The sequence below is a fragment of the Muscardinus avellanarius genome (genome assembly GCF_963383645.1).
Source record: "Muscardinus avellanarius genome assembly, chromosome: 1".
Taxonomy (NCBI): domain Eukaryota; kingdom Metazoa; phylum Chordata; class Mammalia; order Rodentia; family Gliridae; genus Muscardinus; species Muscardinus avellanarius.
Window position 1 is genome coordinate 86,559,579 of NC_137786.1, and position 144,179 is coordinate 86,703,757.

Here is a 144,179-nt window from a genome sequence, read left to right on the forward strand (position 1 = left end):
TATTGTAGAACTGAGAATAATCATTCCTATAAAAATAATAAAAAAGTAGTTTAGCTAATAAATATATCAGTTCTTGTTTAGAAATACTAAGAAAATATTTAGTCTGTGTGAAAAGAGAACACTGTCAGTCTGGAATTGAAATTCTGTTTTGTTCTCTCTTTGTATTTTTTGTTATATTTATAAGTGTCTAAAATATGTTCTTCAGAAAATAATTTGATAGCTAATATAAGTTATTTAAAATTATCTATGGCTTATTAAACAATAAAATTTCATTCTTTATTACAAGATCTTAGGCCCCTTACTATGTTAATAGAATTTCTGAATTTTATTTATTTTTTATTTTATTTTATTTTATTTTTTTTTTTCTTGGTGGTACTGGGGTTTGTGGAAACCCTTCTACCTCTGGGCTACACTCCCAGACACCTATCTTTTATATTTTTACTTGGAAATGGGGTCTCTTAAGCCAGCGAGGCTGGCTTCGAACCTGCGGGTCCTCCTGTGTCCAGCTTCCAAGCGCAGGGATTACAAGTGTGCGCCACCACACCCGGCTCCAGTTTCTGAATTTTAAAAAGGAAAAATCTATAAAGCTGTCCCTTACTGAACACATTCTTTTGTGGAACACATCAAGAATTGGTATATTTTTGTGTTTTCTTGAGAAATTCACAAATTGGAAGCAAAATAAATAAAAATCTAGCTAAAATCATATTGGTATTTAATCATTTCACATAGTTAGACATTGAAATACCAGATATTAAGCAACTCAGTGACTGAATGTTTTTTTTTTTTTTTTTTTTTTTTTGGTGGTACTGGGGTTCCTGGAAGCCCTTCTACCTCCGGGCTACGCTCCCAGACCTATTTTATAATTTTTGAAACAGGGTCTCTTACGCCAGCGCGACTGGCTTCGAACCTGCGCGATCCTCCTGTCTCCGACTCCCAAGCGCGGGGATTACAAGCATGCGCCACCACGCCCGGCGTGACTGAATGTTTTATTGCTTAAGAATGGATAAACGTAATTGTATTCATATATTCAGTATTTTTTTTTGTTTGTTTCCAGGGACTTGTGTTCAATAAAGGTAGTATATAGGGAAAATCATTAGTCTTCCCCTTAATTTGGAGATTGGGTAGCTACCAACTCTAGGAAAAGAAAGAATATAGAGTACAAACATAAATATCAATCCGTTCTTAGCCATCATTGGTAGTTCAACTAACAGATTTCTATAAACAATTTCTAACTGAGATGAATAAACCTCCAAATTCAACCCAAATGCTTGGGTTCTAACCTCAACTTTAAGATTACTATAATGTAATGAATTTTGTGATGCATAAAATGTGATTTCAACATAAGAAAAATTCAGCTTGCATGAAAAACATGTACCAAAAAGTGTCTGAAGCAAGAATTGACAGTCTCTGTCCAGTACCATCCAGGGGAAAGAAACTGACTTGACAGGAATGGATGATTGTGGTGTGGAGTTAAGAGGGGACCACATGAAGAGGTTTAATACACATATACGAATGTATCACTTTGGCTTTCACTACAATGGATAATTATATTGCATCAAATAAAATTTAAAAAAAAAAACTACAAAAGAGATAAAGAAAAAAAAAGATCATGCTACTTTCAGGCAGGGATTATTTATAGACTTTTCCAACATCTAAATTATATATGCTTCCTATATGTTTACCCGTACTTTTTATTTATACATATAAAATTGTAATCTATTTCTCAACTTAGTTTCTGAGAGTTAAGAGGATGCACCCTGAGGCTTGTGGGTTCAGGTCCTGGTTGTCTGACTTCTGATTTGTGTCCCTGAGAAGATTATGTAACTTCTCCCTTAATCTTCTGTAAACTTGAGGTGGCGCTACCTATATTTTAGATTTGTTAATTAGATGAATCACTATGTATAATGCATTCATAACTGACTAAAATGTGAGCAATTTGAGTACTGCTAATGCAAGAAGGGTGAGCTTATGTGAATTGGGTACCATAATTTGGGGGACACAGTGAGCATGCGTTCAGTCCATTTTTCTCTGAAGTATAGTCCCTTGTAAACGGGATTCGCATGATGCAGTCACACAGACTTCTTCAAAGATGCTTCTTCAAGAACCTAGTGAAGCCTAACCAGACGAGTAGTCCATTTTTATACCTCCATTTTAAATTGTAGTGTATATTATAAGGAGTTGTTCGAATAATCAATTTATCATTGTAATTAATAAATTGTGTACTATATTATAGATTGCATAACTTAAATATCTATTTCTAAAAGTTTGCAAAGCATAGTACATTATATTTGTTAAATATGTATGAGCTTAAATAAATGTGTTAATACCAGTTTTGTTAGCATGAATGTGGAGGGAGGAGGGGGTAGCGGGATGAGATGCACAGAAGAGAACAGCAAGAGCTCTGTGCATGTGTGTTTGTATCACACTGAATCTCACTATGATGTCTATTTGTAGGGCACTAATAAATGTATGAAATATGTATTAAAGCTCCAACAATTCAACACATTTGGGCATTCTTGTTTAGAAGACAAATAATTTGCTTTTATTTTTTCACTTTAGCGTGCGTGTAATAGTCTGTAATTCCTTTTTAATCCCTGAGAGTATTTTGGAACTGTGTGAAAACATACCATGCCTTTGCAAAGCATAATGAAACAAGAGTGAACTATAAAGAATAATGAGCAAATCTGACCACAATGTCAGACAGTAACATGCCTCTATCTATTTAAAAAGAATAAATATTTTAAATAATAGTTGACAGTAGTAAAAATTATTTTGTGTGTGGTACTGACTGGGGTTCCTGAAAGCCCTTCTACTTCCGGGCTACACTCCCAGGCCCATTTTTTTAATATATATTTTTATTTGGAAACAGGGTCTCTTAAGCCAGCGAGGCTGGCTTCGAACCTGCGCGATCCTCCTGTCTCCACCTCACAAGCGCGGGGATTACAAGCGTGCGCCACCACGACCGGAGACAGTAGTAAATTTTTTAACATTGCCTTTTTGAAAACGGAGTCAAGACTACCCAAATAGTATTAAAATCCTTTAGGTTCGTCTGTAATACCAAAAAGTGGAGTTTTATATGATGAGATCTAATCATTTTTTTGTTTGTTTGGTTTTGGTGGTACTGGGGTTTCTGGAAACGCTTCTACCTCCGGGCTCCACTCCCAGAACTATTTTATATTTTTATTTGGAGACAGGGTCTCTTAAGCCAGCAAAGCTGGCTTGGAAACTGCCCGATCCTCCTGTCTCCGCCTCCCAAGCACAGGGATTACAAGCGTGAGCCACCACGCCTGGCATTCATTCTTGGATCTTTGGAGATAAAAGAGAATTCTATCCCTAATATACATGATGTACATTCATAAACATGTCAAAGTCAACCAGTAAGCCAAACATGAGTAGAAAGGGCGGAGAGAATGGGGTAGGAATTGGTGAAGGGCTAAATAAATAATGTGTGCATGTATGCCTCTACCATCTTGTACACTATTAAGATGTATGACTACAATGCATCAATAAAATATTAAAAATATATAAATAATATCTATGCTGGTTAATTATTGTTAATCTTTTCTTATTGATTGCCAGCAAAGGTTTTAAAATCACAACATGATAAATGTGACCTCATAAAACTACAGTTAAAATACTCTTTAGAAAACAGAAAAATATTACAGTTAAAATTCTCTTCAGAAAACAGTTTTCATAAAGTATGAAAACATGAACTTTCAAGCTTTAGAAATCCAGGGAAGATGATGTAAGTAGATGGTTTTTCAAAATTATCTCCTGAAAGACAAACTGCAAACAGGAGCAATTTACAGATGAAGTCACAAGTCACAGGACCTCCCCAAAATATGTAGTGGGTAAGGAGCCATTGGCCACTTCCGCAAAGGAGCCCAAATGACTCAGTTACATTACTCATTAGTAGTATAAACTATATATAAATGACCATTGCTTGTGTAAGGATCTATTCCCAAAAGTCACAAACAAAATATCCCCCACAAAATTTGTTAAAATTTTCCTGATGTTCATGGGACTAACGATCTTCTTTACATTACCATGAATTTACCTTAATATAGACATAAAAAATGGAACGGAGGACTTGGATATAAGAAATAAGAGAAAATTGAAAAAAAGGAATTTAATTTATTTTACATTTTTACAAATGATAAAATAATAATACTCAATTGCTATACACAAACAATAGTGAAACAGTGTTGAACAGAATGAACCTGACAGAATAAACCTCATCTTTCAGTTCCACAAATGGTATAAGAAATACTCAGTAGCAATCATCCTGGGTAGCACTGCTATATCTGTAAACTCTTTTGCCTGCTATATACATTTGAAACACTTGTGCTTTTGCCTACACAAAGAAACAGTATTTATTAAAAGGTGCTACTTAGGTGAGAAACACAAGGCTTGTAGCCACAATATGAAAACTGCAATTCAAATACATTGTCAGCTTGAAGATATTTTTCTTTTATCTTTCTGGTTTTTTTTTTCTTTTTTAAATATTTGGACTTACTAGTCCTTTATTGTAACTCTAGGTATGAACAACATTGAATTAATTCATTTATAAAGTACATCTTTCTTAAAACAGATTAGCAACTGAAGTCTCAAAAGAACTTCGTTATTCTAAAGTGGTCTTCTTTTTCTCCAGGGTGGGACTCAGTGCAGACCCTGAAGACGTTACCATAACACAAATCTAGTGTGTACGTTTTACAGACTCAGCGTGTATACACACAGATACACATATATAGCTTAGTATATATGTATCACAAATGTCTATTTGTACTATATAAGTATATCCATAGCACATATATAATAAAATATCTATTTCTAGTGGGCTTTATTTGGATTTCTTTAAGCAAATACAAACAATAACCCTCACTCAGTTTTTAAAACGTTGGTATGTTGATAATGTTTGACGAGGAAACTTCCAGACTTGTAGAGATAACAACTAACTATACTTAGCTCTTCCCACACCCCTTCCACAATAGATAGTTCTTACAATAACCACATGAAACACCTCTTTTAAACCAAGTAACACATTATATGTGTTATGACTAATGGGCTCAATTAGAAATAAATTACTTTGTCCACCCTTTTCCTGTGTAGTAGCTTAGTAACTACTGGGTATGTACATTACTCCTAGCATTATTTAAATAAATCACATCTATAAGCATATATGTAGAAATCCCCATTAACAATTGATATACAATTCACATGATATACAATACATGAAAGACATTTGAATGCCCAGCACCTTCTGTGTTAGAAAAACTTCCACCATAGTTTCATTAGTCCTATGGGCTGAATCAGTAGTTTGCCCCCCCCAAAAAAAACTGTTACCTACTCATGATTTTATTTCAGCAACTTAATAATTAGCTATAGAACAGGCTGGGTAATAAAAGATGGGAACATTTCCATGGTCTATTCATGTCAACAGCACAGCAACAACCATGTTGCCTAAAGGACAGGGATATTTCACATCAGCTGCCTGAGCATTGCCAGGTACAGGGTTAAATCATGAGAAAAATAAAAAAAACAAGTAAAAAATTAAAGCTGTAAAAATCAGACATCTTTAAGAGAAAAAAAAACAGGTACTTCAAGTATGTATTTATAATTTAATTTTCATATGATCCCTTATGCCCCCTCATTGGTTAAATCTTATTCCTGCTGTTAGCCTTCAGTGATCTCCTTGCTCTACCCTATCAGAAGGCCACAGTGGATGTTGAAGGGGGGAAGCAGATGAGAAAGGTATACAATAGGGAATGAAATGGAAGTGTACAGTTTGTCTTCTTTGAATACTAAATACCTTTAATTGAATTCATTCTTGAGTATTCAAGGTTCCCTGAGATGAACAAAAGTATTCTCAGTCAATACTGAAGCCCTTTTTTATGCTGAACATTTTCAAAACTGGGCAAGTTTTTAAAGAACATAAAACACAGGGTCAACAAAGCAGTGTGAAGAAGGGGAAAAGGCACTACCCAATACATCCAGGAGAGAAATGCCAATGTATAGAAGAGTGAGTGACAGATGTGCTTCCTGTGGCCTTAAAATTGTTTAAGTGCATTGGCTGAAAACGAAGTAAAAAAAAAAAAATGGGCAGGGTGTCTTGCTGATGCTTTTAAAGACATACTTTGAATGAGTGTCAAGTGGAATTTTACCTGTAAGAATTTACTTGTGACTTCTAGGTTTCTATCAAATTCAAGTTAAAGCCTACTGGAACAATGCATTATGTGCAAATAGTCCAATCTCATGTCTCATAAATCACCTACTTTTCACTTTTATGTATATCAGACTTTTCAACTTTACATTTAAAACACCTATCTAACTCTCTTTAAATTTCCAATAGATAAGAGGTTTAATGATAAAAAGCACATTAAAGTTCTAGTTATTTTTAACTATGAGTCTCCCATATGCATTTCATTTTTCTTTCTAAAAAACACAGGAATTCTCAGAAAATATAGTCTTCATATCCCAATGTTCTATATTTTTAAATAATACCACATATCATTAAAAATACTGACAACTGTACTACTGTGAATATCCTATACCATAACAGGAATATATACATATGTGTTCATGATATATACATTTATATATCATGCTTTTTATTCATTTCTCAGTTTGCCTTCCCTAAGAAACAAACAAAGCATACATATTCCTCGTGCTATTTCTTCTTTCTTCATATTGCCTTCCCTAAGAAAGAAGAAGTTATATAAATTGTTTCAGGCCAAGAAGAAGTGAGAATACAACACTTCTGCTTTCTAATGAAACAACATGCCTTCAGAATTACCTATCAGTATAACTCACAAAAAACTAACCTACTGGTCAAATTCGGTTATATTCTAAATTGCTTTAAATCACTTCAGGAAAAGTTTTACATTTCTTTAAAATATATTCCGTGACAATGTTACTAAATTTACAGGAAAAAAAAAAAAAAAACAATGACCAAGTTGAATTTATTTTTGAGTGCAAAATATTGACACACAGTTTCACTGCTAAACCTCTTAATCATCTCTATTATGTAAACAACACTCTATTAATCATGCAATTTTTGCTCAAAGAAATTTAACAATGATGTAAATAGCAGGCCAATCTTTGTATTTGAATAACAATGGGAATATTAAAGAACTAGAAGTCACATTTCAGCTATATCAATCAAATTTTTATTCTTTTAAAAGGAAAAATGCTTCCACAATATTATTATGAAATGCAAAAGGTATGGAAGTTTTCCTCCCAATAAAAATATAGTTTGACTTCAGAAATTTCAAAATTTTTAGAGATAACTTTCACATTAGTAGTATAATATAGTAGTATAACATGTTAATAATATATTAATTTCAGGAAAGGAGAATGATATGTTGTGTAGAAACATGAGTGTAATCTTTGGTACCAAAAGTGCAATTTATTTTTCTGCTAATATTACCACTTCAGAGACATCGAATATCTCTCCTTTAAATTGGTTCATTATTACTGAGTGGTACAGTTAGCTGGTACCTTCTACACCATTGGAACTTAATCTGGAGGCTTACAGTTGTGCAAAATAAAGTTAAAAATAAAACTTTGGGTGGTTGTTCTTTAAAAATAAAGAACTTTAGAAATGGTAACTTGACATTTACTTTTCTCATTCACATATATTTCCCATTTCTGTATCTCAGAAAGGATTTCTAAGCACCCTAACATCCAAACCAGAAGAGATTCCAGAAGACAAACAAAAACATAAAAAGATAAAATTCATGATCAGACTCAGAATCCTGATGGAAGGCATTTACTTGAGTTGTTTAATCATGTGGATTTCGCTGCTCAAGGTGTTTCCCTCTTGTTTCCTGCTGACAGGGACAGACAGTTCCTTTCAGAAGGGCTGAGCTGTGTTCCTGGGTCTCTCTTCTAATGTGCTTGGCATTGCAGTGGCAGCCTGACACTGATGAACGTATTTGCTTTGTTAATTAATGATGAATGCATTGTTGGATCTTGTAAACACTACTGGTTATACATTCAGACTGTATTCTCAGTGGAAGTGGCACTTACTAGGACCCTTGTAGTCAAAATATTTAATTTTAGAGCACTTTGCAGGTATGTCGTCAGCTGGTAGTAGACTTCACGTGAACTTCCTTTATTGACCTTCCAGTTAATTGATGAATGCTGAAACCCAGCTTTGTTTTGGATCCTATTTTCAAACCCTCAGAAGCATCTTCAGAAAAGAAGCGCATATTCAGTTTGTTTGTACATTTTAAATGTGCTTTATTGCTTTATACACTTCCCTGTTGTCAGTTTTAGCGCTCCTCTGTTATGTAGCACATTTAATGTTTTGAATTCTAATGGCATTCTGTGTGGACTTGCATTGGAAAAGTATCTATACTTTAAGTCATCATAGTAATGATATTTGACAGCTTTTCCATTTAAATCCTTAGGGAATGGCCAGAATCCATATAGGTGAATTTCATCACAGAATCTTGTGGCAAGTGTGTACATGAGGAGACCTGTGCTGGGCCTTTTGATGGGGACTTTGTTGGTCAGCCAGTAGCTGGAAGAACAAAAAACAAGAAGAGAAAAATTTAGAGAATTTAGAGACAGACAAAACACTGTACAGTATGTCTGCTGCATAGAAAACTTAAAAAGTGTCTCAATGAATAATATTTCACGATTACTAAAAATAATATCTTAGGCTTTTTTTTTTTTTTTTTTTGGATGGAACCCAGGGGCCTTCTACCTCCGGGCTACACTCCCAGACCTATTTTATGTATTTTATTTGGAAACAGGGTCTCTTAAGCCAGTGAGGCTGGCTTCGAACCTGCACAATATTCCTGTCTCAGCTTCCCAAGCACAGGGATTACAAGTGTACACCACCACTCCTGGCTATCTTAGTTAGGCATTTAGAAAAACTTATGCCTTTATTTTATGTTTGCATTACTCCATTTTATTGATTATTCTTTAGGTCCTATAAATAGTCAGAGGATTCAAAATATAGGTAAATATTATCTAAGAACCTCACATTGAAAAAGAATTGGTAGAAAACATCAGTATAACATACTGAATAGAATATCCTCTGGAAAGGTTAAATATAACTGAAATGGAAATAGTAATTTTGTAGAGATCACTCTCTCTAGAAAAAAGTTTGAAACTATGATTACACAGTTTAAAAATATCTAATAATCCAAACAAGTAAACACTTTAACTGTATCATACTAATTGAAATTTTCAACTCCAATGGTAAAAAGTATAGTTTATTAATAAAGCAAATTAGAAATATTACCCCAATCAAAATATGAAGAGCAACCAAAACCCCATAAAATATAGCTATTGGATAATAAATAAATAGATCAGCACTAAAGTGATTTAACATATTGTTAAATAGGTGAATACATTCTAATGCTGATAAATATTTTAGTCTTCACTTTTGAAGACTATAAAATAACTCAAAATAGTAGATTCATCATTGTTCCCAAACTTTGTTGATCTGAAAAGCATGCAAACATAAGCTGACCTCTGAAGAGAAGTTTTCTGGTACTTCTTGGTATATCCTTAAAGATAATGGTGTAATATGAAGAACACTAAAAGGGGAAGAGTGTGGATTTCACAACATACTTTAAAAGTTGTACAATTGTAAATACAAAAAAACTTAGTAAATTATTTGTTATTTTTGTTTTCACTATTGTTTCTGATTTAGAGAAATATATATCCAGCCATCTAAAAATAAGGGAGAGATTATGCTTAGATTCTAGTTATTGCTACACTTAATATACTTGCCCTTGATTTTACGATTTTACATAATATTTTTCTCCTTTTAAAACCTTTTATGACATTTTCCAAAGGACATTAAATACATCTTGAGTCTTGAATATCCAATAATATAAGTGTTATTTTACTTCATTTGCTTATAGAAATATAGTACTTTCAAATCTCACCAGAAATATAACCAAAACAGGAAAAATATGTTTAGCCCATTCTCAATTTTATCTTTCTTTAAACCTCTTATTTCAGTATTAGCCTTACACATTTTTATTTTTTTTTCGTTTGATGAATGCCATAAACTAAATATTTTGAGCTATTTAAAAGGCATGATAAGCCGAGCTTGGTGGCACACGCTTGTAATCCCAGCATTCAGGAGGTGGAGACCAGAGGATCGCAGTGCGCAGACAGCCTCAGCTACTTAAGGAGGACATTCATAACTCGGTGAGACTCTGTTTCAAAAAATAAAAGACTAAAAATTAGGGCCGGGGGTGTACTTCAGACGTAGAATGGCCCTTGGTTCCATTCCCAGTACCAAAAAATAAATAAATAAGTAATGGCATTATGAGCCATTTGCTATCACAACTATTCAGAAAGCCTGTCCTCAGTAAAAAAAAAAAAAAAAAAAAAAAAATATATATATATATATATATATATATATATATTTATAAGACATTTTCAGAGAGAAATGTCTTAACAATGATGTAAAACTAGTTGAATGAGTAAAGAACATAGCCTATATGTTGATAAAATTATGAAGAAACCACGAACAAGCAGTTCCATGCAAGGAGCAAAGTTAAAATCTGGTTTGAAGATTTTGAGAGGCTTATGGCCAGAAAGCTCCTCTGGGATCTAAGAATGCAGTTATTCATAATACTAAATTATAATTACAGGAAAAGTTTATGAGTTATTTGTTTATAATCACAAATGTCATCACATAATAAACTTGGGTAGTTAAAAGCGCACTAATTTATAAATATACAAAGAAAGCTAAGTAAATTCAGTCAAAATGATTACTACTATCAGGAATCTCAATGATTGGGAATAATTTGGCAGTATAAAATTTATTTGAAATTATCCCTAAGTGAGAAAAACATTGCTAGCGAGAAATCACTAATCACTTTATTATTCCACATCTGAAAAGGACAAGAGTGGATTTTTTATACTTTAATTAGTGCATTGTTATTTCTACATCACAGTGAAGTTCAAAGTCATACAACTATGTTTACAAGTTTAGATATGTTTCTCTTTAGATCCCACCTTCTACCCGTACATAGTGGTGATAATGGTAGTGATACCTCTGTACATAGGCATATTATAATTTGAACTGATTATTAGGTTTTCCTCTTTCCTTTCTGCCTTCCCTACCTCCGTCCCCTATTTCCTTCCACTATTCCATTGTTCACTCTCCTCCATTATCTAGAGTCCTTTTTGTCTCCTATTTCCTCTCTAGCTTCCAAATATGAGAGAAAACATCTGATTCTTGGCTCACTTTCTAAAACTCACGATATTCTTTTTTATAGTCTTGTAAGCATATTCGATAATATCTGCATATTAGTTAGATAATATCTGTCAATTTTACAAACTAGATTACAGACCAGATTACAATTTTAAAACTCATACCTGAAGCTATCTACTTATACACAAACATTTAAAAATCACAATTTTTGAAGTTTATAAAAAACAGAATATTAATGTTTTTAAATCCTAGTTAGTGAATTGAAATTATTGCATTGATAAAATAATGAAGTATTTACATTATAATTCAGTGAAATATGTCCTAATATTTTCTCAAATTTATATCTATTTAATGTAGTTCAAAATGTAATGTAGTTCAAAACCCTATCACTGAACGGATGTAGTTCAGTGATAGAGTGTTTGCCTAGTATGGGTGAGACCCTGGGTTAAACCCTGGGTCAAAATAAAGTAAGATAGCTGGGCATGGTGGCACACTCTTATAATCCCCGTGCTTGGGAGGCGGAGATGGGAGGATCACGCAGTTTTGAAGCCAGCTGCACTGGCTTAAGAGACCCTGTTTCCAAATTTTAAAAAGTATAAAAATAGGTCTGGGAGTGTAGCCCGGAGGTAGAAGGGCTTCCAGGAAACCCAATACCACATAATAAATAAGTAAATAAATAAATAAGATAAAATAAAATATTATCTTGGGAATAATCTAGCATCCATCTATATATTTATTTTCATGTAAATTGAATTTTTGGAATTCTAAGGTTAATTTAAGCTTCCTGTCGAAAATTTGAAGGAAAAAAAAACTGTATAAGGAATATAAACATTAACTGTGGTTGACATATCTGTTATAGTCATTCATAGACATGTACTAGATATTTTTCATTAACTAGGCTAAGTTTTGTTATTAACGCTATTTATTTCCTTTCTCCTATTTTGCCTTAATATTGCAGTAGGGTTTCCTGCTATATAAAACAGTTTGCCCTGAATTTATATGCAAATTGAATATTTATAACTTTTTAAAATATGGTGTTTTCCATAGATTTAATTACTCCCAGCATAGAAGATCTGTCCTTCCTAAGCAAAGTGTCTTATCTATTCCTCCACCAACATATAAATCCCAGTTTCTACATTAAACAAACTCAAAACTTATATCTCTACCTACTAAATGTGTGCTATAGGAGGTCATGTTTGTAGTCAAAAGATATGGGTTTGAATTTGTGCTATGATAGTTATTATTCCTTAGGAAAGCTACATTTCTTCATTAGACCTCAGCCAATATTATTTAACATAAAACATTGCTGTAATAAGGTAGAAGAGATAGTAAATACAGCATATAGTAAATATAGTGTATAACTTGGCACATAGTAAGAGATACCAGTTGACTCCAACAAGATTCCCAAACAACCCATTCTTCAATCCTTCTCATAAATCCCAGTTCTCTCATGGAACTACATACTAGCTAGACAATTATGGGCATATCATTTAACCTCGGTGAACGTGTTTTCTTCATTTAGAAACATAAACATTTACTTCTATGTTTGGGGTTTCCTCTAACATATTCTTACTGTGATTTAAAATCTTCATTGTCTATGAAATTGTTAAACATTCTGATTCTTCCTCTGCTTCTAACTCACCATTCTGCCCCTTTATCTTCTTTAAAATTGTATCTTACAAAGCAAAGATGGTATTTTAAAAAGCCAGTAATCTATTAGATTTTATCGCATCATAAAAACAAAATTAAGCAAATGATGAGTAAAAATATCTGATGATTTCAAGCAACCATAATTTTAGGGAGAAAAGTAACCGTGGTGAGTGTGAACCGATACTTTGGATGCTGAGACAGTAGGATCAAAGGTTCAAGGCCAGAATGGGGAAATTCAGTGAGATCCTATTACAAAAATAATATATAAAAAGAACTGAGGTGTAGCTCAAAGACAGAATGTCCCTGGGTTCAATCAATATTACAAAAACAAGAGAAATAAAAACTCTGAAAAAAGTCATATTGAACATCATTAACTATACTGATAAGAATAGTTATAGTGTATACTCAGTGTATTAATAAGTATTAACTGGATTTTGTATTTAGATAAATATATAAAAGTTTAGAATAACGTGTTTATTTTCCTTCTCAAAATTAATATTTTTCCAAAAATCAAATATGACAATTTTTAGAAAAATTTGAATGTAGAAGAAGGAATCTCCACCATGCTAACAGTTGTGATCTAATGTTATATTACAAGGAAAGTTTCTAGTCATGTTCCCAGAAATTCAACATAGTACGCATTTGTACTCTTACTTCAGAGGACTCCCACCTATTTCTCTTCTTATATTTATCTTCCGAGTACTAACCTTTGTCCTTGGTTCCATATAAGACTTTCAAGCTAAATACTATGGTCCCTCGGTCTAATCCAGCTACAGTAATTTAATATGTTATTTAAAAAAAAAAAAAAACGCCTGGCATGGTAGAGCATATTTGTATTCCCAGTACTTAAGGCGCAGATACAGGAGAATTACAGGCCCAAAGCCAACCTGGGAAGTTTAGGGAAGTTCTTAGCAACCTAGCAAGACCCTGTTTCCAAAAAAGAAAAAAAATCGGGCTGGGATGTATCTCAGAAATAGAATACCTCTGGATTCAATCCCAGTTCCACCACCAAAAAACAGAAACAAAACCCAAGCAAAACAAAACAAAATATGGCTTTCAACAGTTCATCTTTGCAGGAGACGTTTCACATGCCATCAAGAATCATAGTGTGGAAAAATAAATGAGTGTAAATTTTCGAGATTTTAGCTTACATAGTTGTCAATATATTGATTATTAATATGATGAGTATAAGTGGATATGATATATACTATGACCTTTAAAGCAGTTACCTCTGGATATACTGAATTGGAATATCTCTGCTATTTTTTCCAAAGTGTTAAAATAGCCCTTTAATTACATTATTAGTTTGCAGAATCCTATACAACATGAATTTATTTATTTATTTATTTTTTACTTTTTTTTGGCAGTACTAGGGGTTGAACCCAAGGGTATGTTATCTCTGAGCTACACCACCTGCTCTATGTTTTATTCTTTATTTTGAAACAGGACCTCACTCAGTTGTGGAATGCCTCACTAAATAGCCGAGGCTGTCTGTGAACCTGTGATTCTCCTGTCTCAGCCACCCAAATCCTGGGTTTATAATTGTATAAATGCTCGGCTTGAATTTATTTTTAACTGCATAAAACTTTATATTCTTTTAAAATTATTTTAGTAAAATTCTCTACAGCTTTAACGTTTATGAGATTGTGCTGCCAGAAAAGTTAGGGCTGATCATAAGTTCTTTAAAGCAAAATGCAAGTTCTACTAATATTCTCATTGAAAATAATTCAATCCCCAAATTTATTCTTATGTTGTGCCACAGAGAAAAGAAGGTACAGAGCTAAAACCCATTTCTGATGGAAAAAAACAAAGGAGGAAAAAAAGGCAGATCTGGCAAGCTAAAAGTAAATTCAGGGGGAATAAGAAGCTATTATTGAGGTAGAGATAATAATAATTTATTGAGTACTTAAAATACTTCAGAGACAATGTTAGGTGTTCTACATATTTTTTCCATTTACTTCTTGGGACTAACCTATAAATGGTTGTTATTTCACAAAGGGAGGCACTAAGGCTTGGGAACAGAGAGGGTAAAGGGCAGCTTATATTCTCAAAAATTATGACAGGAACAGAATTTCAGCTTACTTCCCTATGTCTGTAATGATCTCAAGCTTAACTGACAACTCTGTATTTTCAGGAGCATTCAGCTTTGAACAACAATTTGTTGGGACTATTTTCAACAGAGTTTATTGGGTAAAAAAAATAAAGATCTGTATGTTATTATGGTGATTAATAGGCCAGTGTCAGTAATAATGTATTTTATGCCTGGGGCTTTCTTGACTTTTATTTTAAAGGTAAATAAGATTTGACTAATATGTAGGACCCACTTTTCCCAACGTACACTCTCAAAAGTGTTTTCAGTCAAAAGATAAGTTTGAGGTTTCAGTATGTAATTTATTTACCCTCAATGCAAATGCCAGAGGCAGGGACACTGAATCAAAGGGTAAGAATTCCCCTATTTGAATAGTGCTTCTTGATGTATTTTGAAGTGTCATTAAAATGAAAATGGAAATCTGAAGCCCTCTAAGGTAATTTGCCAGTATTTTTATAGTATGTGGATATCAATATTACGTGGAAAATAAAAAATAAACCGAGGCATTTCATGTAAAATAGATAAGGTTTATTCAAACTTTAGAAGCTTAATTCCTGAGACAGAGAGGACTCATGGGATTGAAAAAATGTGAAGATATTGCTTTAGAATCAGTAATGTATAGATAGGACAATTAGAACAACAATTTTACAGAATAATTATTCTATAGAATAATTTTTATATTCAATTTGGTAAGAATGTATATTATTAAAAGTCTACCATAGGAATCAAGCTTTGTTCTTTACTATAGGTATAGTGTTAAGAGATTCAAGATCGGCTTATATTGTATTAGTTTTACATAGTTATTTATATTTTATTGTTTAGATATAACTCTTATTATTGTGATCTTACTAATTTTATTTTATACAGCTTCAAAGTATTTTTATATGATCCTCAAAAAATTATATGCTATATACCAGAGTATGCGTTACATTCTCTACTTCACGGAAGGCAAATTTGTTGTGGCTCAAAAAGTAGAATAACGTCAATTTGTTCAGCCAAGAAATTGTACATTGCTATGCTAGCTAGGGTTTAACAGCAGACATGGAGAGATAACGTTATAGATTAGTATCATTTATTAAAGCCTGTGGTGTATATATGGCACACGTTGCTGATTTCAAGCTACCAACCTGACTTCAGTGCACATTTGGTTGGGAAGACAAGCACAATCAGCTCTAGCAACCAAAAAAAGCCAGCTCCAGTATGCCACTGGCAATAGTAAAGATATAGGAAATATTCCTCCTGACCCTTAACATCATCGGTTTTGAACAAGAAAATACAATATTAAGTAAACTTTACTTACAAAAATGTATGAGTACAAGTTGTATACCTCATTTATAAAAAGAAAAAGTGAGATGGAAGGTAAAACTTTCATCTTTATAAAGAGCTGCAGCACATATTACACGAAAGTTTTAGCATTATCATCTCATGAGATTAGAAAGAAGAGATGAATAAAGCTTTTATTTTTATCTGATGATATTTAGGACATGCTGGGTACACAGTAGGTACTTAATGAACAATTATTCACTTTATTTTTTCTGGCACCTTAGAATGCTTTGGGGTTCATAAAATAAGAGTATCCATGCTTTGGCAATTTCAATATCCAATTGTGGAAAAACATTGGAGAAGGTGTAGTCTAGAACTGCTTTATTTTTAATTAATTATGTGATCTTCTGCAAACTATTAGCCATATTCATTTATCTAATAAATAAGATGAAGTTCTTACTAAGGGTAGCACTCCATTAAAATCTTTAACTTATAGTCAAAAATAATCTGAGATTGAGGTAGATTGGAGCTCATTCCACCATTGTAGTAGTCTTCTTATTTTTCTCCAAGTTCCTGACTACTCTTAGCTTATCTCTTGTTTAGCTTTCCCCTCCATCACCTTATAGAGTTATTAAATATAATTACCCCTACTGAAAATCTTACATTGTTTCAAGTTTTCTGTAGCACTTGTAATTAGAGGTGATAATTATTTTACATTAAGGAATTCAAATCAAATTAACTTTTCATTTGTATAAAAATTTAGAAAACAATTCATTATACCTTAAAAGATAAAGCTAGTGAAAGAGAATGATGTCTCTTTGAAACCTTTATGAGAATTAATATAAATTAAACAAAAATAATCAGAGGTAATGTACTCTTTTACTTCCATGACAAAATCCTAAAGGGAACTAAAATAGAACTGTCCAATACTACATAAGCTACATGAATGACTCAAATATTCATATTTTGAATAGATTTTGTGAAAAAAATTTTAAGTCATCATCCATAGATATATCTATATTTATAAAAATATATTTTGGGAGTCCTCAAAGATAATACTAAAAACTGAAACAGATAAATGAGGGCTCTAGCAAAAAATAGATGTCATAATCACACAGTTTAATGACCTTCTCTTTTTAACTCAACTTAAAACTTGTGAGAAAACTGAAACTCCTAATCTGCCAGAATGAGGAAGTAGTGATGTGTAAAATAGTGAAGTGTTGGAAAGAGCAGGGGGTTGGTGATTTAAAGCTTGATGACTGAATTCAGTGGGATTAACACAAAGTGCCTCACATGTGACCTTTGTAATATAGTATCACATTTTTAAAATAAAAATTCATGGAAGCCTTATGTTTTTCCTAGTAGACAGAAAGGAAGGAGCCTAAATTATCATAGGACACGGAGTCCTACAAAGAAAAAATAATTGAAGAAGAAAAGTGTAAAGTAAAGTAATCCAAAATCATAAAAAGTAGATCAAAAATTTGTCAAAACTAAATCACTGTGTGCTGATTTAGGTGGGGAGGGAGAGGGAGTGGGGTGAATACTCGGGGAGGGTTCAACAGTGCCGTGCGCATGCATGCCTCTGTCATCCTGACTTCATCAAGATGTGTTATTACAATGCACCAATAAAAAATGGGTCAGATAATGAAACATAAAAATTATAAAAGTGTTATGTACGTAAATTTTTTCTCTACATTGACATTTGGTCCCAGGATCCACTTTGAGATTACACTTTCACATTTCCTGGAATAAAAAAGGATAGTGTCCCAATAAGAGTTCATTTTCCCACTTAAAGTATAAACAACTCTTCCAATGGCTTGATCATCTCATTTTAGCTCAATTTACACTATTTACAAATGGTTATGCCCACTTTACATCAATAAGTCAAGTTACATTAAGCTTTCAAATAGGAGTTGTGCTAAAATCTTTTTCAGGAGGACTAGGGCCAACAAATGTGATCTATATTTCACTCAATAATGCAAAACTCTTGCTAGCAAAAGGTGAAAACTGAACATCATACACCAGGATTCTCCTCACAGCCAAGTGAAGTAGAATTAGCATAGCCATAAGTAAATTCTTAGTAGTTCTTTAAAGCCTCCCCAGAAAATATCAAATTAATAACATTTAAAGAGGTTAAATTTAGACATCATTCTCTAGTTTTATTTCTGACATAAAGGATCCGATACCAAAGAGACTGCCCATTTACAAAACTGCCTTGTCTTTGGCACAACTTTATCCCTTAAAAAAAGACTTTCCGCGGGGCGTGGTGGAGCACGCTTGTAATTTCCGCGCTTGGGAGGCGGAGACAGGAGGATCGCGCAGGTTCGAAGCCAGCCACGTGTGCTGGCTTAAGAGACCCTGTTTCCAAATAAAAAAAAAATATAAAAATAGGTCTGGGAGTGTAGCCCAGAGGTAGAAGGGCTTCCAGGAACCCCAGTACCACCAAAAATTAAATAAAAAAAGACTTTCAGTTGTGCATGGTGTTGCATGCCTATATTTCCAGTATTTGTGAGGCTGTAATAGTAGGATCACAAGTTTGAGGTGAGCATAGTAATTTAGCAAAACCTTTCAAAATTAAAATCTATCATCTATCTATTATCTATCTATCATCGCTAGGAACATAGCTAAGAAGTACAATGCCAGAATGGCCCTGGGTTCAGTCCCCAAAACCAGACGCAAGCGCACACACACACACACACACACACACACACACACACACACACACGGAAGCATGCACACACGCACTCACTCACGCAAGCACGCACACAATTAACTCCTGGACAAAAACGGGAGTTCTTGAGGCTTAGGGGAAATAGGCAATAACTATTGATAGATATAGTCTTTCTAGATAAGTAAAATGTTCTAAAATTAATCATGATTAAAATAAAGCAAATTTATCAACAAACTGAAAACAATTCAATTGAATAATTTAAGTGGATTAATTATATGGCATGTGAACTGTATATCAATAAAGCTGTTTTAGTAAAGAATGCAGTGGGGTATTAATACTTCACGTTAGTAGGAATAAATTCTCAAACATTTTTACATAATGTTATTAAATGTTTTGCAGCATTATAGAATTACATAATAGAAATTATGTCCCCAAATAAACTGAATAATACTTGATTTTTAAAATGGAAAACCTCTAAGCCGGACGTGGTGGCGCACCTTTGTATTTGCCGCACTTGAGAGGCTGAGACAGGAGGATCACACAGGTTCGAAGCCAGCCTCAGCTACTTAGTGAGGCTCTCAGCAACTTAGTGCGACCCTGTTTCCAAATAAAATAGGTCTCGGAGTATAGCCCAGAGGTAGAAGCCTCTGGATTCCAGCCCCAGTACCACCAAAAAAAAAAAAAAAAAAAAAAACAAGGAAATTTTCTGTTTATCAATGATCTAAATATATCAATATTTTATATACTTTTATATACATAAATTATATGAACCACTTTTTTAATATAACATTTTTCAAAATAAGAAATGGTAAACAAATAAGATGTCAAAATGATATGGCCAACGCTTGTAATCCCCGCACTTGGGAGGCGGAGACAGGAGGATTGCACAGGTTCCAAGCCAGCCGCACTGGCTTAAGAGACCCTTTTTCCAAAAATAAAAAAGGATAAAATAGGAGTGGGAGTGTATCCCAGAGGTAGAAGGGGTTCCAGGAACCCCAGTACCACCACCACCAAAAAAAAAAAAAAAAAAAAAAAGATATAGCCACATTGCGTTATATAACATTGTAGCTTTGGTGTCATGAAAAGTCCTAGAATGTAGAATGAAGTCACTGGTGAGAGAGTGGCCACAGTCTGCTTCTGTTTACCTTAAGTGACTTGGCCGGTCCTTCTGTCTGTATTTCAGAATCGTAATCTATGAATTTGGACTAAAATATCTTACCCTCTGGAATGCTGAAGTAATTTAATAACTAGCATACAAATAACAGTTGAGTGTATTAGCAATAAGCAAATAAGTTTTAATATGTTAGTAGAAATACAAAGAAAAGCTTTAATCACAATATCTATGTGATTGAATATGGTACTCAAGTACTGAATCTGAGTTTAGTTTAGTTCTTGTTTTTGTTTAAAAATGTAATGAAGTATTGCCTATATTATACAAGTAGGGCTTGGAAATCATCTGGAAAAGACAAAACAAAACAAATGAAGAAACAAAGAAACCAATGGTTACTTCTTTTGGACTTAATAGATTTAAAAAGGCAAGGAGGAATGATCACGGGGTACCCATGTTGAGTGGGAGCTACACAATTCCACATAATGTAGCAATCATGAAATTCATATACATTTAGAATGCTAAGACAACCATTTATTTCATACAGTTTGTTTTCTGTTAGCTACCCTGATATAATAGAAATTCAGCAATGCAAGTCATAAAACTTTTTTCTCAGACTCTTTGAATAAGAATATAAGTTGATGGAGATAATTAGCTTAGACTTCATAACAATAAACTTAAAAAGGGTGAAACATAACTTCCTTCAAAATGAAAATGTGATTGGAATGGCTTTTTGTTATTGTTATCGTTCAAGAGGAATATTTCCATAATAAAGCATCTCAAATCACTTGTTTGATGATTGGTTCTACTTGGGGGAAATTTTTTTTAAAAAACCTTCTGAAGACAGGCAATCTGTGGGAGTTGGTTTACAAAGCATGTGTACAGTATTCTTGACCATCTGTTTCTGTTAGTACATTCATGTAGTATTGTTTTGTGTGATGACTCAAATTTCTCATAGAAATCCCCACAGCACATGAAATATGCATAGATTGCAGAAAACAAGAGATGAATCTGGGGAGTGAAGAAGTTCAGAATAACAGTATAGATGAAAGAGAATAATTTTTTAAGCATTGAATTATAAATATTAAGTTTAAAATACTAGAATATCTTAGTGGTATTGTTTAACAAAACATCTTCAAAATATTTCGGTTGATATCTTATTGTCTATCCTTTAAAATAATGAAGCTAAATAAAATTTAACAGAAAAACCTTAAAATTGGTGAGACCTCTAAGAACTGCCCAGAGGGCTTTCATTGTAAATGGCTATGAAAAAAAAAAGCTTTTCAAATTTTTGTCCAGGAATTTCATACCTGTAAACTCGGGAATACAGGGCACAAACTTGTATATATGGACAATATTATATACTCTAAGAGAAACAACGGAGACAAGATAAGTTACTCCATCAGTTTTTTGGTTAAGTAGGAAAATATATCTGAAGATATATTTTATACATGTCTATATACATGAGTGATCTTACAAATAACACCCTAAAATAGCTTACTAGAGCCAGGGGCTCTTTACTGAAGAAGAATTAAACACATGTTTTTCTTGAGTAGAATGAAAGTAGAAGTAACACAATAAGTAGAGTTGTTATGATTGGGTTCAACTTATTTATTTATTTATTTATTTATTTATTTATTTATTTATTTATTTGTGGTACTGGATTTCCTGGAAGCCCTTTTACCTCCGGGCTACATTCCCAGACCTATTTTATACTTTTTTATTCTTGGAAACAGGGTCTCTTAAGTCAGCGCAGCTGGCTTCGAACCTGTGTCCTCCAGTCTCTGCCTCCCAAGCGCGATGATTACAAGGGTGCGCCGCCATCCGGCTATTTAATTTATTTTGATATTCCAATTATTGTTAAAAAAGGAGATGATATTTTATGTTTTCAAAAGAAAAAAAGATTGCCAGGCACATGCTTGTAATCCCCGTGCTTGGGAGGCAGAGACAGGAGGATCGCGCAGGTTCGAAGCCAGCCTCACTGGTTTAAGAGACCCTGTTTCCAAATAAAATTATATATATATATAATATATAATATATATATATAATATATATATATAATATATTATATATATATATATATATATTATATATATATATATATAATAGGTCTTGGAATGTAGCCTGCAGGTAGAAGGGTTCCATCCCCAGCACCACCAAAAAAATAAAAATAAATAAAGAAGGAAAAAATTATAAAATTTTTTGAAGGTGGCCTATGTCTATGAATTCTACCTAATCCTATTTGGTAGTAGTAACAACAAGCATTCTAAACTAATGTTGGTGAAATGAAGTAATGAACACAGAAATACAAAATGCATTGTGGTTGATTTTGATCATTCACATTTTAGTTACTAAATTATTCATGCACTATATGCTCAGATAATTTGATTCATCAAATTCTCAAGTGTTCAATAACTCCATTATAAATTCTAGACCATTCACCAATTGGATTGGCCTCATGGGTATTAATTTAAATAAAGCAAAGAATAGTCTCTATAACTGCTCTTTTCAAAGCAAAAATTATCAGGTCAGCAACAGACTCTAGAAGTATAGACTCTAGACATTAAATGGTGTTTTAGGCTTGACAATTGATTGTTCTAAAAAAAATTATATTGATTACAAATGGGAATCAATGTGTAAACGAACACACATTTTCTAACTACAACATTAAGGTCTGCCTAGGTACTTTTGCTGCTTTGGTTTGTTTGCTTATTTTATTTTTGCTATGTTGCTCAGGCTGGTCTCAAACTCATGGGCCCAAGTGATCCTCCTTCCTTAGCCTGTCAAGTAGCTGGAATTAAAAGCATGTGCTCTGGTTCCTGTTTTGTTTGTTTATTTGTTTGTTTTTATACTTTTTAAAAACAAAATATCGTTTAACTTGTAGCTTGTAAGGAGCATTCTTTAACCCTGAATTGCCAGAAAACTTCAATTTGAGTAAATATATCTGGTTCAAAATATAATTTGTATAATGTCTTAAATGCAGTTGAGCAGAATAAATGCATCCTTGTCAGGAGAACGGCTCACTTGCTTCTCTCTCATCGTTTCATCATCATTCCCTATATTTTCAGAGCTACAGCTTCGTTGTTGTTGATTTTAGAGAACATTCTTACCAGAGAAAAACACAGGTACCTAACAGAAATTTAACCATATTGGAACAATCTAAAACTACTTTTTATCTGTGGCTCTATAAACTAGAGAAATTAAAATGCTAAATGATGAACTTTCAGTATTTTATTGTCAGAGCCCAACCAGTTTCCCCGGTCCCCGTCTCTTTTCTATGTGAAAGAGCTGACTACAAACTCCAGTGTGGAAAAACACTGGTCCTTTACAAACAGAAGTTCTACATAAGTTTCAATTTTCATTTGATTAATCAAAACAAAGCTGGTTCAGAAAGTGGAAAAATTACAAATTGCTTACATCTGTTCAACCTAAAATATTATTCATGATCTGCCAGTGATGATGGCTAAGCCATCTGGGGAATGTGATAGGTATTTAGGGGGAAAAAATCTGTCACGGTGCTCTGAAGAAATGACATGTATGAAGATCTCAAGGTTATTCAATAATTCAGTGAGGACTTACAGGTATTGTAGGATATCCATGTTTTAAATTCACATAGGCAAACTATATACATTTATATACCAAATAATTTTACAAAACAAAATATACATACTTTTTATATAAATTAATGAATTACTGGTCTCAAGAGTTTCTGGAATAAGTAAAACAAATTGTTACAGTTATCATTAGATAATGGGATATTTCAATTTAATCAATAAAATGAATAGAGATATGTATACTTTTGAATGATTATAAAATTTATAGTTATATGTGGTATATTATATATACATATAAATATATATATCAACTTAATACATAGAATGTCATATTTAAATATATGTATGTAGACATATATAAATATATGTCTATAATTTGTTATGTGAATGTATATATGTGCACATATAACATGGGGATATTATAATTACATAAAGATCAGAGGTTATAATTGACAATATTAAGTTTAAAAATTGTTTGGAATATTGAGATAATTTAACTTGTTAGTTGAATCAAATGTTTCTATCCTATCTTGTTTCAGTCTGTTGGTTGACAGTGCAGATGGGAAAAATTACAGAAAAATTACCCTGTCAAAGATGGCACATTTTTATCATGAAATTTATTAGAACCACTTTTATCCAAAAACAAACTAGTTACTACATTTCAGAAACTTTTAATATTAATTTAAAAGAAAAGAAAATGGCTCCATATTTGCTTCATTATTTGAGCAGATCTGTGGGACCATGAGTGTTAATCCTTTCCTCTTTTTTAATGAGATTCTGTCGATATTGAGAATTTAAATGACAAGTTTTCAAATTATAAACTTTGTGCTAGTGCTATAAATTGATAATAACATGAATAAAATAACTTGATATCAAGGAATAAACTCTCTTATTCCGATGTTTCACTGAAATACCCTGGAGGATCTATAACAAGTTTACCTGTGTTGAGAAAAGAGAATGGCAACTGCATATCTTAAATCTGTGTGGCTTCTAAATGTTTCCCGTCCTCTCAAATATATTAGGAGAAATTTTCCTCCAGAAAATGTTTGGCAATCGAGGATTTCAAGGGATACTGGGGTCACTTCCACTCATTTGCATATTTAATATAGATCATCAGGTTGAAAAAAAAGCAGCTTCAGATATGATTTGAGCTGTGCATTTGTTATTCATTCCACCATGGAAGCAGTTGGAATATTTTCCTCTGGAGACTTATGTGTCAGTGACAGCTGCTTTGCCACAATATGCTGAACTGGCTCAGCTTGACAGGTCATATCCTGGCTTTCACGTCCTAAATGGCAGCTGGGGATGCCAGAGGGTTTCTCACAGTGGGTCAGTCCCTCCCTGGCCTTGGAGACAAGCTGCACGTGTGGCCAAAAGCAACTCTAAGAAGTCCAGGTTGTCCTTTCGTCACTCTAATTCTTCTCTAAATAGCAGCGGCATCCATGGTAGCAACGTCTGCAGCTCTATAACAGCACAAAGTGTCTTTTAAGATCACAAATGTTTTTTGTTTTATTGTAGTTTTTTCTCCTGTTGTCAGGTGGAGTATCACATACACATTTGATAGGCACTAGTTAAGTGAATAAAGTTTCAAAGTCACATTTGTATCTATAGCTATTTATGCATGATTATATAATACAGAATATATATATATATATATATGTATATATACTGAAGCAAAGATTAAACACTTCATAGTTCTCAGAGACCTCACCAACAGAGCAACTCTGTGGTTGCAACTACAAAACACAAATCCTTTCCATTTACTGGAAAGTGAATGACCTCTTCTAGGAGAGCTCTTGATTTTTGAGAGGTAGAAGTATGCTAGTTTTCATGCCGTGAATAGAGTATATTGCCTTCCGTGTCCTGCACAAGCCAAACACCTTGCACAACTCCAGTGAGCTGGTAGTTAGTAAATGATCTGTATAGAGAGAAAGAGCGTTTCTATCAGTCTTTCAGGTTTCCTCCTTTATGTCTGGCAAGCAGCTTTGAGGCCAACAGCCCAGAGCACCCAAGAAAGCAACCCTGCTCCTCTTAACCATTAGTAAGATTCTGCAGGAACTGAGGCTCACCGGTTATTTCCCTGAGTATTCAGAAAGGCATATTCTTTGTAAACTTCTTCTGAAAGCAGATCATAATGGAATCAAACATTTTTATGTTAGATGAAAACACAGGTTGAATAATGTCTAAGCGCATCTTTGCGAAAAGGCTTCACTCTGGCTAAAATTCTAGATGATGCCCTAGATTTCCTTACTTGCAGGATTCCAGAGACTTGCAAGGCCCCCATTCCTAGTTGAACCAGATACCAGATCAAGTGATGAAACAGTGCTCTCTAATTGAGAAATGGGAATGTGTGTGTGTGTGTGTGTGTGTGTGTGTGTGTGTGTGAGAGAGAGAGAGAGAGAGAGAGAGAGAGAGAGAGAGAGAGAGAGAGAGAGAGAGAGGAGGGAGGGAGGGAGGGAGGGAGAGAGAGAGAGAGAGAGAGAGAGAGAGAGAGAGAGAGAGAGAGAGAGGCAGACAGACAGACAGACAGACTGTGGATTAAACCCAGGGTTATTCTACCTCTGAGCTACATCATCAGCCTATTTAAATTTTTAGTTTGAAATAGGGTCTCACTAAGTTGTAAGACTGTCTTAGCACCTGTGATCCTTCTGTCTCAGCCTCCCAGTACTGGGATTACAAGGATGTTTCACTATGCCCAGCTTGTTATCTTCAGAGGCCCAGTTTCCTGTGAAATTATTTCACCAGGTCTGAGACTGAGAATAATTTTCATTAGCTTAATCATAACATCAGGAGAAGAACAAAATCCTGCCAAGTGACCTACTATGAAAGCACTATGAATTCTAATGCAGATAGTACCTGAGTCCCAGTAGTAGTATTTGTAGGTATAGAAAAATTCTTGCATCACACATCTTTACCTATGAAAGGTGAGCATTTTGCACACAGGGACATCAGTGTGCACACATGCCCACTGCTCCTCCAATGCTGTAGTCTCATCTCTTAGGCTAATGGCCTAAAGAATTCCGGAGCAAAACAGAAACTGCTGAGCCCCTGCATAACTCTGTGCACCTCAAAGTCCTCCCAGTACTCTTCCTCCCCTCTCAAAACAATTATCTCTAGGCTTGATTCCTGTCCTTTGTCTTTTTTTCCTTCTCATGGATTAGAAATGTAAATTCCTTTTGGAAATCCAAGTTCATACATCCTATTTAAACACATATTCCTTGGCTCCTAACAACTACTGACTCAATGCTTTGCTAAATGTTTTTTTTTTTTAATTTGAACTTTTTCCTTTCCCTTAATTTCATTTTAGATTAATAAAAAAAGGTTGAAAAAGAAAGCACATTGACAATGACACAGCTGTAATGGAGGGATGGAAAGTCATAAGTGAATAAGAAAATAGATATATCATTTGTCTCTAACTCTAAAGTTCTTGACATACCTTTATGATTATCTCAACATTTCTACCTAGCAACATACTCTATTCTGGAGAAAACTGGGTTTTCTAAAGCACAACTAAATACAGAGGTATGGAGTCTCTACAATTTGTATTGTATTATCAGAAGTGTGGTCATCCTATCTTTGCAATCTTGGGCCACAAATATGAAACACTACAGATAAGGGGTTTGTGTGCCCCAATCTTAGAGCTTTGCTACAATTTTTAAAACTGTTATTTACGAAGACTTGTTCCAAGAGGCAAACATTTGAAAGCCTCAGAGAGAGCTCAGTAAGATGTATCACTGTGCAGTTGTTAGGGGCACATGCCTGGAGCCAGACTGATGGGGTTCAAAGCCCAGTGCAAAAGCATTAGTTCCTGAGCTTCGCCAAGACATTTAATTTCATTGTGCTTCATTCCATCCTCAATAAAACTGGGATGATATTTATCTAACATGATTTTTATGGAGACTAAATAAGTTAAAATGTATATAGTACTTCAAACACTGCCTGACACACAGCGCTACAATGTTTACTTATGAATACAACAGCCAATAGTTTCCATTTGAGTGTCACATTTTCAAAGTCAAATTTATTTCTGAGCTATGCACATGGAGCAAATGTCTCTGTAAAACAAATATTTTATTCTTCTGAATTCAGGTTACCTCTTTAATCCCCCAATAGGCCTATTTTATAAATTATATTTTATCTGAATAGAATAGATGATAGAAAACTTGTAAATTCAGGCAAGTAATCACAGATATATAATCAAGAATGGTATTACAATTCAGGGTGGTGCTATTTAGACACATTTGAGTTTTTGAATTATTTTTATCTGTGTATGTACATGTGTTTGTGCATGGGTTTAAGAGTATAAACATGCAAGACATATATATGAACAAGTGCAACTAAAATTTGTTTCAAGAAAGGAACAAGTGAATCGTTCCTACAGAGGATTAAGCAAATAATCATAGCTATATAACTGTATCTGTATATGACTTCTAATATAAATTTTAGTATATTTCTTTACATTGTAACCATGCACAGTTTCTCAAAATAAGTCTGACTACACATACACAGAGGACTCTATTGTGTTCACTGTCATCTCTTTATATGTATATATTTATTGAAATTGAAATTTCTGGTTTACCCCTGGGTCATTATTTACATTATTTGATTATATTTACCTACATAAATTAATTTTAGAATGATTTCTGTTTTTGTTTATTGCCAAAGTCCTCCAACAACCACTTAGTTTGGAGTCTGACACATGCCAGACACTGTACAGACATTGTCCCTACCCAAGGGTGTGTGACAACCTCCACCCTACAGACCGGGGCTCAGTGAACTAAAGACACACTGTATGAACTGACTTGGGGGTACAGGTCCAGGAAGGCTCCAAGTTGTAACTGCAACCACACTAGGATTAAATCTGAGGATATTTGTCCTAGTCCCAACTCACTACTCAACACTCCTTCACCAGTGGAGTTCTTAACTAGTTTGACTCCATATAAGTCATACCTGATCATCTCTGAGTGTGGTACAAAACAAAACATTTTATTTAAAAATTTCCCTCCATATGACAATCAATTTAATTTTTAAAGTATATCGAGGGTCTTGGAAGAGATGAATAGATAATATATGAATTAGGACATGGTAAGAATTTATATATTCAAGTGAAAATTTTTGACTATGTTCTGAGTCTAGAACCAAAACTTTATTTAAAACATTGATTATGAAAAATACTTAGAATTCATCTATGACTTCTAAATAGAATCTACTTCAAACAATTTTAATCTTTGTTTAAATGGGTAATAGTGATAAAAGAGATGTAATATTTAGGTAGACAGATTAAATGTGTTATATATTCATTTAGGAGCTTTGATACAAATCAGATAACACTTTAGGGTTTTTTTTCTTTAGTTAATTCTACATGGACTAGTTTTTCTTTTGGGACTCTGTTGGGGCATCACAGTCTTTGCAATTATAACAAAGTATAAAACTAAATATCTGGGGCATATGCCTGAGGGAAGCCTTCCCAATACTTAAAAATATTGAAGATATTTTGGTATCACAGATGTTTCATTATTGAAGATATTTCAGTATCACAGATGTTTCATTTTCAAACATGCTCTGGACCACAGAAACTGCAATAATAAGAAGAAAGATTTCCTATCTCCATCAATGAAATGAAGAAAATTGTTCTTATTTTCAAAGTATGACTTTCTCTTTTTTAGTTAAAGTAGGTTAGTGCACTAAAATGTATTACAGCATTCTAAAAATTTAATACATCCCTACTTAACTTCCTCCTCTCTCTCCTTCATTCCCTTCTTGATTTTATTGGTCTACCTTATATCACCATTAATTTGCATAAAGTTTAACAGATTTGCCTCTAAAATACTCTTATGAGCTCCAGAAACTCAATAAAACACTACATTTTATAAAAGCACAGCTCTGATCTTGTCACATTACACCAAAAAAATCTCTACTGATCCTCCATTTTCAAAACATAAATTTCCCTGCCACATCATTCACGGTTTTAGGGAGTCATATCTCAATAAAATTTCTTAATAAATTCTTTTATTATTCTCACTCAGTTCTCCTAGTGTTATTCTGCTGCTTTTGTTCATATTTCCTTTTATATGTCAAGTTGTATATACTTTACTATGTAAACATCTTTCATTGAGGAAATTCAATCCACCACTGAAAACTCCTAATGCCTCCTTTTAATGAAATGTCTTCTGATTTTCCCTGATAAAAGTGGTTCTTCTATTTATATCACATTTCTATATACAAATATTCACTCTATATACAAATATTCATTCTGTCTCGTTTCTGACTTCTGATTCATGATAGTTGACACATGGGCATTTGGTAATTTGTATTATTTCAGCTATTACAATTTGGACTCTATGATATTTTACTGGCTTTACTGGGCTGCAAAATGGATATCTAGTGTAATAAACTAACTTTTTGCTTTAGTTCATTCCCACTGTAAAAAGCAGTATGGAGTTGAAAGAGGGCAAGTGATGAAGCCAAGCTGCTTATCTGGGACCTTGGCTGTGCCTTTTCCTAGTTGTGTCCACATGAGCAAGTTATTTAACAAATCCCTTCCTCAGTTTCCTCCTGTAGAAAAACAGAGCAATCCCACAAGGAGCTCACAAAGTTGTTCACATACTGTGACAATCACTTTAATAAAGATTGGCACATAGTGTCAAAAGAGTGTTAGTTGACATTAAACAGCAAAATGATTCCACAAAAGCATCTTTTTGTTTTGTTTTGTTTTGTTTTGTTTTGTTTTTGTTTTTATTTTTGGAAACAAGGTCTCACTAAGTTGCTAAGAACCTCACTAAATAGCTGAGGCTGGCTTCGAACCTGCCCAATCCTCCTGCTCAGCCTCCCAAGTGCTGGGATTACAAGTGTGCACAACCACACTCGGCAACATCTGGTTTTACATTTGTCAATTTCTTTTCCTGAAACATTTATTATTTACAGCATCAGTTAAATGTCAATTGCTTTTCCAGCTTCTTTCCCTTAACAGGTCCTAGAAGGGTTTCTTCATCTCAGCACCTGTCCCTTGCTCATCTTGCACTTATATTGTATGCAACTGTCTGGTACTAATAGAATTATCAAAATGAGGTAAGAGTTGTCACAATTTAATCCATATTTGTAGCCCCGGTCTAGGAAAGTCCCTGGCACATGGCATATATTCAGTGAATATATGTTGAATGAGTACATTAAAACACTGACGTATATTAAAGAGATTAGAAAATCATCTTTATATAATAAGTAACTGAAACAATAGCCATTGATTTTACCTATTGTATCACATAATCCAAATATATTTAAATATACTTACATGTAATATATATGTATATATAATACTGGTTTTTTTCTCCTTCCTTCCTTCCTTCCTTCCTTCCTTCCTTCCTTCCTTCCTTCCTTCCTTCCTTCCTTCTGTCTCTTGCTCCTTCCTTCCTTCCTTTCTTCCTCTCTCTCTCTTTTTTTGTTTTCCTATGACACGGCCTGACTTCCTTGCTCAGGCTGGCCTGAAACTCATGAGCTCAAGCAATCCTCCTGCCACAGCCTCCTGAATAGCTGAGAGTATAAGGTATAAACACCGCACCTGGCCATGAGTCTAATTTTACTATAATTATGAAGGTAAAGAAATGAAATGATAATAAAACGTAAAATATTTTGTTATAATCAATCATTAATTTGTTGGACATAGAAAGAGAATAGAATGCTTAGAAATTAGCACTGTGTAAATTTTCATTTGAATATTAAATACAGTAACTTCATGATTATGTCACACACAAAAATACCCTTTTACAACAACGTCTGTAATTTGTTATATCATGGAGACATTAAAACATTTTCATAAGATATTATTTATAGGACTTATTTTAGTTGAATGGTTTTGAATTTCTGAGTGCTTTAATATTTTTTCTTCCCTTAGCTGTTATTTTTTCAAGTTGTCACTCCTAGTCAAATTAACCTATCCTTTGTGGATTATTTTTTCAAAGCCATAAAACAAGGATGAAATGGGCAAAATATAGAAGAAACTACAAATTTATATTCTTGTTTTTCTGAATGTATTGTATTTATATCCCAAATGTAAAACTAAATTGATATTTTCTATTATATATAAAGTTGTCAATCACAAACTCTAAAGATACCCACAAGTTCACATCCATTACAAGTAGCATTTCACTAACTAGCAAATAGTATTTCACTAAAAATGAGATATTTCTCTCTTGCATCGCCATGTGGGGAATCAGTCAATTCTTCATGGAAATGAGAATATTTTGATATTCAAGCATTGTCCTCTGTTTATTTTGAAAAAAAGTTGCTGTTTTTATTAAATATAACCAAATAATGTTATAGTCACATAAATGCAGAAAATGTTTTGTCATAGATTGAACCCATAGCCATTCTGCCTCCAAACTACATTCCCAGTCCTGTTTTTTATTCTAAACTTTTATTTATTTATTTATTTATTTATTTATTTATTTATTTATTTATTTTGCAGGTTTGGGGATGGAACCCAGGGACATTTGACTCTGAGATATACCCTCTGCCCTATTTTTTATTCTTTATGTTTGAAACAGGGTCTCACTAAGTTGCGGAGGGCCTCACTAAGTAGCTGAGGCTGTCTGCGAACCACGATTCTCCAGTCTCAGCCTCCCAAATACTGGGGTTACAAGCGTGTGCCACCATGCCAGGCTATTCTTTATTTTGAAACAGGTTCTCACTAAGTTTCAGAGAGGCTCACTAAGTAGCTGAAGATGGCCACAAACCTACAATCCTCCTGTCTCAACCTCTCATGTACTGGGATTACAAGAGTGTGCCATTATGCTCAGCTATGTTTTAATTTTTCTTTTCATCCAAATTAAAAGTAGCTACTTACATTTTAAAACATCAAACACTATAAGATAATCACTGGACATTATCTTTAGGTAGTTTTACCATTACAGGTAGTGGAAATGAGATTTTCTACTAATCCAATTCATGCGTAGCAAATTTATCTTCAGAAGTTTTGCTCATCACTCATGTGAAAAATTTAAATGAATTGTATCATTATGAATACTGTGGTTGACAATTAGTGTTTCAGAAATAAGATGGTAAAAGACAACAGTTTTACCATCATCTAATGGATATAGTCATTGCATCTGCCAAGCTGAAAGGTATGTATTTCTTTGAGAAAAACATTAGACACATTCATCTATTACTAATATCCACCAGGATGGAAAGAAAAATATCAGCTAACTTCAATCTAAGCTGAAAGAGTTATAGAAAGGAAACAAACCTAAACACCCAGAGGAGACTACTTTCTGAAATCATGGTAAGGAATAAGGTGTTATCAATTGGTCTCCTATTTGTCATATTTGTATATTTCAAAATTCCTTATTATGAACAACTGTGATTCATTTAAACAAAAGAACAGAAAGAGAGAGTATGTGGTGTCTGTAGAAAAAGAACTACCTTGAGAGAGAAATGAGCTTTTCTTGTTTACCTAAAGGAGAATTTACTGAATGTATTTGTTGATGATGCATTAATTAGAGTTAAGATTTAACATGTATGATGTGCCAGGCCAGACACTGTTCTGAATGCTTTACCTATAGCTCCAATAGTTCTTGCAACAACCCTATGATGTAGATACTTTTAATAACTCTACAGATGAAAGATCTGACATAAATAAGTACTGGCTCAAAGTGGTACAACTGGAAGTCCAGGAAATGGGGATTAAAAATCAGCTTTGCTCTAGATAGAGTTCTGTGCCCTAAATACCAGGTTGACCTAGATGTCTCTAATACTATTAATTTGGTCATAGACTTTTAGGTGGATCACATTAGTTTCAAAATTAAAAATTAAATTACTGAAAATAGTGAGGGTCTTATATTATTGCCCTTTGTGGCTCTCTCATTTTGGGGGGGGGGTCTGAGATTTCTTTTGTTGGTTGTTTTTTTTTTTGTTGTTGTTTTTTGTTTTTTGTTTTAGTAATGGGGATGAAGCCCAGAAGCATTCTCCCCCAACGTGACACGGCCAGCCCTATTTTTTTTATTATTATTTATTTTGAAACAGGGTCACTGAGTTGCAAAGGGCCTCACTATGTAGCTGAGGCTGTCCTCGAACTGTGATCCTTCTTTCTCAGCCTCCCAAATGCTGGGATTACAAGAGTGTGCCACCACGCCTGGCTTTTTTTGGGTATTTTGCCTGATAAACATAGAAAAGTAGAGAGTCTTCCAAAATCTGATGGAGAAAAGAAGGGCAACAGGTTTCTCAGTTAGATGCATAGTAGTCCCTACTAAGAATAGCTTGGAAATAATTAACTTTCATTTTTCCAAAGCATGTTCAGTCCCCTGTGGCGTCTACTTTGTCAGAGTTATAATCCCATATCTTCAAAAAAGACAGATAATTCAAAAAATAAAAATAATTCTGATAACCAATTAGAACTATGTATAATTAGAAAAATATTTTATTATCTCCAGATTATTTTTATTTAGATTTGTTAGAATATGCTGATATTTGAGAAATAATAAAACTTATTAAAATGCTACTATTCTTTGCTGACATTAAAATGTAATACTCTGGAGATATTCTTTCCAATTTCTGGATTAAAAAAATACTCCCATGTGACTTAATATCATTAATGACTTTAATGATAGGAGCACTAAAAGAACTCTAGGAGATTTTCTCACTAATGCTAATACACACACACACACACACACACACTACATGAGAGAAGTGAGACAATTTTGATTATTAGTTCTCCTCTCCACTTATAAAATCTGAGTCAGTTCGAGATGCTTTAGGGAATCAGTACTGAATTGGTTTATAAAGAAAGAAGAATAAACACTGGGCGTGGTGGCTCACACTTGTAATCCCCGCACTTGGGAGGCAGAGACAGGGGGATCACGCAGGTTGGAAGCCAACCACGCTGGCTTAAGAGACCCTGTTTCCAAATAAAAAAAAGTATAAAATAGGTCTGGGAGTGTAGCCCGGAGGTAGAATGTTTTCCAGGAACCCCAGTAACACACACACACACACACACACACACACACACACACACACGAGAATAAAAGCGTGAGATTCCTAAGTTTTTTCTTAAAATTTTAGGTAAAAATAGTAAAACAGCAAGCCAATTTTTATCTCAGTCTCATACAGTTATTTCCAAATTCTTTTTCTTTGTTCATACATGGTTTGCTCCAAATTCAAAGTCCTAACCCTCTGCAAGTCACTAGGCAAAAAAGATATAAAAAGAAAGAAAAAAAAAAAAAAAAAGAATAAGAAGGAGGAGGGGGGATGAGGAGGAGGAAGGGAAGAGATTTCCTTTATGTATGGTAAGGAGTTAGGGATTGTAAACAACAGGGAATAGCGTTCAACAGCTGCTCCAAGTGATTCTTCCAACACACGCACACACACACACACACACACACACACGCGCGCGCACACTTTTCTATTTTGCCAGTCTTTTTGCAAACAATAAATAAATGGGCTATATAAATCTTGTGATCAATAGCAATCTCATGCTCGTATTTTAATATTCATTAGCAAATCTTATCTTTCTTTGCTTTTCCTAAATCAAATGTTCCATTTTCCTTATCTTATGGTTTCTTTCATCCAGACAGAAAAGTTAATAGAAACAAATGGGGCAGATTCTCTATCTGTAACAGTTAGTAATTCTGGAGCACTGGGGAAGTCTTCTATATATCAAAGGATGAAATATCTGAAATACATTGGTTGAGGTGGAACCAAGTTCAGCCATGAGGATGAGAATGCATTGAGTAGGTACAGGATTAAACAGAAACTAATTTACTTTACCTGTTCATCCCTGTGACATCACCGTTTTTACTAAGCCCTTTCCTTTGGTTAAAAGATTAAAAGAGCTAGAGAATAAAATACTGGTGGTGATCTATGATTTATCTTAAAGTTTGTTGCAAAGATTTGGTTCTGGTTATTATTGGTTTTGAAGTTCTTTTTTATTTTGAAAAGATAAAACATAATATTACATTTTCTAACCTAAAAGATCGTTGAAATGATAGTGAGAAGGTGCCATAATTATCAAAGGGAAAGTAAAGATTTCCCTTAAAAAGTGGAGCCATTACACTGCACACAAACATTTTTTAGTACTTAAAACAAATCTTAAATCAGGTGTGGTGGTGCATGCTTGTAATCTCAGCATTTGGGAGGCTGAAGCAGGAGGATCTGGTTCGTGACCAGCTTCAGCTACTTAGTGAGGCCCTTTGCAACTCAGTGAGACCCTGTTTTAAAATAAAAGAATAAGAAATAGGACTAGGGATGTAGCTTGGATGTAAAATGCCCCTGGGTTCCATCCCCAGAACTGCAAAAAAAAAAAAAAAAAGGAAAGAAAATAGAAAGAAATCTTAATCTGTATTAGCAATTACATCAGTAAAATCTTCATTGGAGTTCTAAAATTAGAGATCAAACTAGATGCTTAATGACTGACATATATATTAACTTTAATTTAAATATGTATACACACAATACACATATATAAACATGTATATATATACTTGTTATTAGCATGTACTGTAAATAAAAAAATTTTAATATTAAATTTCTCTTAACATATAAATGTCTTCTTGTATATTTGTGACTAAATGAAATGACAATGTGTCTTACTTCCTCAGATAAGTTAAAATAATTTTAATAATACTCTCTTGGTTTTTAGACTATGACATTAAGAAATCAAAAATTTCCAGTTATGTAAGTAAATGTTATGTTTTATTTGAGTGAATCTGTCATGGCTACCACATTTCTAGAATAAAAATGAAAAATTTAAATCTTGTCAAAATCCTCTCATATATTACTTATTTTTATATAAGTATATTTTATATAAGATAATTATATATTATATATTACTGATTTGTGGAACTAAGATTGAACCCAGAGACACTCTACTTCTGAGCTACACATCTGGGCCTATTTTATATTTTAGTTTAAAATAGCATCTCACTAAGTTTCTGATGGCCTAGCTTCTCAAGTACTGTGATTATAGGCATGCACCACCATGCCTGATTCCTCTCATACATTCATAATAGAGAAATTAAATATATAAGTTGGGCTATGACACAACTATTACTAATAAGGTAATGGGTTTTTACATTAAAAAAGATAAAAATCAGCCAGGCATGGTGGCTCATGCTTGTAATCTCCACGCTTAGGATGCCAAGACAGGAGGCTCTTGCAGGTTCTAAGCCAGCCTCGCTGGTTTAAGAGACCCTGTTTCCAAATAAAAATATAAAAAAATAGGTGTCTGGAGTGTAGCCTGGAGGTAGAAGGGTTTCTAGAAACCCCAGTACCACCAAAAAAAAAAAAAAGATAAAAATCTAGGTAAACAATAATAGCTTTAGAATGAATATCCATTTCTAACAACACTATAAAATTTAATGCTATTCAAAATCATTTAGCTTGATCTAGCTCAATAGCAGGGTGAATAATTTCAGTACTTTTTTTTAGTCAATAACACAGCCTCCATTTTAAGAATTATTATATAAAATTTCCATTATACATGCTTACATTTGATTAGTATAATAATCTAGAGGGGATAAATTAAATAAAACCCATTGATTTTTCTTTTATAGATATTACTGTTGCCAGTGCATTTGAATTAGCCAATTAAATTATGATGACAGCTTAAATAAAATGAAAATATTCTACTAAATGAGACAGGTATTTCTGATAGAGTTCTTTGTGTGATAGAAAATATATTATTTAATAAGGCTATTTCAGTTTCAATTTTTCTTCACCTAACATACAGAAGAATCTCTCTGAACTATGCATCTATTCTACTGTGCTGGATCTGGCCCTGGTTAGTTCACAACATTTTTGTCAAGCTTTCTGGAATTTTGTAAGATAATTGATTTCATATAGTTAATTTGAAACTGGACAATGTTGGGAGAATTTACGCTATGGAAATCAGCACGTGTACAAAATCAGGTCTATTTGTTTTCCCAGAAAACTCATTGTTAAACATTTACTAGTCAGTGCCTGAAAAGAATTTCCCATTGGTGAGATGCTGCCTACTTTTCGGCAAATATTTAACATTTGCTTTCTTTCTTTTGGGGGGCATCTGACCTCCAAGTTACATCCCCTGCCCTATTTTTTTATTCTTTATTTTGAATCAGGTCTCACTAAGTTGCAGAGGGCCTCACTAAGTAGCTGAGGCTGTCCACAAACCACGATCCTCTGGTCTCAATCTCCCATATGCTAGGATTACAAGCATGTGCCACCACACCCTGCTTGATTTATTTCTTAAACAGGTGTCAAAAGATGTCTATTTTGAGCAGAGTGCCATATATTTATTCTTAATAAGTCAATCTTCCGAAGAACTTCTTCCTCTCATTATTTTAAAATGAGATCTCGATTAGATGATCTGCAAAGTCTTCTCTACTTCTAAGAGCATCCTAAAAAGTCACCATATATGTTTATACCTAATTCTAATTTCAAAAGACAGAATAATGAAACTAATGGTTAAAGAGCAGGATAAAATCAGAGACGAAGATGAAAGCTTCCAACTGGTGTCAGGATAGAGGAGATGAAGAAATATATGAGGTTTTAAAGAATAGGTTAACAATTCCTAGACTAGTGAAAAAGCCTAAATCAGCACTGCCTCACCTTGATCATGATGGAATAGAGGTCTGTTGTTTTCCAATATTCTGATTTTAAAATTAATTGCTAGAGAGTAGAAATTCTATCTGAAATCCCGTGATTCTTAAATGTTAGCAAATAATTTCATTTTAAGTTTTTCTTATTAAATAGGTCCACAGACTAGAACTAAAATTGTTAGTCATTAGTTTTTTACCCTTATTTATAATCAGGGAGAAGGAGAGAGATGCAATAGGGTAGTTTCTACAAAATAAATGAGAGAAATTATGAATTCTGAAGAAAACTAATATTATATTACTTAAATAGCTAAGTACTAAATAGATATTGTAAATTAACATATTAAAATTCTATTTTAATCATAAGTAAATCCAAATTATACTTTCATTATTAGTTAACTTATACATGAAACACTGGAGAAAAACAAATCAAATTAACTATTAAATTAAAAATTTAATACCAGAAGTGATGCAATTCTTATTTATAAGAATGCAATTTGTCTAATTTAAATTTAAAATGAATATCATTTTTTAAAATTCCAAAGATTCAACTGTAAGCTGTCAACATTGTAGTTACTTTGAATGTATTTTCTATCAATTTTTAAAATAAATCCTTATAAATATTTGCTTTGAATAGAATAATGAATATATAGAAGATAAAACAAAATGCCAGTGAGCAATTCCAGCAAATCATAAAATAGTGACATTCCTTTTTTAACATTATGTCATGTGCATTTGACTTTCCAGTAAAATTACTTAAACCAATGTAGGCAAAGCCATCTTTAAAACTGAAGACTTTTTTTCTACAAGCTTTTATCATCTTAGAAAGTATAAGAATTGATATTTAGATATAATATAAATTTTACATGTTCTCTGGCCAAATACATTTTAAAGTTCTTTATTTTGTTTCAAATTTCATTTAAAATAAAACATTTCATATATAGATGGCTTGAGCTTTTCAAATAATATAGCACACCATCAATCAATTTTCCAGAAGAGATCTTGATTTTGCTTTGCAGATGTCAGCTGAAAGCCTGAGTAGATAAATGAACTTAAATTAAATGAAACGCTTCAGAATTCAGCTATAGAATGTATGCTATCTCTTTCAAAGTTGAAAAAATTTGGAATTATATTTTAGAATTTTTTAAAAACTCATTCTTTGAGTTTGGGTTATAAATTCTTAGTTGGAAAGATAATTTAGTTATTTCCTCTTATTGTTCGTGAAAAAATAATCTTTTATCTTTCCAGGAAATACAAGCCAGAAACAGCTTAAGATTTGTAATAACTTATATAAGTAAGAATACATGCACTTGCTGAATATTATTTTGAAAGAGTACAAAGGTATGTAAATAATAGTATTATTCTACAAAACTAGACATCAAAAGGAATGAGAAAATGACACAAATAATATTATATATTATATTTATATAATAATATAAAACTACATTGTTTGATAAAGGAAAGTTGCTCCTGAAATCAGAAGCACTGGCTATGCCATTAAATGAGCTTCCATTCTTGAACACGTTTTGGCCTCAATAGTGCCTTGTATAAAATGAAAAAAAAATTAATTAGATTATGTCAGAAATGATTTAAATATTTATATATATGTATGTATTTATCAGTTGTATAAAAGGTAGTTATATATTTTATATGATGATTATACTGTTTTAGTATTTTCAATACATCTATAGCTTTTTAAATTATCCATTACTGATCTTGAAGTTATATGAAATAGGAATATTAATATACCTTCAGATATAGCATTTGGAAATACTTTATCCAATTCTATTAGTAACTTTTAACTCTGTTTACATTGTCTTTGGATATACAATATTTTCTTTTATTTTTTAGGGAGTTTGTATATTCTTCTGTTGCCTGTGCCATTGAAATCATATCCAAGAAATCACTGCCAATTTCAATGTTGTGAGGTTTTATGACCCAGATTTTCTCCTAAAAGTTTATAGTCTTAAGATTTATATTTAGGTCTTTTATCTAGTTTGAGTTAATACTTGTATATGGGATTAGGTAAGGGTCCAATTTTATTCTTTTCCATGTAATTATTATTTTTCAACAATATTTAGTTAAAAGATTATTATTTCCACCACCAAATCTTCGTGGAAACCTTGTCAAAAATAACTTGACAATATAGGGAAGAAGTTAGCTCTAGGCTTGTATTTAACTCCAATGGTCTATATATCTGCCTTTAGAACAGTACTACACTGTTTCAATTATTGTAGCTTTATATGGTTTGAAATCAGAAAATATATATCTGCTAGCTTTGTTCTTTTTCAAGATTGTTTTGGGTATCTAGAATTCATATTCCATATTAGGATAGATTTTTTTTCTGAAAAATAAATATATAAATATATGATAGTTTCACCTAAAAAAACAGAAAAAAATATGCTCTGGTAAGAAAGAAAGCAAAAAGAAATATTGAAATGTTATCTTTAAATCATCAAATGCTTGGTATCAGACAAATGAAACTGTTATGTGAGATTATCATTTTTAATTTTGGATAAATTGCTATAATACTAGATGTCAACCACTAAGCCAAGCATGGGAAGGAGGGATGGGGAGAGAATGGGGTGGGGATCGGGTGGGGGCTGACTGGGCGATGTGTGCATGTATGTCTACAAAAGTTTGTATCCCACTATGATGTATGAATACAGTGCACCAATAAAATAAAAAAAAATACTGTGAAAAAAAAAATCCAGAAAAAAAAATAAAAAAAAAATAAAAAAAAATAAAAATATTGATCTATGTGAATGTGGTATGTATTTGAAAATCTAAATAAAAAAACCTATAAACTTTACAATCAATAAAGTTCCAATGTTCCTTTTGTTAAAAAAAAAAAAAAAAAAAAAAAAAAGAAATATCATGAGTCATGTTATATTGGGTCTTAAGAGTGAAAAACAACAAGTCATCACATGCCTGAAATAAAAATCTTCAGTGCATTAGACTTCTCAAAACCATTCTAAGTGGTCTCTAAGCTTTCTTTCAAATATTTTAAAATAGTTCCTATTTATTTTATGGGGAATTATAGTCTTCTAATACTATTTTATGTAAACCTAATGTAGAGAGTACAGTTGTTTGATCATAAATATACATATATACATGTATATATGTACAAAATGTATATATATGTACAAAATGTATATATATGTACAAAATGTATATATGTATTATATATATATGTGTATGTATGTATATGTATGTATGTATGTATATATGTGGTCAACTCTAGAGTTTCCTTTAAGGTAAAAGATGGGGGAAACTGAGAGAGGCTATGAAAATATTTTGTAATATCTTGCTTTAATGGACTAAATAAGAAGCTATAGGAATGTTTCATAATATCACCCTGCAACTTGCTTAGAAAGTCCCCAGTCAAACCTAAGTAGTGAAAGGTCCAGAGCATGCAGGTGGTTGCAAAATTTACCCAAGCCGTTCATGTCATCGTGAGTCACAGAACTTGAATAATGCCATTTCTCCTAACCCATGGACTGTGGGAGAGGAAGCTAGATATCACCATCATCTGCTGGCCAGCATCACATTTTAAAAGCTTTTTGTCTGCCACAGAGTCTCTTTCCCACTAATCTGGGTTTTGCTCTTGTAACATTCCAGTCCCAAGGTTACTTAAAGGTATATATAAAAAAGAAACCGATCTTCAAAGTATTTTCATTACATAGATCCCAAAGAACAAAACAGATGCAGATAGTTTGCCTAGAATGACTTTAATTTTTTCTATCTTTTCTATTCTCCAGTAAGTACCCTTTCCCTGTTCCCCACCTCATCTATTTGCAGTCACAGTATGCCTCCTCATTATCACACTGTGTCACAGAGAGAAATCCAAGAACTTATTTCCTGTGAACACCAAGTTATATGAGAAAGTCAGAATAAGAGAAATGCCAGACCTACGATATATCATGGTAGAGACAGGAAGGGCAATCAAATCTATTTTGAACTTCCATTTATCACCCTGAATTATTTTGAAGAGATTACTCATTCCAGTAGTTGCATAACTATTTACTCTTTTGTCTTCTGACCCTTTCTATAATACATCTGAGTACGTAGGAGTAAATGGTTTGGATATTGAAGCATTTTGCAAAGTGGAACCTTGATTAACACTACTTTTTTATTTAAGTTATAATACAGTATTGGTATCATGACTGGTTCTTTCTAAATAAGACGAGTACACAGGACACAGTTATGATAGGACATGCACATGGCTGTTCCTATAAATTACTTAGGTATATTGTTCACTGACCTCTAATTCTATTTGGGAAATCTTCTTAGGTCATCACTAATTAATGGCAACTTGTGTCCTCCCTGAGATATCCCAGCATTTTTCAAATCCCCTGGCATTCAAAAATTACCCGTCCCTTCTGTATGTAAATCTTTGGGCAATGAAGCTAGGAATTCTGTCACTTGAGGAGAGATACCTTTTTGTTATTTTCTCTGTAGCTTCTGGCCTAGCCCGGTTCCTGGCACAGGATAATACCGTCAATGTTTGGAGAAAGGAGAAAAGTGCTACAGCAGAAGGGCAGCTATTCATATTTTCCAAACATTATGGAATTATGTGGTTTTTAAGTATTTTGCTGCTTACATAAAAACATTTTAATGAACAAAATCTGAACTTCATTTTCTCCAGTCTGATAAGACTACCAGACTTTTGTATATTACTAAACTATTTCTGTGGACATATTCTGTGAGAATTATCTCCTATAAAATAATCAGCTATTTGCCGGGCGTGGTGGCGCACTCCTGTAATCCCTGAGCTTGGGAGGCGGAGACAGGAGGATCACGCTGGTTCAGAGCCAGCCTCGCTGGCTTAAGAGACTGTTTCCACATAAAAATGTTAAAAAATAGATCTGGGAGTGTAGCCCGTGGGAATGTATTCTGGAGGTAGAAGGGCTTCCAGGAACCCCAGTACCACAAAAAAAAAAAAAAAAAAAATCAGAATCTGACCACAATTCTATTGTAGGCATCTGTTTCAGGAAAAAATAAAGAGAAAATATTTGCCAGTTGAGCAAACTAAAAAGCTCTTCCCGGGAGTGACTTTTAGGAATGGAGATCTGATAGAACATTTGGTAAAAGGAGAGGAGGATGGGTTACACAAAATATCAAGTTTCCTTTTTTAAAAAAAATTCTGACTTTTAAGAAGCAAAACCAAAGCATTTCGTTTCCACGTCCCACCTCAACAGTATTTCCCTAATTTTATTATTTTGTTTCACTCTGAATCTATCACATACAATTACAATGTACCAATAAAAATAAAATAAAAACAAAGTAAGTATTTCCAAAGATTTCTAAAGATTACACAATTCCCTCAAACAGAGAGAAATGATATTTTGGTATGTGATCAGTTTCTCATATTCTAAATATTTATATGTGGCTAGAGAATCACTTTTGTAGAAAGCTTATAGAATTTTGTCTAAAGTAGGGAGATCCTCAATGGAAGAAAAAGAAAAATCAGAACTTTAGCTGCAAGTACTAATTTTACTGTAAGCAAGAATCACTACAGAAAATAAACAAAGAAATTGTTTGCTAATAAACCAAATTTTCAAAAATATTGATAGTGAAGAATAGAATCTCTGGCACTTTAGATTAAGCTATAACCAGTCCTCACATGATTGTTTTAGCTATTTAGCTTAATTCAAGTTTGTTACTGGGAAAAATATCATTTGTTATCTAAAACAAGGGAACTAAATTTAAACATTAGTTGCTTGGTGGTACAACTTAATTTTGGCAAGTTTTCTTGAAATTGTTATAAAGACTAAAGGAACTAAGTTACTAAATTTCATTAAAGGAGATCAATTCAAATGATGTACCTGAGAATTTCTAAATACTTAATTACATTGTCACTTTATTACTTTATTGTGAGCAGAGGGGGAAATGTATCCTCCACTGATTTTATCTTCTCTAGAGTGACTTCAAAGAGTAATATTTTCTTTAGAATTTTGTTTTATATAAATGGGATATGCAACAAAATCTGTACTTTTATTATGAAAATAATTTCATGTTGATGATGTAAATTTATGCTGTCTGAAACAGACCAGTTTTCTCTTGTAAAGTTTATTAATAAGATAGCAACTGGCTGGGCTTATGCATTTAATCCTAGTGACTTTAGAGGCTGAAGCAGAAGGATAGAGTGTTCAAGGCCAGCTTGGGCAACATGGTGACACACCCTATTAAAAGGGACACACTGTGTCAAAAAAAAAAAAAATAATAAGATCAGGTGTGGCAATGCAACCCTGTAGTTCCTATACTTGGGAGGCTGAGATTGCTGGTTCAAAGCTAGCCTCAATAACTTGGCAATGTCGTCTCAAAATAAAAATAAAGAATAAAAAATAGGGGTCAGAATGTAGCTTAGAGGTAATACATCCCTGAGTTCAATCCCCAGCATCATGCAAAAATAAATAAATAAAAATAAAAATGAATAAGTTCTTGGGTATAAAAGTACTCTGGTCCTAGGCATGGTGGCTCATACTTGTAATCCCAGTATTCAGAAGACAGAGACTGGAGTATCCTGGTTTGCTGACAGCCTCAGCTACTTAGTGAGGCCCTTCACAACTCAGTGAGTTTCTGTTTCCAAAATAAAAAGGACTAAAAAATAGAGCTGGGGATGTAACTCAGAGGTCAAATGCCCCTGGGTTCCATCCCAATTACTGCAAGAAAAAGGTATCCTGGGGTTTAATACTCAGTACTGCAAAATAAATTAATAATATATCAATTATATATATTAATAATAAATTATATATGTTAGCAACTTCCAGCAAATCTCTCTGTAACACATTCTGTTTAGTCATTGATATGGTCATTGCATGATGATTTGGAGGATAAAACTGGAAGCAGGGTAGAATTGAGGGTTTGTGTTTGAGTTCTTAGTATACAGACATTTGACTAGTATTCTTACCCAAACATGTAAATATGGAATAAAGCTAAATATCATTGCTTGGGTAATGATGTCATGTATTGAAAATTCATGTAAAAATATAATACAGAAGATATTTGCTAAATACAGAGCAGTGATTTGTCCCCTACTGACTTTTGGTACTGAGCTTAACTTTGACGTGCAACCACCATGAACCAGCTGGGTAACATCAGCAACATACACTAAGGTACTTCATATGTTTTTCTTTTCTTGCTTCTAAATACCCAAGTTATAAATAGAACACTATGATTACTTTCTTCTAAACCCAACAGTTTTTAAGAATTACCTACCAGTTATTTATACCTAACTATATATTTAGCTTGTTTTATTATGTCTTTCATATATTTGATGCTTACATGGTTATCTATAATTGAGACTAAAAGTCTTTCAAAATTAACGGAAGTGAGGCCTTCTAAGGGGTGGGGAATCTTTCATTTCATGTACAGATATTCTAGTTTACTGACACCTAGTAACATCTGTTTATTAGGAGGCCAGAGTTCCTAAGATAATCCCTTCCTTCTTTAAGAACTGAGGAAATTACTTTAGAATTGTATATATTCCCCATAAGTGACAGTTTCAACATGAGATCTTTAGAAGAAAATTATATGATAAAGAACACTGATCTGAAAAAATAGTTGAGGAATTTATATTTTATATGATGTAATTTGATTAAGCATTATTTTCCATGTATATCCACAACCATGTAGGATGTTAAAATATCATCTTCAGATAATCATCTTGAACCACAGGTATCCCCCCCCTCAAAGAGAGTGTATTCATCTATTAAGACATAAACAAGCGCTGTCATCCAGTAGGTCAGTGGGGAGCAAAGAACAACTGATATATTTGGACACACATTGCTGAGGGCAGGATGGCAGAGGGGTCACACTCAGACCGCAGCAATGTGTTTGCTTTCTGGACAGTGAAGGCTGGCCTTGGCCAAGGATCTAGAGTGGTGATTATTTTCCTGTCTCTCTGAATATTCTCAACTTACATGAAGTGAGAAAATGTGTGTGGCTTAATTCTGAAAAGCAGATCCCACTTGTGTGGTCAAACTGCACCCTGTAAGAAACCAAGCCTGTGAATAGCCACCCTTCTTTCCCATTCTTGGTTTTGAGTAATTATAGAACTAATGTTTATTGGCAAAAGGACATTAAAAATATTTTTGTAAGCTGAGCATAGTGGCTCATGCTTGTAATTCCAGCATTCGGATAATTATGGTTTGCAGACAGCCTCAGCTACTTAGCTAGGCCCTTTGCAACTCAGCGAGACCCTGTTTCACTGATGGTGTAGCTTGGAGGTAAAAATGTTCCTGGATTCTATCCCTGGTATCACAAAATATATATTTATATATGTATATATATGTATATATCACAAATATATACACATATATGTGTGTATATGTATATATGTGTGTATGTGTGTGTGTGTGTGTGTATATATATATATGTGTGTGTGTGTGTGTGTGTGTGTGTGTATATTTGTAGCCAAACTCTTGAAATTTATCTTGAAATTTATCTTGCTACAATATACATACCCAGATTTTGGGTTAGGGTTAGACTAACCTATTTAATGATATTTATATGATTTTTAAATATATATTTACATTTTTAAAATGATTTTGTATTAAGGTTTTAGAGAAGAGAAAAAAGAAGAATCATAGTTCTTTCTCTGCTTTTTATGCCAACAGGAATTATGGTATATATGCATATAGTCTATGAAATAGGCAATAGTATCCATCAATGACTTGTTCCTACATGGTAATTCTAGTGGTGAAACCCCATGTTTGTTGCTTTACTCTTTTATTTATTACTGGCATATTGAGCTGGAATTACAAATATTTATAGCCATACTTTGAAAGTTGTGGCCAGAGGCTGTAACCTTAATATCAACCACATTAAGAGATAGAGTTAGCCCACTGACTATGATCAATGCCATGGAAAGACCTAGCCTAAACTACCACTCACAAGCTAAACTACATCTAAATCATTTCAAGGAAACAAGAAACTGTTACTTTTTAAAAATTTATGTGATACTGAATTCAATAGCCTTCCTCAGTAAATTCAAAGAGCATCTACTTTGGCTTGCTGGCTAAACATTCACTAAATATATTTGTCATTTCCTTTAAGTACACGATGAATTATTTTAATGTATATAAAAATATGTGAATGTAGCATTTGTCAGTTCCTTGGAATTAAGTTAGAAATTTTTTATAAAAATTAATTCAATAGACATTTTCATATTGATCATGTTCCTCTGTTTTTTGGAAAGGTCAGGGTCACAGGGGGAATTTCCGAGATTGACTGTGAACTTTCTAAAACTCATTAGAAAAGTGAACTTCAAAGTAGAAATACAACTAAACAACCCAAATCATATAATGATTATAAGTTATTAAAATAATAAGTTTTTTCTATGGCTCTTAAAATTGTCATATAAACCTTTCTTCTTCTGGCTAAGTTTCAGATTTGTAATTTAAAGAATGGTGAAAATCAATTTCTTGATCTGGTAAAACAATTATTTTTCCTCTAGAAAACAACATATTCAATTAATATTATCTTTAAAATGAATTAATATGTTGATAAAACTAATAGATTTAATTATTTTAAAATTGAATATTAACCGATTCTGAAAGATAATACTCAAGAAAAAGATACGTGACTAAATAATATACCTAGGCAACTTTTTCAGGAGGCAAGGACAAACTCATAGGTAACCTGGATGCTACTATTATGATGACCTATTTACATTTTATCAGAATTTATCCCTTTATTACATTATAACCATACCACAGGAAAGTAAATTTTAGTAAGCATTTTTTTCACAATTTACTATTTTTTTTTTTTTTTTTTGCGGGTCTGGGGATGGAATCCAGGGGCATTCGACCTCCAAGCTGCACCCCCTGCCCTATTTTTTATTCTTTATTTTGAAACAGGGTCTCACTGAATTGCAAAGAGCCTCACAAAATAACTGAGGCTGTACGTGAACCGTGATCCTCTGGTCTCAGCCTCCCAAATGCTGGGTTTACAAATGTGCGCCACCACGCTCGGCTTTTTTTTTTTTTAACATATCAGGTACAAGAGGATGTACATTAGTATGATTAATTAAAAACCTTCTGGAAGGCAAGCTATCCAGTTTCTGTCTTGTTTTGTATTCAAGCCCTCTTTATTGGCCTGGTTTGCTTTCCTGTTTTTTGGCTGCTCTGGAAGACTCACTGAGCTAAATGTCACAATCCCAGACTCCATCTCCACTGGACTGCACACTTGCTTAAGCCTCCAACATAACATATTCAGGGAGTTTATAAGTTTTATTAGGTATAAAGGGATATAAATCAATCTTCACTCTCATGAAATTTACACAGAGAATAAAATGAACAATAGTGACATATTTTGATGACTCCTTTAATAGAATTATACATCATCTGTTAAAAGAATACAAGGAATAGCACCCAGGTCAATCTAAGAGAAAGTAACAAGAGCTAATCCTAATCCTCCTCAACCTATTTCATGAAATAGAAAGAAATGGAACTCTCCTAAATACATTCTATGAAGACAACATTCTATTAATACAAAAACCAAATAAAGACAGTCAAAAAGAGAAAACTACATGCCTGTATCTTTGATGAATTTAGACACATAACTGCTAAACAAAATACTAGCAACATGCATTCAGAACCACATCAAGAAAAATCATACACCATGACCAGGAGGGTTCAGGGATGCAAGGCTAGCTCAACATATGAAAATAATTCATCACATAAGTAAATCTAAAGAAAAAATCACGTGATAATTTCAACAGAAGCTAAAAAGGCATTTGACAAAATCCAACACCGTTTATGCTAAAAGGACTGCAGAGAATCAGAATAGAAGGAACATACCACAACATCATAAAGTCAATATACATTAGGCTCAGAGCCAACATCATATTAAATGAGGAAAAGCTACGAGAAATCCTTCTAAAAACAGGAACAAGACAAAAATGTCCATAATAACCACTTCTTTTCAGTATAGTACTTGAGACTCTAGCCAGAGGAATAAGGCAAGAAAAGGAAATAAAAAAGAACTCTAACTTTCACTATTTCCAGATAACATGATAATACACTTTGAAGACCCAACAAACTTAACCAAAAGGCTTATAGAACTGATCAACAAATCCAACAAAGTGTCTGGATACAAAAAAAATCTTAAAAAATAAAAAGCGTTTCTGTATGCCAATCATAAATCCACTGAAAAAGAAATCCAAAAAACTTTCCACTCAGGACCCACAAAAAATAAAATACTTAGGAATAAACTTACCCAAGGAAATAAAATACCTCTACAAAGAAAATTATGAAACATTGAAAAAAGAAATCGAAGAAGACCGTAGGAGATGGAAATATCTTCCATGTACTTGGATAGGCAGAATAAATATAATCAAAATGGCCATTCTTCATAAAGTGATCCACAGTTTTAACACATGACCTATTAAATTACCAAGGTCATTCCTCACAGAAATAGGAAAACTAGTCCTTAAATTCATTTAAAACAACAAAAACCCAGAATAGCCAAAGTTGTTCTCAGCAACAAAAAACATGTAGGAGACATCACAATACCTGACTTCCAATTATACCACAAAGCCATAGTAATAAAAAATAGCATGAAACTGGCAAAAAACAGACACAAAGACCAATGGAACAAAATAGAAGACTCAGAAACAAATCTATACTCTCATCCCAATTGGTTTTTGACAAAGGAGGTGATGGGAGAGGGAAAGAGAAAATTTTTCTAACATACATGATTTACATTCACAAACATAAAGTCAATCAATCACTAAGCCAAACATGAGAAAGAGGGAAAGGAGAGGGAATGGGGTGGGAATTGGGGATAGACTAAATGAGTGATGTGTGCATATATGCCTCTACCATGAGATGTATGACTACAATGCACCAATAATAATAAAAAAATTATTTTAAGTGTGAAACAGTTGTAAAACTGAGAATATTATTTTACTTTGTGGGACTGGGGATTGAGTCTAAAGGCATTCTACCTCTGAGATACATTCCTATGACTATTTTATTTTTATTTTGCAACTGGGCCTAGATAAGTTACTGAGAGCTTCTCTAAGCTGCCAAGTCTATCCTCGAACCTGTGATCCTCCTGTCTCAGCCTCCCAAGTACTGGGATTATAAGTGTACACCACCACACCTGGCTAAGACTGAGATTTTATACTAAGATTAAAGATATCTTTAAACTGATATTAAGTAAAACATTTTGAAATTAAAATTGTGAAAGGTGTAGAGAGATGACCTCAATGAGAGGTAACAGATAATTGGAAGATGTACTGGACAAGGACAGCCTGAAGTTGTAGACACTTGCTTCTGGCTAGAGCCATACATTTATAAATGCTTTCTTGACAACAGGTCATTTACACTATCACATTCCACAATGCAGTATATATATACTGGGAGCTGCCAGGAAATCATAATTTCACTGAAGAGTGACCATACTATCAGTAAACACTGTAAATGCCAGAAGTGTGCATACCAGAATAATCCAGTTAGGAAAGAACTATCCTATCCTAAAACTCTTCTTTACTTTAAAGTGCCCATTAAAGCTGGGCATGGTGGCTGGCACACACTTGTAATCACAGCATTTGGGAGGCTGAGACAGGAGATTCACAGTTCATGGCCAGCCTCAGCTACTTGGTGAGGCCCTTTGCAACTCAGTGAGACCCTGTTTCAAAATAAAGAATAAAAAAATAGGGATGGGAGTATAGCTTGGTGGTAGAATGCTCCGAGTTCCATCCTCACTGCCACAAAATTAATAATAATAATAATAATAATAATAATAATAATAATAATAATGCCTATTATGCAGAGTTTACTAAAAAACTAGGACACATGTTTTATAAAAAAAAGTATTACAGCTGTGTTGCTCATAGGTCAAAATAGAAACCATATGAAAATGTTTTTAGCATAAGGCTAAATTTAAAATTAGTAAGCCATTTTCAGAAAGTACTTGGTTTGAATAATTCCATTTTCAAAGTTGTTTATAAAAATTGCTTTTCCATGTGTGACTTTGAGTGGATTCAATACTCCAAAACAACCATTTGAATAACTGTAGTGAACTCAGTTTCCTGAAATATACTGATGATTTCTTTTAGCTTGTGCTTTCACTGGGGACTTTACTGGGAAACTGGTCTGATTCAAATTCTTCTGTAAGCCCACAGCATTCTCATGAAGTTAGTTAGCTTAAAAAGCAATCTTTACATATATTTAAATAGGTTTTCACATCTAAAATATGAACTTAACAGAAATCTGAGAAATGATAATTGTGTTAATCTTAAAACTGAAAGGAGGTTGATACTAGACATGAAAATATCGTTTGCCAAGATCATATAAAATCTCATGTTCTAACAAACCAAGTGATGATACGTGTTTCCTTTTTTTCCTCTCTCTTTTTCTTTTCTTGGAGGTACACTCTTGCTACATTGTCTAGGCTATTCTGGAATTTCAGGACTCGTAGGATCTTTTCTGTCTCAGATTCCCAGTAGCTGAGACTACCAGCATTAACCACACTGTCTGGCTTGTTTTCTTTCTTTCTTTTTTTAAATATATTTTTATTGGTGCATTGTATTCTGACATCATAATGTAAATTATATGGACAATGGCATATATTCACACAGTACTTGGTGCCCCCCCACCTCCCAATACAGAGTCCAAGTTAACAGTGTTCACATGTATGAACATAGTTGCAGGTAGCATTTCCATTAATGAACCTCAGCCTTCTTGCCTTCTTCCTCTCCCACCCTTTCTCGTTTGCTCCTCTGAGGAATTATTCCATTATCTGTGGTCTCAACTACTAAAGAGACTGAGGCAGGAGAAATGAAGGCCAAGAGTTTGAAGCCAGCAACTAAGTGAGGGACTCCATCTCAAACAAACCAAAACAAACCAAACTAACTCAAACCAAATCTATCAGAGACTAGGAAAGGTCACTGTTATTAACTATATATATTTCTACCTGAATCCTACCTTATTGAATGTGCAATATTTCAACCATGCTTTTTATTTAATATTCTTCTTTTGATAATGACTTGAGAAATATAAACGAGAAACTATTTACCCAAAGTATTAATTCAGAGTAATATTAAGAATTTGTATTTGTTTTCCATAGTCAGAGAGTACTTATAATACTTGTTTTGAAATCATATCCAGCTATCACTGGATGTATATGCCAAAGATGTAAAATGATTTTTTCTCAGAATTAGATATTTTATTTTGATATGTTTTTTAAAAAAGTGTTCTTATTACAATACACTGTTAAGTTGCTTTGTGATAAGTATATATAATTTATAAAGTCAAACCTTATTTACCAGGAATATTTATAATTCACAAAATGGGTTATTTTTCCTCCAAATACATACATTTATCTTAGTTTGCTGAAAATTTCTATCAAACACAAAGACAATGTGTGGTAAATAGCCATAATCTAATTATAACAATGCAGTTTAATTGTGTGCAAAATTATACAAGAAATTATTTTAAGAAGTAAACAGGAAATGGTAGTTCCTTGCATGAGAGTGTCTCAAAAAAAAAGCACTTTAGCTCAGTTTCTATTCTATTCTGTAAAGTAAACTATTATCATTTGTTGGGTTGTTTTAACTCTGGGCTTGGAATACTTTTTCTTTTAGAAAATCTACCCATTGTGTTTAATCAGTCCTCTGAACTTTGTGTTCCAGTGCTTCATAGTGGACTCCATTATTCTATACATTTACTATGTACTTACCTCCTTTCCTTTTATTTTTCTTTCTGTCTATCTTTACCTAGCAGTGCTATGCTATTTTTTTAAGTCTACATCAAACTTTGTCTACTCTTCCACTTTTCAAGTTTCCTTATAAATTTGAGGGATAAATTATATACTCCTGACAATATACTCCTTTATTATGCCACTAGATTTGTCTATGCATCTGTTTCCGCCATAAAGTCTATGCATTCTTAAAGGTACTTATAAGATAGTCTTCACTTTTCCCATCTAAAATATCTGTCACTCGATATATATTCAATAAATATACATAATTACTTAACTGTGAGTTATTTATTTTGCACACTTACTGTTTATATGACTGGATATGACCTATAGGTAATTAGCTGCCTTTAATCAAGAGAGTTTTATATATTTTTTCTTCTTATTCTATCTAGACTAATACAAAGGAAATGTTGAATTCATTCATAAAAATGGCATCTGTGACTTGGGGGTGAAGTATTAAGGCATACTACTCAGTCATCCTTCTCTCAGTAGTAGGCCTCATAGAAATAGATGGGATTAATTGCTTCTTAAATATGTACAACCTTTATGCCCATTAGTCACTTAGCACATCTTTATAGTTTTGCTATTCTAAGCTCATCAGTTTTCCTATGAATTCTTATACTTAGGGGTGCATGAGTGTGGTAATGGGGATTGAAGCCAGGGCATTCTGTCATTCAGCTACACTCATAGACCTATTTTATTTTATTTTTTAAAATTTTGACTCAGGATCTCATTAAAGTAATTGCATGCTGGTCTCAAGCCTGAGATCCTCCTGTCTCAGCCTTCCATGTACTAGGTGTACAGGCGTGCACCACCACTATGTCTGGCTTAAGAGTTCCTATTATTTTTAGCACACAAAAATATAAAAATCAGCAGTTTTCTCATGAGAAGACATAAATAAGTGCCAAGTTCAACAATTCACTTTTACAAGAAAGAAGATGAGTTAAAAATAGTAAGTACACAAACAAAACTCATGCTTGAGATCCAACAAACTACTATAAAATAATGGAAACATATATTCATTTGGAGATTTTACAGAGGCTCCACCCTATCTAGAAAGATATTTAGCTATGTGTTCCACTGTGCCAAGGACAGACTGGTCCTTTCCAGTCACTTACCCTCTGACAGCATGGATAAGTCTCAGTGATGGATAGGCAGTGCGCACTTTCAGTTTATTCTTAAGGATTAATGCATTAACCCATTCGACGTGCTTCTCTCCTCCTTTGACCATGAAAGCAGGAATCCAAAGGACACTGTCATTCAGCATGGAAAGTCTATGCACAAATTTTTCTCTGTCACTCTCATTCCGAAAGCCTCCAAATGCTCTTTGCACAACTGATGGATTCATGGTAATAAAATCTGATTTAGTTCCCACATCTGCAGCAAATTCCACCACTGGAGCTAGATTACACCTGAAGAGGAAAAATTAATGGAGAAATGAAAAATAAATATGAAACATTCACACATAAAATGGTGTGTGTGAAAATAAAAATGAGGAACCAGCATTTTTTTTCACCAGATGGGGATGGGGTAAAAGAAACCTCAAAGATAAGTCACCATTCAGGAATATTGTTCTCAGTAAGGATATGCACTCCCAGTACGGTTCTCAAATTGTCATTTATATGCAACCTGTTGCCTAAAGACATCTTTACTGTTATCTTCACAAAACATGTGATGTGAGTTCATAATAAGTGAATGTATGATCATAAATTCACAAGGGCTCTGTTGCCACACAATAGTCAATTTAAACCATATGCTCTTCAGTAAGTAGGTAAAACATACTGAACTTGATATTCTCATCTACACAACTTGTCAAGCTTAAGTCTTTTCGACAACTATACATATAACAAGATGAATTTGATTTCTCTATACTCTAAGGTTACAGGAAAAGTACAATTCTTTAGAGTATCTTTCACAAACATATTTGCAATTCCTTCTGTGGTCATAAATGAGGGAGAAAAATAAGAAACATGTAGATATATTTGATATGTGTTTCTGAGATTTTTATTTTTTTTGTTTCGTGGTACTAGGGATTGAACCCAGAGACATTCTGTCTCAGAGTTACATCCCCAGACCTTTTTATTTATTTGTGCATTGTGATAATACATCGTTATGAGGTACAGGATGGTAGGGGCATAGGGGCACACATCACTCATTTAGCCCTTCCCCAATTCCCTCCCTCTTCCCTCCTTCTGAAATTCTGCTTAGTGACTGATTTTGATATTTTTGTGAATGTACATCATGATCATTAGGGTGCTTCCTTCTTTCCCCCCTCCAGTCTCCCTCAGTAAAGTCATCTTCTTTACTCATCTAAGATTTCTCCTTCTTTGTCTGGAGTCCCTCCTAGGTTCCATTTTCTCCCTAGCTTGTACATATTAGAAAGAACATCTGACTTTTCACTTTTTGTTACTAGCTAATCTCACTTAGCATAATGTTCTCCAGTTCCATCTGTTTCCCTGCAGATGACATAGTTTTATTCTTCTTTATAGCTAAGTTAAATTCCATGTGGACATATTCCATAGTGTTCTAATCTATTCATCTACTGATGGACATCTTGGCTGGTTCTCATCTTGGCTGGTTCTATACTTTGGCAAATGTGAATTGGGCAGCTATATACCTAGATATGTGTGCATTAGTCTGGTAGTTGGGTTTCCATTCATTTGGGTAGATACCCAGAAATAGAACTGCTTGATCATATGGTAGGTTTGTTTCCATTCTTCTAGGGATCCTCCATACAATTTTCCAAAGTGATTACACTGATTTACAATCCCAGCCGCAATGTATTAGAGTTCCCACTGCTCCATACTCTCATCAGTATTTGTTGTTATATTTTTAATATTGTCATTTTGGTTGAGGTTAGGTAAAATATCTGAGTAGTTTTTATTTGCACGGCTCTGATTACTAAAATGCTGAAATTCTTTCATATATTTATTGGTCATTTGTATTTCTTCTCCTGTGAAGTGTCTATTTAGTTCAATTGACCATTTTATTGAGTTATTTATTTTCTTAGCTGTGTGTTTCTTGAATTCTCTGTATATTCTAGATATTGGGCCTCTATCAGAGAAGTAGCTGGCAAAAATCATCTGAGAAACAAATTTGCACACATAGCCCCTTGATTTTGGACAATGGAGCCAAAACACACGTTGAAAAAAGGATAACCTCTTCAACAAATAGTGTTGGCAAAACTGGTTAACTATATATGCAGGAAAATGTAAATAAACCCCAATTTCTTACCCTGTACAAGAGTTCAAGATGGATCAAGGCCTGGAAATTATATTAGAGACCTTGCAACTACTTGAAAAGGGCATCGATCCAATGCTTCAACACAAGGCATAGGTAAAACCCTTCTCAACAAGAGCCCAAAGGCATAAGAAATGAATGAAAGATCCATATACGACTGCATTAAACTGAAGAGCTTCTGTGCAGCAAAGAAAAAACAAGAATCTCAACAGAGAGCTGACAGAATGGAAGATTTATTTTTTCATGAGAAAGAGGATCTCATTAGATTGCTCAGAATCTTAAGTTGCTGAGGCTGATCTCAAACTTGTGATCCTTCTTTGTAAGCCTTTCAAATTCTTGGATTACAAGCAAGCATGGAACATTATGACTATCTCTGAAATCTTAAGTGATTTATCAAAGCTCTTGCTATAGGGTAAAATATCACCCTTTTGACTCATTTGAGGGCATCCTAAAAGCAGCTTCTTACCCTGTAGGCCATCTGCATCCCTAGGGAGCTCATATGTAGGAAAGAGAGAAAATTTGTGGTTCTGAGTCATAGACCTTTAAGAGAGCCTAGACTGTAGCCTACACTGCTTTTATTCATGCACCCTGTGTCTATTTTTATAAGACGAGTTTGGAAAGCACTTTGAATTAGCCTTTAAGGAGTTTATGATGTTTCTTTAATTTCATCACATTAATCTTTGGATGTTTGACTTAAATAATAGCTTTTAAAAACCCCATTATCTTGGACTTGAGAGAGAGTAAGGTGTTAATCAGATGATAGGTGAAAAATTAGATTTTTAACAAACACAAATTTACTATCTTGGATAAAAAGACATTTTAGTTTATTCAACCTATACCTTAATGAGAACATAATTATGTTTTCTTGTCTTTATCCGCCTTCCAGGGGATAAAAACATAAATAGGTTTTCGGTTTAGAATTTTTTCAGTTTTGATTTAATTCGCTTCTCTGTGTATTTTGCCACATTAATTAACTTCTCAAACAAGTTAAAATTTAATTAAAAAGTAATGTGGGTATTCTATCAAAACAATCTTGTGTCCTTCCTTATCTTTCTTAATTAATGCATCTTATTTCTTTCTAGATCTTGTACAACAAGTTAACTATAATAACACCTTTCTTTTGTCTCTCACTGTTAAATTCTGCAGTATCTGGGGTGAGCTATTAAAAGAAAAATAAAAAATTATCAAGATATCTATAAATTATAGATTAAAGATTATTATTGTCTCAATTTTTTAATCTTTACACACACTGTATCACATAACAAAGTGTTTGTTTCTACCCAAGATCCATACTACTAATTATGATTAGATGTTATTTATTTTTATAACAATAAGTAATTTTGAAAACTTATCCTATAGGTCTGCTCTGAGAAACAATTGTGACATATGAACAGAGGTCAAAGTGATTATCTTCTTGTGACATTCACGAAAGAATGAGGGTTTTATCTTTTTACAGTCCTAAAATCTGCCCTATGTGAATATTAAAAATAATCTAAAATCCTAGTCCAACTTATTATAACATGAATTTTGATACTGTGAAGAATGGGATATTCTGAGTATCATTATTGCAGATACTTCACTTTCTTCATGTAAAATGTCAAGGACACTTGCTAACATTGCAGTTAACATACTCCTGTCAGGGAGGATGGCAGCATGCATATCCTTCTGCTACGTTAATCCTCAGCAATTACTTTCAGAGAATTCTCGCTGTAGAAAAAATAGTATCTTTATTTTCTTTATAAGTGTAACCAGAAGCAGTACAATTGAAAAAAGCAAAATTTATATTGTGCCAGTTTATCTTTTCAGAAAAACATTACCTAATTACTTTACACCTTTAGTTAATTTTCCTTATCACATATGAAAAAGTTCCACTATGTCTGGCAATACCCACTTTTCCAGGATTAACTAGAGATGTTTCTGACACATGGCTGTGTCAGAAATAGTGAGATGTTCATCAGTTAAAGCTGAGTATTGAAGATGAGTACTTTTCAAAGAGAAGAAAAAAGTACCTATCAAATATTTCTCGAGAATAGAATTGATATAGAAGACAAACTAACATATTTGGGGTAATTAAATAACGTTAAATGAGTATAATGGTACCTAAAGGAGAAATTGGACATCAAATAGTAGTTAAATTCATAGGTAGAGCTCTGAGGACTTGAGCAGAGCCCGGTCAGGCTGTGTGAGGGATGGTGACTCAGGTACTGAAAATAACAAGACAGAAAGACACATCATAAAATATAACCTGTGATGGCTCTAGAACTTCAGCTTGTCATTTTCCTGGGAGGGAATATGTATACTTTTTCACTGGGAAGAAAGAGTAATACCACGTCCATATGTGGCCAGAAGATTACTGTGTGTTTGAGTCAGATATTTTGTCATATAATTAGCTGAATGTCACAAATTCAGGGGAAAAAATCCTAAAGAAGCCAAAATAACCCACCAGCTGTGCTGCACTCCAGCCGTTCAGTAAGCTCGTGAACTTCAGAATGGTGCTAGCAGCAATACTGCTGATTGAGTAAAATTATAAATATATTCTCAATCACAAGATTTTCAACTTGCTTTATAAAAACCTTAGAGGTCGTGATATGCAGATGTAACCAGAATGTGTCTCAAGCATTTATAAAGTGACACATGATTACTTACATTAATCTTTTTTTTTTTTTTTTGGTGGTACTGGGGTTCCTGGAAACCTTTCTACCTCTGGGCTACACTCCCAGACCTATTTTATACTTTTTTTTAAATTTGGAAACAGGGTCTCTTAAGCCAGCATGACTGGCTTCCAACCTGCGTGATTCTCCTGTCTCCACCTCACAAGTTCGGGGATTACAAGTGTGCGCCACCACACCCGGCCCAACCATTTTTTGACAAATCAAAAATATGAAAATATACACAAAAATAGATGTGTTGGCTGAACTTTCTATTTATCTAAACTACTTAGTTCTTACTTTGTACTGATTCTCAGTTATTGATTAATCACCTGCAGGAATACAGCTAACTCCATTGTACTATGGACCTTGGAGTTTTCTTCTGTGATCTCACACTGCACATCATGGTTTCTCAGCTACTTATATGCAAATTGAAGTACTTTGATTAAATTTAAGGCCATATAAAATATATATTTTAAAATGCATTTGGAAAATAATCTTTATTTCAGGTATTGATTGTACAAGATCACAGAATTTCCTAGACAAAAATATTTCATGAGTTTCTGAATGCTCTCTGCATTTCTCTTAAGTTATAGTTAACATACTCTAAGAAAGCAGATCTCTCTCTCATTTACTCAACAGGTATTTGTTGACTGTTCTTTGTGCTAATGTGTCGTTAGCTATGCAGCTATTCATACTCTATTGCAATGATATAATCAGTCCCAAATATAATCTTGACAATACTACTAATAATATAAAAAATATAGCACTCACTCATTTAGCCACCCACTTATTCGCCCTGTGGTGTGTTTTATAAATTTGTGCTAGACAAAGAACTAGTCATTCAACATACAAAGGTAAAACAATGGTTTCTTCTGATAATTGCAGGTTGTCACTTAAATTTTTATATAATTAACATAGATTAAATTAGAAAAAAATAATCCTGTATGAATTATAAACAAAACTTTTTCCCCACTTTTGCTTAATATTCAAATGAGTTCCAACCACATAATTATCATCCTTTTTCTCTTTTGACCAATTCCACTGTGACTTTCCCAGTATTGACACTGAAATCCTTCCACTGAAGCCGTCATTACAGATGGAACTACATTTACCAATTCAATAGGAAACAGAGTGTGTCTCTTCATTTCTGCTCCCAGTGGAAGCTTGTGGATCCTGACTGCTCCCTTCTGGCTTCTCAGCTTGAAAAGCCAGGAGAACAAATAACTGTGACCTTTTTACTTAGAATTTGTGGTTACCCTTTCAGACGTGCTAGTGGGGCTAGAATATACAATCTGTCAGTCTCTCTGACTTTCTGAGGTGGAGGTAGTAAGTGCCCAACAGACCTGAACACAGTCATTCTTGCTTAAGGTCAGGAGTAGTATTACCTCTATTATCCACGAAGAACTAAGGTCAAAGTGATTTTGATATATGCCCAAGGGTATACTGTTTATATATAAAAAAAGAAAAATACAGCACAACCTAGTTTAGAATGACTCCATGATGTGAATTTTTAACTAACACTGTTTACACATAGAGTTTGTTTCAGAATTAAAGAAAAAATCTATGTGTGCAGGCTTCACACCAACCTTCATGGAGAAAAAAAAAAAAAAAGAGTGTCAATTTTGACCTAGGTTTTAATCTCAAAGTCCCAGGATTTATTTATTTATTTTTATTTTTATTTTTTTGCGGGTCTGGGGGTGGAACCCAGGGTCATTCAACCTCCGAGCTATATCTCCTGCCCTATTTTTCATTCTTTATTTTGAAACCGGGTCTCACTTAGTTGCAGAGGGCCTCACTAAGTAGCTGAGGCTGTCCGCGAACTGCGATCCTCAAGTCTCAGCCTCCCGAATGCTGGGATTACAAGCGTGCGCCACCACGCCCGGCTCCAGGATTTAAATATATTATACAAGGCTACTCTACGATGATAGTTCCCAAGATCTAAACAGTTAGCACCATATCGATCTATACCTTAAAATGATTTTAAAAATGTCAGTAAAAATATTAAATAACTACTTGTTGAAACTTGATAAGATATGAAATATTTTGTTCTTCTTTATGGCTGAATAGAATTCCATTGTGTGTATTTGCCACAGTTTTGCTATCCATTCAATGGAATTCTATTCAGCCATAAAGAAGAACAAAATTATATCATTTGCAAGAAGATGGAAAGCCCTGGAGAACATCATGTTAAGTGAGATCAGCCAAGCACAGAAGGAGAAGATACATATGTTTCCTCTAATATGCCCAAACTAGGGAACACAAAGGATACCAGTGGGACTCCAGATATTGAAGGGGAAATACTAGCTAAGTTTGGATGGTAAGATAGGAGAGGAGGAAGGCCGGTCTTGATTAATGAGGGTCTACACCTGAACATGTGTAAAATTATGAATAAGACGTGGTTAACCTGGACAACCATTGGTGGGAGGGGGGAAAGGAAAACGGGGGTGGGGGGGAGAGGGCACCAAATATAGTGTAAATGTATACTATTTATGTTCAATAAAAAACTGTTAAAAAAAAAGAAAAAAGAAAACAATATAAAAAAACTTAAAATTTTCAGATCGTGGGCTTAAGAATTATGGTATTAAGTGGTTATATTCCTTGCTCTTGAAATAAACATATGCTAGTGAAAAAAAAAGATATGAAATATAAGATTAGAAGTTATTGAGAATTGCTTTGGCTATTCTAGGTCTTTTCTTTCTCCATATGAAATTCATGATTGATTTTTCTAGGTCTCTGAAGAATGTCACTGGTATTTTAATGGGAATTGCATTGAACCTATATATCAGTTTTGGCAGAATGGCCATTTTGATGATATTTATTCTGCCTATCCATGAGCACGGGAGATCTTTCCATCTTCCAGGGTCTTCTTCAATTTCTTTCTTTAATGTTTTATAGTTTTTTTTGTAGAGGTCTTTTACATCTTGGGTTAGGTTTATTCCTAGGTATTTTATTGGTTTTGAGGTTATAGTGAATGGAATTGTTGTTTTTATTTCTTTCATTGTGGATTCGTTGTTGGCATAAAGAAAAGCCACTGATTTCTTTAGGTTGATTTTGTAACCTGCGACTTTGCTGAATTTGTCAATCAGCTCCAGAAGTCTTTTGGTTGAGTTCTTTGGGTCTTCCAGATAAAGGATCATGTCATCTGCGAATAAGGATAATTTTAATTCCTCTCTTCCTATGTGAATTCCTTTGATTTCCTTCTCTTGTCTGATTGCTGCAGCAAGAGTCTCAAGGACTATATTGAAAAGGAGTGGTGATAGTGGGCATCCTTGTCTTGTTCCTGACTGTAGCGGAAATTCTTGCATTTTTTTCCCCATTCAATATAATGTTGGCTTTGGGTTTGTAGTATATTGCCTTGATGATGTTGAAGTACTTTCCTTCTATCCCAATTTTTTGCAGTGTTTTTAACATAAATGGGTGTTGGATTTTGTCGAATGCTTTTTCAGCATCTATTGCTATGATGATGTGGTTTTGTTCTTGGTTCTATTTATGTGGTGAATAACATGTATTGATTTGCGTATGTTGAACCAGCCTTGTTTTTCTGGGATGAAACCGACTTGGTCATACACATCTTTAGTCAATTAATCTTTGACAAAGGGGCCAAACACATACGCTGGAGAAAAGACAGCCTTTTCAACAAGTGGTGCTGGGAGAACTGGCTAACCATTTGTAAAAAGATGAATCTAAACCCCTATATCTCACCTAACACAGGAATCAACTCAAGATGGATCAATGACTTAGAAATTAGACCTGAGACTGTGAAGTTAGTAGAGGAGCACATTGGTTCAACACTACAACATATTGGCACAAGCAGTAACTTTCTCAACAAAACCTCCAAAGCTCAGGAAATTAAAGCAAGAATAAACAAGTGGGATAACATCAAACTAAAAAGTTTCTTCTCATCAAAGAAACTATCAATAACCTAAAGAGGAAGCCTACAGAATGGGAAAGGATCTTTACCAGCCACCACTCTGATAGGGGGCTAATATCCAGAGTATACAAAGAGCTCAAAAGACTCTACACTAGCAAAACAAACAATCCAATCAAGAAATGGGCAAATGAACTAAATAGACACTTCACAAAAGAAGAGATACAAAGGGCTAATAGATACATGAAAAGATGTTCTTCATCACTGGCCATCAGGGAGATGCAAATCAAAACTACACTGAGATTCCATCTAACCCCAGTCAGAGTAGCAAGCATAAAGAAATCAAATAACAACAAATGCTGGAGAGGATGTGGGGAAAGAGGAACTCTTTTACATTGTTGGTGGGAATGCAAACTAGTTCAGCCACTATGGAGATCTGTGTGGAGATTCCTAAGAAAGGTGGGAATAGATCCACCATATGATCCAGCTATACCACTCCTGGGTATCTTTCCAAAGGGGTTGAATTCAGAGAACTACAGCAACATATGCATACCTATGTTCATAGCAGCACAATTTGTAATAGCCAAAATATGGAACCAACCCAGATCACCATCAACAGATGAATGGTTAGCAAAACTGTGGGAAATACACACAATGGAATTCTATTCAGCCATAAAGAAGAACAAAATTATATCATTTGCAAGAAGATGGAAAGCCCTGGAGAACATTATGTTAAGTGAGATCAGCCAAGCACAGAAGAAGAAGATACATATGTTTCCTCTAATATGCCCAAACTAGGAAACACAAAAAATACCAGTGGGACTCCAGATATTGAAGGGGAAATATTAGCTAATTTTGGATGGTAAGATAGGAGAGGAGGAAGGCCGGTCTTGATTAATGTGGGTCTACACCTGAACATGTGTAAAATTATGAATAAGACATGGTTAACCTGGACAACCATTGGTGGGAGGGGGGAAGGGAAAATGGGGGCGGGGGAAAGAGGGCACCAAATATAGTGTAAATGTATACTATTTATGTTCAATAAAAAAATTGTTACAGGCGACCGAGAAAAGCGGGGCTTAAGAGTCCCGCTAACAACCAATCTCCATTACCACAAAAAGAGCGCCTTTCATAGCCAGAAAGCACCATCACCAGAAAAACAAAAAAAACCACCAGGCTCCAGAGAGAAAGCGGACTGAGAACAGAGCTCAGGGCCTCAGAGGAGACACACGAGCCCGAGGACGCGGCAGCAGCGCCATACTGCCGGCGGCAGCGGCGAACTCAACGGACGGCTACAGCAAGCCAGGTGAGCCGATGCGGAACAGCCAGGCGGGATCTTTCGGCGCAGACAGCATTTAAAGCTCCCAGTGGCTGAGCTCAGCACACGCTGCAGGGATTCAGAGTGGAAATCAAAACCAGAGAAGAAAAAATACGCCAGCCTCATGGCCGAGGGCGTGGCAGAGGCGCCATATTGCCACCGGCGGCGGCAGCAGCAGTGAATTCACCGAGTCCAGTACAGCTACATCTGCGTACTCAAGAACAGTGAGTCAAATTGCGGGCCACAGAGGAGAAATCTCAGTATTGGGCCTCCTGGGACTTGACCCAGTGAGGGAGTGGTGGTGGCAGAGATATCACACCATAGGAGAACGTGCAACCTGGCACCCCCCATAGTTTAAAGCAGCCTCTATCGACTCCCTGGGTCGGAGACTCTGTGATACAACCCAGTAAAGGAGTAGTGGGGTCTGAGATAATACAGACTCGAGATCCAGAGCACCTTAAGTGAAGCCATAGTGACCCAAGGGAAGAACCCAGAGAAGGCACAAACCTCCGAAATCATGGGAAAGAGGAATAACACTGGAGTAATGAATGTGCACAACCCCACAACATCAGAACCCGATAAAACAGAAAATCAGAGATTTCTAGAAGATCAAATCAGGAAAATAACTGTAGAAATAATAGAGGTGCTTCGAAAAGAACTCAGAGAGAGCCAAAAAGAGATAAAGGATGCAATTAATGAAGTAAAGGCCTCAATTCAAAGCACAAACAACCGATTAGACCACATGGAGAACAGAATCTCGCTCTTAGAAGATGAGCAATCCAAAAATGAATGCATAGTTTCTAATCTAGAAAAAAATATCCAACAGCAGGAATCTGACATTGAAGAAATATGGGCCCATCTTAAGAGAGCTAACCTAAGAATAATTAGAATAGAGGAGGGAAAAGAAAGTGATACCAAAGGGATCAACAATCTCTTCAAGGAAGTAATAGCAGAAAATTTTCCAAATATAGAGCAAGAGGTTGATACACAGATCCAGGAAACTTATAGAACTCCCTTTAGCCGGAGAAGAGGATCCCCACGGCATATAATTGTCAAAATGACCAATGTGGAAGCCAAGCAGAGAATCTTAAAGGCAACAAAAACAAAGGGCCAAGTGACATTCAGAGGCAAACCAATTAGAATCACTCCAGACTTCCCAAACCAAGTTATGAGACCCAGAAGGGCTTGGAGTAACATATTCCAAACTCTGAAAGAAAACAACTTCCAGCCAAAAATTTCCTATCCAGCAAAACTTTCTATCAAATTAGATGGAGAAATAAGAAGCTTCCATGACAAACAGAAACTGAAGGAATTTATGTCTTCAAAACCAGCACTAGAGAAATTACTCAAAGAGATTAACTACAAAGAAGAAATAGGTAACACTCAACAGAACCAGAGAAACAAGAGTTTCCATCCAACAGACAATTCATTATTTATGTTAGTCTTTTACCTATCTCTAAGTTGTATTGTTTGCCTTTATTGTTGTTAATTTTTAGGATTTCTAGTTGGAATATTAATATACCTTTAGATATAGCATTTGGAAATATTTTATCCAATTCTATTAGTAACTTTTAACTCTGTTTACATTGTCTTTGGATATACAATATTTTCTTTTATTTTTTAGGGAGTTTGTATATTCTTCTGTTGCCTGTGCCATTGAAATCATATCCAAGAAATCACTGCCAATTTCAATGTTGTGAGGTTTTATGACCCAGATTTTCTCCTAAAAGTTTATAGTCTTAAGATTTATATTTAGGTCTTTTATCTATTTTGAGTTAATACTTGTATATGGGATTAGGTAAAGGTCCAATTTTATTCTTTTCCATGTAATTATTATTTTTCAGCAATATTTAGTTAAAAGATTATTATTTCCACCACCAAATGTTCGTGGAAACCTTGTCAAAAATAACTTGACAATATAGGGAAGAATTTAGCTCTAGGCTTGTATTTAACTCCAATGGTCTATATATCTGCCTTTAGAACAGTACTACACTGTTTCAATTATTGTAGCTTTATATGGTTTGAAATCAGAAAATATATATCTGCTAGCTTTGTTCTTTTTCAAGATCGTTTTGGGTATTTAGAATTCATATTCCATATTAGGATAGATTTTTTTCTGAAAAATAAATATATAAATATATGATAGTTTCACCTAAAAAAACAGAAAAAAATATGCTCTAGTAAGAAAGAAAGCAAAAAGAAATATTGAAATGCTATCTTTAAATCATCAAACACTTGGTATCAGACAAATGAAACTGTTATGTGAGATTATCATTTTTAATTTTGGATAAATTGCTATAATACTAGATGTCAACCACTAAGCCAAGCATGGGAAGAAGGGATGGGGAGAGAATGGGGTGGGGATCGGGTGGTGGCTGACTGGGCGATGTGTGCATGTATGTCTACAAAAGTTTGTATCCCACTATGATGCATGAATACAGTGCACCAATAAAATAAAATTAAAAAAAATTGTTATAAAAAAAAAAGATTAGAAGTTGATGTACATAGAGTATACCATTCTACAGTAAAAAAAAGTATCGAAAATAAAGATGACAAATTTTGTTGAAGATCTGCATTTTCAGAAGTGTAAAATGGACAACCAAAATAAACGCAAAGGCACATGTTATAAGTGCTGTTAAATTTACAATTGATAAACTGCGTGTGGTGGCGCACACTTGCAATTCCAGCATTTGGGAGGCTGAACCAGGAAGATTGTGGTTCACAGACAGCCTCAGCTACTTAGTGAGGCCCTTTGCAACTCAGTGATCCCTGTTTCAAAAAATAGGGCTAGAAGTGTAGCTTGGAAGTAGAATGCCCCTGGGTTCCATCTCCAGTAATGCAAAAAAAAAAAAAATTACAACTGATAAATCTCTCAGCAATATAAGCAAACACAAACAGCACATCTCATGAAAATAACTGTGACTTAACAGAAGTGGAAACATTTTCACAGGCCCATATTTGTTTATATTACAGGCAATGGTGGGAAGAACAGCGTCATATAATTTGTAGGAAAACTCACAGAATGAAAAAACATCAAACTCATGGTAGTAAACAAAGATGTGTTTGCCAAGAAATATGTTAGACTATGCCATTCCCATAATTCATTCAAAACAAAAGTGGAATCCTTGCCCAAAGTTAAAACCATTGCAAAGACATTACTGAATGATTTAGATTATGGGAAAAAGAAGGGGAAACTATGCCAAGGAATGGGTGTGCCTGTTCAAATCAATTATGATGTTAAGTATAAACCTAATAATTATTTGACTTTTGCCACAACCTTAAAAAGTGAAAGGAATCCAGCTTTATTTCTGTCTTCAGATATCTCTAGTGGTAAACCATGTGGGCAGTAGGGTTCTCAAGATAAACTGGTTGACTTTAGGTAAATTTCGTAATCTTTCTGAAATTATAATTCTTCTTTTTTATTTACTGAGTTATAGTTAGTAAAAATGTCTCTGAGGTCCAATTTTTCCATAAATGCGGCTTTCACTGATTTGAATACTACTGAGAAAAAAATAAAATAAATTATTAAATTTTCTATCAAAAATTTCCCCTGGATTAAAAATATTTGCTATATTAGTCTAATTTCTTTTATATCATAGTATTTCCTTTTACAGTCTACTATAAAAATCATTTAAAATATATACAGTAAAATTGAAAAGTATATCAAATAGGAAAGTCATCCTGAGAAACCGTGTGAGAAAACTATAATATTTTTTTGGTACTGTGGGTTGATCTAGGGGGTGTTCTACCAGCAAGTCACACCTCAGCCCTATTTTATCATTAGTTTTGAAACGGATTCTCAGTAAATTGCTGAAAGTCTTATTAAGTTATTGAGGCTGGCCTCAAACCTACAAACCTTCTGTCTCAGCCTCCCAAGTACTGGGATTACAAATATGCACCACCATGCCTAGTGGTAGCTAACAAATATTACGACTCATTTAGTAAGCTATTTTGAGTGCAATATAATTTCTGTCTCCTAGAAACTGGGGCTTGAATGACTGATGAGGCCAAACTGCAAATATGCTGATGATTAAACAAAACAAATTTGACTCCAGGAGCAGTACGGAAGATTTAACATAGTCAATTGCACTTAAAAGAAGATTATGACTTAAATATTATGAAGAATAAGGTCATTCAATTAAAACTTCATAATATGATAAGTCATATAAAAATATGATGATTTTTTATTAGAACGAGAGAAGTCTTGGGTCAAGTACCCTTCTACTTGTGTGTAATAGAGTATATAATTCTCACAATAAGCCTATGACAGAGACACTGTCATAGTTTTCCATTGATAAGAAAACTGAGTTGCAGAAAAATTGTACAAGATTACACAGCCTGTGAGGACTACAGGCTGATTTTAAACCCATGTTCTTAACTGAGCATCACATATCACTAAGTTCCTGGGAATGGAGAGGAAGCACCAAATCCAACATGGGGAAGCATCTGATCACAAGTCAGTTGTATGTGAGCGTGAGGTGGCTGTGACTCTCCCTAAGCATTCCTCCCTAAAGGTGGGATCTTGGATGGAATTTGTCTCAGATGAGAATGAAGAGCAAAGTTTACTCACTGAGTTTGATATTGAAGTAAATACACTAAAATGTGTAAACTTCTTTCTCATGTAGAGATTTATATTTTATCATAAGTATATATGTATATATATACTTATATATAGAAAATTATATGTGAACACATTTTATTGCTGAGGAGACAATCCTATTTAGCCTTGGAACTCAGGTATTTCTAAATATAATAATAGTATGATGTTAATATTTCTGCATCTGCATTAATAATTTATCATTGATATCTGTATTAATATAATGAATTATTAAAATACTAGATGTCTATTAGTATATTTAATAAATTTAAATGTAATATAACTTACAATTATCTTCTCTGATATAAAGCAGTGGATTAGGCAAAGCCTAAAATTAGTTATTCCAAAATGTCAGCTAAGGACAAAAATTAAGATCCCTCTTTTCTACACTATCATTGCCAACTCCAGCATACCAAGAGAAAAGAGCCTCGGGAATCAGGACGAGTCATTATAGTCAGAGTATTTCATTGTAAATTCATTTTTAATCAAACTCAAATTTCACATTTATCAGCTTTCTCCTTGGAGCCTATTGAATTTTTGAGTGGTATAACCAATTATAAGTCAGCACTTCTTTTTCAAAAAAGGAAAAAAGAAAAAAAATAAATAAACAGAGGCCAGAGTGAAAGAAAACACAGGAGGAGTAACTGGGGGAAAAAGACATCATAAACACAAGAATTCAAAAAAGTTTTTCTTAATTAATATTAGTCTAACAGCCAATGGTTATCACCGCATGATTGTGTGCACCATGCAATATAGAAGGTTGAGATTTAACTGCTGGGCTTGACAATAGTGAGGACAACAGCCAATTCTAAATGGCAGAGACTGCATGCAAGTCCTAATAGAGCAGAGAGCTAATTTGTCTGGTTCACTACTTTATTCCCATTGCCTAACAAACTCATAGTTTGTGTTTCATACTTTGAGTGACTCAGTTTTCCTCCTTAATTAATCACCATAGCGGCAGTATCAGTGAGACTCAATAACAATTGAATGTTATATTGTTATAATTCTATTTCACAAACAATCTATTAAAATTTTCTTTTATCTGACTCCCTGTGACATTTTCATTCTATTTCTTAAATTTCTGTGATGTCTATTTCTTCCTTTGCTAATTTTGCATCTTCTCATTGTTTTCACCCAATTGAGGAAAACAACTCTGGCTAACACAGTAGAAAAGTGATTTGTCGTAAGGGTGGTCATGTAAATAAAATCACTAAAATGGTGGTGGTTCCCAAACAGTATGGAGTGATCACTTCTGAAGTTCCCCACCCTCACTGTGCTTCTGACTTCAATGCCCATGAGCTTCTCTCTCACCATCTAGGGCCATCATTAGGAGCACCTGATTCTACTACTTTGCACCATATTCCTATTACTTGTTGCTGGAAAAGACAGAATTAAAATAACTGTTACATTTTTATTTTGAACTGGACAACAGGGTTTCTTTCACATGCCTGGATTAGGCTCAAGTAACGAGTGTGGTCAGTTAGATATCAAAAAGTGGAAAAGTACACTAAATGTCCAATGAATCACTACTTGCCATCAATTTTTAATTGCTGATGGTTTTTTAAAATCTTGATACCAATTATTTTCTCTCTTAAGCCATACCTTACCTTATAGAATAACTTAGCTAATCCCCTGCATTGTTAACAGGACAGGACAATACTGATTTCTAACTCTACCCTCTTATCTAAGTCCCATTCAGTTTCTGAACTCCTTAATAATTGTTCCAATGACACTTCAAATGAGAATATTCAAGTTGGAAACCATTATCTGTAGTGTTCTATTATCTCTTCCATAAACCTCTTACACATCATTTTTAATATTATTTCCTAATACCATGTCAATTTCACTTGTATCACCAAAAGAGAAACATCTGAAATATCTCTTCTTCTCCTCCCATCTTCTCATTCCCACACCTTACTGGTTACCAAGCTCTCCCTCCTACATCTCTTCACTCAAAATATGGCCCTTTTTATTTACTATCAGTATTAGTGTTCAATTTTAATTGTATCTTGCCTATAATTGCTATAATTAAGTGGTTTTATAATCTCCAATATCATATTAGTCTAACCAGTCATCAATATTATGATCTATGAGATTTCAAGTGAATATAATTTAAAATCTGATTTTCAAGGATCTATCTTTCTGCTTTGGAAAGGTATTAGGTTGAATACTTACTGATATGGTCAACAATAATTCTCTGAGTCATAAGACATGAATATCAAGCCCTAGGTTATATAATTTTAACATTGATTATTACCAAATGCTATCTTGTCTTCACTGAGACAATAATAACACAATGTCTATCTCACTCTCTTTATCACTGCTTAAAAATTACTTGGCTATGCCGGGCGTGGTGGCGCACTCTTGTAATCCCCGCGCTTGGGAGGCGGAGACAGGAGGATCGCGCAGGTTCGAAGCCAGCTGCGCTGGCGTAAGAGATCCTGTTTCAAAAATATAAAATAGGTCTGGGAGCGTAGCCCAGAGGTAGAAGGGCTTCCAGGAACCCCAGTACCACCAAAAAAAAAAAAAAAATTACTTGGCTATAAGTCGGGTGTGGTGGCACATGCTTGTTATCCCAGCATTTGGGACCGAGACAAGGAGGATAATGGTTCAGGGACATTAGCTACTTACTTACTTGGAAAGATCTCCCATGCTCATGGATAGGCAGAATGAATATCATCAAAATGGCCATTCTGCCAAAAGTGATCTACAGATACAATTCAATTCCTATCAAAGAACCAATAACATTCCTATAGAACTATAAAAATTATTCATGAATTTTATATGAAGAAAGAAAAACCCAGAATAGCCAAGCAATTCTCAGCAATAAGAACCATGGAGGAGGGATTACAATCCCTAACTCCCATTTATACTACAGAGCAATAGTAGTTAAAACAGCATGACATTGGCACAACAACAGACATTCAGACCAATGGACCAGAATAGAAGATACATAAGCAAACCCACACACGAATAGTCAATTAATCTCTGACAAAGTGGTCAAACTCATACACTGGAGAAAAGACAGCCTTTCCAATAAATGGTGCTGGGAGAACTGGCTATTCATTTGTAGAAAGAAGAAACTAAATCCATACCTCTCACCATGTACAGGAATCAACTCAAGACGGATCAAAGACTTAGAAATTAGAACAGATTGTAAAGCCATTAGATGAGGGCATAGGCTCAACATTCCAACGTATAGGCACAGGCAGTAACTTTCTCAACAAGACCTCAAAAGCACAGGAAATTAAGCAAGAATTAACAAGTGGGATGGCATCAAACTAAAGTTTTTCTCATCAAAGTAAACCATCAAGAAGCTAAAGAGAAAGCCTACAGAATGGGAGAAAATCTTTACCAGCCACCGATCTGATAGAGGGCTAATATCCAGAATATACAAAGATTCTACACTAGCGATACAAATAACCCAATCAAGAAATGGGCAAGTAAATTGAATAGACACTTCACAAAAGAAGAAACACAAATAGCCAATAGATACAAGAAAAAAATATTCAACATTATTAGCCATCAGGGAAGTGCAAATTGAAACTACACTGAGATTCCATCTAACCCCAATCAGAGTGGCAAGCATAAAGAAGTCAAATATCAGCAAATGCTAGAGAGGATGTGGAGAAAGAGCAATTCTTTTACACTGTTGGTGTGAATGCAAATGAGGTCAGCTACTATGGAGATCAGTGTGGAGATTCTCTAGAAAACTGGGAATGGATCTACCATATGATCCAGCTATACCACTTTTGGTATATTTCTAAAGGAGTTGAAATCAGAGAACTACAGTAACATATGCATACCATGTTCATATCAGCACAATTTGTTATAAACAAAATATGGAACCAACCTAGGTCTCCATCAGCAGATGAATGGATTTCAAAATTATGGGAAATACACACAATGGAATTTTACTCAGCAATAAAGAAGAACAAAATCAGGTCATTCGCAAGAAGATGGAAAGACCTGGAGAACACTATGTTAAGTGAGATCAGCCAAGCACAGACAGAGAAGGGACATATGTTTTCTCAATATGCTTATACCAAGGGATATTAGGGATGCCAGAGGGACTCCAGATATTGAAGGGGAAACCTCAGCAAAGCTAGAAAGGAAGGGTAGGGGAGGAAGAAGGCTGAGGTTGATTAATGGCGGAGCTACATTCGAGTATGTGTGTAAGTGTGAATGTAGCATGATCAACCTGGACACTCATTGTTGGGAGGTGGGAAAGGGGGAAACTGTCGATAGGCCACCAAGGACTGTGTAAATTATATGCCGTTTTTAATATGATCCACATAAAAATTAAAAAAACTTGTTCTAAAAATTTAATTTGTAAAAATAGGAACAGAAGGGAAATGTTTTAACATGCAATATGACCTATTGATTTCATTTTCTATCAAAGACCATGAAAAATTAAATTATTATTGACTGATATTTTTTCTCACAAAAGTGAAGACAGATGTATAACTCTTAGCAAGGTTAGCATTTATTTGAGTCATTATAAAATCATGTTCCTTGAAATTATATATAGTACCAATACTACATAATTAAGAGTCCATTTTTATTTTTGAGCAGCGTAAGAGAAAATTATGGTAGTTGTGGAAAACTCTTTGTTCATTAACTTGGCTAAAATTTCATAATAGGGATATATAAGACTAGGAGTTGCAGACAAAGTAGGGATTCTCAGGATGTATTATGATGTTCGCTTGCCATAATTAACAGGAACCCACTCCACTGATCTGTATTTGCTGAGCAGTTAGTTACTCCTGTGTCTCAGAAGAAAAACCTGATTCACTATGGAATTTATATACTTAAAAGTTATGTTTTGCATTTAAAAGCAGGACAGTATTCATGAAATGCTGTGATTTGTGCTTTAGTCACCCATGCTAGAAAATAAAGCCAAAAAACAAAACATTTCCCCCTTTTTAATACATGCTGTCAATAAGCTATGCACAATGGGGTCATTGCAAGGCTTGTAGGAAGCATGTCTCTGAATCCATAATTTTTACATTAATGATGTAAATCATGAAGGTTAAAATTTCTGAAAAGCATGTGCACACAATAGTTTTTTAAGATAATATGCATAAAGGAAGCAGACAAGAAGAAGCACAAAACAAGAAATCTTGAAAGGAATTCATTTTTTCTTTCCTAATAGAATCACCTTAACTCTTAATTTTATTCATTTGTATTTATTTTTGATTGGTAGTTACTTCTGTTCTTATTTATTATTTATTTATTATTGGTGCATTGTAGTCATACATCTTAATTGAGTACAAGATAGTAGAGGCATATATGCACACATCATGCATTTAACCCTTCTCCAATATACACCCCATTCTGTCTTTCTGCCAGCAAGATTTACCCCCTCTCTATTATTACTGGCAGTATACTGTTTAGTTTTTCCTCTCTACATGTCTGTCTCCCCCTTCATACTCCAAACTCCAAGTAAAATAGACCACTTAATTTATCTTTACATCCCCCAAACCTACATTTACTAATGACAAAGAAAAACCCTTCAGTTTACAAATATATAATGCTGGGACTTGAGTAAACTTTGTATCTAAAACAATGAATCAAAATATTAGTTTCCAGCTGGGCATGGTGGCACACGCTTGTAATCCCAGCTTTCGGGAGGCTGAGACCAGAGGATCGCGGTTAGCGGACAGCATCAGCTACTTAGTGAGGCCCTCTGCAACTCAGTGAGACCCTGTTCAAAAATAAAGATTATAAAATAGGGCAGAGGGTGCAGCTCGGAGGTTGGATGCCCCTGGTTTCCATCCCCAGACCCGCAAAAAAAATAATGATAATAATAATTAGTTTCCCATGGTGCACACCAAAAAAAATTAGTTTCCCAATATTGCAATATTAAATGGTTTTGAGATAAAATATATACAAAATATGTTTTCCTTAATTTAAAAAAAACCCTCAAAATATCAAAAGCAAGATTTAGCACCTGTGGAAGATAATTTAAAACTATAGGTTTCAAAATATCACATTAAATATTTATATATTAAAGAAAATAACATGCTCAGTATCACTCAGATGGTGTTGGAGTTTAATTATAAACTTAATTCTTACTCTCACAATAATGTCACACTTCAGAATTTTAAAATAGTTTTTAACTAAAATTGTTTTTGTTCAGACAGGCATTTTGGCACATGCCTGCCATCCTTGTTTGGTCCATGTTGCCATCCTCCAACTTGAGAGGCTGAGAAAGGAAGAGATCCGGTTCTAGGACAACCTCACATTAGTGAGATTCTCAGTAACCTCGCCAGACTGTTTCAAAACAAAACAAAACAAAACAAAAACAAACAAAGAAAAAAAACTGGAGGTGTAGCTTAGAGGTAGAATTCCCCTGGGTTAAATCCTCATTACCAAAAATTTTAAAAAATGTTTCTCTTTCTTATTTTAAGACAGTATATGTATCTGTGGCCATTATGTGATATTTATGTATACATATATATATATATATATATATATATATATGTCTTTAAGTTAGTTTTTACGTATGACTAAAAAATATATATGCAAATATATACATATATACTTAAGTTTCTGGTAAAAATATGAGTCAAGTTATAAAGATTATATTATGTTGTTGCAGGCATTTAGGTGGTTACCATTGAAGTAGATATGGGAAGTAGGAGGTCATATCTCCCAGAAAAATGTCAAGGTCTTTTCCCCAAAAGTATGTTGATATAAAACAGCTTCTCTTTTTCTTATAATACTTGCACTTACTGTTTCTTTTAAATACCTTTTTTATATCCTGTGACTTCCCCAGGCCCACACCTCGCCCATTTACAGTCATCTGTGTGAATCATTAAAAATTAGCTTTGTTTTTCTTTGGCTCAGCAGGAATACACTTCTCCTGATTTTATCTTAAGACTTGCTTGCAATCATCAGGATGAATGGCAATGAGGTCAACCCTATACAAGAAACTCTTTGGGCCCAAACGAAACAAAAGGTCAGATGAGAGAATGCTATTTCTACAAATTCATCTATGAGGAAAAAAATTATGCATAAAATATGGCAACCAGATGTGGGGGGAGCCTCCAAAATCAATGAAAGCTGACAGTTCCAAAAGCAGCTACAGAATCCTAAGAAAACGTTCATCCTATTTCAGAGCCAAGAGGTAAGTATGAGGCCAGTAACTGCCTCCGATGGGAAACGAACTCAGAGTGGTTTGTACTATTTGTTCAAAGTCACTATATTTAGCTGCAATGCAGGAAGAGGATCTGGGTTTCTTAACTACCAAGTGAATATTATTTCAATTATCCTTCATGGGAAAGAATATCCTGCTTAGCAACAATGGTCATTTAACTGTACTACACATACACATCATAAATATAATTTTTGTACCAGTAATGTACTAAATATTAATTATATACCATCAGAAGAAAGATTTAGGGCCAGGCTGGGTGGCTCACACTTGTAATTCCAGTGCTTGGGAGGCTGAGACAGGAGGATCTCACAGGGTTCAAAGCCAGCCTCAGCTACTCAGTAACTTACTGAGACCCTGTTTCAAAAATAAAGTATAAAAAAAAATAAATTAGGGCAGAGAGTATAGCTCAGAGGTCAAATACCCCGGGGTTACAGCCCCAGACCCCAAATAAATAGATAAATAAATTAATTAATTAATTAAAAAAATGGAAAGGGCTAGGTTTTTAGCTCAGAGGTAGTACATGCCCTTGGGTTGTTCAATCCCCAGTACCAACAAGAAAACAATAAATCTTGAATGCATATTAAATGAAAGAGCACTTGAAAACCTAATTTTTTTTTCATTTAATGTATTTAATCCCCCAATCAGAGGGGATAGGATGGAGGAAGATGGAAACTCTTTAAAACACATGATGTACGTAAACAAATATATCAAAGTTGATCACTAAATCAAGCATGGGATTGAGGGAGGGTGAGGGAATGGGAGGGGAATTGGATAAAGGCTAATTGGATGATGTGTGTTTGGATATTCTCACAAGTCTTGTATTCCATTGTGATGTTTTACGACAGTGCACCAATAAAAATATATTAAAATAAAATTAAAGTAATAAACAAAAAATTGTATTAGCTCGATTTTGAAGCAGGTTCTCCCTAAATTAGCAAGAATTTCACAATCTGCCTTCCTCAGCCTCCAGTACTGAGAAGAGTACAATGGCACACATCTGTAATCCCAGTAATTTTTAAAATGAGATGAGAGGATCACAAGTTCAGTCCCAGCTCACTTAACTTAGAAAGACTCTGTTTGAAACTAACTGGCTGGAGATATAGCTCAAAGGTAGAACTCCCCTGGACTCATTCTCTAGTACCACAATAAATAAATAAAAATAAATAAATAGTAAAGAATTGCTCTATATGGCCATATTAACAGTTTGTCTTATGTTAGTGAAAGAAGTAAAATTATAAGAAAAAACTAGATTAGATAAATAGATGATAAATAGAAAAACAGATTTGAAACCATAGCTATTGAAAATTTTGTTTGTGCTTGACATTGACTTTCGAGTACATTTCTGAAGACAGAATGTATTTATAGAAAAGAATGAAAACTTAAAAATAATAAAGTCAAATTGAAGCTATATTTTGAAAATCTGTGGAAATACTAATCAATTGGCCATTGTTAAATGCCCATTTCATGTCAGAGAAGAACAAACTCTGTAGCATTTACATTAACATGTATCATACTCTAGAAGCTAGGTTTTTTCTCCTTATCTTCTCCTGGGATCTGACTCTCATCAAATATTTCTTCATTTATAACACCTTTTCTCTTATATCTGTGATTTATTTATTATTATGGCCCTTCCTTTTATAAATATACTCATTTCTATACCTCTGAATATGTTCTTATATTGTTTATAATAAGGACAACCAAACCAACACAATTTCAACAGGAAAAAAACAGAAGAACACTGCAACAACTCCTAAGGGCTTCCTCTTGGACAATACAATACCTTTCAAATTCTTAACATCAAGTAAGTTTTTTCACCACAACCTGCCATTTCTCCTTCCACATGGCTTTTCTTTAAAAACCAAAGTGGAAGAGGGAAATTTCCTAATGTACATGATGTACATTCACGAACATATCAAAGTCAATCACTAAGCTAAACATGAGAAGTAGGGAGGAGGAGAGAAATGGGGTGCGAATTAGGTAAAAGCTAATTGAGTGATGGTATGCCTCTACCATCTTGTACTTCAATAAGATGTATGACTACAACACACTATTAAAAATCAAAAAATAAGGAAACAAATAGTGAACTCATTCTAAATGCTATCTTAACCTAAAATTATGGAAACCATTTGTATTTACTGGTTCCTTTGCCAAAGACTCCTCTGCTCCACGTGCTGAATGACTAATCATCCAGATGTACATAGATTTCCTTAACTTGTCCTTTCCTGTTTTGCACTGTGACAATGCCTTTATACTGAAACAATAGTTCAAATTTGGATGGATTCCTAGGACTGGAAATAGTGACTAATGCAATACAACTATTGTTAATGCTCAGGATAGATGTTATCAATTTTATCTTTGGAAAAGGCACATGATGGGCACTTAAATGCATATCACTGAAGAGCCTATATCAATACAAGTCCGAGTTGTATATTAAAAAATTTTTATTTTTTTATTTTTGGTGGTACTGGGGTTCCTGGAAGCCCTTTTATCTCCGGGCTACATTCCCAGACCTATTTTTACATTTTTATTTGGAAACAGGGTCTCCTAAGCCAGCGTGCGCGGCTGGCTTCGAACCTGTGCGTTCCTCCTGTCTCTGCCTCCCAAGCATGGGGATTACAAGCGTGCACCACCACGCCCGGCTGTATATTAAAAAATGTTTATACTGTTGCTGGATTGATAGCTGGATTGATGAGCAAACTATTAAACAAAAAGTATACAGCAAATATCATAAGCAATGCTTCTATTTCTAAAAATAAAGTTGCTATTTAAATTAATTAAAAAATTAAATCTTATTTGTTCCATGGATATCTCACTACCATAAGTTTTTTGTTTGCTATTTGCTACTTAAGAAAAGATAAACTCTCTGTGAACACGGAATGGAAAAGAATTAAGGACAATCTTTGTGAACACATGGGGAAAAAGCAATTTTTCTGCACCCACAAAAGAGTATATTTTGCTACAAAAGAGTTAGCATTCATAGGTCAAAACTGTGATTTAAACTTTGCTATAAATTATCCTTCAGTGGAGAATAAAAAATTGATTGAGTTATAAAAATGTGTTGTACCAGTCAAGGGCAATCTATCTTTTTCTTTTATGAAACATAACAGCCCTTTTCTTAGTAATACAAATCATCATAAAGTAATACATATTTACCATATTACTTTCTTTTTCCAAAGGCATATATTTCTTCCACTTATATTTGATATCACATGTTCATATTTTGCAGATACTCCTATCAGCAGTGTTCCATTGTCATTGCATATCATATTGTCTCATATGGTATTCAGATCCAGTTATATTCAGTTATTTGGTGTCAAGTTTATATACATTTGGTAAATTTGGGATAAGTTTATCCCAAATTAGACAATGAGTATATGTTTTAGACAATGAGTATATGTATTTCTAATAAATGGACTTCTATTTTAGCCATGACTATTAGGTAAAGCAGTACCAAATATGATTTTCACATACAATTAACTCAAAAAATATCTGCTTTAGTGTCATTTATCACTATCAGCTTTATGGTTTATGCTTCGCTTTACTAAATAGCTCCTCTGATAATTTATAAAAACACATTTCTGTTGACAGGCTTATTAGTACTGACCTCATTTGACAATAGAAATTATATTTTTTTAATATTACATTTCTAGTAATTGTTAGGAACCCAAGTTTTTCATCCCAAATATCTGGAACATTTCACTGTACTACTGTTCATACTTGGGCATTTTCTTTTGAGGGCTTGAATTATCTTTCTTTATAACTGAGTCATTTTCCATGTTAATTATGGAGGTCAGTATTGTATAAATCCTAAAGCAAGAAATACATAAACACAAATCATTTTTATCAAATCCTACATTAATTTTCTCATTTATTTATTCATTCCATAGATAAATGCTATATTCTTCAGTGTACTAATCTTGTTTCTATGTCCTAAATATATAGGGTGTATCTATCAGACAGGGTGGAGAGCTGTAGCTGGCATATAACATACTGCCCAGCCCATTCCACCTGTAACAATGAGTGTAATGATCACCTGCCTGCTGCGATCATCTCTGACTTAGCAGTACTGATTGAAGCTCTGATATTTTGTATTGCTATTGTATTGGTGATGTGGATGCTATTAGCTCAGAGACACAATTTGAATAGCAATGATTTTATTACACAAATATGTTAATATTTAAATAGCTCTCTTAATTAATCTTACATTGTTATTGATTTTTAAGAGAAAAATTACCAAGTGGAAATTAGGTGAAAGGTTGTAGTGGAGAAAGTTTTAGAGCATGGTTACAGAATGTTGGTAAAGAAATGTCAAAGTGAATGCTGGGGATGTGGCTCAGCTAAAGAGCTCTTGCCCAGCATGTGTAAGGCCTTGGCTTTATTCCCCTGCAGCACCCTACACATACATACACATAGAAGCAAACGGAAAGTGATTTAGCTGGGGGAGAAATGAGGTATAGATAGAATGGAGAAGAAGGTAGAGGGAAAGAAATGAACAAATTAAATAGAAATTCTAATGAATTATTCAGAACAAATGAAAAGGTATTGAAGCGCTTACCAATTTCTAAATCATTTCCATCAGTCTCAATATTTCTGAAACTTCTATTTAAGAAGGTGAGAAGCAAGAGGAGTGACAGTCAATGGTCAGAGAACACTGGTTACTAATTGCAATTGATAATTATCCCCTCCCTTAAAGTCAGCTCAGTGCAGTACTAGAGTCACTGGTTATCTAGTCTAGTGATGTCTTTTCTATAGAAATACTAATGTACATTTCCCATAATTTACAGCTAGCCCAGAAATTGAGAAATAACTCAACATCAGTCGTCCAGGAAAGATGTGCAAATCAAAAACAGAAGAGATGGAACGTGGATTGGTATTCTGCCATTTCTGGGTATCAATATTAGAAAATACCTAAACATTTTTGTTCCCTTTAGAAAAAAAAACTATTAGTAAACTTATAAAATTCTGGAGTATAGACAGAATAAGTATTAGAATATACTTTTTGTGAATAAACATTTTGTAAATTAACCAAAAATCCCTGACAAAGCAAGTAAGGAAAATTTCCAAAGAAATTCAAAGATCATTGTTTCAAAATTCCAATTTTTACAATAATTATATTTGTTAGTCTTTTGTACAGTGTTAACAAAGTGAAAAAATGACTCAAGAAAAGATTCAGTGACACTTTAAACAGATTGCAAAAGGTCGATTCTAAATCTGCTTTCTTTTGTCTGTAGTTATATATGTGATATATGCTGAATTCCAAACCCTCAATTGATGAAATTTCATAGCACATCTTTATACAAATAAATACCCGTACTGGAGTAAATACTAGCCAGGGTTTAGGAGTGTGATTCTATCATTCTGTGACCTTTTTGAGTAAGCAAACTGTAACACCATAGGTAGAGAGAAAGAGTGAATACAATAATCTCAGTTTCTAAATTAGAAAACTAAAGTATAGAAATACTATAAACTTCATCCACTACCGTCAACAATAATCTCTGATTCTGGGACTCTATATTGAATGATGGTTTCTTGTTTAAGAACAGCATTGATAGTCATGTTTTCTGTTTCTCACTCACTCTTCTCTTTATAAATTACTTCTTTTTCTATCTAATAACTATCATGTATGTCTTTGTTTTCTACTCCATCTATCTATAATATTTAATGAATTAGAATATCTAAATGTAGAACTAAAATATATGAATTATACAATTTCTTTAGTGATTACTGCTTTTTGTTAATTTAATAAAACTGGTGTCATCATTAATCCTATTTATGTCACAATTTTTCAAATTTTATTGGTGCATTGTATTTATACATCATGATGAAGCAAAAAAAAATTGTGTAGACTTAAATGCACATATCACCCAGCCAGCCCTCACCCAGGCTCCACCCATTCCTTCCCTACCCTCCCTCTCATGCTTGGCTTAGTGGATGACTATGATATGAATTAGTACATCATGCACTATTACTTGTTTCTCTCTCCCCTCCTCCCATCCCCACAGTTAGGTTGCCTTATTTGCTCCTCTATAGGAGGAACTCCAGATGAAGAAGGAGATCCTATAAATATGTCACATTAAAATTATTTTATTTAAGTTAAATTCAATTAAAAAGCACTATCCTAATTTTTCAAAAGATATATATATATATATATATATATATATGTATAAAGTCTGAAAGTGAGTTCAAATTTCAACTATAAATATATAGTAGAAATTATCATGTCTTTTGGACTCAGTTGTATAATACTCAGCACATTGTAAAGGTGAATGAATCTATAGTTTGATTAATTATCTGTGTATATGTTTGCTATGTTCTGGCTAGTATACAGAAGAATGCTAGTTTATTCCTAATACTTTAAAATTATCTCCTAGGCATGGTGGCACACACTTGTAATCTCGGTACTTGGGAGGCTAAGATAGGAAGATTGCAGGTTCACAGGCAGCCTCAGCAACTTAATGAGACCTTTTCAAAAGAAGATATAAAATAGGGCCAGGTGGGTAGTTTAGCAGTAGAGTTTCCCTGGGTTCCATCCCCAGCTCCACAAAAAAATAAAGAAAAAATAAAAAATAAAATAATATTTTTCCAAAATGTATTACACATAAAATTGAAAGGCTAGTAATTTATTTATGGCTATCCTGGAATGTCAAAAGATTTTAGGCAAAATTCTGAGGACAGCCCTACACAATATAGGAATCATAATTTATTTTCTCTTTTGAACATTCTATAAATTTTTCTGCATTATTTGAAATAATATAATGGTGACAATTATTTTAAATTTACCACGTGTCTTCAGACAGTTTTGTTGAGTGGTTATTGTTTACCTTGCTCATCTACAGTCTTCCATTAAGAAGAAAAGGAATTTAAAGATACTCGGTAGCATATACAGGCTCTGCTCATGACTAGCCTAGGGGTTTTAACAAGTTAAGGTTCATTGTATGAACAAAATGATGTGATGTTATCAGTACCTTTGATTAAATAATTTTACCAGATTTTAAAAGATTATTTCCTTTTTATTCATATTTATTTATTTATTTATTTATTTATTTATTTATTTATTGTACTGAGAATTAAACCCAGAGGCATTTTAACTCCAAGCTATACCTCCAGCCCTATTTTTTTATTCTTCATTTTGAAACAGGGTCTCACCAAGTTGCCAAGGACCTCACTAAGTAGCTGAAGCTGACTACAGACCTACGATCCTACTGTCTCAGCCTCCCAAGTACTGGGATTACAAGCATGTGCCACCATACCTGGCTGATTATTCCTTTTCAAATGACAGCAAGAATATGAAACCTATGAGTTTCCGTTCTTAGGAATTTAGTTAATGAGGAGTTTGAGTAAGAGACAAATTTTCTTGATTTACTCATGTTCGAAGCACTGTTATAACCAGGCATGGTGCTCCACACTTGTAATCCCAGTGCTTGGAAGGCTGAGACAGGAAGAGTACAGGTTTGACGCCAGTCTCAGCTATTTAGTAAGGCCCTCTGCAATTCAGTGAAACCTTGTTTCAAAATAAAGAATAAAAAATAGGCTGAAAGTATAGCTGGGAGATAGAACGTTCCTGGGTTCAATCCCCAATATGGAAAAAATGAAAGAAAGAAAGAAAGAAAGAAAGAAAGAAAGAAAGAAAGAAAGAAAGAAAGGAGGGAGGGAGGGAGGGAGGGAGGGAGGGAGGGAGGGAGGGAGGGAGGGAGGGAGGAATATTGGTGTAAATTAAGTGTTTTGGTGTTTTATATTTTAAACATCAATCATTATTATTAATATTAGAATCAATATCACTGTATCAGTTCACTAAATACTTGGCAATTTTCTTCTATTATTAATTTTAAAAACATAAAAAAGACTAAAAGTACAATTCTCTATACTTAACAATAGCAGAGACACAAATGTTATTTTAAGATTTCAATGTGAGGAAAAAAGGAATATTGAAGATATACATGTTATTGAATTCTTTTGCATATATCATGGTGTGAACCTACTCTGATGAAGAATTTTATGGAGGCAAATCACTGTTTCCTGCAGTTTCAATAAAGTGCATCTGCAGTAAAAATATGCATCATTCTTTGAAGAAATTGGTCTGAGAAAACTACTAAAATAATATTTCCTCGTGCTTTCATTTGCTCTTTTCTCAAGCAGATGAGAGACTGTATATAACTGACACATCAATGTAAACTAAATTAGTCACAGTTTTACTTCTTTAGAACCATACGAAAAAAATCTTTTACTTCATAAGAACTTTATCATCCTTGTGAACCATCTTTATCAGAGAATAATACAGGACAAGATATAAGTTATTTTGGACTTGAATTTGTGATGTTCCTAATTAGTATGTGAAACATGAAATTTGCTCATTGAGAAACAATATGCAAAATATTGTGAAATTTGCATATATTAAAAAATGATTACAGTCCACTCAATATTGCTGTTTGAATTATAATTTTGGAATTTTTTACTAAAAATGAAAAAAATCTAGCCAGGCATAGTGGCACGCACCTGTAATCCCAGTATTTGGTAAGCTAATACAGGAGAATTGCAGATATATATATATATATATATATATATATATATATATATATATATATAATCTTTTTATTACTTAGGTACATGTAGACATGAAAATTTAATTTTAGAAATCAGCTAAATAGCTAAATATTTAATTCATTCATTAGAGAATCAAATTCAGTATTTAATTGATCTAATTTTATATTTTGTTTTGTTACTTGTGCCTTAACTATCAGTTAATGATATGACAGGGCTCCCATTTGTTTAACATCCCACTGAAAGCTGAATTTAATAGAACAGATTAATTAATGATACAAACAGCCACTAAGAGATTACTTCTGGTCGGAAAAAAAATGCATTATAACGTGCTGTCTATACTTGTGTATATTTACACGGGTGCTTTCCACAGTCTTATTTTAAGAAATTATATATGCAGGACATTAAAAAGAGTTTCCAAAACTAAATACATTTAAAATACAATCCACTTACATGATTTATACGTCTCTTGCCACCTCCCCCAAATGAAAAGCTGGAGAAAGATTCTCATTTGCAGACAAAAATCCTGGAATATAGTTACAGAAGATTGCACTTCATTCCTGTAAATCCCTTCCAAAAATGTTCAAGCAAAAAATCTAATTAATGTTGAAGATTTTATCTAAAAGTAGTGCTTTGATTTATAAAATGAGAAGTCAACTTCAATATAATACCCGGGTGAGTCTAATCCTTGAGAAGTTGCTGCACTAATTAGTGGCAGAGCAGGCTCAAGTGACCTTTCCCTCAACAAATGTGCTAAAAGTAGGAAACAGGTAAACAAACTGGAAACACAGGCTGTAAAGGAAACCAACCATATCTATAGCCACACAGACATACAATACATTGCCAGGAAGGTAAGAAATTTGAAATATAGTAAAAACTGTTAATTGCAGCACATTTGTCATGCTCAGCTCATTGTGCATGCCGGGCTGCACCTGCCATGGCCATCCTTCAGTGACTGGAAGGAGAACAGTACCTGGTGGACAGCAAAGGCTTTGATGAGTACGTGAAGGAACAGGGAGTGGGACTGACCAGGCCCAAAATGGGAGCAATGGCCAAACCAGACTGTATGATCACTCTTGACAGCCAAAAGCTCAGTGTAAAAATTGAAAACACTTTGCAAAACAGTGTCCATGTACCTTGGGAGGAAATTGTACAGAAACTATAGCTGATGGCAGAAAAACTCAGATGGTGTGCAACTTCGTAGAGGGTGCGCTGCTTTGGAGTGGGATAGGAAGGAAAGCACAAAAACAAGAAAACTGAAAGATGCAAAACTAGCTGTAGAGTGCGTCACGAGCAATGTCACCTGTACTGCAGTCTGTGGAAAAGTAGAATAAAAATTCCATCATCATTTTGGATAGGAATTTGCTGCGAGTATGAAGAAGCTTAGTTCAATGAGAAAATCTCTATGCTGCTTCGTTTTTAGTTATTTATTACTGTGCTCAATTTTCTCTTTATCACAAACGGTTTACATGCAATTATTTCAAAGTGTGGGTTTAACTAAAATCATCCCTTTGGTTATTAAAAAATGTTTGTGGTACTAAAATATAAAAGTAGAAATTGTAGCTAATTTTTTTAAAAATAATTGTAACCTGTTCAATATGGGTAAGAAGCTGGACATGGTGATTTGTTTATAAATCCCAGTATTTGGAAAGCTAAAACAGGAGGATTTCAGGTTCGAGGACAGCCTCACTAAGTACTCAAGTGAGACTCTCATCCAACTAGAGAGACCTTGTTTCAAAATAACAATAAAAAATAGAGCTGGGGTATAGATCAGAAGTAGAATGTTCCTAGGTTCAATTCCCCACACCACATACACACACATAAAATATGGATAAGAAAATTTTCCAAAAGATAATGGCATTTTTATTAATTTTTATGTAAATATTCTTCTAGACTTTCTATTGTTTGAGACACATGTAACAATAATAAGAGATGATAATACGGTCTCACATGTGTTTAAGGTAGGGAACATTTTGTGGCGTACCAATGATCATCCAAGATGTTATGAGAAGAACTGTTAGAAAAAGAGAAATCTGTTGCGATGATGTGTCACTAAAAACCCCTAGTCAATAAATAAGTGATTTTTTATATTTAAAAATTGGATTTTTCAAGAGTTGTCACAGTCCTATAGCCATTAAATGTAGCACAGTATGACTATAAAATAGAAAACAAATAGAGTGGGAAAAACTAAGAGAAATTTAATCAAAAAAGTTTGTAGGTTGAATACATACTGAAGTCTCAAGAAGTATCTTTTATTTTTTAAATTTTTACGTACTGGATCTTTGATTTCTATCTCACATGATCTATATTTAAATTACTTATAGTCATGTCTTCTGCATTTCAAATACAAATCAGAATCTGAGATGAAATCAACTTATTTTTTTATTTGAAGAAAAATTTCTAATACTGGATTCTTTTTAGTCCTTCTTCTCTGATATTCCTGAGATAATTTCTTCATTTCAAATATTCATATTTCTGTTAAAGAGCGTTTCAAAAGTATCTAAATGTATAGCCAGTGTAGGCACTGGGAGAATTTGGCTTGTCATTAAGATTGCCACACAACAGCAATTTTTTTGGCACAAAGTTTGAAGGATGTGATATTCTTCAGAGTGTTCTAATTAATTAAATGAAGGAAATGATATCATATAAACAAGAAAGGGCAGTCTTTATTCAGAAGTGACAAAGTTTTGATTCACATACATTATTTTTTGCACATTTCTTTCCAATTTGGAGTGATGACTTTTAAAGTACTAATTGAACTTTGCCACAAACCACCTATTATTCAAAGATAACCAAGTTTTGAGGTCTTGTTTATTGTGTTATTCAGTAAAGGAATAGATTCTCAATATATAATATCAATAAAAGGTTCCAAATACATCCACCATTGAGTATTATATACTATAGTAAGTTATCATAATACAAATTAATAATAAAAATAATAAAATGAAACCCAAAGGATAGAATTCCCAATTGAGTATTAGACTATTAAATAACAAACACTTTACACACACACACACGCATGTGTGTGTGTGTGTGTGTGTGTGTGTGTATAGATATATATATATATATTTTTTGCCATATTGGGGATAGAACCAGGGGCATTCTACCTCGAAGCTACACCCTCAGCATTATTTTTTATTATTTATTTTTGAAATGGGTCACACTAAGTTGTGGAGGGCCTCACTAAGTAGCTAAGGCTGTCCATGAACCACAATCCTTCCACCTCAACCTTCTGAATCCTGGGATTACAAGCATGTGCCACCACACCCTGCCATATATTTTTTCTAAAAAAAAAAAAAACACACATTCTAAATTTTTTCTTGGAAAGCCTATTCTTTTTGGAAAATCAGGTAATACTTCGAAATATATCCATAGTACACACTTAGCCAGATTCTAGTTTTGGAAAAGGGTAAGAATATAGGAGAAATAAAGCAAAAATAACAATGGTGATACTTTTCAAACTTTTGTTAGTATGCTTAGTCTTACTTTTTTATGTGTTTTGGTAACTCTATAATACATCAATAAACTTGTAGAACTTGTCACTATTTAGCTCTTATTAAATAAATTTTTAAAAATAATCATAGCTATGAGGAGGACAAAAGTCTTCTTTCTGGATTTCTAGTTGTAAGAAACCTCTATCATTTACAAATGCTCAAAAGCCAGTGATTTGAGCATTGTAATTTGTGGAGAGCAAATAAAATCCTTACTTAAAAGTTAAGCTTATAACTATTTGACATTGGACAGACCAATTGGCTTGATCTCAATTTATTATTATCTTTTAAAATGTGAATTTAAGGGAGCATCGTAATACAGATTATAACAACTTAGAAAAATAGCTAGTTATAAAAATAGTTCAAATGTTCATATACATAGTAGCCTTTCCCTACTGCATCTCCCTAGGTTACAGAACACTGAATTTATGTAATTTCACGTTATAAAAATTGTTCTACCAGGCTCATTTTACAATTTTTAATTACAGATTGTAATGGCCAAAGTTTAAAAATAGTAATATGAAAACATTAATAGGCAAATAAAACAGAGATCCTCACACTTCGGTGAGGTGGTGGGCTAAACTGTAGAAAAGGGCTACAAAATCAAAAACACAGTGAGAACTTCTACTTTCACCATAAGAAGGGCTATATATGGCTCTGAGATTTGGTCAACTATGTTTTTACAGGCGATAATAACTAGATGAGCCACTGTTCTAGAAGAAATTATGTGGTTCTCTCATCTCAGATAAGCAAACACACCGTTAAGTGTAAAATTGGACTATGCATGCGGAGTTTCCTTTCATTTATGCAAAATGATAGATAATGGGAAGTTATAATATAGAACTTCCCTCTTGTGTCCCATCATTTTCCCTTTTATTCTTCTACCTTCTGCAAATAGTGATAATTTTAACTCTTCATATTTGTACTTCTTTGATTTCTTTATCTTGCCTTATTGCTCTGACTAGAGTTTGAAGTGCTATATTGAAAAGAACTGGTGATAATGGACATCCTTATCTTTTTCTTATTTTTTGGGGGGGGGAATTCTTTCTGTTTGCAGATGACATGATACTATACTTAGAAGACTCAACAAACTCAACTAAAAGGCTTATAGAACTAATCAACAAATTTAGCAAAGTGTCTGGATACAAAAATCAATCTTAAAAAATCAGAAGCTTTCCTGTATGCCAACCATAATTCCCCTGAAAAAGGAATCCAGAAAACACACTCACTATATCCCCCACAAAATATATACATAGGAATAAACCTAACCAAGTAGGCAAAATACCTCTACAAGAAAAATTATAAAACATTGAACGAAGAAAGTGAAGAAGACTTAAGAAGATCTCCTATGCTCTTGGTTAGGCAGAATAAATATTATCAAAATGTCTATTCTTCCAAAATGCTCTATGGATACAATACATTAAACTATATTCCTAACTGTCATACAAAAAAAATTCCTTAAATTCATTTGGAACAACAACAACAACAACAACAACAACAACAGAATAGCTAAATAGTTCTCAGCAATAAGAACCATGCAGGAGATATCACACTACCTGACGTCAAACTACTATAAATCCATAGTAATAAAAAACAGCATGGTTTTTGGCATAAAAACATACAAATAGACCAATGGATTAGAAGACACAGAAACAAATCACCACACTTATAGCCAATTGATTTTTGACAAAGTGTCCAAAAACATACACTGAGAAATATATAGCCTGTTCAACAAATGGTGCTGGCAAAAATGGTTAAGTATATGCAGAAAAATTGAAATAACCTTTCTCACCCTGCACAAGAGTCAATTCAAGATGGATAAAAGACTTGGAAATCAGACCAGAGAGACCTTTCAGCTCCTTGAAACGGGCATAGGTCCAATATTGCAACACATATGCATAGGTAAAAACTTTCTCAGTAAGACTCCAAAGGCACAGAAATTAAAGGAGGATCAATACATGAAATTGCATTAAACTGAAGAGCTTCTGTGCATCAAAGAAAACTATTAAGAATCTCAACAGAGAGCTGACAGAATGGAAAAAAAATTTGCCAACTCATTCTGTAATAAAGAACTAATACATATCTTGAATATACAGAGAACTTGAGAAACTCAGTACTAATAAAACAAATAACCAAATCAAAAAAATTAGCAAGTAAACTAAATAGACACTTCACAAAAGAAACTCAATGGCCAATAAATGCATGAAAAAATGTTCAATATTATTAGCAATCAGAGAGATGCAAATCAAAACTACCCTGAGATTTCACCTAACTCCAACTAGAATGTCATTTAAAAACACAAACAGCAGTGCTGGTGAGAGTGTGAAGAAGCTGAAACTCTAATATATTGTTGGAATGGCACATTAGTGCATTCACTCTGGGAAACAGTATTTATGATCCTCAGAATAATGGGAATGAAACTACAATATGATCCAGCAATGCCACTCTAGATATCTACCTCCGAAAAATGGAAACAAAACTACCAAACTAATGCATGTGTATCTATGTTTATAGCTTCTTAGTTCACAAATACCAAACTATGGAACCAGCCAAAATGTTCATCAACTGATGAATGGATTAAAAAATTTGGGGATATGCACACAATGGTATCTTACTCAGCCATGAAGAAAAACAAAATTATGTCACTTGCAGGGAAATGGATGATCTGAAGAACATTATCCTAAGTAAGATTAGATAGTCACTAAATGTTAAAAAAAATCAATACAAAATGCTCTTTAATATGAAGAAGCTTGGAATAAAATGGGTTATGGGGGGAACTCCAGAAGAAGAATGAGAAGCCTTAAATAAGCAAAAAAGTCAACCTGAGGGTGATGGGTGGGGAGGAAGAAGGAAACTCTCTAATGTACATGATGTACATTCACAAACATATCATAGTGATTCACTAAACCAAACAGGAGGAGGGAAAAGGAGAGAATGGGATAGGAAGTAGGGAAGGGTTAAATGAGTGATTTGTGGGTTCATGCCTGTATCATCTTATACCCCATTAAGATGCGTGATTACAATGAACTAATAAAAATAGAACAAAATAAATCTAGTCACTCTTAAGAAAGAGAAAAAAAGGTAGGAATTCACTCAGTGGAGACACAGTGTAATATACTATAGCTCCATAATTTTTGAATTCTGGAATAATGCAAAGATTCCAGTCAATAGAAATTGGGGTACTAAAGCCAGAGCTGGAAATAGTATTAATGAACTGCTTTTAAATTGTAGGACAGCAGGCCTCTCATCACCCACACATAAAAGTCTTCATTTCAGAACTGGACGTAAGTCTGATTCAAAAGTTCATGTAGGTTCCAGTGGCAAAGAGGAGAGAGATAAAAAAGCAACAACTAAATTGTATTTAGAGAATTTTATCCAATATTAATCACTTTTTAAATACCCTTCTTTGTGTTGCAACAAACTCTAAGAGGTCTTAATTGTTTTACCTCTTTATGTCATCTGTCCTGTGATTTTAGTTACTTCAGAAATTTCAAAACCTTTATATTTTCTTCAAAACCACACTTTACACAGACATCAATGTTTAAAGATCCTTTCTTTTATTTGCATTTCTTCATCAAATATTTTTCTTCCTTAATCTATACAATTTTTTTCATAGCTTAAGTTGATAGAGTTTTTTCTCCTGTCAATAAATTTAAGAGTTCATGTGTTTAAAGGCCCAGCTCATTACAAATCAATATACTCAGCTACAGAGATAAAAAGATAATTAGGTAACCTGTTTGTAGCTGTGTTTGTTATTATAAATTAGGTTCACTTGGTAATATCTAATGGGATATTTCTTAGGGTTACTATTGTTCTATAAAAAGTAGTGACTTTTGATTCATGTATGCATAATATATGTATGCATAATGAATTATTTTAAGTAAAAAGTAAAGATTTTTTTAAGATCTATACTTTCATAGGCTGTATTCAAGCATATCTTCAATGGACTTCAAGTATTTATCAACAAATTAACTCAGCACATTTTTCTATCCATGTTTACAGTACACTATTAATTTAAATATACATGTTTCATTCATGTTTTTCTTAAGAATTAAAACAAGCAAAAATATTGCATAGATATTAGAATTGAGAATTAGAATTATATATATCTCTAATTAGATGTCTACTATTAAGCTAACCAAACATGTAATTCATTAAATGTCTGTTGACCATCAATGAAGACTGAATAAGAATAAATAATTATGTGAGAGAACTCAAAACTAAAATATACAAATGTAAGCAGGGCATTGTGGCACACGTTTATAATGCCAGCATTTGGGAGGCTGAGATCGTGGTTCGAAGAACAGCTTCAGCTACTACTTAGGCCCTTTGGAACTCAGACCCTGTTTCAAAATAAAGAATAAAAAATAGGGCGGCGGGTTTAGCTCAGAGGTAGAATGCCCCTGGGTTCCATCCACAGCACCACACAAAAAAAATATATATATACACAAATGTTCACAAATATCATGAATAAAGAGTAAGAAAGGCAGTTTGGTCCAGAATATGAAATATAAATTTGGTGAATTATATTCCTAAGATCTGCTAAATTATTATCAGTAAAATAAATTAATAAGTAAAATTAGCTTACACCTATTTTATTACTGCATAGTATTGTACATAATTATATACAATAAAAGAAGTTGTAAAAATTAATTAACATAAAGGTGAGATATTAAATACCTTTTTGCTGTAAGTTTTACTTCTAATAAAATAATTTTTCCATCGTCTTCCCCATAAAGCTTCTGTGAATATTTGCTACACTGATACCACCTTTTCTTTCAACAACAGTAATTTTTGTTTTTGGTGGTGGTACTGGTGTTCCTGCAAGCCCTTCTACCTCCAGGCTACACTCCCAGACCTATTTTATATTTTTTTATTTGGAAACAGGGTCTCTTAAGCCAGTGAGGCTGGCTCAGAACCAGAGTGATCCTCCTGTCTCCGCCTCCCAAGCACGGGGACTATAAGCGTGCGCCACCACGCCCGGCAACAAGAGTAATTTTAATTTTAATTTTTGTTTTTAGTACTGGGGATTGAATCCAAGGGCATTCTACCTCCAAACTACACCCCTAGCCCTATTTTTTATTCTTTATTTTAAAACAGGGTCTCACTAAATTACTGAGGGCCTCAGTCAAGCAGCTGAGGCAGGCCACGAACCTGTGATCCTCCTGTCTCAACCTAAGTACTGAGATTACAAGAGTGCATCACCATACCCAACCAGTAATTTTAATTTTCTATCTAAGGAAAATGTAGATTTGGATACAACACAAAAAATGATATAACAGATAAATATTTTAGTTCTGAATAATACTAAATTTTAAGTTGAAACTTTTACCAGTTTTCTATTTTTAATAAAATGGCTTTTAAGAAATGACAATTTTCTAGGAACGGAAGAAAGCTCACCTTATTACAAAATTGTGACTGTCAATCTCCTTTCCGCATTCACTATCTAGCAGAATGCCAGAATTTCCAACAACTGCACAGGTCTTGAACCTGCGGTTCTTCATCGGTGAAACTTCAGGTAGGAGACTATGTAGATCATGAGAAATATTTAGTGTCCGGCGCCTGTCCAGCACATAGTGGATGACATCACCAGGCTTAAAACTGCTCTTGACCACTGACACATCTCGTTCTGCATCTAAGAAACGAAGAATGTTCTTTCTATATTTGAAATACAAGCAAAATTTTACATTAATAACCACATATACAAAGGTGGTGATGTCATTTACAAAGAAATATGTGAAATACAGATTGGTAAACTACTAACATTAAATCTTCAGGTGGTAATTAAATAAACAAATTAAGCATATTCTTAGGAAATAGAGTATGTTTTGAAAAAAATCTTTCCCACAGAGTTTACAATGATTTTGTAAAAAAAAAAAATATATATATATATATATATATACTATATATACCTACTGGTGAAAAATAGCAACTCCATTTATCTAAATATACTGAAGAAACACAAGTTTATTATATACATTTGATAATTGGGAAGCTGAGACAGGAGAACTGCAAGTTTCATGCTAACCTTGGCAACATACCGAGATCCTCAGAAACATAGAAAGACTGTTTTGAAATTTTAAAAAAACTATATATATATACATATATATATACATATATACATATATACATATATATATACATATATATACATATATACATATATACATATATATATACATATATACATATACATACATACATACACACACACACACACATATATATATATATATATATATATATATATATATATATATATATATATATAATGACTGGTTTGCAGCTTGGTTGTAGAATGCCCTAGGTTCAATCTCAGCACCAAATATATGTACAGTTGTTATTACCTGACTTTTGCTAGTATTATTTGGTTTTTTATCATCATTGATTTTGTCTAAGGTTGTCTAGTTAATTTTTTTATTTATGTTTTTGGGTTCTGGGGTTGAAACCTAGGAGCATTCTACCTCCAAGCTATTCCCCCAACCCTATTATTTATTTATTTATTTATTTATTTATTTATTTATTTATTTATTTTGAAACAATGTTTTACTGAGTTGCAAAGGGCTCACTAAATAGTAGCTGAGGTTGTCCACCAACCCATCCTCCTGTCTCAGTCTCCCAAATGCTGGGATTACAAGCATGAGCCACCATGCCCAGTTAAGGTTGTCTAGTTAAATATGTATAGATATCTGGAATGCTGGTGATCCTTGGTATGATATAGAAAATGAACATGAAATGGTTTCTGTAACAAGCTGGATGTTGTGCATTTCATATATTCAACAAATTTGTTGCTCTTTGAAAATTGATTAAAATATGTCTATATATTGGTTTCTCCTTTTATCAAAGCACTAAAAGAAAAGAAGTCAGGCATGAAATAGCAAAGTTGGAAGCTGAGACAGAAGTGAATAGTTCTCTGTCAGTGGTGTGTAATCTAAACCATGTGAGAGTCTAGCAATGTGAACCTCCTAAACATTTCTAAACCTAATTAGAGAAAGATATTACTATACACTGGAGCCATCTCAGCAACAAGAGGGATACTCTCTTCACATAGAGTGTAGCTGCCACTAAATAAAGGGAAGAAAGGGCTGGGTCAGAGCAATCAGAGAAGAGTAACGAGGTTTAAAATCTATTTTCAGAAGAAATCTGTGGATGGGGCTATTTATATCTGAAACTATCTACAAGGAAATAGCCCACAATTCTAGTAAACTTGTGAGGAAGTTATATTATCAAACATGCATGGGCCTGGGTTAGAAAAGTCAGAAATTGTTTGATCCACGGACTATCAAACATATAACAGCAACAGGCAATCTGAGAAAACACTACACTTAGGTTGCAAATTGGATATTTTTGCAAGTTTGCATTTTCAAAGTGATAAAAAAACAAGGTCATTGTTATAACATTTAAGAAGCCACAGATATATTTTCCTCTCATGCCATTATTGCATAAGTCCCATCGCAGTTGGTAAATTTATTACTGAGGACAAAATACGACTTCCTCCCATGATTCCACCAAAGGAATAATTCTCTCACTAACACTTAGAACTCAAAACTGTGGGTAGCAAAGAAAGATACAAAGTAACAACCTCATATGCTTTTCCTTTTTTAATTTTGATTTCCTGTAAATAAGGTCCAGTTTAATATATGATCTAATTAAAAAGTGAAGTCCTTGAAAACTTTGGACAGATTTTATTCATAGGAGATATACCCATCACATCTCTAAAACAAAAAAAATATATATTTTAAGATTAGTTTGTACAGAAAAACCTACAAAATACTCTGAAAATAAAATTGTAAAATGATAGAAATAAACACAAACACCATAATAGTTTACTTTAACAAAGTACAGAATATATAAGAGAACTACAGCTGAAATCAGTAACTATAGGGCTTATGGATTGACAAAATGCAGGTCTTAATTTTTTATGCCAAGAAAACAGCGATTCTTCAGAAAAATTAATAACTTAGTGCCAAAACTGGCAATACAGAGAAACTTTTGTAGTAATTATTAATTAACATTAAGTAACAATTATTTTGTTTTGTAAAAATTAAATAGATACCTTGACAACCTGTATTTCAACAACAAAAAGTCACATTTCCTGTGGAAAGTCTGGCTCTAAAATAAAGACTGTAGAGATGTAGTTAAATCATCAGACTCAATGATGTTATCATTTTCTTTTGAACATAATTTATATAGGTTGCTGGAGATGTATTTGAAGATGTACTCTTACAAGCAGTGGCAGTTTGCAAGCTGAGGTGAGTAGATCAGAAGTCCAGATATGAAAGATTCTGTGGTTTGCAAATCAAAAAGGGGAAACCCCCTCAACCCATCAAAAAAGTTAACGCTTACATTCCTGTCAGCCAGTATCTAGAGGGACTTTCCAGTAACTGTGCCTTTTCTATGTAATAGAAAATGAGTAGCAGAACACCTTAAAACAAAACTATGTGTGCATATATGTCTCTAACATCTTATACTCCATTAAGATGTATGACTATGCCGGGAGTGGTGACGCACACTTGTAATCCCTGCTCTTGGGAGGCGGAGACAGGAGGATCGCGCAGGTTTTATGTGGAGACCCTGTTTCCACATTTTAAAAAAATATAAAATAGAGCATAGCCCGTGGGAGTGTAGCCGGAGGTAGAAGGGCTTCTTAGGAACCTCAGTACCACCAAAAAAAAAAAAAAAAAAAAAAAAAAAAAATATATATATATATATATATATATATATATATATATATATATAATATATTTTTACATATATATTATATATATATGACTATGATGCACCAATAATAAAAAAATCTTCTAAATTCTTGAGTATAATGAAAGATTTTCTATTTTATTGACTCTTAGAGAAAATTATATGAGGAAACTAGATATGCTGGCCAAGTTTTAAATATATTATTTTACCTATTAATTATTGTAAGAAAATGATGATTAATGAGAAAATAATTTTAAATGTACTTGATAATATATTACTTATTCTTTCAATGCTATATTATGTGCTCAGCAGTGGGTTTTTTTTTTAATGACAACAATGAAATAGAAAAAGTGTTTTTAAAGCAATAAAAATTCCAACTCATATAGATTAATCAATATATAAAAATGTAAAAGTCTTTTAGGCAAAATTCAAAATAATTGTTGATGTAGAATTTGCTTTTTTTAAACTAAACACAGAAAAAGGGAAGACCTTGAAAGAATCCAGCATGTTCTCTTTTTCTATATTAAATTCAACTTTTACTTTCTATTTTAGGGCTTAAATCTATGCACAGAAAATTATCTGAAATTAAGATTCCTGGTATAAGTGTATGGAAGACAGAAAATAATTACTATGAGTGAATAATTTCGTGCCTTAAGTGCTTAATACTTCTTGGAAATGGCAAAGGAAGGTTAGTTTTTTCTCCCTCTAGCAGGCTAAAGGCATTTTTTAGATTATAGATGTAATGGACCATAAAAGGTCCTGGATTTACTAAGTCTAGTTGTTCAGACTACAAATATGTGGGGGGAAGACAAAAATAAAACTAGCACTTATATATAATTATCTAAGTGTCATTGGAAGCATTAAAAACTCTTGTACTTATTTAAGTTGAGGTGAAACCACACTCTATCACCAAGAACCCACTTGCTTTTTACTCAGAACATAATTGTTCTGCTTAACTTGATATTAAACAAAATTACCTCATAAATGAAAAAGAAAATCTAATTTAACATCTGAGCACTGAAAAAGCTAATGTTTAATATGCGAGCGTTACTAGGACAAATTTGGCCGGGTGTGGTGGCGCACGCTTGTAATCCCCGCGCTTGGGAGGCTGAGACAGGAGGATCACACAGGTTCGAAGCCAGCCTCAGCTACTTAGTGAGGCTCTCAGCAACTTAGTGAGACCCTGTTTCCAAATAAAATATAACATAGGTCTGGGAGTATAGCCCGGAGGTCGAACTCCTCTGGGTTCCACCCCTAGTACCACAAAAAAAAAAAAAAAATTCCTAATATGTGGTCAAGCTACTACCTTATATTCAAAGCAGGAGGTGGGTGTGTTCTATAGGGGACTTACAAAAAACACAAGGAAACTTCTTCAAACGTCTTTAACTGTTATTTGATGATCCTAAGGCATGTTGTGAAACTATGCAGATGAACAAATACCCACATTTGGCAACTGTTTTATGTTTGCTTACTTTTGCTTTGTGTGGTACTGTGGATTGAACCCAGAGGCATTCTGTCACTGAGCTATACCCCCAGCCCTTTTTTATTTATTTATTTATTTATTTATTTATTTATTTATTTATTTATTTATTTTGAAACAGGGTCTCACAAAGTTACTAAACCTGAAATCCTCCTGTCTCAGTCTCCTAAATACTGGGATTACAGGCATGTGCCACCACAGCCAGTTCAGCAACTGTTTTAATGTTAAAAATAACTAAAACAGACCAAACAAATCTCCTGTGCATGTATAAATATCACTCTGAATCTCTCTGTCATGCACTGGGAAGGAGGAGAGGAGGAAAAAAGACATATATGGGGAAGGAAATATGTGTATGTATGAATGTATCACTGGAATCTATCATGTACAATGACAATACATCAATATAAAATTACAAATAATTAAAATATTTTCATCTTACACTTATATACATAAAAACTGAAACTGTGTTTCACTTTCAGTGGGCCTAAAGATCCGCAATCATCTTAGTCATAAGAACTATTTGTTGTTAGGAACCTTGGCTTAAACTGAAAGATTGGTTTCAACTGTTCAAATGACAGGAATAGATTCTGTACAGAAACTTTTCAACTGAATTTTTAGCTAGAGTTTCCTGTTCAACATCACCCATCACTTGAAGCAGCAGCTGCACAGTCCCAGAGAATTAATTTACTAAGCCTTGTTTTCACTTGTGAAATTTTAAATATAGCTAACCTATCTCCAGATGCCACTCTTTCTTCTCTTTAGGTTTCTTGTAAAAAACAAGTGTACGTGCTGTAGCAACTAAAATTTACTCTCAGTGGCATTAACTCCATCAGAAGATACTGTGTGAAAAATCTTTACACTGGAATCTGTTACAAATTGAGAAGTAAATTAGGTAATGACACATAGATTACAAATCAGATTTTGTAAACTGGAGTCACTGACTCCATATTTAAAAAAAAACTAAAAATTGCCAGGTATTTTATTATGCCTACAAAATATAGAAAAGCACACAATTATTTTTTATCTCAATAGATTATTTATAGACAATTTTTTGCAAAGCTCTAATATACTGTTTATTGATAGTTTATTACTTTTTTTTGGTGGTACTGGGGGTGGAATCCAGATGCTTTCTACCTCTGGGCTATACTCCCAGACCCATTTTATACTTTGTTTGGAAACAGGGTCTCACTAAGTTGCTGAGAGCCTCACTAAGTAGCTGAGGCTGGCTTCGAACCTGTGCGATCCTCCTGTCTCAGCCTCCCAAGCGCGGGGATTACAAGTGTGCGCCACCACGCCCGGCTAGTTTATTACTTTTGAATGTCGGGTTTTAGGTGTTACCGAAAATAAATACTAGTATCAAAAGAAAAATCCTCAGCAATCACAACCAACTAAAAAGGCAAAATTATTCCAAAATAAGAAAAAACATGTTTTAGTTTCATTCTCCATCAGAATATTCTCTGACTTGGCCTAGAATATGGTAATATTAAATGAACAATATCTTTTATTTTGTTACTTTGGAGAAAATAAAAATATCATGCACTCCATAATGGTGCATTTTTGTGGCTTGCAGATTTAGTATTAAAATCTAATCCTCCAATAAGTTTGTTTGATAATAGGAATCTGGTTCAACAGTCAGAAACATCTGGTTTTGAACTTGACTCAGCTTAGGTTTCCAAAAATAGCTATACCTGAAACTTTTTGGGAGGATGGGATCAGAAAGCTCTTCAGTACAAATGTATTCACAACACCTAATGCATTATAAATATGACATGTTCAATCTTAAAAGAAGAGCAAACTATTAATAATAAAATTTAAAAGTTAGTTATTTTAATTGTTAAATTGGGGGCAAAATGTATTTACTCCTTGAATCTTAGTGAATCTTTGAAGTACAATGAACTATTGTGTGGGGCAATCTCTCTTAGCATTCCATATGTAGAGTAGAATCTCTCTTGGTTCTCAGTATGAATATATATAAGCCAAAATAGAACATTTTGCCAAAATAGAGCCAATAGAAAATTTTCAGTCATGGTTCAGTTATGTAAAATGAATAACAATTAGAACTGTAATATCTCAATCAAAAATTTTAGAGTAGAATTTTGAAAAATCTTTCACATATAGACACCCACTAACAGACAAAGGGTGATAGGTTCCCCTAGGGAGGTGAAGAGTAAATAAATATAATCATTCAACAAACTTCGTGATCAGTTGCAAATAAGAATTTAAAAACATATTTGCAAAAGATAAGCCAATAATCAGCTATTTTCATATTCTATATTTTTTATTGCTGGTGTCACACTGATTAATGTTCACTAGTCATTGTCAATAGAAACAATTATAATTTTTATAAACTTTTTGCACATTGTAAAATAATGGTTTTATAAATTATTCTTTCCTTGTGAGAAAGTGACAACCCTGCATGTATTATTCAATATTTGCTCACTGTTTTATTATTTCTTTTTTAATCTGTTAAGGAGAAATGTACAAAAATATCTAGTACTAACATTTCATTCTTATTTCAGCTATTATAATTTAAAATAACACCCTCAATAATTTAACCTCGTTAATTTATAAATTTGCGTTAAATGAACTTCTTGGGTCAATTTAATTCCCTTACATTGACTATCTTAATAATATCAAAATAAATAGACTCAAACATCTATGTGATTCATTTCTATAGATATTAATAAGGGAAATCAGATATACTAATTATTTCTAGGGATAATTTTTAATTAACTTATTAAACTTTAATTTTTAGCATGATATATTAAACTATTTAAATTTCTTATTTTGCTTTATTTTCTTTCATTACTTTCCTTTTCATGATCCTTATAGTATAATCTCATTGACTCCTTTCTTGCTAAACCATTCAATTTGAAACTTCTCTTTCTAGACATCCTTAGTGATCAAATAAATGATTCCTTTTTAACCACCTCTATTTCTTTCAAATCAGCCTCCAAGAATTATGTATTTAAACTAAATTTTATCTGAGTTCATGATCCTGTATAACACTATTCCTTATAAGTATTTCATTTCTCACAGGGTTGCTAAAGAGAAATGTGGAACTGAAGGTTTGAGTCAGGGAGGAAAACACCATGCAGGTATCATGAGAGAACAGAACCCCAGGTATAAAAACTTCAGACTTGAGAGCTTGTGTTCCAGGTCTTCAAACAAGTAGCTCTCGGGAAGAATATAAAGAATACAGGTGCAGAATCGTCAAACATTTCAATTTCTAAAGAATGTTTGAAAATTCATAGTTTTGTAAGGACAATCTTGCTTTTTAACATTGGCTTTAAAATATTTTCTCTATCCAAAAGTTGAAATGAATCTTGCTCATGGGAATATTCTAGCCAGAAGACACTTAGGTGTAAAGTCAACAGACTCTGAATATCTCTTCATTCTTGTACTAAATTCACAAACACACAGAGCTCCCTCCAATCCAAAACCCACTAAACATACACCACTTGACATTGCCTTGGGTTGAGTCTAGTTCCCCTTACCAGTCACTTTTAAATCTTTAATTGATACAAAGTAGTCTAAATGTCCTAGCATTTCCCTGACATCCTGCTTTTTAAAATTTTCAGGCATTCTTTCATATAAATTTCAACAGTGAGTGCTTTTGTTTTAATGTGTTCTACAAATTGCTATGCATACTGTAGAAATAAGTGTATCAAACGCCTCCTTCAAGTTGCTATGATCTAGCCAATGTGTAGGCATGAACCAGGAAGTATGATGAACCCCAAGCTAATAGACCAGTCTTTTATCTTTAATTCAGTAAGCTACTCTTAGAAAAGCTCTGTGTTAGCCGGGCTTGGTGGCGCATGCTTGTAATCCAAGCATTTGGGAGGCTGAGACTGGAGGATCGCAGTTCGCAGACAGCCTCAGCTACTTAGTGAGGCCCTCCAAAACTTAATGAGACCCTGTTTCAAAATAAAAAGAATACAAAATAGGGCAGGGGGTGTAGTTCGGAGGTCAAATGCCCCTGGATTCCATCCCCAGACCCGCAAAAAAAAAAAAAAAAAAAAAAGAAAAAGAAAATGTCTGTGTTAATATTAAGTCCTTGAATAATAAACATTTTACCAACACTAGAAAATGAAATTTTATTATGTAAAAGATATGTTCTCTTGAACTTTCAAAGTTTTAGATTTTAGACATTTAGATTTACTAAATTAGTCTAATTTGGACATACTGATGGACACAGCAATGTAATAAAAAGTAAAATCCGCTAGCTTCTTTCATAATTGGGAAGTATGAGCCTTTCTTTCATATTACTAAGAGGAATACAGTAGAAGAAAATGATGTAATAAATTTATGTAGGCATTGAGTTTTATTTCAAGAGTTTTTTCTACCTAAAAGTGGCTAGTATTAATAAGAATAATCCAGATTCTAGAAAGTTTACTTCTGATATTTATCCATCTTTGCATGAATTCGCACGGATGTAATCATTTATAGGTATGTCATAACTCTTTCAAATAGTAAAGGAATTGAGATTAGGATGATGTCTCAAAATATGGACACCCCCATTAGTTATGTTATATACTAGAACATTATTAAATATTTTGTTCCTTTAGAATAATGATAATATATTCCAAACTCAAATATTAATCTTTAAATTTTTGACTAATGATTGCATTTTATGGTTTCATTCTTCAGTGAGCAACATTATATAGAGCTGTTTCACTTTTTATTAAAATATTCATACTTAAACTATAAATCAAGTGTTCAATATAAGGTTGCAAGCCCAACATATTTGAGAACATTATGGGAAATATAATATGTCTTATTAAAGAAACTCACCGAATCTCCAAGACCAAAGAGGAATTGATTTTCCAACCTTCTACAGAATGCTGGAAGATTGATGAGCCAGCCTTTCGAATGATTTTATCAGAACTATTGACAAGTGATCGGCTCAAACATAATTCACCATCTCTGAAACAGAATGAAAACATCAGCTTTGTGAAAGCAAGAAGCATATTGCCTAAGTATCACAGTATATATTTATTACAGATGTAAAAATAAGTTGCATTTATTCCTCCAGGCTAGAAGTAAAAGCATATCATGCTGAAAGATGTAAAAATTAATTAAAAGTTACTTAATAAAAAAACCCTCTACACGTTTTTTCTGAACCAAAAATTCTATTTAATGTCCTTTTCTTTTTTTCTTTTTTAAGCTACTGGGAATTGAATCCAGGGGCATTTTCTCTTTGAATTACATTTTCAACATCAGCATTATTATTATTATTATTATTATTATTATTATTAATCATGAAACAGAGTCTTGCTAAGTTTTCAAGTCTTGGCTTAAACCTGTGATCCTCCTGATTTAGCCTCCTGAATTGCTGGCATTAAAGGTGTGCACCACCACACAGGGCTGTCTAAACTATATAAAGAAAAGGCCTCTTTGGCATTTACATAAAATATAATTCTCATCAAAACCCAACTTCCCACTACCCCTTACCCAATGACTGTTTAGACAATGGAAACAGGAGGTATGGCCAATTTTCCTGCTTCATTGTAACTGTGACCTCCAAGATTAGTTGCACTTTCACAAAAGCATAGAAACTTAGCGGAAAGAGCGTTTGTTTGGGACTAACAAAACTTTGGAATACTAGGTCATCTGTCACATTTTTTTTACTCTGCAGCTTCCTAGCCTTTAGTTTGGGGACACTATTTTTAGGACACCGTGGCAACAACTCTGTGGAGAGTAAGTGATTCTCTGCACATGAAACCAATTTTTAAAGCATTGTTAAAGTGCTGATTAAAAAAAATTAAAACCTAATGTGGTGGTGCAAACTTGTAATCCCAGCATTAGAGAGTCTGAAACAGGAGGATCATGGTTTGCGGATAGCTTCAGCTACTTAGTGAGGCCCTTTGCAACTCAGTGAGACCCTGTTTCAAAGTAAAGAATAAAAAAAATAGGGCCGGAGGGTGTAGCTCAAAGGTAGAATGCCCTTGGATTTCATCTCCAATACAGCAAAAAAAAAAAGTCTCAAATAATCACAACAATAGTCGGGCATGGTGGTGTGTGCATGCTTGTAATTTCAGCATTTGGGAGGCTGAGACAGGAGGATTGGGTTCCTGCACAGCCTCAGCACAGCCTTTGCAACTCAGTGAGAACCTGTGTCAAAATAAAGGATAAAGAAAGAATTAGGGCTGGGGTTATAGCTAGGAAGAATTTGCCATACTGGGGTTCCATCCCCAGTATGGCAAATATATATATCCTATCAAGGAAGTATATGTATATGTATATGTGTATGTGTATGTATATATATATATATATATATATATATATATATGTATATGTATATGTGACATACTTCCTTGATAGGTTTTAGTGGTTAGCAAACTGACATTGTAGAAAACACAGTCAATAGCCAATATTCCCGGTATATTCCACTGTATCAAAAAAAACACTACGCTCTTTCAATCAACATGGTACACTAGTAAAACTTGTGTCAAGGTGGTATTGGGGCACTGGTGGTACTAATGTTGAGAGATGAAGATATTTGCAGCTAAAGAACTTACTCAATGTATTATTTTCTTGAATGTTATAACTGCCAACCACCCAGATTCAGAGAATGGGAGAGCTACTTGATGTGGCATGTAAGCAAAAACCTAGCCCTGTACATATGTGCACTTATTTTTATTTACCTTTTAACTTTTGGATTCCCAAAGGCATAGTTAAAAAGCAGCACGAATCTTTGTCCAATCACAAAGTCTAAAATGTGTGTTTATCATGTAGGCTGCCAGTCCTACTGTCAATGGAAACATTGCTGTGTAACAGCTGTTGGCTGAAATTAGTAACTGGAGATTCATAGTTTGTTATTTTAGTTTACATTCCTTCTTAAACATGTAGTTTCAATTTGAAGCAGTTCAAAGAATCACATGAAACCACTCCCTGTGGAACTTACAACTCTATTAAAATTAATATTTTAAACTATACTACTGATGAAAATGATACATTTGCATGCTGTGTATGCATAATAGTAATCATTTTACAGAGGTCATTTAGGATAGAAGGAAACAGGGTGTACTTTACTACACAGTGGCTCAGAAATCAATTCTTTTCTTGCATGTTTAATAATAATAATTACATGCGAATGAAACATGGCTATGTACAGAAGTTAACCTTCAAAATTTTGGAGATATGCCTTTGAGAATACAGGCATATATCCTGTGGGAGGAGGAAAGGATCTTTCCAATATTGACCCCAGGAATCATTGCCCTGTCAGTGTCATCTTTTTCTTTCCAGATTGTTAACAGACACTAGAGATTAAACACAGGGGCATTCTACCTACGAGCTACACCCACAGCCCCCCTTTTTTTTTCTTTTGAAACAGGGTCTCACTAAATTGCCAAGGCTGACCTTAAATTATAATCCTCCTGTCTAAGTCTCCCAAGTACTGGGATTACAGGCATGTGCCACACTTAGTTTATAATAATTATTTCTAACAAAATAATTTTCCTGGATGGAAAAATACGCATAGAATTGCATTTTAAATATATAGAGCAATGCTGCACAGATGTGGAAATATTTTATCTATATAATAATTGCTATAAGGTATTTAGTTGTAGGGAGCCTTTTCACAACCTCTGTCACTAAAAAAGTGATTTAAGTTTAAATTCAGTTTTATATAAATAAAGTGACACAGTGTAACTTTGATGTTTGAATTGTTTTTATTGAACTGATGATAGACTAGTTCAGTAGGCTTTTATCACTGGGAAAGACATTTGAATGTAAGTATCTACAGCTAATCAAACTACGACCTTAAAGTTAATGCAGTTTATGGGAGACAGTCAAGTGTAGTCAGAGACGCTAGGGCAAGAGTCAGAGACCTTTTTTTTTTTTTTTATAAAGTTAAACAGGACCCAAGAGATTTTCACATGTGACAATGGTAGCATTCCGTCTTAGACTTCCTTCCCTTGAATGTGAGGCATGAAGGATGTCACCACCCACTGCTTATTTCTCATTCCAGATAGGACATGACTTCTGAACAGCTGCACTGCAAACATTTTTTTTTTTTTTTGCACAGGAATATCTACCAGAATAGTCCAAATATACTTTTAAGGGAAAAAAATAACAAAACGTATCAAATAAATCACTCATCATAAAGCAACATATTACCAAGTATTTCTGTTTATACGGAGCTAAGAAAAATTCACAAAGATAGTCATCTCTAAGATACCAGTGGTGGTAACTAATTATTAGACTTATTACTTAACATCTACAAACACATTTTCACTTTGACCTGAATTTTTAGGTTTTACCACAATTTATTCTGTTAGTTATGCATTACATAACAAATATGATTAAATTCACTTCTGGAAATTTCGTCTCAAAAGCACTCCCTTCAACCCCACTGAAAGTCTTCAAGAGTTAGCTTTGGAAGGAATGTGTCAGCTGTGGACTAGAATGATCTTATTTCTTAATTTAAAATTTAAAAAAATCATTTTAAAAGCAGGGTGTGGTGGCACATGCTTGTAATCCCAGCATTTGGGAGGCTGAGACTGGAGGATCACGGTTCGTGGACAACCTCAGCTACTTAGTGAGGTCCTTCTCAACTCATTGAGACCCTGTTTCAAAATAAAGAATAAAATATTGGGCAGGGGGTGTAGCTCGGAGGTCAAATGCTTCTGGGTTCCATCCCCAGACCCGAAAAAAAAAAAAAATCATTTTAAAGAAAAGAAGTTGCATTAAACTAACCCTGAACACAATCAGGAGGCAGTTTTGTATTTTTATTAAGTAACAAAAAACTAAAAATAAAGATGAGGTGTTCTACCTTAACTTATGGCTTACAGGTTTTAGCAGAATTGCAAACGTAGCATATGCAATAATGTGCAAATTCTGGAGTTCCGGATGTATCAGAGTACATTACACCCTAGAACAAACTGGAACTAACTTGGTTGACAGTAGTAATACTCCAAGTATGAGTGCTTATCTCCACTCTCAATTTTATGTCAATTTTAGAACTGATATCCTTTATCACTTAATAACATAACTTAAGCAGCCAATTAAAAAATGTCCAAAAAATAAGAAATGCATGTTAAAGTATTGGTGCTTAACCAGGAAAACAGGTATGAAACAAATGTTTAAAAATAGCAACCAAAACAATTATCTGCATCATAATGAATTTTGTTATTTTTTGTCCCATTAATTCATATACCACATAGTTTTTTATTTGAGGGACTCTTAAAACCCATTTCCAAATATAACCCGAGGAAGAAACAGAGCCAGTTAAATTACAGGCCAACTGTGAGGCCTTTTAAAATTTATATAATCAAAAGTAGAACACTTAATATTCTAATACCCTTTGAGTTAGAGTTTATTAACTAAGTCACCCTAACAACCAGTTAATAAGATTTTGTGGAGGGTCATATTTTATGGTAATTTAGTAATTACTTGTCATATTCTAAAAAAAGCCCCTTATTTAAAAAAAAAATGCTGCTAGTGGTCCTCTGGAAATTCAAGCACGTGGGTGTTAATGGGAAAGTTTACTGTTGTTCCTTTTTTCCTTCTGCGCTGAAAGACTAGCTGCTAAGTACTGTAAGCAAGAAGAGTAACTTTACATTAACTCTAGACGGGACTCCCCGTGAAAGGAGGAGAGGGGTCGGAACTGCTGGCCTATTGGGGGAAAATGGTAGCAGAAAAGCTAAATAGGAATTCATGGGGGCATTGTAAGATTCAAGTCCTTTCATTGGAATTATTGCCCACCTGCAAGGCTCGCAGTGCCCCCCAAAGGCCGGAAAATGCCTCTGTTCCTGCACTTTCGAATCAAGAATCAACTTGGACTCCAGTCTGGTTTAACTCATCGCCAAACTGGCCTCTCCACGTGGCGTGGGTAGAAAGTCAATGGCAGCATTAGATATTTTGATGAGTCAATTCCTCCGCGAGAAGCACTATTAAAAACTGAAAATAAACTTCGACTTTGGATCACAAGCTTTTCTACTGAACGTTTCATCCTGGAATGAAGGGAATGACGGCTCAGGGACATTAGTTATCTTTCTGGAATTGTTCCTGGCCACGCCAACTCGAGTCTGGGGAAGAGCCCGGAGGCGGGGGCCGCAGTCAGGAAGCTTCGGGGCAAGTGTAGGAGAGCGGTGCCGGTGGCCAGCTCTCCCCCCGGAGAACCCCGGACTGCAATTGCGGATTTTAATTTAGGAGGAGGAGCTGGGCTTGCTGGCTGAGCACGAAAAGTGATTTTTTTTTTCTTGCTTAAAATGATGGAAACCTATTTCCAACAATAACAAAAAAAAAAAAAAAAGAGGAGAGGAGAGGGGATATTAAAAAAAATGGGTAAAAGTGCCCCCCTGTTTTCTCATTGATTTGCCCACCCTCGCGGCCAGCTCTCTCTGGAGGAGGGTTTGGGCCCGGAGCGAACCTCTCTTCTTCTTTGGTTAACTCAAGCAATCGCCCCACACTCGTCAAGCAAACCGGGGAGAAACCGCAGCTCAGCTCGCAAAGGGTGCGGGGAGAGCTCCGCCCGGCGGCCCCGCAGCTGCGCCCTGCCCGCCCCTTCCTCCGCGCCCCTCGGCTGCGCCCACCCTCCCGCGGGGGCCAGGAGAAGGCCAGGGAGGAAATGTCTCCCGGGAAATGTGGGGCGTCCTGGGTCTGTTAATGCCCCGGGAGAGACTGGAGTGCGGTCCTCCTGCCCGCCTGCAGTTCAGGGGAGGAAGCCTCCCGAGCCTCGGCGGCCCCCTTCCCACTCGCCCCGCCCACTCCTGCTCTCCAGGGTCCCGAGCCCGGGTCCCAAACCCGCGGAGTCCGGGAGAGGCTGGGCCGCTTTGTCTGGGCTCAGGTTTAGCTTGGGAGCCCACCAACCCGGGAGGGAACAAAGCCTCGACCTTCACACCCCGGCCTCCGCCTTCACAGGAGCCCCCACGCGAGGGTTCGCCGCCTTCCTGAAGACCCCTTTGTCTGCCAGACAAGCTCAGGTCTGCCGGGGATGCCCACGCCCCCTCCCAAAGTCCTTCTTTTCTGACAATTGACATGAGCAGATTTTCAAACCACCCACTCTGGTGAAAAGGACCTCATAGGGTTCTTGTAGTTTTTTTTTTTTTTTTCTTTTATTTTCTTTTCTTTCCCCCCAGAATAGATAGACCCTAGGTGGATTTGTTGACATACAACAACCATTCAGACCACTTACCTATTCCTTATGAGCTTTCCATCCTATTCTAGCCCCTTTTGACTGTACTACTGTTATCCTGCTTTTTTTTTTTTAAGAGAAGCAATTCCTTCCGTAAGGATAAACCTGTCTTTAGCTCACTCAAATGCTCATTACTTATGAATATTAAGAAATGGACGGGCATGAAGTTTAGGAGTGTGTATGTTACAGCAGTCCTGTGTCACACACACACACACACACACACACACACACACACACACACAATGGTAAAGTCTTTCATCCTTTGATGATGTCAAAAATAAAAATAAAAGAACATCTAAGCTAGTGTAGAGTTTCCTACAGCGGACGCCTCCGGACCAGGGAGGATTTCTGAAACAGGACTTTGAACATAGTTGACAACCAGGTTTTACATCCTCAGAAAAAACACCCTTTCAAATCTTGTCAGCAACACAGAGTTGCACCACCCCCTGGGTAAACTTCAAAGGCACTGAGGCCAGAGGGAGGGAGGAAGGAAGTGCGATATTTAGAGAACTTAATGGGGCGGGGAGATTTTTTAACTCATCTAGACAAACTGAAGAAAAAGCACAAATATAACCTGTGAAGATAAAAGGCCCGGTTTCTTTCCAAAACTGTAACCATGATGCTTATGCCTTTTGCTATAGAAAGATGACTGGAATTTCTAATTCAAACTAAAACATACAGATCTACCCAATACCGATTTAAAAAAAAAAAAAAACGAATAGAGAAACGGAGGAGACCGACCTCCTCCTTTGTGCGCGTTAACTTCTCAGGCAATCAGCTCTCTCTGGTGTCTCCCAGAGTGACAGGACAGAGAGAGAAGGGAGAGCCACCGTTTGGCAAAGACAGACATCTCGCTTGAGTTAAAGGACAAGGACACACGTTCTTTGTTGACACTTCTGCAGTGACTTCTTTGGCGTGCGAACAACCAGCGCCAATACAACCATCACCACCACCACCACACCGGGCAAGTTGAACTCGCGCTGGGAGCCACGGAAGAGAAGCACACACACACACCTCAACACCAGCCTTTGTTATTTAATTCTTCAGATCGGCCACAAGCAAGCTCGCGCGAACACACACGGTATCCCAACCCTCGCTCTCCTGGTTCTATGCACATTTCATTCATGCCTGGACTTTTTGTCATATCCTGAAATGAAGCTTTGCATTTACCCAATGAGTTGCGTCTCCTGGTGCTCTTCAGTCCTTGCTATTTCTTTTGTCTTATAAAAGATCAGGAGCAGACTTATAGTGCAGATCGTCCACCTCTTCCTGATGGAGCGCATCTTGGGCGCCCGCGAAAGTCCTGGCTGCCCCAGCTCCCGCGCCTTCCCTTGATATAAAGGCTCCGTTTTGGAGAATTAGTCGAGTGGGGGGGCGGGTGTCTGAAAAACGCGAGGGGAGCGCCAGCCGGGATCCCGGTATCTGGGGGCCGGGGTCCTCTGCGGCGGAGCTCCCCGGGTCCTGCAGCGCCGTCCTGCGACCCTCCCACGCGGTCCGCGCCAGCCCAGCCCCGGGCGCTCGGCGCCGCCTCCTTGGGGCTCGGGTTTCTTTTCAGATGTGACACCTTGTGCATCGGAGGTGGCGGCCGCTTCTGCAGCTGGGTTCGGGGGCGTCACTGGTCCTTCCCTCTTGCTAACAGGGAAGTGATGAGCAAAAGCAGCCAATCGCCGGGCGGAGGGGGCGGAGGCAGCTGCCGCCTCGCTGAGCCCAGGCTCGGTCGGCCCGGGGGCCGGGGAGGAAGCGCTGGGCCGTACGCGCGCGCGTTCCCGCGCACACACACACACAGACACACACACGCACGCACACTCACACACACAGTCTCCCAGGACACCAGAGCGTCAGATCTCGGGACCCCGCAGGTTCCAGATAGTCCGTCGGCCTTTAGGGTGGCGAGCGCACCTCAGCTGAGAACAGATTAGAGACAAGTCCCGCTGGAAAAATCTTTTGGATGAAGGGAGAATGGGGGGTGGATGGAGGGAGATAGCTGCTGCTAAGAGTCTTTGCTGATCGTACACCCGCACACACGCGAATACACGCCCTCAGGTAGACTAAAACCGAATAGGGGCCGGAATACAAGGCGGATGCTTATTATTGCGTGCACAGCTGCAACTGGAAAGTACAAATACGTACTTGGGGCATTTAGCTGATCGCTCACTGCGACTGGCGGACGACCACCCCGACTCCAGATCCTGCGGGAAACCAGCGATCATAGTCATCAGCAACTTTATGGATATTTATGTGACTCGCTCATTGTCATTTGGAAACTCCTCTCGAAGAAGTCGTGGAAACTTCAATATCATTTAAACTTCACTGCGGAGAAACAGGATTTTGAGAAAAAGCAGCCACCCAGGGGTCTCCTAAAACCACACCCACGAACACACTCAGTGGCTCAGGAAGGAGGAATTCAGAGAAGGAAAAGCGGACAGGGTCCTCCGAAGGTCTCATGGATAACACATTTCGTCTTTGATTTAAACCATCTCTGTATCATTTGTTTCATTTCTATGGTATTGTCTGACAGGCACAGTTTTCTAGTTAGGTGCTTGATGCTGGGTTCCTCTGCGCCATCATTTGGTTTCTGTCTTCAGAGATGCTCCCTGTACTCTCTGGTGCTCCCAGGCTCTGCTTCACGTTTTACCACTGGGGCTTGGGAGGCCGCCTAGCCTGAGACAAAGCTTGCTAGGATTTCCCTTGTCTGTTTACACCAATCCTCCTCCTCCTCCTCCTCCTCCTCCTCCTCCTCCTCCTCCTCCTCCTCCTCCTCCTCCTTTTTCTTCTTCTTCTTCTTCTTCTTCTTCTTCTTCTTCTTCTTCTTCTTCTTCTTCTTCTTTTCTCTCTCTCTCTCTCTCTCTCTCTCTCTCTCTCTCTCCTTTCTCTCTCTCTCTCATTGAATTTCTTGGTTCCTTCAAGTTGGCTACAAAAGGCTGAGCCATTGAAGTTTACACATTTTCATGTATGGCATGCTGACACCCGCCACACACCACCACCACCACCACCAGTTCTCTGCCAGGAGGTCAAGAGAGGGAGTTCTGAGTTACTCCTTGGCAGACAGTTTAAAATAACAGCTAGAACAACAACCCAGGTCCCAGAGGCTGGGAATGTAACTCATTAGTAAAGGACTTTCATGGCATGAGTTGGATGTGATGAGATGGGGTTCTTAACTGTACCTCCCAGGTTTAGAAAGTTAACAGTCTCTGCGTTCTGGAGAGCTTTGTGATTGCAGCAGAGCAAACTAAGGGGTTGGATCTAAAATGCTCTGAGGAGCAAGTAATTATGAGCCTTTATTGACACTACAAGTGGCCCACCGGGAGCCTTTCGAGTTTATTGATGTCTAGGCAAACCCTGCTTGCATTAATGCATTTCTACTACACTGACTTCTCAACTAGTCGAAACTGCAGGAATAAACCAGCTTTTTATTTAAGTTAAAAGGACTGGAAAAGTGGAGGATGGAAGTGTCGTAGGGAACTACATTTTCTCCATTAAATTTTTATTCTTTAACAGTAGACAATTATATTCTGGATTTAAAATAAAACACATCATAGCCATGTACGGTGGTGCACACCAGAAATCCCAGTACTTTAAAGGCTGAGACAGGAAGATTGCAGGTTTGAAACCAGTCTCAGCAACTTAATCAAGGCCCTCAGCAACTTAGTGAGACAGACCCTGTCTCAAAATAAAAATAAGAAAATAGGACTGGGGGTATAGCTCAGAGGTAAAATGTCCTTGGGTTCAATCCCCAGTACCACACATACACATACACAGAGACACATTTCATTGACTGGGGTGATCATATGCAGCGCTTCATTAAACCTCTTCACTACTTCTTTAAGCAACTGCTCTGGGCCAAGCAATTTATGATAACAAGGGGACACCATGATGGAAAAAAGTGTCATCTAACTGTATGTGAAGCTTACTCAGAGGAAGACAGTTTTTAAAATAAACAAATTTTACTATGGCACAAACTAGAAATATGTGAAATATATACTTGGTATCCAGTAAGCTCCTGAGTGGAACCACAAGGGATATTGAGGTCTCTGGGATCAGAGAAAGTGAGCTCCATGGTGGAGGGGTACATAAGCTGGGTTTTCAAAGCTAAGAGGTAACCCAGGCAGAGAGGACAGAGCACTGCAAGTGGAAGGAGTTATGTGTAAATTCAGAAAGAAATAAAATGCTAGTAATTTGGGGAACTTTGAAGCAGCTCAGTACTGTTGAAACAGGAAATAGGGAGGGAGAGTTGTGGGTCCTATTTTCAGTGTGATCTTTGTGTGTGTATAAGTATTTCTACTAGGGATTGAATTCAGGGGCAGTCTGCATCTCAGCTACACCCTCAGATTTTTTATGATTTTTAAAAATTTGGAAATAGGGTCTTGCTATGTTACTTAGGGCCTCACTAAATTGCAGAGGCTGGTCATGAACCTACCATCCTTCAATCTAAAATTTTCAAGTACTAGGATTACAAGCATAAGCTACCACACCTGGCTTCATCTTTATATCATGCAGCTTTTCAATATGGAATTATTGTCTCTTGTGGGAAAGCCACAAGAAAATCTTAAGGAAATAGATCAAATTAATGCACTTAACTTCAAATAACTTTAATAGAAGCCACTTACCTGGCCTAAACAGAAAAAGATAAAGCCAAAAGCAAAATTAAACAGCTCTAAGAACTAGTTATGAAACCCATTAGACAAATTTAAATGTCCAGAAGAGAGAATGTGAGTTTTGGAATGGTGTAATTCTATTGTTTCTGAATTTGTTAAGTATGAACCCTTTTACAAGGAGGTGAACAATTCAGGTTGACTTATAAGGGTTCTGTGAGACCCAAGGGATTCTACTTCTCATTGTAAAACAATTTATCATTTGTAAGGTAATTTAATGTCGTGTGTTTAATATCAGTAGATTCATGAAATATACATCCATCACAATTTTCCAATAAAAATATATATGCCAATACTTAGGCCAAAGTGAGGACTCTGTGCTTCATCTCAACGTCTAATTGTATATAAAACTATAAATAATAAGAAATCTTGTCAACAATGTCTTTGGAAATCACCCCTTCCCTTACAATGACCATTTTGATGATCCTGAGCAAACAGTTTTCCCTAAGTTTTTATTTCAACTTTGGACTATAAGTTTTTCAATAAAGAAAATACACTTGTATTTATTCAGTACAATTCTCCAATTATACATTACAATGTAAATAAATAATGCAAACAATGATAGTTGGTTTTAAAATGCTACTTTTATCTCATTTTAATGGAAATCCATATTTTAATTTCTGGCTTTCCTTTTAAATTTAACTAGGAATAAATGGGTTGACATTTGTAGTTGCATAGTGGAGCTTTTAATGGTCAATGACATTTTTTTGGGGAAGGTACTGAGGATTGAACATAAGGGTGTTGTACCTCTGAGCTATATCTTCAGTCCCTTTTTATTTTTTTAATTTCAAAACAGAATCTTGCTAAGTTTCTGAGAGACTTTTTTAAGTTGTTGAACCTTAGATTCTTTTTCAGCCTCCCAAATACTGGGTTTACAAGCTTGTTTGAACATTCCTAGTGGCCAGTGACATTTTTCATATTATTTAAGGAAGATTTAGGCTTACAGAAAAATTAAGCAGAAAATACAGAGAATTACCTAAGCCCCTGCCTCCATGCACTTAGAGCTTTCTTCACTATCAACATTTCTCATCAGAGAATACTTTTTAAATACGCCTTGAACCCAGAATGACATGTAATTATCATTCACAATCCACAGTTTACATCAGGGTTCACTCTTGGAGGTGAACATTCTATGAGTTCTGACAAATGAATATTGGCACTTATTTACCATTATGATATTGTAGAAAATAGTTTCACTGCCCTATTTCTGTGTTCCATTTCCAGTCCTTGGCTACAACTAATGTTTTACTATGTACAGAGTTTCATCTTTTCCAAAATGTAATGTAGGTGGGATCATATGTCCTGGAGCTTCTGCTCTTTAGTTCCTTTGACTTGGCAGTATGCTTTATGTGTTTTATTATGGTTTTAAAAGATTCACTTTTGCTTTTTCATGACTTGAAATTCATTTCTTCTTAATAATTGACAATAATTACATTTTATGAACATACCACAGTTCATTTACACAGTTACTTTCTGTGGGATTGGTTCTACTGAAGGACATCTTTTTTTTTTTTCTTTCTTCCAGATCTGGACAACCATGAATAAAGCTGCTATAAATTTATGTGCACAAGTTTTTATGTGTACAAAAAGCTTTCGATTTCTCTCAGTAAATAGCCAAAGACGTGATTGTTGGATTGTAGGATAAGAAAGAGTACACTTAGTTTTGTAAAGAACTTACAAAGTGCCTTCAAAAGTGACCATTCATTCTGTGTTTGCACCAGCAATGAATGAAGGTTCCTGCTGCTCCACATACTCGGCAGCATTTGGGATGATCACATTTTGGCCTTTGAACATTGTAGTATGTGTAGAGTGACATGTCATTGTTGCTTAAATTTATAATTCCCTAGTGACATGATTCTGATCATCTTTCTTGTGTTTATCTTCCATTGTGAGGTTCTGTTGAAATCTTTTGCCTAGGTTTCCAAATAATTTGTTTATTTTCTTAGTATTTGTTATCTATCTTGCAAATTGTGCTTTTTCCCATATGTTTTAAAAATATTTTCTCCTAGTTTGCGACTTGTCTTATCTTTAAACAGTTCATTTCACAAAGCAACATTTTTTTTAATTTCAGTGAAATTCAGTTTATCAATTCATTTTTCACTGATTTTGCATTTAATGTTATAGTAAAAATCTAAAGCCAAGATCATCTCAATTTTCTTACATATTATCTTCTAAGCATTTTTTGCCACAAATTTACATTTAGGTCTATGATACATTTTGTGAATGGTATAAATGTGTGCCATTATTATTTTTCATGTGGATGTCTAGATGTTGCAGCATGATTTGTTGAAAATGCTGACTTTCCTTCATTGTACTTCCTTTGCTGAAGATCAGTTGAATATATTTCAATGGATCTGTTTTGGAGTTTTCTGTTCTGTTCCACTGAACTATCTGCCTGTTTATTATATCTATGTAGTAAGTGTAGAAATAAGGTATTGTCAGTCCTTCAAATTTGTTCTTCAAACCTGTATTGGCTATTCTTGACCTTTTACCTCCCTATATAAATAATAATATCAGCCAGGTGTGGTGGCACACCCTTGAAATCCCAGCATGCGGGAGGCTGAGACCTGGAGGATCGCGGTTCGCGGACAGCCTCAGCTACTTAGTGAGGCCTCTGCAACTCAGTGAGCCCTGGTTGCAAAGTAAAGAATAAAAAATAGGGCAGGGGTTATAGCTTGCAGGTCAAATACCTCTGGGTTCCATCCCCAGACCTGCAAAAAAATAATAAAATAAATAAATAAATAAATAAATAAATAAATAATATCAGTTAGTTGATATCCATAAAATTATGTCCTGAAATTTGGGCTAGGATTAAACTGAATTTATAGAAAAGTTGGGAAGATTGACATGCTGACATTATTAAAACTCCCCACACAAGAATATGAGATAACTTCATTTAATTAATTATTTGGTTTCTTTAATCAGTGTTTTGTACTTTTTTCATATAATATTTTTACATACTCAGATTCATACTTTCTAAATATATCATTTTGGGGGTAAATAATATTATTTTTCATTTCAAATTATAATAGTTTTGGCTAGTACTATTGACATTTTTAGTAATATGAATGTTATACAGTTGTACAATTCAGAATTATTGAGTGTTAAAATAGTTTGGAAGCAACCAGGCGTGGTGGCACATGCTTGTAATCCCCATGCTTGGGAGGCTGAGACAGGAGGATCACACAGGATCGAAGCCAGCCTCAGCTACTTAGTGAGGATCTTGGCAACTTAGTGAGACCCTGTTTCCAAATAAAGTATAAAATAGGTCTAGAAGTATAGCTCAGATTTGAAATTCTCTGGGTTCCACCCCAAGTACCACCAAAAAAAGAAAAAAGAAAGATAGTTTTGGAACAGAATTATCTCTTCTTTTGGGGAATTCACTCTGTTTTTAATTAAAGCTTTCAGCTGATTTTATGAGGCTCACCATATTATGGAGGATAATCTATTTTATTTGTGGTTTACTAATTTAAGAGTTATTTTAATTTAAAACAATAGCTCCTTGGCAACATCCAGATTGAGATTTGACCCCATATCTTGGTACCATGGCTCAGATAAGTTAACACATAAAATTAATCATCACAGGCAGATATATTAGATTATTTGTAGATTATCTTCTGTTAGTGTGATTATTCATGGATGGCCTTATGAGTCAATGACCAGGAAAAACAAGAAGCTTACTAATTAGAAAATTATGTTGTTTACCAGTAGACAATTCTTTTTTCTTATGAACTAAATATCTAATTTTCAGACTTCTAAATTAATTCATTATTGTCCTCACATGGACACACAAAATATTCATAGATCATTTCTGGATGTGAATTTATTGACCTTTAGTTACTTTAGTTTTTGTTCATAGAAGTAAATATAGTACACTTTCAACAGAAGGATTTAATTTTATTTTAGGTAAAGGACACAAACTTAGTCTAATTTCAGGAACAAATATAAAATTTTTAGTCCACCTCCCATTGTTCAGCTCATGTTCTTTAAAATCTTTTGTTAGTATTTTGGTTTTTATTTAAACATAAATGTTTTTATACTATATTAAGTACTATTAATTAAATTCTCAATTTATAATATCCATTTGGACTGTTCATTGAGAAACATCTTTTAACTAATGCTGATCAAATATGTGTGATATGTAAAAACCACTAACTGATTACAGTCACATTTTAATTGTTTATAAACCTCAGCTACTTAGTGAGGCCCCTTGAAATTTAGTGAGATTCTGTTTCACAATAAAGAATAAAAAAGGGGGGTGAGGTATAGCTTGGAGATAGAATACCCCTGAGTTTCATACCCAATACTGCAAAAATAAATAAATAAACCTTCATCTGCATGAGTTGAATAGTTCTAGCTCTTTCTTTTTATGTCTTAGTACACAGACCCTTGAAGTATCAAACATACACATATTCACTATCCCACACATATTTTGGGAAGTCCAACTTTATCAGCTAGTGAAACCTCTTCTTTTATGAATTCTCTTTTTCTAAATATGTTTTATTTATACATCTTAATGGAATACAGGATGGCGGAGGCATACATGCACACTTCATCTAATTATCCCTTACTCAATTCCCACCCCATTCCCTTACCCTCCTTTCTTCTCATGTTTAGCTTAGTGATTTATTTTTATATGTTTGTGAATGTACATCATGTACATCAGGGAATTTCTCTTTTCCCTCCTCCCATCTCCCTTAGCTACGTTGTCTTATTTGCTCATTTATAATTTCTCCTTCTTTGTCTAGAGTTCATCCCATGAACCATTTCTCTCTGGCTTCCACATATTATGGAGAACATCTTATTTCTTACAATTTGTCACTGATTAATCTCACTTAGCATAATTTTCTCCAGTTTCATCCATTTACCTGTAAATGACATAACTGTGTTCTTTATGGCTGAGAAAAATTCCATTGTGTACATATCCTATAATTTTTAATACATTCATCTTTTGATGGACATCTTGGCTGATTCCATAGTTTAGCAATTGTGAATTGTGCAACTATGAACATAGATATGCATTTATTACTTTAGTTTCCATTCTTTTGGGTAGATACCTAGAAGTGGTATTGCTAGATTATATGGTAGTTTCATTCCCACTCTTCCCATGATCCTCCAAAATGTTTTCCAAAGTGGTTGCACTAATTTGCAACAACATTGCACCAGCAATGTATGAGAGTTCCCACTTCTCCACATCCTTTCCAGCATTTGTTGTTGTTTGTGTTTTTAATGATTGTCATTCTATATGGAATTAGGTGAAATCTCAGATAGTTTTGATTTGCATCTCTCTGATTGCATCTCTCGATTGAGCATTTTTTCCATAGAATAATTGGTCATTTGAATTTCTTCTTTCATGAAGTGTCTGTTTAGTTCACTTGCCCATTTTTGATTGAATTATTTATTTTCTTAGTGCTGAGTTTCTTTAGTTCTCTGTATAGTCTAAATATTAGTCCTCTATTAGAGGAGTAGGTGGCAAAAATTTTCTCCCATTCTGTTTACTTTCTGTTGAGGGTATTGATAGTTTCCTTTGCTGTACAGAAGCTCTTCAGTTTCATACAATCCCACATATTGATCTGCCTTTTAGTTTTTTGTGCCTTTGGGGTCTTACTGAGAAAGTTTTTACCTGTGTCTATGTGTTGCAGTGCTGAGCCTATGCCCTTTTCACGGGGCTTCAAGGCCTCTGGTCTAATTTCCAAGTCTTTGATTTAACTTCAATTGATGCTTGTGCAGGGTGAGAAAGTGGGATTAATTTCCATTTTTCTGCATATGGTTAATCAGTTTTGCCAACATCATTTGTTAAAGAGGCTATCGTTTTTTAGTTTATGTTTTTGGCCCCTTTGTATAAAATCAATTGGCTGTAAGTGTGTGGATTTGTTTCTGAGTCTTCTATTCTGCTCCATTGGTCTATGTATCTGTGTTTGGGTCAATACTATGCTGTTTTCATTACTATTCCATTGTAGTATGGTTTGAAGTCAGATATTGTGATTACTCCTGTATGGTTTTTGTTGCTGAGAACTACTTTGGCTATTCTGGGCTTTTTGGTATTCAAAATGAAAAATGACCTTGGTAATTTAAAGCATATTGTGTTGAATCTGTGAATTTCTTTTGGAAGAATAGCCATTTTGATGATATTTATTCTGCCTACCCAAGAACATGGAAGATCTTTCCATCTTCTAATGTCTTCTTCAATTTATTTTTCAATGCTTTATAATTTTTTTTTGTAGATGTCTTTTACTTCCTTGGTTAGGTTTATTTCTAAGTATTTTAGTTTTTTTGTGAGATATTCTCAGTGGAAGTATTTTCTGGTTGTAAATTTATGGTTGGCATAAAAGAAAGCTTCTGATTTTGTAAGATTAACTTTTTTAATCCAGATTGCTGAATTTGTTGATCAGTTCTATATGGTTTTTGGTTGAGTTTGTGGGTCTTCTTAGTATAGTATCATGTCATCTACAAATAGTGAAAGTTTGAGTTCTTCTTTTCCTATTTGTACTCCTTTGAATTCCTTTTCTTGCCTTATTGCTCTGGCTAAAGTCTCAAGTACTATACTGAAGAGAAATGGTGATAATGAAAATCCTTGTCTTTTTCCTGTTTTTAGGGGGAATTCTCAAGGTTTTTCCCCATTTAATGTGATATTGGTTGTGGGCCTATTGTATATTGTCTTTATGATGCTGAGATATGTTCCTTCTATTCTGATTTCCTACAGTGTTTTTACCATAAATTGGTATTGAATTTTGTCAAATGCTTCTTCATCATCTATTGAAATGATCATGTGATTTCTTTTTAAAATTTTTTTTGTTGGTGCATTGTAGTCATACATCTGAATGGAGTACAAGATGGTAGACGTGTATATGCACACATTGCCCAATTAGCCCTTACCCAATTCCCACCCCATTTCCTCCCCCTTGCTCCTTCTCATGTTTGGCTTAGTGATTTTTTTTGTGGGTTTTTTTTTTTTTTGTGGTACTGGGGAGGATGGAACCCAGGGGCAGTGTACCTCTGAGCTAAACAACCAGCCCTATTTTTTACTCTTTTTTTATTTTTTTGAAACAAGGTCTCACTGAGTTGCAAAGGCCTCGCTAAGTAGCTGAGGCTGTCCGTGAACCATGATCCTCTGGTATCCGCCTCTCAAATACTGGGATTGCAAGCATGCCCTACCATGCCTAACTTAGTGATTTATTTTGGTATGTTTGTGAATGGACATTGTGCACATTAGGGAATTTCTCTCTTTGCCTTCCCATCCACCTTAGATGGGTCAACTTCCTTGCCCATCTATAGTTTCTCCTTCATTGTCTAACATTCCTTCTATGCTACATTTTCTCCCTAGTTTCCACATATTAGGTATAGAATCCTATTTCTTACTTTTTGTGACTGACTAGTCTCACTTAGCATAATGTTCTCCAGTTCCATCCATTTCCCTGTAAACGACATAACTGTGTTCTTCTTTATGGCTGAGTAAAATTCCATTGTGTACATATCCCATAGTTTTGTAATCCATTCATCTGTTAATGGACATCTTGGCTGATTCCATAGATTCCTCTTTTTACTGTGTTTCTCTGATCAAGTATGATAAGGAGAATCGTCTGATAGTAAAAGAATGTTACTAGGCTAAATGTTTCTCTAACCTGCTTTTCTATTAAATGCTAATTTACTAGGCGGTTTTCTGTGTCGCTCTCTCTAGGGAGTAGATTGCTCAATGTTACAATTTCATCAATCTTTATGAACATTCTCAAATTTTCACTTTTACTTGATGTAGCCAATTTCTTTTCGCTTTGTAGAATTTTTTCTCACATTGCCCAGTTTAATCACCAAATTATTTTTTTCTTTGATGTAGCTCTCCTTCCTCTTATATTGTTTTCAATCCATCATGTTCAAAGCAAAATAAAAATAATGATATAAAGATATGAAGTCAGAAATTTTTTGAGAAAATCTATCTCTTTTGAGATCCATGCAACTGTGTTTATAATTATCATAGTACACATAGATTAACATTGAGAATACTGCTTCACTGTATACATCATTACACAAAGCAGTTCTTTGAAAATAAATTTTGTAAGTTCTATGATATTTTAAATTATTTTAAAATGTATTGCTTGAAGACTTTAAGAATAGCATGTCCATTATTAGCTGGCAGATTATTGATGGCTAAGCTTACAGAATATTTTGTTTTCCTGAAAAGTAGATGAAAATTAAATATACATCTGTGGGTGTATACACATGCATACACACATTCATTTTAATTACAACACTCTTTTGAAAAATGTCAAATTTCTACTAAGTATCAAACTTACTGCCTCTGAGACTGGCAATTAGTTAAAATTAGTAGCAGCTCTGCCATCTTACTTTCTATGATATTTTTGTTTATTCCCAAATTTTTATTCTTTACTTTTATCTGCTTGATCTCTGTATAAATTTTAACTTGAAATTCTTAAAAGTAAGTAATTATATTTGGGAATAATAGTTTACCACCCTGAGTTGCTTTTTTAATGGATTAATATTGTAATAATTTCAGATTGTTAAAAGTAAATATCTGAGCAAGTAACTAAACAAAGCCCAAATGAACTAAAAGTTTGAATGCTAAGTCGAAAGATGTCTAATCTGTCAGCTGGGGAAAGCCTCTGGGGAAAAAGAATCAATAAACACTTATTGGTGGGAGCATGTGGGAATAAGACAAAAATAATGAGTCTAGTTTACATTTGACCTGTGCCTTCCCAAGATAATATAAATAATTGATCTATTCTCTGTGGTACCTGAATATGACTCCTTATGTTTTCCCAAGAAATTTTGTGTTGATGCTTATGGATAACATATACATTATGTTGGCAAATACCATAATTTATATACATTGTGAATTCATAACAATTTTAATTGTAATTCTCCCATTAGATAAAGAAACAAATATATTTTAAATTCTATTAGGAAAATACAAGATATTGATTTTTATAGCAATTATATGACTTAAATGTAAAATTCTTTTGACAACATATTTTAGACAGTGATATATAAACAAATATGGAGTAGATTTAACAAATTTTAGTCTTTTGGTCATAAGAATTCATAGACAGTGGATTCTGAAGATTGAGTGGATTATTAAATCATTTTTGTGTAAAATTCTGTGGTGATTGACCTAGAGATTTGTATGTGTCCTCGATATGATAACAAGTCATCATGCTTCTTGTGAGTTGAGCAGACTTTTGGAAGCTGATATTTGTTGTTCATGGTTACTCAAATCTCTTTGAAGGTGCAGTCACCTTTAGGCAGTGCCAAACTAACCTTGTAACAGCAATTATTTCAGATAAATAGCAGAAGGATCCCAAATACATACTTTATTTATTTTGGTGGTGCTGGGGGTGGAACCCAGGGGCTTTTCTACCTCCAGGCTATACTCCCAGACTTATTTTATACTTTATTTGGAAACAGAGTCTAACTAAATTACTGGGAGCCTCACTAAGTAGCTGAGACTGGCTTTGAACTTGTGTGATCCTCCTGTCTCAGCTTCCCAAGCACTGGGATTACAAATGCATACCGCCATGCTCAGAAAATACATACTTTAAATGATAAGGTGATCAACTGCTACCTTGTCGGGAATCCAGCCCGACAGCTGATGATGAGTACCGACTGAAAGACCCCAATTCGGCATAACAAAAGTAATGCCATGTTTTACTAGCCTCGGGTACCAGGAAGTTAAAATGTAACTGTGGAAAGTTACAGAATTCAGTAAGCCTGAAAAAAACCAGGATAGGGTGGGTAATTAACTGCATACCTGCGGTTTAACCGATAAGAACAAGCAGTTACCAAATAACTTCGAGACTCTCCACCAAGCACGTACCAGAAAAGCCTCAGGCAAACAAAGGTCATTCAATTCCTCATTAACTCGAACCAATGAAATTCCTGTAACTATGCTTTCTGCTTCTGTACCCCCACTTCTGCTACCCCATCCCCTATAAAAGCTACCTAAAATTCATCCAGGGCGCGCAAGTCTCTGTGCAGACTCTGTCGCCCACAGGTACCTGTGTTCTGCAATAAAATCCTCGTGCTATTGCATCCAGTGGTCTCGGACTGATCTCTGGGTCTCGGGGTCTCCTATCCTGTGAGGAAGACCACTTGGGGGTCTTTCACCGACGACTCGAACACAAACCCACGAGCCGGGAGTCAAGTCAAGCAAGATCTCCTTCATTTCTCTCCAAGCAATCATATTATATAGCACCAAACCACGAGGGGAATTCCCATGAGAAATAGCCTAGCCTATCCGGGATAAAGATCACTAGCACATAGTTTACAGCCAATCCCAGGCCAGGACATGAGCCATTCATGTGTGCGGAAAGCTCCTTTAAAGTTAGAAAGGGAAAAACCGCTCAGTCTCCCCACCCATAATGAATGGGGAAACCACGCCTTCCTAGCCTCCTCCAGGCGCCATCTTTGCCCCTTTTTTGCTGAATCACTTTACTTAAAGTTTTGCCTTAGGCTGTAGGCCGCTCAGGCCGAATCTCCTTAGGCGCTGTATAGACACACCCCATCACTACCTAATCCTAAGGGATAGCTATTCACAACCTCCAGACTTGGGGTTTAAAAGGAAATTAGAATGCCAATGCTGACTTTGGAAGTCACTTTCACCCCCTCAATTTACAAATAATAAAAGGACTAAAATACTATCATCAAGTTTTTTGTATTTTTATTCATTATTTTATTAATAAAAATGCTGCTTTCCAGGCATTGTACTAGACACTGAGTATGCAGCAGAATACAAATCAGGTACTGTTCTCCTGTTAAGTTTTATTTTCAGATGTAGAATGCTATTAAAGGGAAATATGGAGGTAATTACATACTGTGATTAGTTCTGAGAAGGAATCAACAGGACGTTATAGCAGAGTAATAAAGGAGTTCTTTTTATGGGGCACGGCTTTTTGAGAAGGTGATATTCTGAATTTAGACATATAGAATATGAGAAAGATAGTTATGGGCAAAAATTGGCATGAGCATTACAGTCTGAGAGAATATCAAGTGAAAAGATCAGAAATTAAAAATGTCTGGGCAGAAATGTGAGAAAATTAAGAATGAAATGGAATCCATTATACTCAGCATAATAAATTAAGACAGAAGACCTTATAGAAAGGTATTATTTCAAAGCAACTTTCTCAAATTTTTATATCAAATCCTAGAAAAAATTTATTTAGTATTTATGGTACTAGTTTTTAGACAGTGTTGCTTGTCTCTCTCATACAACTATCAGCACAATTGTATAACTATTTCCAGTAGAAAATTATATAGGTTTTAGACACAGAGAACATATATATTTGAGTACAACCAATGTTGCCATATATATAGTAAAGTGAGAGAATATATCTGTTGACAGTGCTCAAAATTACTTATTAGCTTAGCATTGGTGGTGTATGCTTATAATCTTAGTACTTGAGAGACTGAGACAGGAGGATTGCACAGGTTCAAAACCACCCTCAGCTACTTAGTGAGGCTCTCAGCAAGTTAGTGAGAATCTGTTTTTAAATAAAATGTAAAATATGGTCTGGAAATGTAACCTGGAGGTAGAAAACCCCTGGGTTTCATCCCCAGTAAGACACACACACACACGCGCACACACACACACACTCTCTTTCTCTCTCTCTCTCTCTCAAATAAAGATAAACTATCAAGCCGGGTGCGGTGGCACAGGCTTGTAATCCCCAGAAATAGGAGGATCGCGCAGGTTCGAAGCCAGACGTGATGGCTTAAGAGACCCTGTTTCCAAATAATAAAAAAATATATAAAAAATAGGTCTGGGAGTACAGCCCGGAGGTAGAAAGGTTTCCAGAAACCCCAGTACCACACACACAAAAAAAGATAAAAATATAAAATTATAGAAGGGAGAATGGGTTAAAAATCAATGGGTTAAAATCCTCACATTTGGGAGGCTACTAGAGAAATTAATATGAGAAGATGAGAGAGACTGGGAAGTTTACAACTTTGATTTCTGGACAAAACTAATTACAATGATACAAAAGTGTTTCTGTGCGAATTGAGGGGATAATTTGTAAATATTTGGTATGGGTGAAGGAGTAAAAGTAGCAGGAACAGAGGAGATTTTTGGATGGCCCATCTATATGACTATTTGATTCACCAAGAATGATGCTAGGAGTAAATACCAGTTACATAAACTGCACAGACATTGAATTGCTGAGAGTGAACAGTGAGTAGACAACAGCATGCAAGGTGATCGAGGTAGATAGGTGTGATGGTTTAACAACCTAAAGAGATGGAGTGATGTCTCTGTATATAAATGGATAGCCAAAAAGATACCATTCCTATGCTGGACCATGACTTTGATGACATGGCAAAAACAGACTCCTCACTTGCAAAGGCTGGCCAGAGAACAAGAGCTCCCTCCTCCGGTGAGCAGCTCAGAGGTAATCGTTGAGGTGCTTAGTGCACATGTTGCTTAGTCTTGGATTATTTCCTAAGGGCAAAGAAATCATACATTTTAATAACTTTAGATTATAGAGTGTTGCTTTCGTGTTGTGCATTAATGTGAATTTTAAATAACTTTACTCCTATAAAAATAAAATGCCTCAATGACTATTAAATTCTGATTAATGATTGATTGGACTATTAGTATGTCTCCTTAGTATGTTTCCTTCAAGCAGGTTCCTGCATACCACATGTCAATAATGAGTCAGGATGAACCCTTAATTAAAAGAAAAGAGAGAAATTAAATATGCTGATGTCCCTGGAAGGTGGTATTCCACACTAGATAGAAAGATATAATAGATAAAACAATTAAGAAATGAATTTTGAGGCTGGATGCAGTGATATATACCTGTAAACCCAGTATTTGGGAGGTTGAGACAGGAAAATTGAAGATTTAGGCATAAGGTAATTTAGTGACATTATATTTCAAAATAAAATGAGAAGATAGGAGGGTATAGTTCAGAGGTAGAATATTCTTTTTTATTTTTTTATTTTTTTGATACTGGGAGTGGAACCCAGAGGCTTTCTACCTCGGGGCTATACTCCCAGACCTATTTTATATTTTACTTGGAATCAGGGTCTCACTAAGTAGCTGAGGCTAGCTTAGAACCTGCGCGATCCTCCTGTCTCAGCCTCCCAAGTGTGGGGATTACAAGTGTGCTCCACCATGCCAGGCTAGAGGTAGAATATTCTAAGGAGTATTCAGCCCTCAGGATCACAAAAGGGAGGGAAGGAGGAAGGAGAAAGAGAGAGAGAGAGAGAGAGAGAGAGAGAGAGAGAGAGAGAGAGAGAGAGAGAAAAGGAAGGAAGAAGGAAGAAGGAGGAGAGAAGGAAGAGGGAAGAGAAGAGAATAAAGAGACAGACTGGACTGAGGTTCAGGAGTCAATTCATAGTGGTCTGAGAGACATTTTTCAGGGGTGAAAATTCAAATGCTGGTACAGTCTACAAAGTTCATTTGGATAAAAGAATAAAGGAAAATATTTATCAAAAGTACTTTTTTGCAAAAAAATCTTAGAAAATAAAATCAAATGAAGCAATGTAAAGAGAGGTCAGCTAGTAAATTCATATCTCTACAGTTGAAATAATGTGACCATTCTATTAGTAAAATTTTTGTGATACAGTGTCTGGCCAACCTATTTATTGACTCCAATACTTGATTTCATTATCACCGCACAAGAGTTCACATGGCAAAGTACAGACCTAGATTATTATATTCATGAAGCTAAAAGGTATTCTTATTCTCCCCAGCAAAGGGATGAATCTTTAAATAATATAGGTTTATTAAAAAGCTAATGGACAAGTAGGGCGTGGTGGCCAAGCATTGGGAAGGCTGAGACAGAAAGATCACAATTTGCAGACAGCCTCAGCTACTTAGTGTGGCCTTTAAAAATATGCTGGGCGTGGTGGTGCACGCTTGTAATTCCCCCCCACACACACACACACAGACACACACGCTTGGGTGGTGGAGACAGGAGGATCCGCGCAGTTCAAAGCCAGCCACCCTGGCTTAAGAGACCCTGTTTCCAAATAAAAAGCATATAAAAAAAATAGGTCTGGGAGTGTAGCCCGGAGATAGAAGGGCTTCCAGGAACCCCAACACCACACACACAAAAATTAGGCCTGGGGGTATAGCTTGGAGGTAAAATGCCCATCCTCAGTATTGAAAAAAAAAAAAAAAAGCTAAGGGCCAAAGCTATTTCCACAGGACTATGTTGGAAAAGAAGCTGCCGACACTTTTGTCTTCAAGTTTCTTTTATATAGTATTTTGGGTTTCATATGAACTTTTACTTATTGGCACATTCATTCTTCAGCTTTCTTAATCTATACAGCCAGGCTACAATTATGTATTTATAGTATGAAGCTATCTTGTCTACTTTATATAATATTGTATCTTTGCTCTTTAATGTTTACATTTATTTCTCAGAGGCAAAATTTATTATCATTCCTTACTGAAAATTTAAGATTTGCTTCATTCTACTTCTAGACAATGAACATTATGTATACATTTTTCTCAAATCTTAAACTTGGAAAAAGACTTTTCCTCAGTTATATATCATCAATAAATTAATAATATCTATATTTGAAAGGTAAACCCAAAAGTCTTGATATCAAATCAATGAACCAAAATATTTTACTGATAAAGGCAGAAAGACTTACTTAAACAAAGAGCAATTACCTATAAGCATAGTAGCATTTAGAAAGGCTACTATATTTATATATGAATTTGGCTATTTGTTCTTATTGTTCAATCTGAACTTTAGCCAGGATCATTTTTACTTATATTGATTTAATAATTTATATGCAGTAAAATGCACTCTTCTTAAGGGTACAAAGTGTAGTTTGGTAAAATCCATAAACAGTAACAAGCACTCTGATTAGGGCATAGAACATCTCCATCTTCCCAGAAATGCCCTTTGCTTCTCTGTCCAGTCCATCCCTGTCTATCATAGGCAATTATTCTTCATTATTTATCTCACCATCCATCAATTCATCTCATTCTTCAGCTCCATAAAAGTGGACTTGTGCAGCATCTGTCCTTCCATGATTGGGTTTTGAGAAATTTCAATCTTGTATTTATTGGTATTGTAGTTCAGTTTTTTCAAAAAATAAACTGTTTAGTATATTGCAAATATTTCCCCCTAATCTATGGCTTTCCATTTCATTTTCTTAGAGCTGCTTAAGAATGAGGAGATGAGCAGATGTTTATATTTCATTCAGTGTAATTTATTATTTTTTCTTCTATGCTTATTGCTTTTTGTATCCTGTCTAGAAATACTTTTATCTACAGAGCTGTACATATGTTTTTTCTTTGTCCAGTTATTTCAGCCAGTTATTTCAGTTGTATTCATAAATATATTCTGTTCTCCAATGAATTGTTTGAAACTTTTATCAAATTCTAGTTGATCATGAGTGAGTTTATGACCTGAATTTTTGTTCTAGTCTGTTTATAAATTTGTCTATTTCCATGGTAGTATAATACTCTTTTTATTACTTTGGCTTAAACGTAAGTCTGTATATCAGTAAAGTAAATCCTCTATTTTAAAAAATATTTCCAGAAAATTTAGCTTTTCTGGGTTCTTTGCATTTACACATACATTTTAGAAGAGTTTGTCAGTTTCTTAAACAAAACTTAAAACTATTTTGATTGGGATTGTATTGAATCTATAAATCAATGTAGGAAGACAAGAAATCTTAACAAAATTATAGGCTCTCATCCATAAATATAATATTTTTCTCTATTTTTTCAATGAAGATGTTTTACATATTTATGCCAACTTTATTTCTAAATATTTTACTATTTACTTATTCATGCATCTATTGTTTTGAAGTTTTGAACCCAGGACCATTCTGCTTCTGATCTAAGCCTCTGGTCCTTTTTATTTTTTATTTTTTGTCTTGAAACAGAGGCTTGGTAGGTTGTTGAGAGTCTCTGTTAAATTGCTGAAGCTGGTATCAAATCTGCTGTCCTCTTGTCTCTGTCTTACTTAAATATTCATTCTTAATATAAATAATTAAATTGTAAAAGTTCATGTAAAATAAACCTAAATAAGAGTACCTAATTCCACTTATTAACTCTGCATCTTGTGTTGTCATCATGTATTTTCCCTTTGCGTATATTATAAACTCCACAACATAATCTTATTGTTTTTGTTTCAGTTAGCTGACTTTTAAAATTTTAAGATAATACAAGATAAAAGTACATTTTTATATTGACTCATATCTCTAGCCTTCTGATGATTGACTATTTATTATTTTGTACAAATTTAAATTTTCTGTGGTATCAATTTTCTTCTTATTGAAATATTTCCCTTAACATTTTTTTGCAGTGCAGTTCTCCTAGAAATGTATTTTTTATTTCACCCTATATTTAAAAAAATATATTTGTGTTTGAAATAGAAAACTGGGTATATAATATTTGTTCTTATTCTAGCAGGTTACAAATCTTGTTTAATATATCTTTACCTTTTTTCTTTCCCAGGTTTATTCCTTTCTGCCTGTTAAGGTGGTTTATTTAAATATACTTTTTTTTATTCAACAGTCTGATTATTATGTTTAAAAGATACTGACTTAGCAGGGTGTGGTGGCGCATGCTTGTGTAATCCCAGCACTTGGGAGACTGAGACAGGAGGAACATGGTTCTCAGACAGCCTCAGCTACATAGTGAGGTCCTTTGCAACTCAGTGAGACCCAGTTTCAAAATAAAGAATAAAAATTAGGGCTCAGGGTGTAGCTCAGAGGTAGAATGCTCCTGAGTTCCACCCCTGATACTGCAAAAAATAAAAAAATAAAAAGAGAAATAAAATAGACAGGGCTGAAGGTACAGTGGAAGAGTGCACCTTGATTCACACCCCAGTAGAGCAAATTAAAAAGAAATGGCTCAGCAATCTTTCTGGAAGTTAGGATTTTACTTTTCACAAACATTGGGATACTTTTGGGTATAATTCTTTAACATTATTTTTTTCTTTATTAATTTTTTCTTTTCTATAATATTCTTGTGACATTTACCATATCACTTGGCATTATAATGTTCATCACTGAGTCTGTTTTAGTTTTCTCTTTTTGTGGTACTGAGGATTGAATCCAGGGGCTTTCTACCCTTGAGCTATACCCCCATCCCTATTTTATTTCTGAGGGCCTCATTGAGTTGCTGAGGGTGCCCTTGGACCTGTAATCCTCTCATCTCATCCTCTCAGGATTATAGGTATGTGCCACTGTGCGGAACATGAGTACCCCCCCCCCTTTTTAACCAATCTTTTTTTGTTTCTTAGGTTTCATAACTTATTTTGTACAATATTCAAGTTACGAACACTTTCTCATCCTATATCGCATCTTCAATTAAGCTTGTCTAATAAGTTTTTCATTTGGGATACTGTACTTTGTATTACTGCATTTTTATTTGGTTCACTTCTATAGATATTTTTCACTTCTAAGAGTCCCTATATGCTCATTCATTATATCTAACTTTCCCTCAAATATTCTTATTGTATTTATCATAGCTGTTTTAAAGTTGTTTTGATCATTCTTAAATCAGGGTTACCTTGAGATATGTGTCAATGTGCTGTTTTTTATTGTTATTGTTTATGGGTTATGTGTTTTCATACTTCATACTTTTTATTATATGCTGGTCACTGAAGATAAACAATTCATTTCTGGAAACCTTGAATAATGCTCTAACCTGCAGATCCACCACCCTTTGATGTCTACATTAGAACTAATCCCCATCCCCCACCCCCAGCAGTTTCTCTCTGTTAGGTTTTGCCTCATCTCACTAATCTTATACAGCTCTGCCCTTAATCCATAATGTGTGGCTCCATAATTCTGGGACTACTCCTCTACATATTGCTATTTTTTGTGGCTTTTGTTCTGTTTTGTTTTTGTGGTATTGAAGATTGAATCCAGGGGCATTATATTTCTGAGCTACATACTCAGCCCATTTTTTTAAGAGTCTTGCTAAGGTGCTGAGAGTCTTGGGATGCTGCTGAAGGTATCTTTGAACCTGCAAGGCCCCTGTCTCAGCCTCCCAAGTATTGGGATTACAGGTGCATGCCACCATGGCCAGCTTTCCTTTGTGTTTCATATCTTGCAAATCTGTAGATCTAGAACTTCAGCATTTACTCTGTCACTCCTCCAACTGTTTGGCCTCGAGCTTCGCTTCCGCTATTTCATTAAGTGGATGCCTTGAGAAACTAGTATGCACATGAAGCTTACTTCAAGCATTTTCTTTCGGTGTGGGTACAAACAAGTTAAAGCTCATTTCCTCTGAGAAGGAGAAGCCAACACAGGATTATGTTTATTGATTTTTATATTTTTCTGGTGCATTATAGTCTCACATCATAACATACCTCATAGTGATGGTGACATATACTATAACCAAAATACCTGACGAGCACAACTTAGAGGAACACATGTTTATTGGCTCTTGATTTTAAAAGTTTCAAAGGTTTCAGTCCATGGTTGGCTGGCTCCAAGGCAGAAACCACTTGACATCATGGTGAGGAAGGGAAAGCCACTCTCACCTCATGGCTGCTAGAAAGTAGAGAGAGAGATCATCCAATCTTTGTAGATCCAAATGATAGCAACATGCAAAAGAAGTATTTGAGAGAATGACTGATGGCTAGGGGGAGACAGTCAAAGACCCCTCTGACTGTCTTGCTGGTCTTACTCCTGCAACAGCCAGGACTCTCTGGGAATTTGACCTCAGCCTTCAGTACAGTTCTGTGAGAGTTTTCACCAAGCATATGGTGAGTATCCAAGACAATATTTCCCATGGCAAGGCACACATCTCTAAGCTCTAATCAGCCATAGTACCCTTCAGGATTGAATCATTTTTCCTGCTGGGTAATATGAGAGCCAGTTTCAAATCTTGATCTTACCACCTGGACTTTCAGACCACTTTGTGTACCACATGTATTATTTCCCACTGTCTGAGGGGCAGAGACTGAGGCAGGGTCAAATAAAAAAGAGTGGGTCAAAATATTTAATAAAGAAAAGCAGAAAGAGTGCCTAGAGAGGTAAGGGAGCCCTGTGAAGGGAAAAAGGAAAGACAGGGGGTTTGGTGGGAAGCATCTCAGGTAAAACGCTGTTCCAATAGTTCAGATCAAAATATTGAAGAGTCCTTGGGTCATTGTTGCCTGAAAACCCTTTTTCTTGACAGGGTAGATCCAGCCATATTTTGGGAACAGCTGTAGAAAGTTTGGCCTCCATGCAGACATAGCACTGGACTCTGCATGCAGCAGCAGGCTGTCAGTCTCCACCCTGCAGCAGGAGATCAAGCTGTGCATCCACATCACTGCTGCAACAGTTCCTGTCTGCCTGGTTGAAGTGTTGGAATATACTTGCTTTATATATTTTGTCAGATTTATTTGGGGAAGATAATTCTAGTACCCGTTACTCCATGGTAACTTGAAATTTCAGTCTGCCAGTGTCTGTGTGTTTATTCCTTTGTGTTACTTTGAACATATGCTGTAGTGTAACTGTGAGAAATCAGCATAGTGATGGGCATACTATAGAACTAGTTCATATTTGTAGTAAATCATACTCTTCTTTTTCTCTCACTCTTTCCAGAATCTAGGTTTCAGAGTTATCTCTTTATCACAGAGCCCATAAGGGGTGTTGGAAACATCATCCTAACTCCTGTAGCTCTTTCCTAGTTCTTCATTTTTTGAGGGAATGGGGATACATGGAATTGAGCCATGGGATAGTCTAACTCTGGGCCAACCTCAGCCCTATTTATTTATTTGTTTTTGGTTTTGTTTTCTTTCATTGCTCTTTATCTGTCAGCATTTTTATATATATTTTTATTGGTGCATTGTAGGCATACATCACAATGGAATACAAGACTTGTGAGGATATACAAGCACACATCATCCAATTAGCCTTTATTTAATCCCTATCCCATTCCCTCCCCCTCCCTCACTCCCATGCTTGATTGGTGATGAACTTTGATACATTTGTTTACGCACATCATCAGTTTTAAAGAGATTCCATCCTCCACCATCCCATATCCTCTGATTGGTCACCTTAATTACTCCTCTATAAGGCCCTTTCTTCAACTAGATCTCCTCCTATTACATATTTCTTTCTAGTTTTTGCATATTAGGGAAAGCATCTGGTATTTTATTTTCTGTGATATTTCTCTCTGTATGCCACATTGCAAGTTCCGATCCCACTCTTGAAGGCCCTAGAATTGGCCTGGCCATCCGTCAGATTCTGATCCCGGCCTCACTGGCTCCAGCACTGCCCTTGCCTCATGGCAGGCCCAGATCCTGGCCTTGCTGGCCGTGGCAATGGCCTCACCCCTTGGCAGGTTCTAATCCTGGCTTCAGAGGCCCCAGCACCAGCCTTGCCTCACAGTAGGCTCCAATCCTGGCCTCGGAGGTACCAGCACCAGCCTTGCCTCACAGTGGGCCCCAATCCTGGCCAGACTGGCCAGGCACTGACCGGCCTCACCCCCTCAGCAGGCTCTGATCCCAGCCTCGGATGCCCCAGCTCTGGCCTTGCCGGCCTCGCTGTCCCCAGCAGAGGCCTCACCCCTCAGCAGGCTCTGATCCCGGCCTTAGAGGCCCCAGCTTTGACCTTGCCTCACGGTAGGCCCCAATCCCGGGCTCACTGGACCCGGCACCAGCCTAATCCCTCAGCAGGCTCTGATCCCGGCCTTGGAGGCCCCAGCTCCGGCCTTGCATCATGGCAGGCTCAGATACCGGCCTTGCTGTCCCCGGCACCAGCCTAACCCCTCGGCAGTCTCTGATCCCACTCTTGTGGGCCCCAGCACTGGCCTTGCCTCATGGCAGACACCGATCCCGGCCTCGGTGGCCCCGGCACTGGCCTAAACCCTCGGCAGGTTCTGATCCTGGCCTCGGAGGCCCAAGCACTGGCCTTGCCTCACAGTAGGCTCCGATCCTGGCCTCACTGGCCCAGGCATTGGCCTCACTCCTCGGCGGGCTCTGATTCTGGTCTCGGACAGAGGTCCCAGCACCGGCCTTGCCTTATTGAAGGCTCTAATCCCAGCCTCCCTGGCCCTGGCACTGGCCTATCCTCTCGGCAGGCTCCTATCCTGGCCTCAGAGTCCCTGGCTCCAGTCTTGTTGTGCATCAGGCTCTGGTCTCTGTCACTATGAGTAGGTCATCTACAGATGTTCCCTTTTTTAAAATTTTTTTCTTTTTTTTTTTGGTGTTGTTCCTGGGGTTCCTGGAAACCCCTCTACCTCCAGGCTACACTCCCGGAGACCTGACTCTTTTTTTTTTAAATATCTATTTTTATTTGGAAACAGGGTCTCTTAAGTCAGTGAGTCTGGCCTCGAACCAGTGCGATCCTCCTGTCTCCACCTCCCAAGAGATGGGATTACAAGCATGTGCCATCATGCCCAGCGTTCTTTGTTTATTTATTTATTTATTTTTAATATGAGAAAGCAAAGCATGTCTTTTGCAGAAGCTGGGACACCAAATACCTAGTAGCAATAAATTTTGTCTTCCCTCCAAAGGCAGAGGTCCACAGCTTCACTTTGGAAAGTAGGCTCTGCTGTTCCATGTGCACCCTGGCCTCTCACTCTGCACCTAAGAGCATGGTGGCCATGAGGGTTGATGATTCCCAGAGCATGCAGTGTGTAGGTCCATCCCGGCTATGTGGGGCTCCCTCTAGTACCCCCCAAAACCTTTTGCCACTTAGCATGTTGTCCAGTCTTCTCAAGCATGTGTGGCAGAAGCAGCCCATCTACTTTTGGGGAGATTTCCTCAAAAGCTCAAGGTAGACTGGTCTGGATCTGTCTTCCCTTCCAAATTCAACCTTTGGGGCAATTTCTTCATGAGATCAAGTTGTGTTGAATCAGATGTCTGCCTCTCCAAAATAATAGCCTCTACCTCTGCTGCCGGCACTAGCGCCAGGGCCGCCTCACTGCCGTGCTGCCACAACGTTGCTCCACTGCTCCACCCGCAGCCATCTTGGCCCTTCTCCAATATTTTATTTGTTTATTTATTTATTTATTTATTTATTTATTTATTTATTTATTTATTTATCTATTTAATTTATTTTTGAATGGGTTGTGAGATCAAGCACTCAGCAGCAATGAATTTTTTCTCCCTTCCAAGAGCAGAGGCCCACAGCCTCACCGTGAAGAGCAGGATCTGCTGTTCTTGGTGCAACGCCGCCCCAGTGCAGCATAGGAGCTAGGTGGTCAGTTGTGCTGAGTTCCCGGGATGCATGGCTGCGCTCCCCGCCAGGCATTGCTGGGCTCCCTCCACCACTCCTGGGTCATTTTTCTTACAAGATATGATGTTAAGAGTCCCCAGCATGTGAGGCTGAAGTGGTCATTTCTCCAATCCCTTCTGGGATGATCCTCCAAAAATCGCTTTTCTTGCGTGGCTGGCCCCTGCTTATCATCTTGCTTTCAAATCTGCCATTATCCACTCTCTCTCCTGCATCCTAGATAGGAAGTTGCGGCTGTGTCTCCTTAAGTTGACCCAATCCGATATTAAACCAAAATCTGGTATCCAGGTTTTCCCCAAGGAAAGCTTATCCTTATCGGCGGCCATTATCGCAAGTGTGACTGCAGCCGCTGCCATCTTTACCCTCTTCCTTTTATTTATATTTTGAAATAATGTCTTGTTAAGTTGCTGAGGCTTCCTTCAAATCTGTAGTCTTCCTCTTTTAGTCTTGCAAGTACTGTATTTTTTTCTTTATAATACTTTTTTCCCAACAAATGTGTAGCTTATCTAATTGTATATTTTTATCTTCCTCTATGACAATGTGAATTAATAAATGGACCAAGGTTAATTCAATATGATAACGTAGAAGTGACAGGCACCAACAGTAATCTTTTTTGGACAACAAAAACAAAAACAAAAAGATACCATGAACTCTAGAGGACAAGACTCTCTTTGAATTGGTGTTATGGATTGAATGTGTGTGTTCTCTTCAACTTCCTACTTCAAAATCCTAACTCAAAATCTGACAGTATTAGAGGTGGGACCTTTGGAAAGGAATAAAGTCACAAGGGTGGTACCCTCCTGAATGAAATGCATATACTAACACAAAAGACCCAGACAGCTCCCTAACCTCTTCTGCCTTTCTGTGTCAGGTAAGGACTCATCCAGAGGACAGACATCTAAGAAGCAGTGAGTGGGCCCTCACCAGACACAGAACCAGCTAATGCTTTGATCTTTGAAATCCTCATCTTACATAACTCTGACAAATAAGTGTTAGTTGTTTAAACTACTGAGTCTATGGCACTTTTGTTATAGTAGCCTGAACAGATAAGGCAGATGGAATTTTTTTTCATATTCTCGGAGACTATGTGTACATGACTGAGACTGAAAAAAGGCATGAAATAGGTCACAATAAAGGATAGTTGTAGGGGCAAAGGCATTATCGTAGAGAACTACATATACTTATTGCTCTACTGTATCCCCAAAGCCCTTTATGATTATCATGCTTCATCCTAAATAGAGTACTCTAGAAACTCAGCAAAGATTCTAGGGGTGGTGACACTATGCTGGATAAGAACCCCAGCTTCAGTTCCCAAATTTTAATATTATATTAGAACCCTCCAAGCCTTCCCAGATGAATCAAGTTCAGTTGTGCCATTGACCCAGGCATTAGGCTAAACTAAAGCTATTTATTTGGTTAATATATTAGTTAATAAAGATATCAGATTTTCTATAGGGAAAAAGGAAAATACTACATTTGGTACAAAAAACAAATTCTGAGATAAAAACATGTAGTTAGAAAAGTTGCCATTGCCTTTGATGTTTACATCTTTGTTGTGAAGGAAATAAGTGTGCAGAGAGAAGAGGAAGTGTGAGTCAGTCTTAACCAAAGTCTCAGACTGTTCAGGAGAAGCCTCTGAATCTGAGAACTTCCTTCAGTATTACCAGGTTTGAAGCATGGATATCAGTCTTTAATATCCTTTCATTGACCAGTTTTTTGGTGTGAGTTGTTTCAGGGTAGACATTTCCTTGAATAAGAAAGCTCTCTGACTATGGGCAATTCATGTAGAGGGATTCCTCAAGGAACCATTATCTGCCAAGAGTCCAAAATGGTCTTTGGATTGTGCACTGAAACATCTAGCATAGACCACTCCTTGCACTTCTTTTATCCTAATTTTGAATATCTTTGCTATGATTCCGTGGGTCAGTATTTCAAGGTAATTTTATAAAAGGAAGAAAATGGGTTAGTTACCAACATTATTTCTGCAGTTATTCTTTGTGTGTGTGTGTGTGTGTGTGTGTGTGTGTGTGTGTGTGGTACTGGGATGGAACCCAGGGGCATTTTACCTCCCAGCTCTATTTTTTTAGTCTTTATTATTGTTGAAACAGGGCCTCGCTGAGTTGCGAAGGGCCTCACTAAGTAGCTGAGGCCATCTGTGAACCACGATCCTCTGGTCTCTGCCTCCGAAATGCTGAGATTATAAACATGTGCCACCATTCCCTGCTCTTCTGCAATTATTCTTAAGACTGAAGATTTACTATGCAGAGTGTTTCCTATCATTTTTACTTTTTGGATGAAACTCCTGAGTAGTGCAGCAGAAGATGAATTTCCTCTTCCATCATATGGACCAAAAAAAAAAAAAATGCTCTACCTGGTCATAGATGTAGGTAGAGGAAGAGGGGCTGGCTAATGAATGGTGCTGTTCTGAGCATCTGATTCACTTGTTCCTGCAGCTTATTTTCTCTCTATTCCTGCACATTTGCTATCTTAGCTATACCATTTTCATGTTACAGTATATTTCTTCTAGGCCTGCCTTGCTTGACTTGAAAGATTAGATGAAACTCAGCTCAGGTTCGGCAGTACATACCAAATGGTCACTTAATTTCCTAAGGTTAAGTTCAGTAACATACCAGGGCCCAGTAACATACCAGAAACAATTTTTAATATTGCAGCCTTTCTTACTTTGTCATAAAAAACACACAAATCATTTCACATTATCAAAACCTCTGAGACAATAGGGTCTAGAAAATTAATGTGATTTGATCTAGCTTTTATCTATTGTGGAGCACTTTCCTGATCTGACCCTACTTAAAGATGATATTCATGGGGTTGTGAAATAGCTCATTAATAAAGTACTTTCCACTTTTCTAGCATGTGTGAGGCCCTGGCTTCAACCCCAGTACTTAAAAAAATATGTCATTTAGTAAATTATTTCTAAGTGGTGGAGTTGTGGTCTCCCAATTTACCTCTCTAGATCCCCTTCCTTTCTCTCTCATTCCTTTGTTCTTTTCCTTCCTTTCTTCTTTTCTTTCTTCTTTCCTCTTTCTCTCTTTTCCTTTTAGTGGAATCCAGGTATGAAAACCAGCTCAATTTTAGAAACTGGGCAAAGAATCATAACATGATAATGGTATTCCTCTAATACCATTGTATATCATTTAGAAGCTTTTCTGTCCACCAACCATAAATCCGCTGAAAAGAAAATCCAGAAAACACTTCCACTCAGGATTTCCCACAAAAAAATAAAATTCTTAGGAATAAAATTAAGCAAGGAAGTAAAAGACCTCTACAAAGAAAATAATAAAACATTGAAAATAAATTGAAGAAGATCTTAGAAGATAGAAGATCTTCCATGTTTCTGGTTAGGCAGAATAAATATCATCAAAATGGCCATACTTCCAAAAGTGATCTACAGATTCAATGCGATATCTATTGTTTTAGTAAAGGAGGAGTCTTCTAGGTTCTCCCTCAGAACATGGTTAAATGTGAAGTTGTACAGACTTACATAGTATATCCCACAGCCTGGATAATTTTGTGAATTTTTAAATTTACTCTTACCATGTCTGATATGGCAGTATTCGCATTTACACTTTACTTACCATGAGCTCAGTTTCCTCACACTTCAAAGCATGTTATCAATGTTCACTGAGAATTTTGTTAAGCCCTTACACTTCTTAGCCTGGAATAATCATCCTCTCTTATGACTAAGTAGACTAGTCTTTACAGAAACTTTTGTTCTATCTTTTTCAATATACAACACTCAGAATTCAGACTCAGTCATACTCTCTCAATTTCTTCAAGCATATGTTGACTAAGTTCTGAAGACACTGTAAGTTTGCTAGAGGTGCCCTCAAGGTGCCTTTGGAATGTGGTTCTTTTTCTTCTTTTGCACACCAATCATTTTCTCAGCCTGAAAGCAAGGAATGGAATAGGGTTCACATGTAGACTAGTGTTCATAATGCCTTCTAAGGAAGAAATTACTCCATCATTTTCAAGAAAAAGTGTATGCTAGTCTTTACTAGGGAAGAGAGATAATTTTCTTCTAGCCCAGATTATTCAGAAGATCTGGGCTTAATCATTTTTTTTAGTTAACCAATTTGAATATCTCTTAACTTAATGTTCAGAGTGCCAAAACTTCCCAACCAGGAACCTTTTTGTGTTGGCAAAGCCTTTTGGAAAAATAGAATTCAACCTTATCTGGAAGGGTCTCCAGTACTATAATTCTCTGGTACAGGCTTAGCAACGAACTATAATTCCGTTCAGTAAATTATAGTTTGTTGCTAAGCCTGATTTCTTCTAAGTTTTTTAAAATCTGCCTCTCCAGCTGTATCATTATAAGGTGCCAAGAAGGCTCTCTGAATATTACATTATTATTTCAATATTGATGATCATCATCTACAATCTTTTATTGGTTTTCTCCAATGTCTTAATGCCACTCAGTTAGAACATATAATTTGTTCTCTAAAAATTACTACTTTCAGCCCCTCAAAAGTCTGAGATACTGAGCCTTTGCACTCATTTGTACCAGCAATTCATTTCAAATCACCAGAAGTGATAGTTTTAACAATTGCACTGCTACCAATGCAATGCTTCACCTTCTGCCAATGGAGGTGTCTTCCCTGCCAGCTAGCTGGCAGAGGAACCAGCTTCCTATCCCATGTCCAAATCTATGTCCTGATGACACTGCTGATGCCACTGTCTGAAGTCAGGATTCCTGGAAAACAGTCTATGTGTTGGATATTTGTATGTGTGAAGCTGTGAAGCGCATTACTCTGTACTCTCAATATTAACATTGTTTAGAAGTGAAGACCTTGGAAGTAGGTACAGGGAAAAGTGGAACATCATAGCAGTTACAAGAATTGTGACATGGAAATTGTTGGAGCTCAAATAGCTCCAGCTGTTGAGACAACCGAACCTTAAGCTTGTACTCCTAGAAAGACAGCAGGTTGGTTTCTTCTTTTGGAGGGGCTATGATATTCAACCAATGGACATTTCTAGAGGTCATCTAGCTCTTGACATCCCGAAAGGGAGTAAAGGTAAGTTTCTCAGTCCAGTAAGACGAGTCTAGGTGCATTTCATAGTATCTATTATAGAAAGTGATGACAAATGATACTGTGTTTGTCACGCTTTCTTGACTTTATATTCATAGAATTTGGAGGCTGTTTTGCCCTAAAATCCTGTTTCCAGTTTAATTCCTGGGAGTAGTAAAGATGTTGATTCAGCTTTCCTTATGTTTACTCTCTACTGTAATTAATGTTGACACATGTGAATATATATATTGGTGGTACTGGGGTTCCTGGAAGCCCTTCTGCTTCCAGGCTACACTCCTAGACCTATATTATACTTTTTTTATTTTTGGAAACAGGGTCTCTTAAGCCAGCGCATCTGGCTTTGAACCTGTGTTATCCTCCTGTCTCCGCCTCCCAAGTGTGGGGATTACAAGCGTGCACCACCAGGCCCAGCATGATCCTTAATTTAAGTGATACATGTTAGTTGTTTTCTATTCAATATTTCTGTAAGAATTATAATACATTTGTTTCAAGAAACCCAGGATTTTATAGCTATAAGATAGCTCATTTCTGTCATCCATTACAAAGGTTAACTTTAGTATACCCAATATCTCTGTAGGGTTTAGAAAAATGTGACTTTTTAATTAATTCTCGGAGGCCTAAAGGAAAATCAAATGGAATAAAGAAAAAAATAAATACTACCCACAGTTTTAAATGTATTTTGTTCATCTTGCTGTGTGAAATATTCTACTGTTGATATTGGAATTTTTTTGCAACATTTAACTTTCATATCACCTTTAATGCCACTGAGATTTACTGCTAAATGAAACAATCAAAATAAGAAACAGTCATGTAAGTGGCGATCACCTCTGCTCCATAATATATCTCTTTGAAGTGGGGTAATAAAGCTCAGGCCCACTGATCCAGGCATCCGTGTGCAAGAACATCACATGGCTCATAGCACATAATCCCAAAGATGTTATGTGCAGAATCACACACTAATAGGATAGTTAAGAGCTCCATAGTAAAATGATGTATAATATTATGGTTTTAAGAACGAGTGTTTTTTTTCAGTGAGAGATTGCACATTCAAACATATTGAATGCTCAATGTGGCATTTATTTGGATGAGCAATGAAAAATCCACATAAATGCTCACAAATGATCACATGGTTGCACATAATGTTCAATAACACTTACCTGAATATTTTCCTACTGTGATGAGACACATTCATAAACAAAGCCTGAAAGCACACATCCAAATGTATGATTAATGAAAATACATCTAGTTTATATTTTTATAGTATCATCTCCTCTCCCTAGTGTATATATGTCTTTGCATTTTTAAATATAAAAATAAAAAAGTGATATGAGAACTTTATGAAATATTTTACAGATTACTCCTAAAGAATTATGAAATAAAAATACAAAGAAATTAGAGGCTATTTTAGTGTTGTTTCATATGTTAGTGAAATATAATGAGAGAGACTTTAGAGTGCCTTAGGAGTTTATAAAAATGAATGTGGTTTATTTATTTTTTGACAGTGCTGGTTATTTGCTATTTTTGACACAAAAAATGTAATATTTTGTCTCTTTGTTCCCTTAGTTTCTCCCAGTGTGATGACTTAACTGAACCAAAATATTCTTAATGATTGAATAAAGCATTTAGGTGCTTTAAGGGTGGGGTATTAGAATGAAGTGAGTGTGAGAATTTTACACATTCTAAATAGCCAAGAGAAGAAAATGAAGGAAAAGAAAGTAGCTAAAGAAAAATCTTCAAAAACACCCTAATTCATTTTTTTCAGCTTCAGTAAGGTATAAAATTGTATTTCTCTAAGTCAGACAACGTGATGTTTTGATATGTGTATCCATTGTGAAATTCACTATCAAGCCAATTAGCATCTACTCACATAACTACTGTTTTTTGTTTGTAAAAGCACTTTAGATCGAAAATTTTACAAAATTTTAAAATTTTAATATTATTCACTATACTTAGAATGCTCCATTTTAAATCTCTATAACATTTTTTTCAACTAGATTTAAACCTCTTAATTACAATCACTACTTCACTTTCTGCCTACATGTTTTGTCTATTCTAGTTTCCATGTATTAGTGAAATTAAACAGCATTTACCTTCTTGTATCTGGATTTTTACTTAGTATAATGCCCTGTAGGTTCATCCTTGTTGTCACAAATGACTGTATTTTCTTTTCTCTTAAGATGAAATACTATTCCACTGTATACACACACCTATACACATATTCAAACATATATTGCTTTTAGCTATTTATCCACCAATAGATATTATGAACTTGAAGGCATAGCTATCTCTTTGACATACAGAATTTATGTTTTTAGGTCAAGAGATACAATTTTGGGATCATATAATTTTTTTTATTTTCAGATATAAGAAACCTTGATACTGATTTTTATAATTGCTATAATTATTTACATTCCCACTAACAGTATACAAAGATTCCTTCTTATCATATCAACATCCCAATCAACACTTGCTATCTTTTGCCATTTAGTTAATCGCCTTTCTGAGAGTTGTGAAGTAAAATCTCAGTGTAGGTTTTCTTTTATTTCTAATATACTTTTATTGATGCATTTTAATTATACAAAAGAGGCTCAGTGTGATACAAACATACATTGGCATGTCTCTGATAATTAGTGATATTGATCAACTTTCTGTATATTTATTGGCCATTTGTATGTCTTTTTATTTTTGAGAAATGTCAATTTAGGTCCTTTGCAGAAAGTATCACATTTTCTGATTTCAAATACATACAAATCTATAGTAAAAAAACAGCATGGTGCTGTCATAAAACATATAAAGCAATGGAACAAAATAGACAGCCACTAAATAAATCATGCATCTATGAGCAAATAATTTCCACAAAAAATAAAAAAAAAACATAGGGCAAGAAAACCCTCTTCAATAAGTACTGCACAGAAAACTGGACATTTATATATAAAGAGAAGAAATAAGTTGAACATTATCTCAAACAGTATAAAAAGTCTGAACAAAATCTATGAAAGTCTTAAATGTAAAATTGAAAAGTTTAAAACTACTAGAAGAAAAAAAAAGGAGAAAAGCTTTTCAGCATGATTTTGGGCAGTTATATTATGGATAGAGTACTAAAAACACCAGGAATGAAAACAAAAACAGGTTAGAAGGTTGCATCAAACTAAAACATTTTGCCAAACATTTGAATCCATCAACACATTAAAAAGGCAATCTACAGAATGGGAAAGTATTTGTGAACTTTATTTCTGAGAAGTGGTTAATATACAAAAACATAAGATTGTCATAAAACTCTATAACAAAAGCAAAAAAAAGGAACATTCTTTGGATCTTATCTTAAGAATGAAATAAAGAGCTTTAA

The 144,179-nt window shown here is 34.9% G+C and overlaps 1 protein-coding gene across 3 annotated transcripts; it reads right to left on the reverse strand.

Annotated features, from left to right (window-relative positions):
• Nucleotides 1–8,241: 8,241 nt before the first annotated feature.
• ST8SIA4 (ST8 alpha-N-acetyl-neuraminide alpha-2,8-sialyltransferase 4) lies at nucleotides 8,242–110,258 on the reverse strand (the record flags this gene model as incomplete). 3 transcript variants are annotated; one of them, XM_080703531.1, is made up of 5 exons in its annotated part: nucleotides 8,242–8,524; nucleotides 53,912–54,205; nucleotides 93,059–93,316; nucleotides 102,630–102,761; nucleotides 110,146–110,258. In XM_080703531.1, 5 exons carry the CDS (start codon nucleotides 110,256–110,258, stop codon nucleotides 8,242–8,244), a joined length of 1,080 nt encoding a protein of 359 aa, XP_080559657.1. The 3 variants fall into 3 exon arrangements, with proteins under 3 accessions (XP_080559657.1, XP_080559658.1, XP_080559659.1); XM_080703532.1 differs by lacking the exon at nucleotides 93,059–93,316; XM_080703533.1 differs by lacking the exon at nucleotides 53,912–54,205.
• Between the last annotated feature and the right edge of the window lie 33,921 nt (nucleotides 110,259–144,179).